The sequence below is a fragment of the Notamacropus eugenii genome, chromosome 1 (genome assembly GCF_028372415.1).
Source record: "Notamacropus eugenii isolate mMacEug1 chromosome 1, mMacEug1.pri_v2, whole genome shotgun sequence".
NCBI lineage: Eukaryota > Metazoa > Chordata > Mammalia > Diprotodontia > Macropodidae > Notamacropus > Notamacropus eugenii.
In genome coordinates, this window is record NC_092872.1 from 258,519,486 (window position 1) to 258,648,484 (window position 128,999).

General features: G+C 47.2%; 1 protein-coding gene across 3 annotated transcripts; it reads right to left on the reverse strand.

Annotated features, from left to right (window-relative positions):
* Nucleotides 1–13,723: 13,723 nt before the first annotated feature.
* PALD1 (phosphatase domain containing paladin 1) lies at nucleotides 13,724–109,938 on the reverse strand. Of its 3 annotated transcripts, none has more exons than XM_072628693.1 (20): nucleotides 109,802–109,938; nucleotides 71,848–72,068; nucleotides 67,753–67,855; nucleotides 65,577–65,756; nucleotides 61,603–61,767; nucleotides 60,770–60,930; nucleotides 59,500–59,575; nucleotides 58,925–59,103; nucleotides 57,796–57,895; nucleotides 57,498–57,599; nucleotides 53,276–53,371; nucleotides 50,121–50,255; nucleotides 49,524–49,640; nucleotides 49,230–49,412; nucleotides 48,709–48,891; nucleotides 45,773–45,913; nucleotides 45,320–45,391; nucleotides 42,412–42,552; nucleotides 21,016–21,171; nucleotides 13,724–14,114 (listed from the first exon to the last, which is right to left on the reverse strand). In XM_072628693.1, the coding sequence occupies exons 2-20, from the start codon at nucleotides 72,036–72,038 to the stop codon at nucleotides 13,965–13,967; spliced, it is 2,631 nt and encodes an 876-aa protein (XP_072484794.1). In that variant the 5' UTR covers nucleotides 72,039–72,068; nucleotides 109,802–109,938; the 3' UTR covers nucleotides 13,724–13,964. The 3 variants fall into 3 exon arrangements, with proteins under 3 accessions (XP_072484794.1, XP_072484793.1, XP_072484795.1); XM_072628692.1 differs by having other exon boundaries at nucleotides 57,796–57,898; XM_072628694.1 differs by lacking the exons at nucleotides 67,753–67,855; nucleotides 109,802–109,938 and having other exon boundaries at nucleotides 57,796–57,898; nucleotides 71,848–71,973.
* Nucleotides 109,939–128,999: the final 19,061 nt, after the last annotated feature.

Sequence of the window (128,999 nt, forward strand, 5' to 3'; positions counted from 1 at the left end):
TTTACAGATGAGGAAACTGAGGCAAACAAGATTTAGTAACTTGCCCAAGGTCACACAGCTAGTAAATATCTGAGGCAGGATTTGAATTCGGGTCTTCCTGACTCCATGTCCAGCTCCACCTAGCAGCTCCCAGCATATAAAAGACTCAGTATGGAGAGATAGTGTGTTACAGTGAAAAGAATACTGAATTTGGAGACAGAGGATCTGGGCTCAAATCCTATTAGCTGGGTGACAATGAGCAAGTCACTAAACCTTTCCAGCTTTAATTTCTTTATCTATAAATCTGGGGCATTGGAGAAGGTACTAACAACCTTCAAAGATTCTTCCACCTCTGGGTCTATGATCATAGGAGCCTGTCTCTCGACTCCCTTTGATACAGGCCTCAGTTTCTCCATGGTGCACTGCCTTCCTTCTTCCTCAGCAAACCATCCTCTGGGACAAGCCCGGATTGGGGCAAGGAGCGGCACATTTGCCCTCCACCAATTAAGCTGCCACCCCACAGTGAAGCTCAACTGGCTAGAGTGGGGGCTCAAGCACATTGGGGAAAGGAAAGCAGAGAACCAAGAAACAGGAAACACTTGAGCTGGCTGGGAACCCAAACGTCAGTGCCCAGTCTGGTGATGAAACGAAGATCACACGCCATGATCTAGACATCGCCTCCCCTTCCCCAGCCTAATGCTTTTCCTGGGCTGTAAGTGGTCCGTGTGATCTGCATCCTCTCCAAGGCTTCCAAGAGTGAGAGCAGGGCCAGACCTCAGAAGGCTGCAATCCCAGGTCAAGAGCTTTGCCTTCGCACATCCGTAGCCCCATGAACCTGTCCTAGGTCCCAGGAACCCTGTTCAGTGTAAGGATTCTGAACTAGGCTAAGCTGTGCCAGCAGCTGTTGGGGGCGAGGTGTGGGGGGTTCAGGGCCACCCTCCCTCCTCCTGGGAGCAGGAAAATTTGCACAGTTGGGGGGCTTGATTCCACCAGGGAGTCAGTCAAACAAGTGAGCTGGACCAGCCTCTTGCTGATGCTTTTCCCACGCTGGACTCTCTCTAAATAATAATCCCCTCGCCACAAGTTTTGTTAAATGCCCTCCTCACAGCCACTCTGTGAGATGGGGAGTGGGAAGGAGGAGGGGGCGCAGCATGGCATTAGGCTTATTATTACACTGAACAGGGGACTCCTGGATGAGGAAACTCCCTCTGCTAGTGCAGGCGAGCACTCACTCTTCAACTTACAAAGTCTTCAAGACTTGTCTGGGCACTGAGAAGTTGAGTGATTGAATTAGTGTCAGAGGCTCACCTGAATCAGATCTTCCCAGACAGCTCTCTATCCATATCCCCAGCTGCCTCTCAAGTTTTAATTTTCAAAGAAAAAGACAAAAGGTCCGGAAAGGTGACCTGATTCACTTGGGCTCACACAGGTAGAAATATGTATCAGCACAGGGATTTGAACCCAGGGCTCTTGACTCCCAATCCATCAATGGTTCTTCCTTTAGTTGTCTCCCCAGTGCCTAACAAAATGCCTTGCACACAGAAGGTGTTTAATCAACACTTCTTAGATTGGAGATATTAGGGTACAGTGGAAAGAGTGGATTTGGGGTCAAATGACCGGGGTTCAAATCCCATTTCTGACACTAATACTAGCTATGTGACATTAGTCAAATCACATTGCATCCCCTTTGGAAGCCTTACTTTTCTCATCTGTAAAATAGGGATAATAGCACTTGCATTCCCTCTGTAACAGGAAACAGCTAGTCAAATATATGGGATGTTCTTGGAAGACCCTAAGGCATTCCTGGCACAAAGCAGGTGGTTATAAAAGCTGGTTGAATGATTAGGTAAATGTAAGATCTTTTTTTAATACATCATAACAAATCACTGCTTTTCAACTTCCTTTTACAAGTACAGTTATCCCCCAATCTGGAAAATTCGCATAAAATTTTTTGGCCTTCCCTTCGTACAAGAGAAGAAATTGTGTATATTTATGGTATTAAAAGATAAAATATGTTAACATTATACAATGCTACACATATATTTATACATTCCTGAGTTTCTAAACTTTTTCTGTATCATCTGCAACTTCTACAAAACTCCCCTAAAATTCCCATTTAATTTTTTATGCTGACCCTCGATATATCAGAAACTGCAGTGGGGAAAGTCAGGATGTGGAAGGGATCGTATTGTCTTCCCCTTAGAATGTCATCTCCTTGAGAGCTGGCATTGTCTATCTTTCGGCCTCGGCAGAAGATCTGACACACTGCAAGTGTTTAACAAATGCTTGTTGATTTGATTTTGCTGGTGACTTTTCCCATAAAGAAGCAAAAAAATGGGGGTGGGAGGAGGGTAAGGAAGAAGGAAGCGGACCTTTGATGTCTTTGGTGAAGCCGAACACTTTCTATCTCCTTCCTTCAACATGACTCAAACACCTGACCTGGTCTTAGAGAATAGCTTGGGGGCCAGAGCAGTTGAGTGCCGTGCTCAGGGTCACATGATAAATGACAAAGGAGAAAAAAGGAAGGCAGTGTGGTGAAGAGGAGGAAAGAGAAACAGAAGAAGGATGTTTGAACCGAGGAAAGAGAAAAAGAAGGATGTTTGAACCGAGATGACGTGACAAAGTAAAACTGCCAGGCCAAGAGATAATCTACTTGGAGTGACTCACGGGAAACTCATGTTTCTTGTGGGTTTGCGGGTATGCCTTAAAAGAAAATCGAGGTCTGAGGCTACCAGAGGCAGAAAACTATTGCCTTTGAGGGGTTTCAACAAAGTTTCCACTGCTACCTCATAGACCTCCATCATCATCAGGGATTCCCATTTGGGTCAAGGTTGGCTGCAATCCTCAGGCTGGGGGAGTGAGAAGCACCTGGCTAAAGAAAGAGCTTTTAGTCTAGCAGAGGTCCCTAGATCCCATGAGACATATACTTCCCATGGAAGCCCATCTCCTGGTCAGAATGCAGAATGTCAGGTCTGGGATAGAACTCTGAACATCCAATAAAGAAGTCATAATTCAAACCCAGGTCCTCCGTCTCCAAATCTAGTGTTCTTTCCTCTATACTACAATGGGCCACCTTCTTCACGGTCAAGCTAAGGTGTCAGTTCCTCTAGGATGTCTTCTCAGACCACTTTCATTGGCATAAGCATCCCCACTCTCATGTGAGCTTTCTTTTATGAGCTTTAGCCTGCACTGGTGTTAGATTCTGGCTGTTATAACCTTTATGCTGGAGTTAGGTTTCTATAAAGTTTTCCTCATGGTCTAGGTATACAATAGCACTAAATGATTACTTGGAGGGTACTGAAGCTGGGTAGCACAGTGGTCAGAGTGCTGAGCCTGGAGTCAGCAAGTCATGAGTTCAAATCCAGCCTCAGATACTTACTAGCTATGTGACCCTGGGCAAGTCACTTCACCCTGTTTGCCTCTGTTTCCTCATCTGTAAAAAGAGGTGAAGAAGGAAATGGCCAACCACTCCAGTATCTTTGCTAAGAAAATTCCAAATGGGGTCACAGAGAGTCAGACACAACTGAAAAATAACCAAACAATGGCCAGGTAAAGGTGCTCCTTACCACTAGCCAGGGATATGGCATTTATTGAAACCCTACCTGGCTCCAGACATCAACAAGAAACAAAAGGCTGCAAAGTAGCCTCAATCTGAAGACAGAGGCCTTGGATTAGAACTCCAGCTAAGCATGCTGCATTGGTCGCTTGAACTCACATGGACTCAGGGATCTCTGAGAGCCTTTCGGTTCTAAATCTTAGGATCATCCATTGAAATCTGAGCAGGAAAAGGAGAGAGTAAAAGGAAAAGAGGGAAAGAGGGATGGGCCAAGAAGGAGTTATGGGGATGGTTCTTCCCATTTCTCCAGTGACAAAGTGGCCACTGAGAGGTCAGGGGTCACAAAGGGCAGCCAGCTGTGCTAGCACCAGGCACCAAGCATACTGACTCACCCATTCCTGAGCAAATGAAAAGCAGAATGATTTGGAGAACGGCATAGTGGTGAGGTCCAAGAAGTCTTTGGAAACCCACAGAGGGGGCAGATGCTTTTGAAAAACCCTGGGCTCTGTTCTACAGGTGAAGGTCTGGTGGGGTAGGGAAGCGGTGCCAACCACAGCAGAACATTCTCCCAGATGCTGGTTTCCTTGGAAAAATAAGTGAGGCAGGTCAACAAACCCTGTCCCTTCCCTTCCTCTCTCCCTGCCTGCAGCCAGGATTGTAAAAATTACACCAGCTGTTTGGCAAAGGGCAAGTGACTGAATCACTCATCATGTTGCTCCTGGACTCAGAATGCTGCCGTTGGTTCAGAGAATCAGTGGGTCCCAGTTAGAAGAACCTCAGAGACCATCTGGTCCAAAGCCAACCCATCTGAGAATCCCTTCTATGAGGGACAGCACAGGTGGTCACTCAGGCGTTGCTGAAAGACCTCCTGTGAAGGCTGCTAACTCACAGCCTCCCAAGGGACATCCTGTTTGGGGGCACCTCTAAACTATGCTGAGATTTGCCTCTGCAACTCTATCATTCTGTCCTCTGGGGACAAGCTCAGTAAAACTAACCCCTCTACCACGATGTTGCCTTAAGTCCCCCACACTCCACTAAGTGTTCTTTCTCCAGTCTAAACGTACCTAGTTCCCTGGATCATTCTCTGGCGGCATGGGTGTAAGACCACACTCCACCTTGGTTGTCCCCTTTCTAGACACTTCACTTTGGCCATCATCCAGGTATATGGTACACACAATTGGATGTGTTGGTCCAGGTGTGTTTTGATGAAGACAGAGTATGCAGCAGGGTTCTCACCTCCCTAGATCTTAGGCAGGGCATTTCTGTTAGAATACGTTTGCTTTTTCATGGGCCATATCATGAAAGATTCTTGAATTCTCTGAGTTGGAAGGCATCGTTGAGGCCATTCAATCCCCAATCCCAATTCTACTTGCCCCCTTGTTCCCTCTACAACATCTCCAAGTGGTTATACAGCCTTTCCTAGAAAATTCTAGTGAGGAGAAAGCCCTTGCCTCCTGAAGCATCTATTCCCTTTAGAAACAGCTGTAGTTAAGTAATGTTTCCTTATGTCAGGTTCCAGTTTGCCTCTCTACTTCCACTCATTGCTTCTGCTTCTCCCCTCTGGAGCCAAGCAAAACAAGCCTAATCCTTCTTCCCCATGACAGTCCTTTACATACTTAAAGACTGCCATCATGTCTTCTAAACAAAGTCTCGTGAGATGATCCCATCAAAGATGAACCCTTTGCCAACAAAGGCCAATTCCATTACCCTCAATGACGCTGACAGCCAAGGAAACTGAAGGAGGTCCACAAGTGGTTACTTACCTGAAGTCATATAGGTAGTAAGCATAAGAGGCAGGATTTGGACCCAGGCTCCCTGATTCCATTGTTCTTGACCACTAGCACCTTCCACTCATCCTCCTTGGTCAAGATATCCAGTCCCCTCACTCTGCTGCTCACCTTTCTTCTGAATGGGCTCAGGTTTGTCAATGTCCTTCATGAAAGGGGAATCCCAAGATGGTGGGGACCCCAGTGATAAGGACAGAGGAACTCTGAGGTGCCCCTGGTGGAGAGGGCTGCCTCTTGGATAGTGACGGGGGCATCTCTGTCCTTTCCCAAGGCCATCCACACCAGATGGAACCATGGCAGACCATCAGCCCCCTGGGGGCATCTTCTGGGCATCCCTTTTCTGAGTCTAAATCTCCTATCTCTTTGTAAATGTTTCAGTCTGAAGAAGCAAGATACAAGGATAGTGACTAGCCTAGGAATCAGAAGAGCTGAGTTCAAATCCTGCCTGTGATTGGGTAATTTTGTGACCCTGAGCAAATCACTTAACTTCAAGGCAACTGGAAGACGAATGACTGCATCAGTGGGGGGGCCTGATTTCCTTAATGTGAATCATTTATACTGAGGAAAAGTCTTCCTATCCTGTCCTATCCCCCTTGCCCCCACTGACTAGAGGTTCCTTCATAAGATCTGTATTTGTTTTTATATCTTTTATTATTTCCTTAGACAGGTTGTCCATATTGTTTTCCTGCCAGAAACCAAGTTTTTGTCTAGCTTAGCACCTAGTAGGTGTTTAATAAGTAAATGCTTGCTGACTGACTGGTTGATTCAGTAACTCAAGAATTGGTGAGTTCCTTGGCTCAGACGTCTTCTCCAACCATTCTGATCCCAGCCCCTCCACACCTTAGCAGATGCTTCATGAGCCTCTGGGGCAGAAATAATCCCTCCCAGGCCTCCAGGCCTCCCCAGATAACAAGGCTGGTCAGGTGGATCTTATCGTGTCTGGATCATTTTGGTCCTCTTGGAGAAGGAAGGACAACAAGCAAACCTCATTCGAAGGCTTGAGCAAGGCAGGCCTGACCAGAGGTCTCTGGGGCAGCAGAGGAGGCCTCTGGCAGTCAACCATGACTAACAGCACCAGCCTCGCCCTCCCTCCACTCATCCCAGGGCCCCAAAGTCTCTTCCCTCCCTGTATCCCAGTGCAACCTCTTCATAGGGGGAGGTAGGACTGGCATTGACCCCGATTTGAGAGATGAGAGGTGATTTACCCAGGTCACTCGGAACTCAGAACTAGTTCTCCCAGTCTCTGCTTCCTGGATGCCCACTGAAAAATGCATGCTCTGTCCGCATGAGGAGGCAGGCCTTCCTTGGCTAACTCCTGGAAGAGGGATGGCAGGGAGATAGCCCGGTGGGCTGCTCCCCACAGCCTTCCTGTTCAGAGGTATAATTTAATGCAGGCACGCACACACACACACACACACACACACACACACACACACACACACTCTACACCCTACTCCTACACTATCTAATGGATTAATCTAATACATCAATGACTTTAGTCGTTAACACTGAGCCAGCGATTGTACTTCTGGATGCAGGTGGGGAGGAATGTTTTCCCAAAGGGATCTACTCTAAAGAGGTATCTTGGCTGATGAATTTCTTGCACACCCTACACACACACACACACATACCCAACACTACACACACACACACACACACACACACACACACACACACACACACACACGCTCTTCCATCCTTTCCCAAACAGGCTCAGATTCCCAGAATCTCAGAAATGGAAGTATCCTAGAAGCCTCCTAGTCCAACCCTTAGCAGATCAAGAATTCCTCAACAACAAACCCAACAAGTGAAGGAGAGAGGAAAGAAGCATCTCTACAGCACCTTCTATATTCCAGGCACAGCATGAAACACTTCACAAACATAACTCACTGAATCCTCACAGCCACCCTGGCAGGTAGGGGCTATTATCATCCTAATTTTGCAGCTGAGGAAACTGAGGCAGGCAGAGGCTAAGTGACTTGCCCAGGGTCACACAGCTAGCTCATGTGTCTAAGACCAGATCTGAACCCAGGTCTTCCTGACTCCAGGCCCAATACTTTATCCGCTGCATCACTTACTACCTTCTACGTGGGCCCACATGCATACACATCCCTCCATAATATGCAAACCTCGCAGCCTCTCTGTGTAGGATATAGATCTCTTAGCACATCAATAAGCATTTATGATGTACCAGGCATGTGGTCTGGCGTCCCAGGAAGCAGGAGGTTCCCTTTTCCAGCCCCAAAGACCAGTCCTACTCTGCTATGAGAGCAGGAGAGCAAGTGTCCTAAGAGCCAGAGCCCAGGAGGGCCTTGGGGCTGGAAGGAACCAGACAGGGCCAGTGCTGGCTGGTGGAGGAAGATCATGAGAGGAAGGCTTCAGATGCGTGGTGTGGCAAGAAACAGCACTGGCTGAAAGGTCAGAGGACCTGAGTTCGAATCCCAACTTTTCTCTGCACATGACCTTTATGCCTTTATGCCTTGGTTGCCTTCTTGTGAAATGAAGAGCTTAGACCAGATGGTCTGTGATGATCAAATGAAATGAGAATACAAGCCCTCTGCAAACCTTAAAGTCTATATATTAGCTCTATGCATGGGCTTGCGCACAGAGAAGGCAGTGTAGCCCAGTAAACAGAGACAGCCTCAGCCACGAAGATCTGGGTTCAAGTCTTGTCTCTGATCATTCTAGCTAGGTGACCCTGGGCAAGTCACTTAAATTCCCAAAATCCCTCAGGCAACTAAGAGTCTACATTGAAAATGCTGGGAAGGCACCAACATGCACTGGTAGAGGGAGTTTCTTCATCTAGCAGTTCTCTGTACTATTCTGTACGTGTGATTGTGTTGTGTAGCCATTTCCAGTTGTATCTAACTCTTCATGATCCCATTTGGGTTTTTTGGCAAAGATACTGGAGAGGTTTGTCATTACATTCTCCGGATCATTTTACAGATGAGGCAAATAGGGTTAAGTGACTTGCTCAGTCACACTTGCTAATGAGTGTCTAAGGCAGATTTGACTCAGGTCATCCTAATCCCAGACCCATCATTCTAACCACTGAGCAATCGAGCTCCCCTAAATGTGTGTGATATATTTGTGCATGTATATATGTGCTCAAGGGAGAGGGAATACAGAAATGGAATCTAATAACCACAGAGGACTCACAGAATGGAAACCTCCTCCATCAATGACAGTCAATAATTGGCCTCTAACTTCGGAGCTTTCCCGATGCTTGAGGCATCAGGCAGTAATGTCCTGCCCCAGGGTCACAGAACCTTTGTGTATCAGGGGTGGAAACTGAACCCAAGTTTTCATGACCCCAGAGAAAGAAATAGGTCCTACCAGCTCTAAATCCTGTCATCTCCCTCCTTCCCTTGCTTCAGAGGGGAAACCTCATTTGCGGCCATGCACCAGCCCACAAGTTAACCTTTGAATCTCATCTCAGATTCTAAGCGAGGGAGAAACACCAAGGCAGGGGCTTGGGACAGTGGCAGGCCCATTCAGCCCTCTGTTAGAAAGGCAGCACCATGTAGCGCTCATGGATTCAGAAAGAACAGGGTGAGAGTTCTCACTCTAACACGGACTGGGTGATGGCTCTGGGACTCAGTTTCCTCAGCTGTAAAATGAGGACACTTCTGAAGAAGACTAGAGAAACGGAAGTTATTTAAACCTGCCCTGTGTTCCAAGGGCAATCCAGCCTCCTTCCCTGCCCCACCCCCAGCCTTTGGTATTTTAAATAAATATAATATAACTCAGTTTTTAAGTCAGAGTTTCCTTAGGTTTCCTTTCCTTTTATTTTCATAATCTCAGCACCTAGGATGGATCTTCTACTTGGTGGGTGCTAAGTAAATGCCCAGCTGAACTGAAAACCTAGAATTATTTTCAACTTTCTGACACTCAAGAGTTCATGTTCAAATGTGTATTTGGTTTATATGCATAGAGTGTTTACACCCGGATGGGGCTTGGCTTGGCTGCAGTCTGAATTTCCACAGATGGATGAAAGCTGCCTTGACTCCCAAGTCTCAAGTCTCTGCTGCCCGCCCTCCTCAGGCCCCTGGGATCTGAGCCCACTCCTTGGTGCTGGACAGCACTCACGGGAGTGGGATGGAGAGGCTGCAGACACCACAGAGCTGAAGAGAGGCCCACCTCTCCTGCTTCAAGGAGCAGTTCTCAAGGGGGGATTTTTGGTCTCTGGACCCTTTACAGTCTTACAAGCTACTGAAGACCCAAAGATCTTCAGTTTATGTATTAGGTCTATCAATATTCACTGTATTAGGAATTAAAGTATCTTATTATTATGAAAATAGCTTTTAGACCCCTTGAAAGAATCCCAGCCCCAGCCTTGCATCCCCACACCACCCTTTTAGAATCCCTGGCCTAGACTTAGCAGGAAGAAAGTCTGGGTTCAGATTTCACCTCTGACAACTCATACTAATTGTATAACAGCCCTCGGCAAGTCACCTCATCGGTATCAACCTCACAGAATTGACATGAGGCTCAAACAAGACGCTAGTAAAGTGCTTAGGAAGTTAAATTCCGACAGAAATATCCATTGTTATTAATATTGCTGTCCTCCATGAGAAGAGCAGAATTCAGTCTTGTCTAAGTTCTTACTTAGAGTTGATTTTAGAATGTAATCTCCAGGAAATCCCCAATCCTCCGACCCAAGAAATGATAGCGGCCCCTACCCCTCTGCCCGCCAGTGCCTGCCACAGTGCCTGAACTCAAGCCCCCAGCTTCGAGGCTCCACACTGTCCTTTGGGCCTCCCGCTTTCAAAAGCCAGCACAGGAAGACTCTACTAACCTGGAATGAATGGGTCTATTCATTCACTAAAGATGAGGCCCAAGATGGGAGAGGAGAACTGAGGGAAAGGAAAGGTGGATCTTTGGCTTTTTACACTGGAAGGGACCCTAAAAGTCTAACTTGTCCAACACTTTCTTTACATATGAGAAAATCTGAGACCTAGTGAGGGTCATGCTCACCCCAGGCCAAGCTCACAAATACTAAGTGGGTGAGCCCAGGGCCTCTGATGCTAAAACCACAGAGGAAGGGGAATAACCCAAGGGGAAAAGATTCCCAGGGCCAGGAGAGGAAGTGGCTCAGGGAAACGGAGAAGGAAGTCAAGGAAGAGACTGGTAAGAGGAGGAGGAGGAGAAACACATAGTAAGAGGAGAGGAGAGGAGAGGAGAGGGAAGGGAAAAGGGCAAAGCTTGACACTGCACTCCCCTGGGACCCCACCAAAGAGGAAGATTCTCCCTTGGAACAATGCTACAGAACAGAGACACTGAGGCCTGGGCAGACTGGACAGTGAGCAGGACCCTTCTAGGAGGCCCACAGCTCTAGAGTTAGAAGGGACCTCAGGGCCACACAGACCCATCTGCTTGTTTTACTGATGAGAAAACTCAGGTCCAGGGAAGGGATCTGCCCAAGATCACAGTTCAAAGGTGACATTTGAACCAGGTTCTCTGATTTCTGAGTCATCTGGACACATTACATGTTCACAACTGCAGGACAAAAGCACATACCTATACCACAAGTGAACAAATTTCAGTGACATGGGTATTATTTTATAGACAGGGAAACTGAGGCAATCAGGTGAAGAAAACTGGGTGCTGAAGGCCCCAGCACAGCAGCAGGGTTTGCCAGAAGAATCCAGAGAGAATCCCTGGCCTCTGTCTCTTCATCCAAATTTTGCTTCGCTAGACAAAAAGACAATGAAAAACTGACCCTTAGAAGGTCATTCTGCAAAAGGAACTGTCCCAAAATGTGCTGAGACCAGGTAAAAGTAGTACATTACCATTCTCTCCTCCTTTATATTTCCCAAAGACACATCCATTTATTTTGCAGACCACTCTGAGGGCAGGCATGGCATCTCTCCTTCAATGAAAGCTACGTCGTATCATTGACCTCCAAATCTTCCTCAGCCCTCAATGCCTAGAAGAAGTCTTCCCATCCTCCCACCACCTACAGGAAGCCCCCTCCTAGGCCCACTGGGACTGTTCTTTCTCTCCTCCATCTGTGTCCTGCAAGGTCTATCTCATCCCACCTACCCCTGATTATCCCCCCATTAATGCCCAAATTATCCCAACTCCCTCAGGAAGACCCTGCCTGACCTCCTTCCCCAATTTTCTCAGCCCAATATCATGATCTTGCCCTCCACTAAGTTCCTACCATGAGCCCAGGCACTAGACCAAAAATCATTACACCAAGGAGTAGGCAGCTTTCACCACTGTCTTGGCACATCTTGGCACCTCTCCACCACTAGACTGGAAGCTTCTTGAGGTAGGAACTCTATGGAACCAGCAGTGTCATGTCTTAGCATTCCACAGGAGGCTGGGCCTACCTAGGGTGCTCAAGAAATACACCTTCCCTGGCAGGACTATTCTAAAGTTCTCCAGGGAGCAGAGATCAGCTCCCGGTCCAAGCCAAGCAGGAAACTCTGTCTCCCAACACTGTGCCTTTGCACTGGCTGTGCCCCCACACTCTAGAGCTTGGAGGCTCTGCCCCATTCCCTCCATCTCAGGGTCTCCCTGGCTTCCTTCAAGGTCCAGCCCAAACCCTACCTTCTACAGGAACCCCCTCCCCACCACACACACACACACACACACACACACACACACACACACACACACACACACACACACACACACACAGCTATTTTCTCTGAGATTATCTCCCTTTTATACCTTATGTATCTTGTATGTACATGGTTGTTTGTATGTTGTCTTTTCCCATTGAATTGTAAGCTCTTTGAGGGCAAGGCCCATGTTTTTGTCTTCCTTTGTATCCCCAGGGCTTAGCCCCATGTCTGGCACACAGTAGGCACTATATAAATGCTGAGATTTGCCCAGCACATGCTCACACCCAATACCCTATAGGCCAGTCTGGCTCAGTACTCCTCTGCCAAAGACTGGAAAGGCTTGAAAAACACATTTAGCCCAGGACCTGATACATAATAGGTACTGTATAAATGCTGATTCCCTTCCCCTTCCTCCCCATAAGTGCCTTTTGCCCCCAGGGGCTCCATTAATTTTTTGGAGACATGGGAGAAGGGGCTGCTTTGGCAGGATAGTGGGGAGGGGGCATTCCCTTAAGCACTGCCTGTGGCATCACCTGCACCCTGGTGCTCCCCAAATCCCACATCACCTCAGACCTAGGTGTTCCCCAAATCCCTCCTGCATCATCACCCTGATGCTTCCCAAATCCCACATCACCTCAGATGTGGGTTCTCCCTGAATCCTTCCAGCATCACCTCAAGAAGTTGGGGCTCCCCAAATACTTCCCGCATCCCCTCCACCCTGATGCTCCCCGAATTCACCTCAGATGTGGGCACTCCCTGACTCCACACTAGTTGATCAAACATCTCCAGGGCAGGCCCACAAAACTGGGGGGGCAATCACTGTTTTTCCTCCATCCTGTGGGATTTTTCCTTCTCCGTTTTCAATCATCTTCCACCAAGCCCAACTTCTCATCTGCTTCTCCTAGCTCTCTACTCTGCTAATCCCTCTCCATGGAAGACACAAAGGGTCATAACTCACAGTTACACAGCACTTTAAAGTCTGCAAAGTAGACAGTGCTTCATTTGAATCTTCTCCAAATAAGGCTTTATAAAAATGCATAAAATACAGATCTCAAACTATTTTAAAATGAAACAGTTCCTGGATCCCAGCTACCTCTTGCTGCCTCTACAAAAGAATCAGTCTCCCCATCTCATCCCTGTCCCCACTGTCCAACACCCCTTCTCTGGCAGCTGCACTTTGAACATTTCCTCCTCCTCCAACAGCAGATATTTTGAGCTGCTTCCTGGCACCCTGACCTAGAGGCCTTCCCATTCTTTCCAGAACCAAGTCACAGTCCCCAAGTTCAAATCATGCCTGCTACTCACTACATGTGTGACCACAGGTAAGCTATTTCCCCCTCTCTGGGCCTCAGCTTCTTCATCGATAAAATGAGAGGGTTAGACTAGAGAACCTCTGGATGTGCACTCCTGTGTTTTCCATGGCAAGCAGGGATACAGAAAGGGCCCCCATCCTACAGCTCTCCCGAGGTATCTGCACACAGTAGGTCAGCACACAGTGTTGGCAGCCCTGAGTTGAATGAAGGCTGCATGGGAGGAATCCTCCCTCTCAAGGCTTCACAGAGCAATGAAAATGGGAGCAGGGAAGGCCAGGGAACATCAAAGACATGGGACTAAATACACACCCGGAATTGGAGCCAAGTACATGGGGTACTAAAAAAAAATCACCGTCATCTGGGCAGCATGCTGACAGATAGATAGACTGACATTGGGCAGAGGGGCAGGGCTGGGAGAGGGAGGGGGTCTTCGGAGGCCCCCGGCCTGGCCTGATCCTCCACATGAGCACACAGCACAGGCCATGCCATGAGGCACCCATCCAATGGAACTCCTTTCATTTACAATATGGTTTATTGTGTTGAAAAAGATCCCTCTCAAAGCCTCTTTTATAAGTAACACAGGTTCCCCCCCCGCCCCCCACCCTCACCCAGTTCTCCTGGAAAGGGAGAAGCCTTTTCCTTCAGGCCACAGCCCATCCACTTCTTTCTCTGGTTAAAATCAAGAGAGAGAAAGGGAGAAAGGGAAAGGAGCCTTCCCAGAGGGCATGGTGGGTGGGCTGCTGCTCTCTGCCTTCTACAGGAAGTCCCCAAGGAAGGGCCCAGGGCTCAGGGTCTGCTCTTGCCATCGGTAACGTAACCTTGACAGGGGCTTATCTTCAATCGTCTCAAACTCGGTGAAGCCCAGCTGGTTGAGAACCTCGTAGACTCCAGCTTTGGCAGCCACCTGAGAAGAAAGAAAAGGGGGTTGGAATAGTGGGGGGCAGACAGGGGCAAGGGGCGAAAGCTGACAGGCACTTCACCAGCGGCTGGTGTGGTCATACATTCACCCATCTCATGCCATCTCACTTCTTCCTTACTTCCCCCTCTCATATCCCATCTTATCCACTCAATCTCACTCACTCTCCCCTAGTCACTCATCCATTTATTCATCAATTCATTCAATAGCTTAGGCCAAACATCAGCGAAGCAAGAAAAGTCTCTGCCCTCCAGCTTGGATAAATGGAGGTGTGTGATTTAGAATGCCAGACCACATCCCACGGGCATCTTCATCAAATGAGGCGATATCTGTAAAGCACTTAGCAAGCCTGCACACAGTAGGCGCTTAATAAACACTTGCTCTCGTCCGTCCTTCTCCCTACCCTTCCCTGTCAGACACAGAATTCCAGCTGGAAGGACAGGGGCATCCACACATAGGTGAAGGCTCAGTGATTCTTATCAAATTCGCTTTCTCCAGAATGAGGACTGAGGCACAGGCCTAGATAACTTGCACTCAAGAATCCCAAAAATAGCATCTTGGTTCCATGCAGGGAGAAGATGGGGGAGACTCAGCCTCTCACCTCAAGGCCTCTCTGAAGTTGGTCTTCAAAAAAGAGACCCTGAAGAGCAGTATGTGGTATGGACTACAAAGACCCAGGCTCAGGTCTCTGTTCTACCACTTACTACCTAGAAGACCCCAACAGGAAACATGGCGGTCATTTCCATAAAATACAACGTCCCTGGGAAGGAGATACTGCAAGCACCCACATTTTATAGACAAGAAGGCTTAGGACATAACGCAGGCAGTAAGCAAAGCCGTGAGTCACATCCATATGTCCTGACTCCAAGGGCAATGGTTTTTTAAAAATAAAGATGTACTTCCTTGTTCTTTTAAAAAAAAAAGTTTTATAGATGCTTTTTGTTTATAAGGTTTATAAAGATGGTTTTATAAGGTTTATGTAGATTTATTCATATAGATGCCTTTTGTTTTACGTATATGTGTGTATGTGTATATACATGTATATACATATATATATAATGTGCATGTGACAATAATTCCAAATATGCCCTATTCTACTCCATCTCCAACCCCTAGGGAGCATTTCCCTTGTAACAAAAGGGGAAAAAACCCAGGTAAGTAAAACCAGCATCTAGTACCACACACAACACTCCACTCCCACAGTCCCCACTTTACCAATGAAAGGAAGCAGGGGCTGAAGTTTTTTTCTGCCATACCACGCAGCAAATAATCCACTTCTCTCAGTCTCAGTTTCCTCTCTTCTAAAATGGAGATTAACCATCTACCTAACCTACTTTCCAGGGGCATGCTGAGGAACAGGACTTTTGAAAACATAACATACACAGAAGTAAACTGAGTCACTTATTGCTGTGTTTAGGACTCACACAAAGAATTATTACTTGCAGATCTGTGCATGAACACACACATAAACCATAATATATAATAAATAATATAAAAATCACAATAAAGTATTTTATGTTACATTTATCTAAAAATAAAATTGAAGATAATAGCTCACAATAATATTAGCGAGCATTTACATTAATACTTTCAGTTTTGCAAAGTGCTTTGCAAATATGATCTCGTTTGGTCCCCACAACAACCTGCAAGGCAGGTGCTATTATTATCTCCACTTTGCAACTGAGAAAACTGTGGCAGAGAGAGGTTAAGTGACTTGCCCAGGCTCACACAGCCAGTAGGAGTCTATGGCTCCATCTGAACTCAGGTCTCTCTGACTCCAGAACCAGCGCTCTCTGCACTGTGGCGCCACCTAGCTGTACTGTAGTGTCATGAAAAGACATTGGATTTAGTACCTGGTCTGACTCTCACCTCTGCTTGCTCTGTGTGACCTTCCCTGAGACTTCTCATCTATAAAATGAAAGGGGCTGACCCCCTTTTTCTATCGTGAACCCCTTCAGCAGCCTGCTGAAGCCTATGGGCTCCTCCTCAGAATCATCTTTTTAAATCTATAAAATTAAATAAAGATTTTAAAGGGAGTCAGTTTTTATTAAATATTAAATATGTAATTTATTAATTATTAAATGCAAATAACGTATCAATAAAATGTTATATAAATATATTATATAAAATAATAAATATTATTAAATTAAATTTACTAATTAATACATTAAATATGTAATTATTAAATACCAAGTTCTATATCAGAAGAATACTTTTCCCATGCAGCTTCATGGATCCCCCCACACCAGCCGGTGATCTCTAAGGTCCCTCCTGACGCTAAAAGCCTATTCAATGTGTGTTTTTGAACACACCATTTCCTCTCCTCCGGTCCCTCCTGCCTCCATGCTCCCCCCACCCCACTCCTTGCCCCTTTCTCTTCCTCTGCCCCCCACCTCTCTCCCCTCCTTCCCTCAGACTAACAAAAGAATGGGCTGTCCCTTCAGAACTCCAGAAGGAGGGGAGAAGCAAGGAGAAAAGAGCTCAGGTCACCTCCTCTGGCCCTTCTGGTGGTGACGGCCTTGCTGGGTCCTTCTGTACCTGCTGGAGCAAGCCCGAGCAGGCCTGTTAGCTTTGGCACTGTGTCCCCGGCTCACAATGTGGCCTTGTCTCATCTGAATGGCTGGGGCCACCCTGCCAGGCCAATCCAGACCCGAGCCCATCCACAAGCTCAGGCCCCCTTCTCTGCACCCCCACCCTGGGAGATTAGGAGGGGAGCGGGGAAGAGAGGTGAAGCAGAGCAAGCCACACACACGCACACACGCACACACACAGACAGACACACACACGCACACACACAGACACACACACGCACACGCACACACACAGACACACGCACACGCGCGCACACACACACACACACACACGCGCGCGCGCGCGCTTTTTTTCAGAGACAGAAAACAGAGGGGGTTTCAGGTCTCTACCCAGTCCAAACTTGGCTCCCCTTGGGGCATCAGGATGAAATCATTTCTCCAAAGGCTGCTAATATACTCTACCTCAATCCCACTTCTGACCCTCTTCCACCCTTTCCAGGGAAAGGAAGAGGGCCAATGGAATGGAAAAGAGACCCAGACTAGAGCAGGACGTGAAGGGAGAAGAGGAGGTGTCTCCCTCTGGTCTTGTGTGCTGCGAGGGAGACGGAGATCAAAGGCCCCCCTTTCTAGGACACACCAATGCCTGCCTGAGCCTATAGGGGAGAGAGGGAAAGCCGGGGCCGGGGAAGTGACAGTCCCCCATAAGACAAAGCTTCAGGGGTTCAAGCAGTACGAGGCTCCTCAAAGGGGACCAGGGTGAAAAACTCCCCAAGGTCCAGAGAGGGTGTGGAGGTCTTAGCTGGGCCTCAGTGCATTTCTCAATGTATGTGTCCTCTCAACATTTTGTGTCATGTGGCAGAAAGAGCACTGGGCTTCAGGTCCAGACCCACTGTGGCCACTTCAAGTCAAGTCAATCCCACGGCACTGCTGAAGCACCTACTATCTGCAAGGCATTGCACTGGGAGATGGAGACCCAAAGACAATAGATTCTGCTGGAGGGAGACCTCGTCATGCACAGAAAAGGAAGTATAGGGTCTGCCCAAAGTCTCAGTGCCATTGGAGAGTACTAAAACTCCAAACTGCCCTAAGATAGTAGTCAATAGTCAGATTTAGGGACACCTCATTCAAGGCAGTCTGAGGAGGCAAAGAACACCCATGCTGGGGACATTCAGGAAGGCTTCCCAGAGGAGGTGAGGAGCATAGGAGCTGAGTCTTAAAGGTAGAGGAAGATTCTAAGAAGGAGTAGAGAATGCACTGTAGGTACACGGATCTACCTGGGCAAAGGCTCAGAGATGGTCAATGGCATCTTACCACCTGAGGGACTTTGGGCAAGTCATATACTCTCTGCCCCCATTTCCTCTTCCATAAAAACAATGAGGCAATCCATCTCTTATCTACATCCCCCTTCTCTCCACTCACAACTACACCCCTAATTCTGGTTCTTGCCACCAGACTATTGCAACAGCCTGCTAACTGGTCTCCATTAGAAGACCAATTGGTCTAATGAGTCTCAGGCTAAGGTCTCCCCCCACTCCACTCAGCCTCCAGAGGCCTTCCTGAATCCACGGTCTGACCATGGGACCTCCCCACTCCTTTAATCACTATGGCTCCCTATTACCTGAGGATCAGACACAAAACACCCATTTTGGCATTTAAGGCTCTCACTAACCTGGCAGAGATTGCCTTTCTCTGTATCCTATTCCTTAGAACAACGCCAGCACATAGTAAGCACATACTAAGAAACTGCTTGCTGATGAGAGGATTAATTGATCTAAAGTCCCTTTCAGTTGTAAATTCTAGGATTCCCCAAGAGCTCCCTGCACACAGTAGGCATTTAATAAATGCTGGCTGAGCCCTGAAACTACCATAGTTTGTCTAGTCCCAGGACTCAGCCTCTGAACTCCGGCCCTCAGATCTCCCTTCAAGGGCACCTGAACCCAATGCCATGACAAATCTGTGCACGTGTCACAGGCCTTCAGTGCCACGGAGGCTGATGTGGCTAATGTGGCCACCCTGACCACACCCTCCATGTAAACTGGTCCCAAGTGATCCCTGGTACCTGGGCCTCCACACAAGAGGAGAGCTAGTGCACTTATCTGCCCAGGGCCCTCTCTGGATGGGCAAAGCCTCTGCTTTTTCCCCTAGATCCTGCTCTTAGTGACACCATCTTTCCTGCTGGCCATGAACCAAGGCTGGCAGGGTCAGGGGTGGCATGAGCTTGGGAAATGGGAGAAGGAATAACCAACTTTCCTGTAGATGGGGTAATTAGTAGAGGCCTGGCCCTTGGGGAAGCCACCATTATAGGGTATGGAGGTCATTCCAGGAGGCAAGGCCCCCAGGGACCTCCCTCCCACCCACAATGTGGCTATTTCAGCCTTGGCGGCGGCTCTGAATAGGCAAAAGGAAACCAAACGTCCGGAAGCCTGTCTCCCCACCTAATTTAAAGTCAGAGGCCTTGCCCTTGTGAAGAATCCAGGTCCTGCTACTCACTGGGCAACCTTAGACTAGTTTCTTCCCTCAGTTTCCTTGTGTATGAAAAGAAAGGGCTGACTTAAGGGATTGCTGAGATCCCCAACTGCTTTGAAATCCTATATCTAGCAGGGTATCATGGGCAGTGTATGAACCCAGAAGGCTTGGGTTCAAATCCTGGCTCGGATCTGCACTAGCTGTGTGACCCTGGGCAAGTCCCTTGATTTCTCTGAGCCTTGGTCTCTTCATCTGTAAAATAGGTATAATGACACCTGCAGAGCAGATGTGCAGAAAGTGCTTGACAACCCTTAAGGTGATACAGCTGTGTTCTAACAGCCCCATGACAGACTCTGTCAAATGTCTGGCTGAAACATAAATCAGGCAGTATAGTACAACAGTGAGGGTGCCGGCTTTGAATCATTCTGTGACCTTGGATAAGTCACCTGATGACCTTGGGGCTCAGTTTTTTCAACTTTAAAATGGAGAGATGCCCTCCCGAGTCTGTCCTCTGTGCCCTGTTGAGAGTTTCTGGATCTGAATCTATAAACCTCAGGACCCACTCTTCAGATACCACATAGGTATGGAGGGAATCCATCATGCAAAACCCAGCAGCCCAGGATCAGAACTGCCCAAGGTAACAAGGCAAGTCCTTCAGAAGGGCAAGTACTCTCAGTCCTAGTCTCTTCAAGCGTGCAAAATGCCCGGCCCCAAACTTGGCACTAGAGACAAAGGGGCAGCTTATTATCTCCCCGGAGGAAAAAGCTGGCATGAGTACGGATGATAAAAGGGGACAGAGACTGAAGGGAGGGCTGGGGAGAGGGTCATGGGACTATTGAGAGGGAGATGGCAAGGCAAGCAGCAGGGAGGGAAGCACCCATGCCAGAAGAGCATCGGCAAGAGCCAGAGATACCAGCATCTGGAGGAGAGAAGGCTCGGCGAGGGGACATGATGACTGCCTTCAAAGACTCATCTGCAGGGCTGTCACAGGGGAGAGGTTTTGTATTTGGATCCAGAAGGCAGAACTGGAAAGAGTTCTGGCTTTGGGATGCTGGAGTACGGAGTCATGAGAGCTGAAATCAAACCCAGCTCTGGCCTTTTCTACCTATGAGAACTGCAGTTCTGACACATCCAAGCCATGGGATTCTTTGCTTCATCTGTGAAATGGGAATAATATCACTTTCCACTCCCTACCTCTCAAGGATACTATGAGGAAAGTGGGTTGTAAATGCTGAAGTGTTCCAGGTGGCACTGTGGGTGGAGCAACAGATCTGGGAGTCAAGAAGCCCTGAGTTTGAATCCTACCTCCAGACACTTATCAGCTATGTGACCCTGGACAAGTCACTTCTCTGTGCCTTGGTTTCCTCTCAGAAAAATCAGATAATAAAAGCACCTACCTCCCAAGGTTATTGTGAGGAATAAATGAGATAATAGACAGGTAGGTGGCACATTGAATAAGAATGCTAGACCTGCTGAGTTCATATCTGGCCTCAAAAACCTACTAGCTGGGTGACCCTGGGCAAGTCACTTAACCCTGTTTATCTCAGTTCCCTCATGTGCAAAATGAGCTGGAAATGGCAAACCATTCCAGTCTCTCTGCCAAGAAAACTCCAAAATAGGGTCACAAAGTCAGACATGACTCAACAACGAGAACAAACCTCAAATAGAAATATATATCCATATGTGTACATAGATACGCATATTTACATATAGATAGATATACGTCAGCTATTATTACTCAATATCTAAGAAGGGACTGAGTGGCGGCTCTTTCTGAAGGAACTGCTGCATCATCGTAACGAACGAAGTCCATACCCCTCACCAAGAAGGGAAATGCCTCGATCCAATGGGTCACCAAAGCTACGCTTACAGTTTCCAAGTCAATAACTCACCTCCAGCATCCAGACACTAAAGGGCCGGTGCCAGGAATCCGTCTTCTCCAGGTGTAGGTAGGCATTGAAAAGGATCAGGAAGATGTATCGCTCCAGGTACTGCAGGCTTCTGAGATGCAATGTCCGGGCCTCCTGCTCTTCTTTAGCTGTTTTTCCCTGGAAAAAGGAAATAAGAAATTCTGGAGTGGAATTGGGGAGGAGAAGTGGTCCACTAGGACCCTTTCATGCCCTCTTATCTGCCTCTGTCTCCGGAAGGGCCAGGTAGGCATGCTGGAATGATGGAAAGAATCTGTTGTTATTTCTGGAGTCCCAATACAGAGAGATGAGCATTGGGTTTGGAGTTAGAAGAGCCACACTTCCCAAAGGATCCCTGCCTAGCTAAATCCGCATGCTATAATAGAGAGCTAGACTTAAGAGTCAAAGAAGGCCTGGATTTAAGTCCCAGCTTTTCCATTTACTAGCTGTGTGACCTTGGTCAAGTCACTATTGCAGGTTCCTCATCTGTTAAATGAAGGTACTTTTGTACAACCTACTTTGCAAGGCTGTTGTGAGCAAAATGTTTTTGCATGCTTTAAAGCATACAGAAATGGAAATTGATTATTATTATCAAGGTCTAAGCCAAATGGTAGAGACAGCAGAAAATGGTGGAGAAGAAACCATCCTTGGAGTCAGAAAGACCCAGGTTCAAACCTTTCCTCTTGTAGATGCTGGCTGTATGACCTTCAACAGGTCACAACTCCTCAGTCCCCCCAGCAACTCTTTCCTATCATTAACAGCAAATTAGGAGTGATCTGGCCAGTAAAGGAAAAGTTCTCGCTGAAAGCTCACTATGCCAATCCAATCAGAGATCCCATTCCCCTTCCTAAAACAAACACGCCAGCCTCAGCCAAGGCCATCCTGACCAGGACAAACAAACAAGGTCAGCTGTGAGAAGATGGAACAAATACTTCAGTTAGGGTGGGAAAAATCTCTCGAGGTAATTGGTTAAAATAGAAAAAATTCCCCCCATTCCCACCCCACCTCACCTCTGCTCCCAGGTAACACCTAGCCCTACAGGGCCCCACCTAGGTGATCACCTAAGTACAGCCATTCTATCCTCGGGCACAGACTCACCCACTAGGGGAGAATGAGCATCAACCAGGACCAAAGCCCTAGAGTTGGAAGGGGTCACTGGAGCCAACTAGTCCAAACCCCTTCATTTTATGGTTAAGAGACTTGCCCAAGATCATACTAGTAGTAAATGTAGTGCATTTATTCAAAATTGGATCCTGTGACTCCAAGCTCAGCCCTCTTTTACCTTTTTTCCTTTTCTTTTTTTTTTTTAGGCATTTGTTGTTAAGTGACTTACCCAGGGTCACACAGCTAATGTCTGAAATCAGGTTTGCACTCAGGTCCTTGACTCTAGGGCTGGTGCTCTATCCACTGCAGCACCACCTGTGTGACCCTCAGCTTTCTTTCTAATTCACCATCTAGGTAGCAGCTGGCCTCTCTAAAAGTTTCTCCCTTAGAGCAGGCTCTGAACAGGACCTACCCTCTACCCATGAGGGTAACCGGCTGGGATGGAGAAGGAGCGCACCTCCTTCTCACTCTCCCCCTACAAAACACAAATCCATGCACACAACAACGTGTTCTTCAGGAAGAGAGAGGCCTTGGCTCTAGGGCCCAGTCCCCATGGCCCACCAAGAAATAAAATAACAGCAAGCTCTTGTGGCTCTGAACGGCAGGGAGGGTTGGTTTCCTCCAACAGCTGGGCTGCAGCTGGGAGCCTTTAACACGCTTGCCTCGGCCCAGGACATCTGAGCACATTGTGTTTTTCCCATTTGGATTCTGTAAGAATGCTTCTTGCTTACCACACCCCACCCCATCCATCCCACCTTCTCCCTATCCCCAAATAGATATTAGAGCTGGAAAGGACCATCGACATTCGAGACCAACACCTTCATTTCACAGATGAAGAAACTGAGGCCTTGAGATCAGAAGGAACCCCATCAAGGAAACACAAGCAGTAAACTGCTGGGTCACTCCACATTGTCTGCAAAAGCTGCTTCACCCCTCAGGCATCTGATGTGCCCTAGGATTAACCAGTCATCCACCAACCTGTCCTTCCAAACTCTCTACATCTGTTAACAGAGTAAAAAGACAGACTCTTCCCTCCCCCACCAGGAGCAAACCTGGGAATAGAAGGTGAGACTCTGCCCCCAAAAGCATTCAAGGACTATAGAGATTGGGGAGAGGACAGAGCCTCCTGACCCAGGGCAAAACACTGGACAGTTCTCCCCTCCCCAGGAAACAAAAAAGCCTGGGTTAGGTTGGGTTTCCCTGAAGAGAAATCTGGGTTTAAATAAATACAAAGGAACTTAAATATAAGCTGGGAAGAGAAGGGGAAGCATTTTGGCAAAAACTCAAGCTCTCTCCCCACCTCCGCTCTATTTTGGTACATTCTCTCCATAGTCCCTGAAGCTCCAAGTTCTACCATTCTCAACCTTACTCTTGTTCTTTACTATTCCTCACCGTTTCCTCCTCACAAACCTGCTCCCAGCACCTGGAGCCTTTTAAAAACCCTTCTAATTGCATAGCCCAGGAGAATTCGTAGTATCTAGATCTGAAAGGGATATTTATTAAGGACGATCTAATCCACTAGGCTATTTTTACACAGAAGGGAACTGAGTCCCCAGAAATGACTGATTCCCATTCTATCCATCCTTGAGCATCTATTCAGCACCTGCTGATGGAGCTCCAAAGACAAGAATGGAACAGTGCCTGCCCTCAGGAAGCTTATATTCTATAGGGAAGACAATCTGCAGGAACATCTCTGCCTCCTCCTCAGAGACTAAGTCATTGCCTTGTGCTTTCCGTGGCTTTCCTGGAGGTCTTCGAGGAAGCCTCTTTGGACTTCTCAGAGCCCCTGGTCTGGGCTTCTTTCCTTGCATTTCTTTATCCCATTCTTCCTTGTCCTCATCATTTTTAGGAACTTCTCCCCTCCAGTAGATGGTAATCTCCTGGAAGGCAGGGGCTGGGTAGTATCAGTGCCAAGCACATGGCTGCCATTTGCTGCATCTGCTGAACTGAAGTGACTGGCCCAACAGCCTACAGGCAGGAAAGGGCAAGGATGGAATTCAAACTCAGACCTCACTCTAAATTCAGGGCTCTTCTCGATATACCACACCATCTCAAAGAAGACAATTCTTCCCTGAGTCACCTGGGCAAGGCCTCAGTTTCCTCCTCTGTAAAATTTGGGGCCAGGCCTAGATGGCCTCAAAAATCCATGCCTGCATTTTCAAAGCTCCTGGACTCAGAGTTACCTTCCCTGCCCCCACCACACACACTCCAAGCCCATGACCATGCATGCCAACCCTTACCCTCTGAATGGCCCCACTGCCCACCATCACATGCCTCATCCCTCTGATGAGAAGGAGGGGGGCGGAGAGGAAGAGGCCTAGGCAACATCTGGATTGCTTTGACCTGATCAGCAAGGCTGCAATTCACTTCTAAATTCAGGATTTGGTTTAAAAGTGGATGATTTCATTTTTATCCCCTTTATTTTTAGCTCAGTTGGGATGGCACGGCACATATATCCTCTTCTTGGAGGTAAGAGACAATGACCTTTTTTTCCAAGAGACAATGACCTTTTTTTCCCAAAGGTGGTCTTTGGTTTCTTAAACTTCATGCACGCTGGCCCAACTCAGAGAGCAGGGGGATGAGGCCTGACCCTCTGCTGCTGATAAAAATAACCCAACTGCTTTTAATTGGCTGCCCTGGCACTGGCTTGGCCGGGCGGTCACGCAGTAACTGAGGCTGGGACATGAGAATGTTTAGAACCTTAAGGATCCTTAGGTCCAACCCTGTTATTTTGCAAAGGGAGAACAGAAGCCCAAGGTGGTTAAGTGACTTGCTGAAGGTGACGTGGTGAAAGGTAGAAGTAAACTAAAATTAAGGGGAGGTTCTAGAGTCTGAGGAGGTTGGGGCAAATCCCATTTGGAGAACCCCACATTTGTGCTATTTAATCTCCCTGGAGCAGGTCAGATTTTCCACCTCTCCCTAAGGGATTCTCTAGCTAATTCTTCACAATGGCTTTTCCAAACCCCAACTCTCTCACAGCCCCGGCTCCCTCAACCCTCTCAGCTGAGGTCAGGCCTTGACCTCCACCAAAAACATGAACACATTTGCCCTGACCTCCTGATCCTCCCACTGTCCTCATCTTACACCACTCAAACCTCCTGCCATGTTATCACCTTCCTTTCTGTTACTCACAAAGAGATGGTGTTTACCAAGGCAAACGCCTCTTCCGGCACCCCAGATCCTCTCCAGCAGATCCTCACCCAGCATTCCTCTCTCTTTGATCTTCAGTTTCTCACTCTTTCCTACCTCCTTTACTGATGTCTGCAAGCACCATCATGTCTCCCTTACCCCCACACAGACCATCCCCATTACCCAAGGTCCTACGTCCTTTCTCCCAGAGTCCTCAGGAAAGACCTGTCTACAGTCATTTCCTCTCCTTTCACTTCCTTCTAAACCCCTTGTAATCTGACTTCAGACCTCATCATTCACGTGACACTGCTCCCTTCTGATCTAACACCTCCAGGTCTAAGGCCTTTTCCCAATTCCCCTTCCTGACCTCTACTCTGCCGTCTGACACTGTGGGTCACCCTCTCCTAGATACTCTCCTCTCTAGGTCTGCCAACAGTGAACCTGAAAATCACATCCCCAAGAGGGGATATTAATTATTTATATAATATTAATATTTACATAATCTACATAAATAATTATTTATTAAATAAACAGTATTTAAGGGAGCAGACTGATATCATTCTAGGCCTCTGGACCCAACCTCTTGCTTCTCCCCATCTCCACAAGAATTAAAGGTTCCCTTGAAGAGGGGAGGGGGGCAGAAGAGGCTAGAGATGCCACAATCCCATGCCATGTGTAGAGGATAGCCTTTGTAATGATAATAATTATTATTTTTCTATTTATACATCACCTTAAGGTTTGCAAAGCACTTTATAAATAGTCTCTCATTTTATTGTGACAACCCCGTAGGGGACAGATGCTCTCTCTCCCCAAACAAATGAGACAGTCAGAGGTTAGTTGACTTGCCTGGGGTCACACACCCAGTAAATGTCTGAGGCTGTCAGATTTTGACTCCAGTTCTATCTACTGTGCCATCTAGCTGCATTCCTATATAGAAGTATATTTGGAGTCATAAGTCCTGGGTTCAAATCCTGTCTCTGCCACTTAGCTGAGTGACCTTGAGCAAATCATTTAACCTCTCCTGGCCTCAGTTTCCTCAACGGTAAAAAGAGAAGGCTGGACTAGATGACTCTAAGTCCCCTTCACATTCTAAATATGCGATCCTGTGTTTCTAAGGCATAAGCTCACCCACTGCCACCACTCAGGAAAATCTGTAAAGTGCTTCGTAAATGGTACTGTGCTGTGTAAATGTTGTCACTTATGATCATTATTATTAGTAATAAAAGGTCAAGAACCTGGGTGGAAGGGACCAGGAGAACTGACAGTAGAGATCTCCCCTTCCCCTGCCCCCCCATGCTCCCCGCAGCAGCAGCAGCCTCCAGCAGGACAGCCCACTGGATCTATTTTGGGCTGGGTGTTAAATGGTTTTGGAAAACGCTACTTCCCCTCCATCATTTTTTTCTGTGACAGCTCACGGCATTCCAGCGCCACTGTAATTACACGGGGCGCCTTCAAGACACATTACCTGTTGGAATGAGGCCCTGGCCAGGGGCTGAGTCCGAGCTCATCTTCTTTAATTTGCATCTTTTTAGAGAAATACCCTCAGCTAACATTTTCCTTTGATGCCTCCTGAGGACACGGAGGGGAGCCCGGGTCACAGCACTACACGATCACTGATTTAGAGTCAGAAGCGATCTTAGAAAGTGCCAAGGCCAATCTCTTCATTTTAGAGATGAAGAAATGGGTGTCCCGAGTCACACAGCTAGTCAATATCTGGGTCAGGATTTGAACCCAGTACTACACCACAGATCTGCACACACAAGAACTGACATTGGCCAGACTTGGGATCCAAGGTCCCACTCAGCTTACTGTGGTTGGGCCCATCCCAAGAACTGGCCAGAAAGGCACAGATTTTCTTGATCAAACAACTCCTAAAGACTACCTGCTCAAGTCAGGAGGGCACAATCCATCCTCCTCATTGAGGTGACGACCCACAAAGAAGTAAGCATGAACCTCTGGAGCACAGATATCAGAAGATCTCATGAGTCCTTGGGGAGCTGCTCCATGATCCTTCAGGGTGGCATAATAATCAAGCAATAAGCATTGATTAAGCACCTTCTGTATACCAGTTGCTATTCAAGGCACTACTGCTACAAATAAAAAAGTAAGCCATTCCCTGGCCTCGTGGAGCTATGTTCCTACCAGACAACAACAATACTGATACTTTCTATGGGGCTTTAAGGCTTTCTGAACACTTTACAGACATTTTCTCATTTGATCCAACACCCACCCAGAGAGGCAGCTGCTCTGATTTATCCCCATTTTGCAGCTGAAAACATTTAGGCTAGAGACATGTCCCGGGTCACACAATTAGAAAGTGTATGACAGAGGATTAGAATCCGGGTCTTTCTCAGTCAGTAACATTTATTAAGCACCCATTATATGCCAAGTTCTAGTCTTTGTGTACTGGTCAGGAATCAGGAGACTGTGAGTTAGGAAAACACAGGTATTAGCCTCTATTAGACGCTTTCCTCTCTCTCCTTAATTAACTCTCCAGTCTGGATTCCAGCTTCATCATTCAACTGAAATGGCTTCCTCCAAATTTACCAACGATTGCCAAACATGGCGGTCTTTTCTTGGTCCCTATGCTTCGTGACCTCTCTGATCTTTGACACTGCCCCGCGCCATCTTTTCCAGCATACTTTCTTCTGTCTAGGTTTCCCAAACATCAGTATCTCCTGGTTCTCCTCCTACCTGTCCAACAGCTCAAGCTTCACCAGGTCATGCCCTTTAACCTTGGGCCAATGACCCATCGTCCCAAGATTCTATCCTGAGTCCTACTTTTCTGCTGGGGGATCTCGTCAGCTCCCACGGATCCAATGATCATCTCTTGGCTGATGCTTCTCAGATCCAATTACTCTGCACTCATATCTTCTCATCTCCAGTTGCTGTTGGACAACAAAGCTCTTCCTGCCTTCCTGGTTTTCTTACACCTTCCTTCCCTCCACTCTGATATCCAGCAAGAATGCCCTTCCCATATTCCTTGCAGAAAATCGTCACCATCCAACCCCTGTATTTTCATCTCTGCCAGCCCTCGCACCTAGATGTCTCTTTCTTATCATCTCTGTCTCCTGGCTTCTTCCCTCCAGATCCAGCTAAAGTTCGCCTTTTCTGATCCCTTTAATGCTAGTGGCTTATTTCTGCTGCTTATCTCCAACCTATGCTCTGTGGAGCTTGTCTGGACATAATTGTTGGCATATTCTCTCTCCCCTTAGACTATTAACACTTTGAGGGCAGGGACTGTTTTTTGCTTTTCGTTTTTACCTCCAGGGCTTAGCACAATACCTAGAACACAAGAGGTGTTTAATAAATGTTGACTGTTAATTGACAGACTGACCCTGGGCAAGTTACTTCACCCTGTCTGCCTCCATTTCCTCATCTGTAAAATGAGCTGGAGAAGAAAACGGCAAACTACTGCAGTGTCTCCGACCAAAAAAAAAAACCAAATGAGTTCACTAAGAGTTGGACTCGACTGAAAAACAACAACAAAGCAGCTGAAAGAGCCCTAATGTAAAATCGAAAAGACCTGGGTTCAAGTCAAAAGTCCCTTCTACCTGACGGGCCTTGGATCCTATTTTGTCTCTTTTAGAAACACTCACTTGTTTGTTTTTAAAGTTTTTCCATAAAATAAAGTGTAACTTTACTAAGCTGTTTGCAAAAGTTTTATTTTTTTTTAAGCCTTAACTATGCATATGATCATCTTGAAAGTATTTCTCTGAGGGGAACCTTTGTTTTGTTCTTAACTCTTGGTATTGTCAGAATTTAATTTTTCCACAATGCCTTAAAATTTCTTTTGAGTTCCTGCAGCCAACAAGGCCTTCCTGAATGATGTCCATGGTACCATCCTGTCCAACGGGCCGTCATGATCTCTAGGAGGAAAGGCGATAGGAGATGTCTGCACCCAGGATGATGGGTTCTATGAGCGAGGTGATCTCACTCATTTTTATAGCCCTGTTAGTTCTAGATCCTAAGAGCCAAAGATAGTGAGTTGTTACAATAAGAGATAAAAGAATCGTGCTTTGGGCAGTTACAGGACAAAAACAATTACCTGTAAACAGGATCAATTTAAAAAGACAGAATTAATCAGATTATTTCAGAGGCAGCATGGCAGAGCACAGAGAACTGGGCTTGGGTCAGGGAAGGTCTGGATTCAAATCCTGGTTCTGACACGTAGCAACTTTGTGACATTACTCCCTTTCTCGGTAAGTTTCAGATTCTATAAGTCAACAAACATTTAGGAAGCACCTATTATGGGGGCAACAAAGGACAAACACACACACTATGGGTCAAGTGTTGTGCTAAGTGACAGGGATTCAAAAAAAGGTAAAAACATGGTTCCTGCCCTCAAGGAGCTCACAGTCTCAAAGGGGAGAAAACATATCAACAATTATTAGAACCAAGATATTGATGAGGTAAATTAGCAATAAGCACAGGGGAAGGGAGAGAAGGAGGGAGAATATGATAACATTAAAGGGAATCAAGAAAGGCATCCTGTAGAGGGGATGATTTTAGCCAAGACCTGAAGGAAGCCAGGGAAGCCAAGAGAAATGGGGGGGGGGGGGGGAGAGATTCCAGCCTTGGGGAACAGCTAGAAAATGCCTGCTTATCTCACATATTTAGACAGAAGCCCCTATTTCTACAACAGCAGTTCCCAACCTAGAGACCATGGAACTCTGTGGAGAACTATGCATTTAAAAAAAAAAAAAAGATATTTTGATAACTGTATTTCAACTGAATTGGTTTTCTTTGAAATCCTAAGTATTTTATTTTAGATATGTACAAACAGTATTCTTAAGAAGTTAGGTGGCACCATAATGCAGAGAGAACCTGGCCTGGAGTCAGTAAGTGTCATCCTCCTGTGTTCAAATCTGGCTTCAGACACTACTAACTCTGTGCCCATGGGCAAGACCTTGTGTGGGATTTTAATGCAAGTCCTCAAATTTCAGATCCGGGTGCCTTTCCACAGGGCCACACTGCTGGCCTTGCCTAGGGTTACACAGCTGGTGTCTTAGATGGAAACACCAGGTTTTCCTGATCACCAAGTTCAGCAATCAGTGGGAATAATCATTGACTGGGATGGAGGACATCCCCAACGAGGGGAACCAAGTGAACAAATGCATGGAAGTTAACTGTGAAGGCTTCAAAACATGTCCACAGAGAGAAGGTTCTTAAACCTTTTTTGGTAAGGTGCTCTTCTTTGGTAGTCTGATGAAACCTACTGATCTCAAGAATTTTGTGGCTGTTCAGTTGTTCCAGTTCTGTCTTATGCTTTATGACTCCACTTGGGATTCTCTTGGCAAAGATATTGGAGTGATTTGCCATTTCTTTCTCCAGTTCATTTTACAGATGAGGAAACCAAGGCAAACAGCGTTAAGTGATGTGCCCACACACTTGCTCAGACACACTAGTAAGTGTCTGAGACTGGATTTGAACTCAGGTCTTCCTGACTCCAGGTCCAGTGCTCTATCCATTGTACCATGTTATTGAACTATATAAATATCATTATCATTATTAACATTATGCAATACTAATGTGGTCTTGGACAAGTGACTTCCTCTTTCTGGGCTGGTTTCCTTCTCCATAAAATGGGATTGGATTAGATCGGGGTTCTTCCTCTTTTTATATCAAGGACCCCTGAAGCAGTTCGGTGAAGCCTGTGGACCCCTCCTTAGAATGAGATTTTTAAATGCATAAGATAAAATAGATAAGATTCCAAATAGATAAGATTGTATTGAAATATTAAAAATAATTTTAAAAATAAAATTTACAGATTCCAGGTTAAGAACTCCTAGGCTAGATGGTCCCTAAAGTCACTCCCAGCTATTATCTTACAATCACCTGTCTGCCCTGAACCTCCTCTGAGCCTGGCCAACAGCAGAAAAACGTTTTTCTCCTGACTAACTGCATTACGCAGTGTGACAGCTCCAGAAAATAGCCAGCCCCATCCCATCTTCCCTGGATGAAGCAGAATTTCCTGAAGAATTCCAGAGGCTCTTTCCTGATTTATGGCAGAGGAGAGACCTCCAGAAAGCCCGGCCCTTCATTACGGACAGTCTCAGAATATTTCTGACGCTGGAGGGAGGAAACACTCTGAATCCCAGGGAGTATTTTTCCCTAATTGCTTATTATTAAAGCCTGATTTGACTGCCAGTTGTGGAAAGGGGCCAAGCACTAGGGAATGAAGCACTGTATGGCAGAGGGGAGGAGGCTGGTGGGGAGAAGGGGAAGCTGGGGAGTCAGCCCAGGGAGAATGCTGTTATCGTTAACTGCACCTGCCAAGAAATTAACAAGTGCTGGTCCATTTTGAAATCCACGACTCATGGAAGCTTGGAAGGAAACTTTCAGACGAGCGGAATGTGGAGCTCAGCTCAGGACATTCCTGGCAAGATGGGGATGCTGGGAGCTGCAGGAGAAGGTGTCTGCAGATCCCAGACCAAGGCGGCCGCCACAGCTGGACTGGGCTTGCCCTTTCCCCTTCCCTGCACCTCCCCGGGGTTCCTAGGAACGCTGGCCCAATAGCCTGGTGCACAATAATAACTCTAGGTCCCACTCTGACAGCACCTTCAAATTTGCATGTGTCTCTCCTGGCAACCTCACTAGTGTTCCCCTCAAATCACCTTGTATGAACTTTGTGTGTGTGTGTTTGTATCTCTCCATATGAAATGTATCTATGTAGGTATGAGACTATATGTTTTGTGTTTATGTGTTTTATGTATATATGTACACACACAAATCACCTTGTATCTATTCTGTGTATATATGTTTTGTGTGTATATATACATGTGTGTGTACATACACAAAAAATTACCTTGCTATGTTTTGTGTGTGTATATATATATATATATATATATATATATGCACACACCACACACACAATCACCTTGTATCTATTTTGTACACATACATGCATATACGCATCTCCTTAAGAATAGGAACTACATCACTTTTGTCTTTGCAGCTTAGTGCACAATGCCTGGCATGTAGCAGGCACTTCATGAATAAGCAACTGCTGATTGATACAAAGATGGACATGTTGTCATTACAGATAGAATGTGATCTCCCTGAGGGCAAGAACTGTTTTGTATCCTCAGTCTGGCACACAGTAGACACTTGAAAAATGCTTGCTGAAGGACTGGTCATCAGTCAACAAGTATTTATTGAGCACCTACTGTATGCCAGGTACCATTTTTAGGGCTGGGTATGCAAACAAAGGCAAAATATGGTCCCACTCTAATGGGGAGGGGAGAGCACACCACATAGCAGACAACAGAAATAAGAATTATCTCCTCTTTTCAGAGGAGGAAACAAGCTGTCCAGGGTCACCCAGCCCGTAGGGGTCAGAGTTGGGATGAGAAAGGAAGCCTCCAGACTCTAAGGATGCCCATAATCATGGACAGGATGGGGACAAGGACTGACCGATGATTTCATTGACAGCAGGTACTTACAGATGAAAAAACTCCCTCTCTTCATACAGACTACTACTTCCTCTGCAACATCTGGTCTTAGAATATTGACCAGAGCACTGAGAAGAAAGTGATTTGCCTTGGGACACACAGCCAGGATGTAGGCAGCTGGGTGGTAAGTGGATAGAGTGCCAACCCTGAAGTCAAGAAGACCTGAGTCCCAATCTAGCCTTAAATATTTACTAGCTTTGTGACCTTGGGCAAGTCACTTAAGTTCTGCTTGCCTCGGTTTACTCAACTGTAAAATGAGCGCAGCAGAGTACCTACCTGTGAAGACTACTGTGAGAATCAAATGTAAAACCCTTACCGAAGTGCCTGGCACACAGTAAGCATTATCATTACACACCAAAAGCGCGACTTGCACCACTGGCTTTGAGGCCATCTTTGTCCACAATTCCTCTCAACAATTATACTCATAACCCAGGAAGCCTTTCCATTCCTACAGAGTTTGAAAGTTTACATTCCACTTTCCTCATTTCTGTCCTATGAAGGAAAAAGCCCTACACCATAGGCATTATTTCCCCTATTTTACAGATGAGGAAACTGAGGCTCCATAGTCTTCCCTGAAGTTCTACAACTAAGTGTCAAAGCGGGAAGCTGAGCCTCCTCTGACTAGACTCCCTGGTCTCTGGGTCCAGCATTTTTTCCACTCTGCAGAGCAGGTCAAAGCTGTCTAGTCTGCATAGCCCAGAAACAGGCCATGGGAGGGCGAGGATTTAAGTAAGCATCCAGACGCAGCAGGCAAGGAAGTTCCACCAAGTCCCAGGAGAGTCAATTAGGGAAACAGAATGGGGGAGAAAGCAAGCTGTGCCATAACTATGATTGGCCCTCTCGCAAAGGCCGCTCTCCAATACTTGGAAGTTCTTGAAACTGACATTAAATTTAACTCAATAACCAAAAGGGCCCTGCTATGGGCTAGACATAATGCTACAGGCTGGACATACAGAGACCAACAGCTATCTGAGGTCACTCCATTTACAGATGTGAAATTCTCAGCTTTTCTACCCACCCACCCCTGATCAAGAGGCAAACTTGCCAATGGAGCCCAGCTGGAGGGGGGGGGGGGGGGGGTGTGAGAACAAAGAAGCCAGGAGATCTGGGTTCTAGGGACATGGGCAAGCGCATGGGGCAACTGTGGGGTCTGCCTTCCAGTCCCCCATGAACCCTCTCCTGGCCTTGTCAATTAAGGGAGTTGGGTCAGGTAACCCTGAAGGTTGCTGAAAGCTCCAATCTTCTGTGAACCTAAGATCAAAACCCACACACTCTTCCAACTGCACGTTCAATTCCACACCCAAGAATTTCACCATTGACAGAGATGGCTTGGAATATCAAAGCTGAAACAGCCCTCTGGGCCTCTGTTTTCTTTTCAGTAAAACGAGGGAACTGAATTAAAGGCCTGTAAGTTTCCCTGTAGGTCAATATCTAGGATCCTATGAATGAAATTGAATGTTGGAGTTGAGAGAACATAGAACATAAAACATGGAATGTCAGAACTGGAAAGCACCTTAGAACACTGAACCTAGAATGTCAGAGATGGATGGGGATCTTGGAACATTAAACATAAAATTCAGAACTGGAAGAGACCTCTGAATCCTGAACCTAAAATGTCAGAACTAGAAGGGCCCTTGGAACATGGAACACAGAATTTCAAACCTGGAAGGGACCAGCCAAGGTCACCAGCCAAACACTCAGTCACCAAGGTCACCAAGTCAGCAGCAATGCTGGTCTCTTGACTCGTCTTTACCATACCATGACCTTCTGGATATCCCTTAACAAACAATCTTTTTTTAAAAATGTCCACAGCACACAACAGTTTTCATTGACTTGAAAAGTACCTTGATGTGGAATCTGTTCTCCTTTCTTGGAGATGATGGGGCCTCTGCAGGCCTTCAAGTACCAAGTACAGAGGTCTCAGCCACTCTCCATCCCCCGACTCAGATCCCTCCCTCCCTTTGGTGAACCCAGCCAAGGACCCTCTGGGCACAGACAGAGGGGAGACCAAATTGCACAGTGGGTTTCTCAAGTAGATAATAATAACCTAGCGCCCAGGCCAATGCTACCCAGGGCACCTCCTCCAGAGCTCTAAATGGATTTAAACACAGGGGCCTAAGGGCCAGCATAACCGGGACTCTGTTCTCCGGGGGCGCTGCCCATGTTTCCCAGACAGACCCTCTAAGTCTGATGCTCAAATTGGCTGCAGCCCAGGCAGTCACTTGGGTCTCAGAATCTTAGAGATTGTCAGAGCTGGAAGGGAGCTGAGAAAGCATCTAAGACCAAGCTTTTGTGGAAACCAAGCCACAGAGAGCCCAGATGACTTGTTAATGTCAGACCCAGGAGTCCAGATCAAGCTCTCCTAACACCCAATCTGGGCTTCTTTCCATTGAGCCTCTTTAAGGCTCTCCTACCTCTCAGGCGCACAGATTTAGAGTTCAAAAGGGTCTCAGAAGCCATCTAGTCTAATCCCCTCATGTTAAAGATGAGGAAATGGAGATACAGAGGAAATGACTTACCCAAGATCACACGACTAGTCAGTAGTATAAATGGGATTTGAGGGTGGGGTCTCATACTCTGGAATTGGCACTATCCCAATACTGTCCTTCCTTAAGGCAATTCTGTGACCCCAGAGTGTTGGACTTGGAAGTTGGCAAGACCAAAATTCAAATTTTAGCTCAGATAATAACAATTACTAACATTTACATAGCATCTTCAGGTTATATATTATCTCATGAGATCCTCACAACAGCTCTGAGAGTGAGGTGCTATTATTATCCCCATTTTACAGATGGGGAAACTGAGGCAAGCAGAAGTTAAGTGACTTGACCAGGGTCACCCAGCTAAGCAAGTGGCTCAGGTGAAATGTGAACCGAGGTCTTACAAGTTATGTAACACTGGGCAAGTCACTTAATCTTTCTGTGTCTTAGTTTCCTCATCTGTAAAAGGGGGTTGTTGTGGAAATCCAACGAAATATTATGTACAAAGAGCTTTTCAAAACTTAAAAGTGATAAACATGCAAACTATTGTCACCATTATTGTTACTGATGAATCCATTAAGCTCCATTTAAGTGGCCCTCCCAACTCTGACATTTTTTCAGTCCACCGGAGGCATCAAAGTGGATGTCTTCGTGGCTAGAAGCTTTGAAATGCAAGACAAGGAAGAAAGCTGCCCCAGTCTTCCTGCTCCCTGGCCCCCAAAGAGAGAAAGAAGGGGAAAGAAACAACCAAGGAGTCACCAGCTATAATCCTGACAAAATGTAGAATCAGCAGGCCTCACCTTTGCCCTACCACCACATCCTGAAGCCCAATGGGCCTTTCCATCGGGCCCTGATTATGACTTCCAGACCCCAGACAATGTCACAAGACCTGCCAATCCACACTAAGCATTTAGTGGACCTTTCTTTCTACCTGCCCTGATGCTATACCCTAAGTATATTGGACTTTCCCATCTGCCCTCAGGTGAACCCAAAGCTGGGCCCTGACATCCATCTTGCAGCCAAACCCTCAGATATGTGTTGTCTCTCCTAATTAAAATGTAAGCCTCTTAAGAGTAGGAACCATAGCTCACTCTTCTATTTGAATACACAGTTCTGGATGCCTATTAAATGTTCAATAAATGTCTTTTCATTCGTCCATTCATCCTATTACTGAGTGGTGCTTGGGGAGAGGCTCAGGACTCAGACCTCCAGTGAGGCTCATCCAAAGCTGTAATCTGCCTCCCCTTCTCCCTAATCACCAGCTCACTCTTTCTCCAACCTTTGAGGATCCAGGTATTGCCCTCACTTCAAATCCAAAGCCAGATTAAGGCTCAGAGTAACTTTGGGGCCACCCTTCCATGAAACAGAAATACATCACGTACTCTAAGAAATTGGTTGAGTCTAGGATATTTGCACATATTGGAGGTGACAAATGAAAGGCCCCAGAAGCTCTCCCAAGGAAGGGGTATTGGACTTGTCCTTCTTGGCCCCAGAGATCTTCATGAGAAGCTGCCAAGAGGCAGAATTAGGCTCAGTATAATAAGGGGGAAGTGTCTTCATAATGAAAGGGGAACAGAATCGGAATTGTTGTTCATCCTTCATTTTTGAAGAGGACCAAGGGGCAGAGTCATCAGCCTCACTCTCCCTCTCTGCCAGAGTCAATGAAGTCCAGCGGCAAGCAATAGACAAGACTGGCGAAAGCAGTAGACGACCTTGGCGTCTTCAGTACCTGGCCAAGCTCTAAGCTCTCCACAGCACCTACTTCAGCTACCTTCATAGCTTTTTGGAACAAACTGTTCTCACCCTCCCATTCCACCAGGGGACGTCTTCTCATGCTTAGGGTAGACAACCCTCTAACTCACAGCAATGAAATAAGCTGCTGGAGCAGGCAGCAGGTTCATCCATCACTAACCACCTTCCAGTGAAACCTGGATAACCACTTGTTAGCCCTGTCCAGAGGAACCCTGCTTACCCAGAATGGCTTCTGGGGCACTTTTACCCCAGAGACTCAGAGATGAGGCAGCAAATATGGCATTCATGGGGCACACAGCCTCAAAGCGAGGGGTACTCAGCCAGCAAAAACTAAGCACTCTGGTAGAAGACAGGGAAGACAAGGCATAGGACCCACACTTAGCTGGAGACCTGCTCCATTTCCAGGGTCTCCACCCCCACCCTTGGTATGAACTAGCCGTGTGACCTTGTTCAAGTCCTTTCTCTCTCTGGACCTTAGTTAACTGCTAACTAAGGAGGATGCTGCACTAAGGAGCCCTGAGAATCGGGGGTCACTGTGAAACCCTGAGTTCCTTCCTCCTGACCTGACCCAAACTTTACCCCAGACTGAGCCATTTCTAGCAGTACCCACATAAAACCCGGCTGGCCTCCAGGCCTCCTTCTGCTCTCAGAATGGTCCCTCTGTCTCTAGATTTTTTTTTTAGAGACACAGGGAACCCCAGGCCCTGTTAAAATCATTTTTTCCCCTTAAATTAAATATTTAGTGCCCTCTTAAAACATGCTTTATTTTCACAAGTATAATAAACTCCAGGTGTTCTGTAGTTAAAACCTACCCGTAGACGTGTCACCTCCCTGCAGCAATGGCCATGGTCCTGGGTTTGGCCATGCCTGGGGGAGAGGGGCAGAAAGGGAATTGGGGGAGGGGGGGGGCAGTTTGATGGCTTAGGCTACCTCTATGGGAAGGAGCAGAGGGGTGTATCAGGAAGGGCTCAGGATGTAGCAGGTCACTCAGGAAAAGCAATAAATCAGATCTCATTATGGAGAATGTGGGACCTTGGCATCTACCTAACCCTCCTCCCCCTACCCCACCCATGCACATTTAGCAGATGATGAAGCTGGGAAGTGACTCATCCAAGGTCGATGAGCCTCAGTGCAGAGCTAGGGTCAAGCCTGTGACTCCCAGTTCAAGGCTAGTCTCAATAATGAAAGCAAAAACAGCTGGCATGGTGTAAAAAGTATGGTCCCTGGAGTCCAGAGCTGAGGAATCAGATTCTAACTCTGGTGTGAGCCAGGCCAGGGACACTGGGCAATCACATCACCCTGAGCCTCAGCTTTATCATCTCTAAAATGAGGACCTTGAACTTTCTGGGCCCTTACAGCTCTAAACTGATGGTTCTATAGCCTAGTTCTAGCAGGGCTTTACAGTTTACTATGTCTCCTCAGAAACAACCATGGGAATACGTGGATTTTCCCCATTATATAGATGGAGAAACTGAGGCTTGGAGATGTGGAATCACAAAGAGTAAGTGACCGATGGAGGATGGAACCCCAAGTTCTCTGACTCAAATGCTCTTTCCACTGCCGGATCCTCACACTGCCCCCAGGGCTGGGGCTGAGTATGGAAAATTCCCTGGGAGGTAGAGGAGGGGTATCCTCTCCATCTTTCTGCCCTTCCCCCAACCCCTCATGCCAAGGGGGCAGTTCAGGAAGCCCAGGCCTGGGGCATCTCTTTTCATTTAGGAGGCCTTGGTGGAGGGAGGCTGGTGTTCCACCCAGAAGCAGAGGCATATGCTATCAATTAGGGTAAAGAAGCAGGGGGTGGGGAGGGAGCCGAGGGGCCCAGCCCCAGAGCCTCTGGGAAGCCCGCTCTGACTCTAGCTGTTTCCTCCCAAAGCCTCTAAGGCAGCGCCTGGCCTAGGCCGCCAGCGCCAAATGACCAACAGACCCCACAGAACCCTCCTTGGGCATCTACTCTAAGGTAATCATCACCAGGAGCAGAGCTTATATAGGGTCCTAAATGTTCCCTCCCAATCAAGATCCCAAATGATGCTGCTGCTGCTTATGGGTTACAAGCCAGGGCAGAAGAGTCCTGGACCTGGGGCCAAAGGACCAGGGTCACAGGCCAGCCTGTCACCTGAGAATTGGGACACCCTGATCAAGGCACTTCCCTCTTTGGACCTCCGGTCCCTTACTTCCTAAAATGAGTTTAGACTAGAGATGATCTCTAAGCACCCTCCTGGCTTTGATGTTCTATATACTAAGCAAGACTTTCAATTCCATGTTCAGAATTCCAAGGCCTCTTACAGCTCTGACATTCTGTGTCCTATGTTCCAACATTCTCTCTCCTGAGGCCCCAGCCGCTCTGACATTCTCCAGCACAAGACCCCTGCACTGACATTCTAGAATTTATGAGGTCTGGCAGAAGGTTGGACATGGAGTCAGCAAGACCTGTGTTCAAATCCTGTGTGACCTTGTCACTTAAACTCCAAAAGACCTGTTTCTTCAATGGAAAAATGGGAGGGTGAGGGAGTGAGAGCAGAACCAATGATACTGAAAATCCTTCCAGCTTTAAATATGTGACCCTATAAGTCCATAATTCTATATTCTATGTTCTAAGGGCTCTCCAGCTCTGACATTCTGCTAGCCTGAGGACCTTAAGACACAGCAGTGTGCACCAGACCACCCAAGGCATGGGGAGGTAAGTCCAAGTTTGCCCATTTCCAGCTCCCTTTTCTGCATCTCCACATCACCCTCCCACTCAAGTATCTTCTAGAAAATAAGAATGCACAATATTACAAGTCACCTTGAAAACCAAGCCCACCCCCTATACTTCAGTCATTCAGAAATGTCTCCTCCCTGTCCCCACTGAGCTCCAAAGAACCACAGAGCCCAGAGCACTGCTCAGAGGGCTAAGAATGGCAGCTACCAGCCTCCAAGGACCTGGCAGGCCATGAGTGGCCAGGCCCAACACTTTCTGGCAAGAGAAGTGGGGAGGGAGCAATCCCCTTCCCTGAGATTGAGAAGTACAGCTCTGGTAAGAGGCCAGAGGTCCCTCTCAATCAATCAGCATTTAGTAAGTATCTATTGTGTGCAAGCACTGTGCCAAGTGCTTTGCAAATATTCTTCAACCCTCTCAACAACAGCAACCCTGGGAGATAGGTAGCGTTTATTATAACCATTTTATATTTGAGGAAACCAAAGCAGACAGAAGTTAAGTGATTTGGCCAGGGTCACACAGCTAGTAAGTGTCTGAGGTTGGGTTTGAACCCAAGTCTTTCTCCAAAGCTGTAACCACTGAGCTGCCGGCTGCCTCTGAGGTTGTGGCTCTTCCAAGGTTATACAGTTGAGAAATAGCACAACTGGGAGTCAAAGCCAGACCACCTCAGACTCTGTGTTTCTAGAAAAATGTGGCTATCCTTGGTAGAGCAAGGTGGTCTTGTTAGAGTATGGGCATGGACTGGGGGAGCTAAGGAGCCCTAACCTAACGAGAGTTAGGAACCAGTGCAGAGAGAGCTGGAGTCTAGGTGCTTTCTGAGCTTGGAGGCCTAGATTATCCAGATGATCTCCTAGGTGAGAGGGCAGAAGGAAGAGAGAGGGGTGAGCACCTCAGGCCCTCAGAGGGCTGGCAGATGACTTTTCAAGCCCAGAGTTGGAAAAAGCTGAACCCACAGTTAGGATGGGGAAGGAGTGGATTCCTCAGCTTTATTAAAAATCATTAAGGACAGACTCTGTGTGTGTGTATGTGTGTGTGTGTGTGTGTGTGTGTGTGTGTGTGTTCGTGCACACATTCATGTGAGAGGGAAGGAAGCTGGGCATCCAAGCCAGCTCCAGGAAGTCCCTCCCCACATACCAACATCTGCTAAAATCATCACTTCATTACTATGCCCCCATCCCCAGCAAGCAGCAGGATCTCCAAGGGAGCAGGGACCTGGGCATGGCCATCACCACCCCCCACACCCAATACGAGTCTTCTCCGGCAGTCTCCCTTGGGTTACTGGTGGCTCTGGGGCAGGCAGCAGCCCAGAACGTCTGCTCCTAAATGCCCCCCAGCCAGGACTAAGCCCTGAAATCTGCCCCCTCGAAGGCATTCTCTGGTCTTAAAGTATCACAAGGCCACCGTAGGAAATGATTGGTCCTCCCTCACTTTGCCATTTGTGCATCAGGGGATGATGGAGGGCACTCTATCAGCCCAGGGCAAAGTCTGGTCCTAATAAAACGTCAGTTTCCATCTGGCATTTAAGGGTCTTCCCAACCTGGCAAAAAGCACATTAGGGAGCCCTCTTGTGGCAAAATGATGGAAAGACACAGCCAAGAGTCTCCTAGGATGGACAGCCACAGAGGGAGAGTGTGTGATCTCCATCGATAGCTAGGAACTTCCAAATCAGGAGATCCCAGGCCCATTGGAGAAGCACAAATGGCCTGGGTATTTTCTCAATACCTCATTTGGAGGTAAGGCAGAAGAATGGGTAAATAATTCGAGGATTATCCACACAACGGCTGGAAATGACCACAGAATTGGAGAATGAGAAGGGACCTCGATGGCCATCTGGTTCCAAATCATACTAAGGAAACCCCACTATGACAGATCCAACAAGTGTTTGCCCAGTCTCACCCTGAAGACCTCCAATGCAGGGCAACCCACCGCCTCTCAAGGAGGCCCCCTCCACTCTGGGACAGCTCTCGCTGTTAAGTTCTCCACAATATCCAACCAAAATTAGCCCTTTGCAAATCCTTCTCCATTTATTCCTAGTCCCACCCTCCCACGCCAAAGAGGGCAAATCCTTCTTGCATAGGACAGCCCTTATCATGGCCTCCCTGAGTCTCCTCTGCTCCAGTTCCTTCCACTGATCTGGAACATCTTAGACTCAAGGCATCATCATCCTGGTTGCTTTCCTTGGGCACTCTCCAGTCTATCTATATCCTTCTTAAACTGTGAAGCCCAGAACTAACCACAGTCCTCCAGCTGCTGTGAGAAGAAGGCAAAGCCCAGTGGGACCCTGACCTCCCTATGGCTCCCCACTCCTGAAAGCTGAGGCTCTCTTAATGCAGCCCAAGACAACCTTAGCTCTCTATCTAAGCATCCACCATTTTGTTCTTCTGCAGTTGATTTTTTGGACCCAACATAAATCTTGACCTATATCCTTAGTGAATTTCATCTTATTCAATTCAGTCTTACCCAGAAAGATCCTTTTAGATCCTGACCCATCCTCTAGGGTCCTAATAGCTGTCCTTTCCGAGTAAACTTGGGGTCAGCAGCCAATCTGATGAACATGACACCCAGACCTTTATCTTAAATGTTAGATGACACAGGGTCAAGTTGAACTCACTTTGACCATCAAGAGCTAATCTGCCCCCATGTCTTCAGCTCATACGTACATTTAATGCTATTTGTTCCCCAGCAGAGCTGAATTCTGTAAGAGGTCAAGAGCAGAGTCCAGAAAGGCCAGCCCAGCACAAGGGGCATTGAGGCAGAGAAGGCTCACCTGGCGGTAAGTACAGATGATGATCTCCCTCAGGTGATAGTGCATTGGTGTCATGGTCTCGCTCACCATGTCCAGGGCCATGTCCACCTCCTTCTTCATCTGGTGCCCATCAGGCAGCAACTGGACCACCTTCATCACCACCTGGGGTAGAGAGAGAGACAGGTAGATGAGGCACAGCACAGGAAGGCTGGCAGCCTCGCACCACAAGACAATCCAGAAATTTTTGATGAGGCTCCCACCTCCTCCCGAAAGACTGTCCCCAGATTGATGTACGGTCATCACATTGCCTGCAAGAAATAGGAGGCACTACCAGTCACAGCAACAGCTCATCATCAGACTGTGCTTCTGAAGGCTTGCTTTTTACACACCTCATGTGAGTCTCTCAACAACCTGGGGCCGCTAAGGGGGGCCAGAGTGCTGCGCTGGGAGTCAAGAAGACTCATCTTTCTGAGTTCAAATCTGGTCTCAGACACCTCCTGGCTGTGTGACCCTGGGCAAGTCACTTAACCCTGTTTGCCCTAGTTTTCTCATCTGTAAAATGAGCTGGAGAAGAAAATGGCAAACCACTCTAGTATCTCTGCCAAGAAAACCCCAAATGGGATCATGAAGAGTCAGACACAACTAAATTGACTCAACCACAACAATCTTTGTGAAACACACAGCACTATTATTCCCGTTTAACAGATAAGAAAACTGAGGTCTAGAGAAGAAGAATTACTTGCCCAGGGTACAGATATAATAAGTGTCAGAGGCAGGATATGAACCCAGACCTTTTTGACTCCAAGTTCAGGTCTATCTCCAATAATCCACTGCCCCTCTGGGTTGAATGATTCTCTGCTAAAGACTCCCAGATTTATACAGATCTTGCTCTAGTTTCTCTCCTGATCTCTTGTGCTACTTAATCCACTGCCTATTAGACATTTCAAATGGAATGCTCCCACTGGTATCTAAAATTCAGCCAGTATAAAATTCATCATTCTTTTTAACCCAAACCTACCCTCCAGGCTCATCACACATGACTCCCCTTCATTCATACTACAGTTAAGCCAAACTGGACTTTTTAATGTTCCTTATCCACAACATTCCATCTCCCATCTCCATATTCTTCTCTTGGCAGTGCCCCATGCCTGGGATATTACTTCATAGAATTCCTAATTTCCTCCAAGGCTCAATTAAAGTGCCACCTTTCTTAATCTCTTCAGCAAAAGTACTTTCTCTCCAAAATTCTCATGTTTATTTTATATATAAATACGTGTAAATATATATTTTACTTACATATAAATATATATAATCTACTTTTACATAAACGTATGTAGGTAAATATATACATTTTCTATATATATATGTGCATTCTTGCACATAAACATGTGTATAAATATATACGTTTTATTTACATACATGTATACAAACATATACATTCCACACACAAATGTGCATATCAGCATACATATTTTATTTCTGTATACTTTACATAAATACATGTATTCCACCTGTAAATATGTAGATGTAAATGCATGCATTTTCTCCCTACGGAGGTGCACGTACATGTCTGTATCTACGTTTCCTCCCTGTTCCGACGAAAGCTACCTGAGGGCAGGACCTGCCTTTATAGCGAAGAAGCTGTCAGACTTCCCAAAGGTCACCCTGAAAAGGTGGGGCAGAGCCGACCCTCCACCTTTGATCTTTTGACTCCAAACAATAAGGCAGGAAGTGTGGCTCAGTGGGAAGTGGGTAGACTGGGGGTCAGGACAGTTGGGTTCAAATCCTGACTGAGCAAACGAGTGAAAAAGCATTTCTTAAGCAACTTATTGTCGTTCAGTTGTTTCAGCCAGTTGTATCTGGCTCTTTGTGACCCCATTTGGGCCTTCCTTGCCATTTCTTTTCCAACTCATTTTACAGATGAGAAAACTGAGGCAAAGAGGGTGAAATGTGTGACCCAGGGTCACAGAGCCAGTGAGTCTCTGAGGTCAGATTGGAACTTAGAAAGATGAGTCTTGCTCACTCCAGGCCCAGAGCTCTAGCTGATGGGGTCCAGATCTCATCAGCATCACATCACTGTGCCACCTGGCACAGCTTTTTATTAAGCACCTACTGTATACAAAACACTCTCTGCCATTTGCTAGTCATGTGCCTAGGGTGGCTGTTTGAGACCCCTGGCCTCTCTGCATTCTGGGAAGTAGCTTCCAGGGAGAAGAAGGTGACCATCCCCTGCTGCGCCCCCATATCCCCCTGCCCCCACCACCTCCCCCTGTCCTATGGCCTGGTCAGACCAGCCTGGGGGATGAGTTTAGTTCTGGGTATTAGCTCTTAGGGAAGTACATGGATAAGCTGGAGGATGTCCTCCAGTCTGTGCCTTATAAAATGTGGGTTAAAGGAATGGAGGGTGTCTGACCTAGACAGACTAAGGAGGGACAGAACAGGACTAGGACCCAGGAGCAATGGGGTGCATTTGGTCTTGACATTTTTAAGGAACAGCTTCCTCTAATGATGAGAGTTCTGTCCACATGGCCCAGCAGCCCCAGGATAGAGGGGGCTCCTCCCGTGCTGGACAGGACCCAGCCATGTGCTGAGAGTCAGAGGGGATTCCCTGGTGGGTACAGGTGGAAGTAGATTTACCCAGAATTTTCTCCCCATTCTGAAGTGAAATGAATGGCTGCATTTCTGATACCTCCAGACTTTCTGGACAGAGCCCCGAGGTGGGAGACGGGGCCTTTGTCTCCCATCTCTCCCATTTTTAGCTCCCATTTATAATTCAAAGGTAAGCTTCTTGAGGGCAGGAAGGGCCTTTCTTTCTATTTAGCACTCAGCACAGTTTGTGACCCATAGTAGGAGCTTAATAAATGCTTGCTGACTTGGCTCATCGGGCGCATCCAAGCAGAGAAGAGGAGGAGCCAGAGCAGTCACTCACCTCAAACTCTCCCTTGGTGTATTTGGCATCGGGCACACTCACGATCTCTTCCTCTCCCATCTCAGGGAAGTCCTGTAGGGGCACAGAGGAGAGGACAAAGACTAGACCCGGGATCTTCATTGGTCCATTAGGACCCCAACTGAGGAAGTCCCCTCTGTCTGGCTTTGCAGCCAGAGTTCTATGCAGTATACCACACTCACTGCCTCTCCGACACGTTGGTGTTACCTAATAATTGTTGAACAACATCTGAGAATTGTTAACTGTCCTCTGAGTTGACCACTGGCCAATGACACTGTGGTGGTCTCTCCCCACCCCCACCCCCAGGCAGCCTCCCTTTCCCCATGCCAGAGATACAGGCAGCTAAGGAACCCAGCGCCTCTCCAAGTCCCACTGGTCCTGCCCTCCCGGCCAGCCCAGCCCCCAGTGCTACCCCTAGACAGAGGCAGTACCCACATTAATGTGCCACAGGGTGAGGACAGCAACCACCATGGCCGTCGTGGTTCGGCCCTGGCCGCTCAGGCAGCTGAACACGAAGCTGGTACTGGGGTCCTTGGCCAGTGCCACCCTCATCACTTCGAGGAGCCGGTCAAAATCCTGGGGAGAAGATGAACAGCAAACGGAGCTGGGAGAGGGGGCAGGGAGCCAGAGCCTTGCCCAGACACTCTTAACTAGGCCCTTGAACACCCAGTTTCCCCCATACACACACATACACACACACATTCTCTCACATGCGTTTACACACATACCACATGTACACACACCATACAGACTCTCACACACACCACATACCACATATACACATACTCATACACACACACCACATACACATACACACACACACCACACATACACACTCTCATACACCCACTTATACACACCACACAGACATACCACATACACATTCACTCACACACACATATACACACCACACATACACTCACTCACATACACACACACACACACAAAGGGAAAAAGGGACAAAGTGGAGCAATGCAGCCAGGAGGCCAGGGTTCAGTTCCGAAACTTGACCCAACCAGCTGTGGGAACCAAGCGACCTCCCTTCTCTCTAAGCCTCACTTTCCACCTCTACAGAATGGGAATAATCATATTTGTACTTGCAGTCTCAGAGGGCTACTAGGGAGGGAAATGCTTTGTCAAGTCTCAAGTGCTAAAGATGAGTTACTCATCTGGAAAATGGGCAGAAAAGTCCCTGGACAGCTCGCTACAAAGTTGTTGTGAGGAAAACTCTGTCAATTCAATTCAATTGGACAAGCCTCTATTACAGAGACTGCCAGAATGACAAAACCCCAAACGCCAGCAGACCTTGCCCTGCAAGAGCCTGCGGGAAACCTTCACAAGTGTAGAAACGTGGGTTGTTGGAGTCAGGAGACCTGGGTTCAAATCCTCCAGCATTAGCTGTGTGACTCTGGTCGAGTGTCCTCCCATCTCTGAGCTTTAAAGGGGCTGGGGTGAGGAAATCACTTTGTAAACTTAAAGGGGATGGGCGGAAAGGGGGACTGTGATTTCTTTGGAATAGGGAGCTCTCATGGGACCAAACACCCTCGGTCAAAGCAGGTATGCTCCCTTTGCTTCAACTTCCTGCCTCAGAGAGCTGCCTCGGGCTGAGAGGTGAAGTGACTTGTCCTGGGCCCGTCAGAAGGGGAACCTGAACCTGGGTCTCCCTGACTTCCAGGTTGCCTCTCTAACCACTACACCACCCTCTCTCTTGTAAACCTTAAAGCCCCCCCCCCAATATGGTTGCTCTTCAGTCACTGTCAGTCATGTCTGACTCTTCGTGACCCCATTTGGGGTTTTCTTAGCAAAAATACTGGAAGGATTTGCCATTTCCTTCCCCAGCTCATTTTACAGATGAGAAAACTGAGGCAAACAAGTTTAAGTGACTTGCCCAGGGTCACCCATTCAGTAAGTTTCTGAGGCTGGATTTGAACTCAAGTCTTCCTGATTCCAGTCCAGTGCTCCATCCACCGTGCCACTTTGCTGTCCCAAAAGTACCCCATAAATCTGAGTTATTCTCCTTATCCACAGACATTTACCCCAAACATGTTTAGAAAAACAAGAGAGAGACAGAGAAACATAGGATTTATAAGAGTTAGGATCTTTAGGTTGTGCGTGACCACATAACATGCACACATGTCCCCCCCACACACGTCATGTGATATATACAGATAAACACAGGTGCATACACTCATCTAACCCCTACCCACATGCAGGATATGCTAATGCCGGAATGGTGATTGTAATGCCCTCTACCCCAGAGACTTGCATCAGTGTCCTCAGCCCAGGAAGAAGCACCAGGGCCACTTCCCCAGGCCAAGTCCCCATCACTGGTCAGACTAACTCCAACCTAGGTAAGGGAGGGTCCTTTCTCTAAGATTCAGACCTCAAACTGTCACTACATTAAATGTCCAGAAGGTGGCAGCAAACACAAGCAAAAAAAAGAAGACTGAACAGAGAGTCTGCATAAAGGGGAGAGACCTGAGCAGATGATCAGATTCACCTCTCTGTTTTTACTATGGGGATAGGGGCTGGACCTTCGACTTCAACGGCAGAGGGAACTCCCAGGTAAGGAAACTCCCTGAACCAATGCAGGTTAGGCCCTTTCCTGAAACATATTCTTAGAAAGTGCGTCAAACTGAAGCAGACAAGGGACCGCTAAACAGAACATGCAGAAGGGTCCCTGCGTATCAGCAGTGAGGACAGTCAGCGGAGCTCATCACCGGCAGCACTGACAGGTTGGTCCCTCAACCTCCGGCCGGCCACAGCACCCTCTCACACCCCCCTCCGTAGACTTGGAAAGGGAGATGTCGGCTCTGAGGGTAAATGTTTAACAACAGGCTCTTGAGTGGGGAGGGCATCAGAAATGGACACACTTTTAAGCTTACTCCACCAAAAATTTAGCAGTCAGCTCTCCAGAGTTGGTATTCCTAGTTAGGTGATTTACCCAATACTGGTAAAAAGTAGAACTGGAACTTCAACCCAGGTCCTCTGACTCCAAAGCCAACACTTCAACCCTGTACCACGGCACCCAGGATGGATACGTGGTGCAGTGGATACAGTGTCAGGCCTGGGGTCAAGAAAACTCATCTTTCTGAGTTCAAATCTGGCCTCAGACCCTGTTTGCCTCAGTTTCCTCATCTGTAAGATGAGCCAGAGAAGGAAATGGCAAATTCCTCCAGCACCTTTTTCAAGAAAACCCCACAGGGGGTCACAAAGAGTCAGACATGACTGAAACAACTGAACAAGCAGAAGAGCCCAGACTCAAAGTCTGGCCTCCTGCCTCTTTTCTCCAGACCACAGTTGACCCTTCCATACCCCTCAACCCTTCTTAAGGTCTCAGCCCAGCTCCTGCCCAGTTCTACCCATATTACCTGCTCCCTAGGGGCACAAAAGTCTGGGATGGGGAGGCGTTGATAGGAGAGGTCCCGGTTCTGGCTGAGGATGTCCTGCATGGTCAGACATGTCTGGAATGGCTTCTGCTTTTCCCGATCTGGGTGCACCTCTATCCGCTTGGGGGAAGCCAGCACCCTAGCCTTCAGTTGCGACTCTAATTTCTGCAGGGGAAGGGAATACACCAAAAAGATTGCTGGGCAGGCAGGAATTACAGGATCCCAAAGAGATTTAAAGTTAGAACAACCTTCATTTTACAGATGGGGAAACTGAGGAAGAGGGAGGATGAGAGGCCCATGGTCACACAGCTAGTAAAAAAAGGGAGTCAGTCAGTCAACGAGCATTTCTGTCTGTGTTAGAATCTGAACCCAGGACTTCTGTCTCTGTTTCACTCTATTTCAGACTCCCATACCACCATTCCAGGCTGCCTGCGTTCCTAAGGGTAAGGCTGGCGAGATTAAATCCAAGAGAGTGCACTGAAGGCAGAAGATGAGGAGCTCACCTCCAGCTGCTCAGGGGAGAATACAGCAGGCCCAGGAATGGGCTCCTTCAGGTTCCCCCGCTCCTGCAGTGTATAGGTCTGCCCATCACATTCCACGACCACGTCTTCCCGAAGGCTGGTCCAACTCACCTGCCGGTGCTTCCTCTTGGAGTCAGTCAGATAGGCCAGGACACTTCCCATGGCCTGGGGGGCGGAGGAGAGACCTTGGGCTGGGAGTCTCGGGTCCCTTTCTGGGGTCCATCCTTATCGGCCACCCGAAGGGTGAACCCTTCCCTCCTAGACCCATCCAGTTACCTTGGCAGTAGGTTGGGCCATGCCATAGATGGGCATCTTGGCTACCCTCCGGAAGTTGGCCACGTTCATCTCCCGGGCAGTGCTAAGCACGTCAGGGGAGAAGGGCTCATCAGCTACCTGCAAGGACACATGTTCAGGGAATCTGTGTTCTCTGTTGCCATGTTACAGATGAAGAATGGAGAGGCCCAGAGATGTCCTAAACTAAAATGGGCTTCTGGGTGGATCCAGAACCCATCCGTGGACTTGCTGGTGCTGGCTACCTTGGGGTAAGAAACAGGACATGGTTTCCTCTGGGAGGGAGGTGATAAAGGGTCATGGGATTCGAGATTTAGAACTAAATGGAACCTCAGAGATTATCTAATCTAGTCCCATTAAGCTACAGATGAGGAAACAGGCCCAGTAAGGCCAGGTCGAGGCAGAACCAGGCACTGAAACCACATCATCTGGTTCCAGACCCAATGCCCCTAGGCAGGATACAGGAAAGGAAGCTGGGAGGTATATTTGAGGAAAGAGAAAAAGAAAAACTCTAAGGAAGGACTATTCGACAGAGGGGAGAAGGGAAAAGATCAGGGCAAGCTGGAAGAGAAGGCATCTCACCAACACCCAGCCTTCCTTGGCAGCCAGCTCCCCAGTGACCACAGGCTCCGTCAAGTTCACCTTCACCTGCAGCCGGTACAGCTCCGGGTGCCCACACATCCAGCGGCTGAAACTGAGGGCAAAAGCCAGGGGGTACTGGCGGCCACGAGACAGAGAGACACTGCATTCAGGGGTGAGGTGAGTAGGTACTAGGCCCAGATGGACCTACTCCCCTTGGTTGGCTCCTGCCCCATCCCAATACCCCAGGGGAAACACAGGACCAACAATCAAAGCCGAAGGAGGTCTTAAGAGGACATCTGGCTCAACCTTCTCATTTTACAAGTTAGGAAACTGAGGCCCGGAATGATTTAGGTCACCCAGGCAAAGGTAGAAGAGCCAGGATCCAGGCCTCTGAGGCCACATGCCAAGTATTCTTTCCAGTGCGCCCCATGGTACTCTGGCCCTGCTTGCCTTCCCTCTGTCCACATCTCCTAGCCTGGACTAGGGCTCCATCCCTACCTTCATGGTAAACTGGCCAACCGGACTAGAAAGCCTCCACAAGATGCCCCCCACCTCAAATGGAGCCAACAAGAAGACTGGGGGCGAATAAAGGGCAAAGATGGACCCTAGGTCTGTTCCTCTAACTAAGTCACTGACCTAACCCAGGGCACATAGAAGGGAAAGGTTGGGGAAGGGGCCCACAGCAGTATTTCTAGAACCTTTTCAATATAGGACACAAACTCTCTCTGACTCACCCCAGGGTAATGACCACCTTGGTCTCCCCCACCCACCCTGCCCAGCTGGCAGCCACCTTAACTACCTGTCCACCACACCCCAGCCCCAACCAGAGCAGGGGCAAACCACATGGATACCCCAGAATAAGTCTGAGAATATTAGGCCCCTCCTCTAGTCCAGTACCAGATGAGGATTCACACAGACAATACACATCAGTCTCACTGCTCCCCCAAGGACATGTTACACCCCAAGCAACTGCCCACCTTGCCTACCCCTAGTTCTAATTCTGCCCCCATCTCCACTGTAAATATACACACATTGCACATACACAGCACAAGAACAGACCCAAAGGGTGACAGATCTAAGACGGAAAGAGACCTTAGAGGCCCCCGGCTACCTCCTGGGGGAGGCCCCCTCACTGGAAGCACCTTCCCCTCTACAGCTACTCATAAATACCATAAATACCATGCCTTTTTCTTGTGGATCCCTCTACCAGAAGGTAAGTGCCCTGAGGGCAGGGAACAGTTTCTGCCTTTTCTTTCTACACTCAGCGCTCACACATACTAACTGCTTTGGATTGTTTGGCTCATTTTGCAGATGATGAAAACAGAGGCTCAGAGAGTGTAAATGATCTGCCCAAGGACACAGAGACAAGCACAAGCATCGGTGACCGCTTCTATTGGGGAACATTCCACACGACAATCTCTTCCTCCAGCACAAATCGTAGCAGTCTCTGCCTTAGCTCAGAGGATAAGAGGGCCTAGGTGCAAGTTCTGACTTGGCCATTTGCTGCTGTGTGACCTTGGGTAAGTCACTTGAATTCTCTGGGCCTCAGCCTACTCTCCTCTGTAAAACAAATGGGTGGACCCTCCCCACTCTCCATCTAGAATCCTCTGGTTCTAAGGAGGTACCTGGAACCCATGGTCTCAAAGCTGGGAAATGGTAAAGGCAGGATTGCAACCCAGGACTTCCTAAATCCAAGGCCAAACCTCTGTTCACTACCACACACCATTTCTATTCACAGGCACATAGAAATTCAAAGGGCATCAGGTCTAGCCTCTTCATTTTATGGATAAGAAATCTGAGGCCCTCATTTCTAGAATATATAGAGAACTGGTCCAAATGTATAATCATACAAGTCATTCCCCAATTGATAAATGGTCAAAGGATATGAACAGGCAATTTTCAGAGGAAGAGGTTAAGGCTATCTATAATCATATGAAAAAATGCTCTAAATCACTATTGGTTAGAGAGATGCAAATCAAAACAACTCTGAGGTACCACATCACACCTATAAGATTGGCAAACATGACAGAACAAGAAAATGATAAATGCTGGAGAGGATGTGGGAAAGTTGGAACACTAATTCATTGTTGGTGGAGCTGCGAGCGCATCCAACCATTCTGGAGAGCAATTTGGAACTATGCCCAAAGGGCTACAAAAATGTGCATACCCTTTGACCCAGCAATATCGCTACTAGGACTATATCCCCAAGAGATCATAAAAATGGGAAAGGGTCCCACATGTACAAAAATATTTATAGCAGCACTCTATGTAGTTGCCAAAAACTGGAAGTCAAGGGGATGTCCATCAATTGGGGAATGGCTGAATAAATTATGGTATATGAATGTAATGGAGTACTATTGTGCCATAAGAAATGATGAACAAGAAGACTTCAGAGAGGCCTGGAAGGACTTATATGACCTGATGCTGAGTGAAAGGAGCAGAACCAGGAGAACTTTATGCACAGCAACAACCACAGTGTGTGAGAGTTTTTTCTGGTAGACTTAGATTTTTGTAATAACACAAGAACTTCTTACCAAAAAAAAAAAAATCCCAATGGAGGATCTCAAGGCAAAATGCCTGCCACACTCAGAGAGAGAAATATGGAAGTCACTCACATATTGTAGCAGATCATGTTTGTGTATGTGTATGTGTTTGTGTATCATGTTCTGATTTGTTATACGATTTCTTTCATTTATCTTAGTCTGACTACATAGCATGACTATAGTGAAAATATACTCAATAGGAAAGTATATGTAGAATCTATACAGAATTGTATGCAGTCGTGGGGAGGGAGGGGGGGAGTGGGGGGTAGGTGGGGGGATAAAATCACAATTGTATGGCAGTGATTGTTAAACATTACAAAATAAAAAAAAAAAAAAAAGAAATCTGAGGCCCAGGAAAGGGAAGTGAGCCTCAGAGGCAGAATCGAGCCAGAGTCAGCACGCTGACCCACGCCGCCTCTCAACAACCCCAGAAAGAGCAAGAATGTGAGCCCAAAGCTCCAGAAAAGGGAGCGAGTTCCCCGCCCACTACACACAGCCTCGAACCCAAAGCACACCCAGCCAGTTCACATTCTAGCCATCCCCCCTTGGGTCCCGCCACAGTCACCAGGGCAGAAGATGAGTAGAGCTGACCCCCAAGGGAGGCTGACCCACCTGCTCATGCAGATAGTAGTTGAAGGCAATCAGATAGAAGTAGCGTTCCAAGCTCTGCAGAGCCTTCTGCTGCTGGGGTTCCTGGCCACCATTTCCCTGGAGGGGAGGAGAACTAAAGGGAATTAAGTGGAAGTCATGGGATGACCAAATATCAGACCTGGAGGAGCCCCGAGAACATAGAACATCTGAGTGGGGAGGGAACTTAGAACACAGAACATCTGGGTGGGGAGGGAACTTAGAACACAGAACATCTGGGTGGGGAGGGAACTTAGAACACGGATCATCAGAGCTAGGAGGTACCTTAGAACACAGAACATAAGAGCTAGAAGGGAGCTCAGAACATTGAAGCTGGGAGGGAGTTTAGAACACAGAACATTAGATCTGGGAGGGAGCTTAGAACACAGAACATAGGATCTGGGAGGGACCTTAGAACACAACATAAACAATAGGAGGCAGCTTAGAACACAGAACATAAGAGCTAGGAGGGAGCTTAGAACAACAAAGATGAGAGGGACTTTAGAAGAGAACATCAGAGCTGGGACAGAGCTTAGAATATGAAACATTAGAAATGGGGGAGCTTAAAGTACAGAATATCAGAGTTGGGAGGGACTTTAGAACACACAGCCTCAGAGGTGGGAGAGAGCTTAGAACATGCAAAGTCACAGCCAGAAAGGACCTTAGGACCTAGACCACCAGAGGTCAGAGGAAACTTAGAATACGTGTCTGGAAAGGATTTTCAAGGTGCTTTGTGACTCCCTGTGGCCTCCAGGATAAACAAAGCAAGTCCTCCATTTGCCCCCTGGGCCACACCTGCCCTTCCAGGCTTCCTGTACATCAGAGCTTTCTCACAATCTCCACTCTAGACAAATCCACCTCTTCACTGTTCCCCTTACACAATCTTCTGCTTCCTTACACTGTGACTTTGCATAAGCTGTTCTTCATACCTGGGATGCCCTTCCTCCTCAGTTCCTCCTCACAGAAAGTCAAGCTTCCTTCAAAACTCCGGTCAAACACCACCTTCTGCAGGGACCCCCCTGACTCCTAGCTGCTAGGACCCACCCCACCTCTCCATCCAAGGGGATGGGAGAAGTGTGATTTCTTTAGATCTACTTTGCACCCTCCAATCCCTCCCCGTGGTCCTCCAACCACCACCTGAAAAGCCCAAGTGACAGAAAGCTCACTCCAGCTAGGAAGGTGGTCCATTCACCCCCCCACCCTTTCTCTGAAAGCAAAGTTGGGGGGCGGGGGGGAAGAAGGGTAGAAAACACAGAGGATTTAATGTTAGAGGGCCCGGGTTCAAAACCCTGCTCTGCAGTTTACAGCCTGAGATGGACAAAGTCTTTAAGCTGAGCCTCGGTTCCCCCAAGTGTAAAAGGAGAGGCTAAGTGATCTCCAACATTCATAATCCTACAAAGATCAGGAACAAGAAATAAGAGGAATTTGGAGAAACAGAGGAAGATTTCTAGACACTGACACAGAGGGAAGAAAACAGGCCCAAGCCAGTGACAGACATAAGGACGCCAAGGCTGTGGATGAAGCCCGAGAAAATAAAAGCCTGGAGAAAGGACCAGGAGACAAGGGCTCCTCGCATCCTGCTCCCTCTTCTCGTTGGAGAGCCTGGGGACCACAAGCAGGCCAGGCTCCCCAGACTCTTAACCCAAGGTCCCGGACTGGCCACTTTTGGGGAGCCATTTTTCTTTGTTAAAATGGAAGGTTCCATTCCTGGCCAGGGAATGGGGAAGGGGAGGAGGCAAGCTCACAGAAGAGCAGTTTTCCAATGTTCCTATGGCTACAACAAGGTAAACAAAGAGCACTATGCCAATAAAACCTCCAAAACGGTATCTGGAGAAAGTAGAATAAGCCATCCCAGCCCCAGAGCAATGATACCTGAGGGTGCTCCCTCCCACCTTTGTTGAGGCTCCAGGCTGTGGGGTTGGATCATCACACACAGTATCAGACTTTTTCAATATGTTGATTAGTTTTGCTTAACTATTTTTCTCTCTCCTATTTTATTTGTAGGCAACAACCATTTCTTAAGTGCTGTGGAGTGCCTACTTAAGTGCTACTACTAGGTACTGGGGAGGGAAGACTCTTTGGGTAGGAAAGCAAGAAGGGACTCACTGTGAGACAGAGGTGAGACAAAAACACAAGACAGAGTTAAATATCTGAAAGCAGAAGGCATCATTGAAACTTCCTTTAAAAACAGGGGTAGGGACCTGTGATTTTCTTAGTACAGGGAACTCCCAGGAGAGAAAGTTACCTCTCCCAATTCAGGAGGGTACCATCTCTACAACTCACTTAAGAGTTATCAGAAGCAATGGTGACCAACTCAGATAGAAACAGGGCCTGACAGGACAGGATCCAGCAGGTCACATGTTAACTTAGAAAACAACAGATTAACATTATCTATGCTTTACTGCCTTTTTGTTTGTTTTGTTAAGCATTTCCCAATTACATCCTAATCTGGTCTGGGCCTGGGAGTGTTGTAGGCTGCTTGCCACCCACAGGTCACTGGTTTGAAAACCTCTGTTCTAGAGATTCAATGACACATCCTGCATCACACAGCCTGTAGGTGTCAGCGATAGGATTTGATCTCCGGTCTTCTAGCTTCAAGGATGACCCTCAATGTGCTACTCCCGACACTGCCTCTCTTTATTTTAAAATAAATAAGAATCAATCCTTTGATGTCTAGTTGGGCCATTCCTTTGACCACTGAGGTTCTGAGGCCTCTGTAGATGAGAGACTCATTGGGGGTCATTTTGGCCCAAGAACACACACTGGGAAGCAGCTGCAGTTTCTAGTCCAAACGCTGGCTGGTTAGGGGGCCGGAAGGATGGGAGGGCAGAGCGGCAGGCAGAGAGGGGCCTGGGTTCTGTCCAGGAAGGGTCTGGATTTTAACACCATCCATCAGAGCTGGCTGCCTGTCCCTCTTTCTCCCCTTCCTCCTAACTCTGGGATACCTTCTTCTATCCTGTTTATATCATGAGGCCAGAAGACCCGAGTGGGAAAAATAAACTTCCCTCTCCTCATCCGCCCTTTCCTGTCCCTGTTCCTGCCTTCCTCCAGGAGCTGCTAGCATTCACACTGTCAGAGGAGCGATCACTCACAGGAGGCAGAGGGACAGAGGCAGGTGAGACAAATGGGCCCCTCTCCCATGCACTAGAACACCCCAAGAAGCATCTCCAACAACCAGCAATGGGCTAGAGAGACATGAAATGAACTCTCAACTCTCTTCCTGTTGCATGGGTTTATAACAGAGTCACGTCTAGATGGACATAATGCCAACCCCAAGGAGTCCAAAATTCTGTCTGGCCCTTAAGGCCTTTAAGTCCATCCTATATACTCAGTGTCTATTGGCTTGTATGGTCAACCTAGAGCTGGAATGACCTCTGAGGCCACCAAGTCCATCTCTCTCATTTTACAGATGAAGAAACTGAGTCCCAGGAAGGATAACTAACTTGTCTGAGGCACCACAAGAAGAGTGAGAGGCTGGGTTTAAGCCCAGCTCTAAGGAATTCAGACACGGTCCTCTTTTTACTGAACAATACCACCTCATAGAATGAGAGAAACTCAGAGCTAAAAGGAACCTTAAGAAATAAAATGTCTACAGTAGAAAGGATCTTATAAAATAGACCACAGGACATCTGAGCTAGATCTGAGTAGACAACAGAGACTGTCAGAATTGGCAGAGATCTTAGAACACAGAATGTCAGACCTGGAGAAGGAGCTTTATAAAAATAGGTCATGGAACCCTAGAACATAGAACGTCAGAACTGGTAGAGACCAGAGCACACAGAATGTCAGAGATAAAAGAGGCTTCACAGCACAGGAGGAGCAGACTGTGGTCCAACAGAAGTGTTAGACCCATAACCCACAGGTCACTGGATGAAATCACCCTGTATTTATCAGCATTCCCTTGGTGCCTCACAGAGTTTACTCCGGAGCACTGAAGATTGTCAGTGGGCCACAAGACTGCTTCGATCTCTACCAAGCTGGCAAGGCTTGGACTGTGGGTTTAGTGACGGTCAGTGCACCATCTCCAAAGCAGCAGCACAGAGGGGCGGCCAGCGAGAGATGCGTTTCTGTGATCTCAAATCCTGTCTTCAAGCGGTATAAGGCAGCTTGCTGACCGTGTCCCCCAGGAGCAGGACCCCAGGCCCATCTTGTGCCCTACCCAGCTGTCCTACTGCTCCACACAGGAAGGGCCCCGCCACGCCCTCACCTGCACGTGATCCTGGCCCAACCCATCCAACTTCTTCTGGTTTTCAAAGACACTCTCCTTCAGGTTATGCAGTTCTGAGCAGGCCGCTAAGGTATAGTCCACCTAGAAAGGAAGGAGTCAGAGAAGATAGAAAGGAGAGAAGGACTGAAGCTAGCAGAAAGAACATAGTGAGGGGGAAGGAGGAAAGGGAGAAGGAAAGCCACTCCCCACCCCCACCATCAGCCTGAAGGCCATGTCCCCACCCTCCTTTTCCCATGGTCATTCCCTCCCATTCCCTCAATCCTCAGGGCCCCCTCACCTCCTCCACAATCTGCCTCCCCTTGGGTACCATGCGGATGAAACTCCTTACCACCTCCAAGTGCTCTGGGGGCCGTAAGTCAGTCTGTGGGAGTGCTGCCCTGCTGGGGGAGGGGGATGAGGATATGAAAGGACAGAAGTCTGACCAACGAAGTCTGAGGCCTCCTTACAACACCAAGGGATCCCCAGCTCTCACAGGCAATGCTGGTGCAGGATAAGCTCTGGCAGCTAGCGGGCCAAGCTCAAAAATCTCATCACCAGAAGGCAGATTATGAAACACCAGCCAAGCTCATGCTACAAATCCTAAATGGCCCCAGAGATCAGCAGCGTTTCCCCCAAAATACAGCTTCTGTAAGACTTGAGTATTGTCTATAATCACTGCCACTTTTTCACAGTATATATTTTATAGCATACACACACACATGCACATGCACACACACATACATACACATGCACATTGCGCGCACACACACACACACACACACACACACACACACACACACACGGCTAGGTGGTGCATCAGACAGAGCACTGGGCCTAGAGTCAGGAAGACGAGTTCAAATCCACCCTTAGCTACTTCCTAGCTGTATGACCCCTGGGCAAGTTACTTAACTGCTCTCTGTCTCAGTTTCTTCATCTGTACAGTGAGAAAATAAAAGGACCTGCCTCCCAGCATTGTTGTAAGGATCAAATAAGATCAAATAATTTGTAAAGCCCTTAGCATAGTACCTGGCACGTAGCAGGTTCTATATAAACGTTAGCTAATATAGCTATTATTAGCTATTAGTTATACATATAACATGTATAAGTCTTTCAAAGGGATCATATTTTAGCAATAGGATATATGCAGGGGCAACCTATATTTCAGCCAGGGTGACCAGACGGGATTATATATATATGTAATAGCCAAGGTGTCCCAAAAGTCTGAGTGCGGTTTTAAGCTATTAAAGCTTAAGCAGACCTGGATGCTAAAGCCAGGAATCTTGCTTCCCAACCTGAGTTCTTACCTGGGACCAGGGCTAAGAGCCAGGGGGACCACAGCTAGGTGGGGGTAGTGCCAGCTACCCTCTTTGCTCCCCAACTCAGTGCCAGCACTGGGAGGCAGTCCCCTACCCCCACCCTGTCCTTACCCCACAGGTCCTTTGGGACCCACACACTCTGGCCTCTTGCTTGTCCTCTTGCAGTGAGACAGCACCAGGGTACCCAGGACCATGCCCAGGTTGGTCCTACCAATTCCAGTCTGGCAGCTGAAGAGAAGGGCTGGGGGTGCCCCCTGGGAGTCCCGGAGCGGCAGCACGCTGGGGCTCTCCTGGAGGTAAGACACTGTCAATCATGCGACACTATGGTATGGGCAGCCCAAAGAAGCAGGACCCCATCCTAGGCTTGAAGGGGCAGACAATCTAACTATTACCACCCTTCCTAAGAGTAGTGGGAGGAGCCCTGAGCTATAGCCTGGCTGGTGGGCATGGGTCTGTTGTGCCATTCACACCCTCTCACTGGTCTGCCTCAGTAGAAAAGGCATGAGTTTGGGAGAAAGCCGGACATGAGCCAGAGGGAAGCCTGTGACTCAGCTCACGGCCAAAGTCAGAGGGGGTCAACCCATGGCACCCACCCTGACCTTTCACAGATGAATGGAGCCTTAAGGAGGGGTTTCTGGGGTTCAGGCTACCCCCATATCCCATACTTCCCACCATTCCCTGCTTACCCTGAGGAACCCGATGAAAGCATCGAACTGGGCTTCCAGGGGTGCCCCATCCTCTGGCAGGGGCAAGCGGTGGTACCTGCCAAGTCAACAATGTCTCATCACTGGGAGACCCCAAGAGGGTGAAAAAAGAACTCAAGGTGAGGAGATGGGGCCAAGGGATCCCCTGGGTGAGGAGAAAGGGCTGAGAGACCCCCATTGGTGAGGAGACAGGGCCAAGGACTCCCTGAATAAGGAGAGAGGGCTAAGATCATGTGGAACTGCAGCCCTCCAATCCTCGCCTTCAGGGCTCAACTGGGAAAAAGGGAGCTTAGAAATCATCACCATTTTACAGAGGAGAAGACTGAAACCCAGAGAGGAAAAGTACTGTGTCCAAGGTCACACAGCCCACAGCCAACTAGCATCTGAACTCAAACACTGTGGCTCCCCATCCAGCATTCCTGGCTCTCTCCAGGAGCTGAGCCCACTTCCCAAGCAGGACAGCCTGGCTTTCCTACCATTCTACAGGCTGAGCCAGGGACAGAGCAGAAGCAAGGGCACCGGCATCATTCCCAAATTCTTTGGAAAATCCAGTGAATGGGGAGAGAAGGAGCCTGGTGGACATGGGTCATACCCAGAATGACCCAGAAGGGGGCAGAGACACAAACAGAAACTACTGCTTATTTTTGCTGATCTAATTTTCTTTGTTATTCTTTCACTGTAAGGGATGGCATCATGGAGAGGGCAGAGGAGAGAGACATCTCCAGAAAGACAAGAAGAGATCACTTGGAAGGAGAAGGTTGGACTGACATGTTTGGAAATGAATGCGTTAAAAGGTTTCAGAAACGGGACATTAGATTTTCTGTATGTCTTATCCCCTACTAGACTATATACATCTCCCAGTGCCTTGGAGCAAGCAGGCACTTAATCAATGCATGTTTAATAGAAAAGAAATGAAATGAACAGCTATGAAAATAAAAGGCATGAATAAAAATATTTTTTTAAAGAAAGACATAAAGAGGAAAGGGGAAAGACACAGACAATCCCCCACATTCCCCTAGGGTATCTTCCAAAGATATGACTACATGTGCATACCCAAACCAAGGAGAGGGTGGAACTAAATCAGTCCATATGGTAGGAAAACTGAGGCCTTGAATAGGCAAAGACCCTGCTAAGGGTCTTTTTCAGTGAATCAGAGGTAGAACTCAGAGAAAGAGGTCAGTGGCCTGGAGCCCAACCTGGGGCAGTGACCACTGAGGCTGAAAAACAGTGCATAAACAGACTGGATTGTTACCTGTAGGATGGGAGCAGAAAGACTGGACGCTTGTACACCTCCTCCGTGACGTGGATGTCATCCTCATTCTGAACCTGCACCGAGTGCGGCTCTTCTCGGAAGTGCTCAACGTCATGGTAGACATGGTACGTGTTCTCACTCAGCTGAGCAAAGTCGTGAATCTAGACCAGAAAAGGTCAGACAAGCATTACTTTTGGGATGGCCAGTTCAGAGACAGCTGGTGGTACAGTGGAGAGAGTTCTAAGCCTGGAGTCAGGAAGACCCAATTTCATATCCACCTCTACTTGCCTCAGTTTCGCCAACTATAAAATGGACCCCCCTTCAAGGGTGCGAGGATCAAACGAGAGAATATTTGTAAAAAGCACTTAGTGCCAGGCACACAGTAGGTACTTAATAAATACTCATTCCCCATTAAGTCCAACCCCCTCTGACATTAGAGATGAGAAAAGTCCTGCATGGGTCAGAAAAGAGACTTGCCCAGGGACACACAGCTTGCAAGTATCTGAGGCAAGATTCACACCCAGGTCTTCCTGACTCCAAAGCCCATGGTGGAACAGTGGATAGAGCACTGGACTGGGGAATCAGAAAGAACTGAGTTCTTTGCCTCGTATGTTTACTAGCTGAGTAACCTGGGGCAAGTCACTTAACCTCTGTAAGTCCCAGCTTTCTCATCTATAAAGTGGGTTCCATGACCTCTAGGGTCCCTTCAGATCTGGATCTTGCTTTGAGCCTCCTACTCCCACAGGGCCTAGATGATACTCTCAACTTATTCCCCACTGAACCACAAGGCAGCCACCAGCCCGCCACATTCTCCCTCCTTCCCCCATCATCACCTCCTTCCGAATGGCCAGCTCCAAGCTTTCCACCTGGACACCTGGGCTCTGTCCACGGAGATTCTCACTGAGGTTCTGTTTGTCCCGAGGTGTGTAAGACACAAAATCATCCTCCATGCGCAAAAACAAGACTGGCTCCTCACGGACACAGAAGAAGAGGCACTCCTGGTGGAGAGCCCAAGAGGAAGGGACTCATTACCACCATCATCATTAACATTACCATCACTAGCAATATCAACACCATTCTCACAGCCATCAGTGACATAGACCATAAATACCAATGGCATGATCTTCCTACCATTACCACCATCACCACCAACATCCTACTGCCATCACTGTCACCATCTCAGTCCTTGCCCACCTACACAATACTACCATAAGACTGTCACTGATTCATTAGGAATTCATTACAACATTACAATATATTCACCAAATACCTATTACGTGCTATGGAGGAGTCTAAAGTTGCATGAACCTCCAGAAGCCAGCAGACTAAGGAGGGAGATGGGGTAGGGCCACACCACAGATTTGAAGTCTATCCCCATCTCTTGTCCTGTCTTTCCCTTAGGATCTCAAGCCCCCTTCCTTTTCCTGCCTTCCTAATTCCTATCCTTCTTTCCCTCTAATTCATGAGTTCTTCATGTAGGAGCCATCTACTGATTCCTGAGTAGGTCTGCAATACAATTCCTGCACATGCATAGAAAATTTCGTGTCACTAAAAAAAACATTAAACATCTACTGTGTTTAAAGAGCTGTACTAGGGGCAGAACCAAGATGGCAGAGTAGGACAGATCTGCTCTAGATCTGCCCCCATTGCCCATAAAATACTTGTAAAAATGGCTCTAAACAAATTTTAGAGCATCAGAAGCCATAAAACAACTGAGTGAAAGAGATTTCCAGCCCAAGGCAGCCTGGAAGGCTGAAAGGAAAGGTCTAATGCACCGGGCCTGGAGCACAGCACAGCCTTGGCCGCACTGCACAGCACTGACAGGACTGGAGCAGGATTCAGGACATAGAATCAGAGGTAGCAGCTGTGGTTCTCAGATTTTTCAAGCCACAAATGCCAAAGACAGCTTCAAAGGTCAGTAAGAAAGCTCTTTCACCTAGGTGAGAAGGGAGCCTGGTCTAGCCCCAGTCCTGGTCCCAGGGCAACGGCAGCCACTGTGGCAGCAGTGTCCACTTTTGGAGCCATGGCCTAAAGACCCTGGGGCAATTAAGCAGCTGATCTGGATCTCAGTCCTGAGGGGCAGTCCTGGGGTGAGAAAGAACGCTGGCATGGTGGAGTTGGTGGAGGCTCTGGAGAGGGAATCCTACTTGCGGATTCAGGGCACAAAAGAGTGCTTGTGGTTGCTCACAAACCAGAGTGTCCCTTGATTGTGACACCTTGGAAGAACTGAGAACTTACATATACCCTCATACCCTCCACTTCACAAAGGACTCAACAGTCAAGTAACTGGCTGGGAAAATGCCAAAAAGGGGGGAAAAAATAAGACTATAGAAGGTTACTTTCTTGGTGAACAGGTATTTTCTTCCATCCCTTCAGATGAGGAAGAACAAAGCATACCAACAGAGGAAGGCATGAAAGTCAAGGCTTCTACATCCAAAACCTCTACAAAAAAAAAAGCAAGGCCATGGAAGAACTCAAAAAGGATTTTGAAAATCAAGTAAGAGAGGTGGAGGAAAAATGGGGAAAAGTAATGACAGTGATGCAAGAAAATCATGAAAAGCGGGTCAACACCTTGTTAAAGGAGACCCCCAAAAATGCTGAAGAAAATAACACCATTAAAAATAGACTAACCCAAATGGCAAAAGAGGTCCAAAAAGTCAATGAGGAGAAAAATGCTTTAAAAAGAAGAATGGGCCAAATGAAAAAGGAGGTTCGAAAGCTCACTAAAGAAAATTTTTCTTTAAAAATGAGAATGGAACAGATGGAAGATAATGACTTTATGAGAGATTAAGAAATTACAAAACAAAACCAAAAGAATGAAAAAATAGAAGACGATGTGAAATAATCTCATTAGAAAAACAACTGACCTGGAAAATAGATCCAGGAGAGATAATTTAAAAATTATTGGTCTACCTGAAAACCATGATCAAAAAAGAGCCCAGACATCATCTTCCAAGAAATTATCAAGGAAAACTGGCCTGATATTCCAGAACCAGAAGGTAAAATAGAAATGGAAAGAATTCACCGATCACTTCATGAAAGAGATCCCAAAAGGAAAACTCCTAGGAATACTGTAGCCAAATTCCATAGTTCCCAGGTCAAGGAGAAAATATTACAAGCAGCCAGAAAGAAACAATTCAAGAATTGTGGAAATACAATCAGGATAACACAGGACTTAGCAGCATCTACACCTAAAGTATCAAATGGCCTGGAATGTGATATTCCAGAGATCAAAGGAGATAGGATTAAAACCAAGAATCACCTACCCAAAAAAACTGAGTATAATACTTCAGGAGAAAAAATGGAATTTCAATGAAATAGAGGACTTCCAAGCATTCTTGTAGAAAAGACCAGAGATGAATAGAAAATTTGACTTTCAGATACAAGAATCAAGGTAAACAGGAAAGAGAAGCCTTAAGGAACTCATTAAAGTTGAACTGTTTACATTCCTACATGTAAAGATGTTATTTGTAACTCATGAGACTTTTTTCAGTATTAGGGTAGTTAGAGGGAATATATATATGTAGGTGGATATGGGTATATATGTTTGTACATATTATATATGTGTAGGTATGTATATACTATGCATGTATGCATATATATATATACATACATACATACAAACATAGAGGGCACAGGGGGAGCTGAATATGAAGGGAGAATACCTAAAAAAGATAAAATTTAATGTTGAATGGAATGGACTAGGAATAAGAGAAAGGGAGAGGTAGAATGTAGCAAATCATCTCACATAAAAGAGGGAAGAAAGAGTTTTTGCAATGGAGAGGAAGTGGGGGGAGAAGAAAGGAAATAATTGTGCCTTACTCTCATGGGATTTGGCTTAAGGAGAGAATAACACACACTCAATTGGATAGGGAAATCTATTTTACCCTTCAGGAAGGCAAGAAGGAAAAAGGGATAGGAGAGGGAAGATAATAGAAGGGACAGCAACTTGGGGAAAGGGATAACCAGAAGCAAACACCACTGTGGGAGGACAGGTCAAGGGAGAAAATGGAATAAATGAAGGACAGGATAGGACAGAGGGAAACGTGGTTAGTCTTTTACAACCTAACTATTATGGAAGTGCTTTGCATTGTTACACATATATGACCTATGTTGAATTGCTTGTTTTCTCAATGAGGGTGGGTAGGGAGGGAGGGAGAGATTATGTAACTCAAAGCTTTAAGAATGAATGTTAAAAATTGTTTTAGCATGTAACTGGAAATTAAGATTCACAGGCAATGGAGTACAGACATCTATTATGCCCTACAGGAAAACAGAGGGGAAGGGGGGATGGAAGAAGGATGAGCAATAAAAGGGAGGACAGATTGGAGGAAGGGGTGGATGGGGTGCACATTGTCCTAGGGTAGGGGGTAGGGAGAGGTGGGGAGAAAATTTTGATTTCAAATTCTTTGTGGAAGTGAATGTTAAGAACTGAAAATAAATAAATTATATATTTTTAAAAAGAACTGTGCTAGGAACTAGGGGTGATGAAGAAGAAAAGGGCCCTGCCTTCTGTGAGTTTATAATCCAGTAGGTTCTTTGGTATTCCTCTGTTAAAGCCCAAAGACCTTGGCTTGGCTTCCAAGGCCCTCTATAATCTGGCTCTTTCTACCTCTCCAACCTGACTACCATCATCCCACCACTACACCCAACATCTCTGCCATCCTTTAGCCACACCAGTTTCCTCTGTCGTCCCTTGCGTTCCCCCTGCTCATCTCTGCTCCATGAATGCATCTCCATCCTTCGCTCACCTTCATTATTTCTCCAACCCTGAGATCATGAAGTAAGAGAGTCAGCCTCCACCCACCTTATGGCCATCGCTCTGGAGTTTCTGGAGAACCCTCTTGAAGCCCGCAAGGCTGGGCTGCCCCATGCCAAACACAGCATGCCCGCCTCGGGCCTGGCGGAAATTGGGGGCCCCGCAGCTTCCCATGGTGTTCAAGGTATCCATTTTCCCCGAGACGTCCCGGACCATGAAGTAGCGTCCCTGGGAAAATAAAAGGGGTGGGGGAGTAGAGCCTTGAGGGATGTGATAGGAGCCCTTCCATTCTACCCCTCCACAGCTTCCCATTCATCTCAGGGCACACACTTCATTCAGGTCACCCAACCTCGACCATGACTTGTTTCCTTCTGGCCTTGGAGAAGAGGGCGGCTAGCTCTGAAAGATCACACAGACCAACTTTCAATTTACAAATGAAGCCCCAAAGGCAAATGACTTGCCCAGAGTCACTACAAGAACCAGGATATGAACCTGAGTCCTCTGACTGTAGGTTCAACTCTCTTTCCACTACATGCAGCTGCCCTTGGAAATAAGGTGAATTGGGTGGAGAAGATGACAACCCAGGAGGCCCTGGGACAGATAAGAAATGTGTGCTGGATTCTTGATAAAGGAGGGGATGTACTATGTACTATGGCTACAACCCAACGACCAAACCTGCTCTCAGAAAGCTTCCATCCTAATTGAGGGAATGGGGCGTGTATACAAATAGGCATGATACAGAGCAGAGGGTAAGGAGAGAAGGAAATCCAGAGAGAGTAATAGAGGAAAATTTAAGGCTTTCTGATAAGAGAAGGTGGAGGGTGTGGTGGGGGAGCTGGGCTAGGGGGTGGGAGTTCGTGAGAGAGGAGAGTATGGGGAAAACAGGGTCTGAGCTGGGTCTTGAGATAAGGAAAGCCTGTGATCCAGGCATGGGAGATGACAGAGCCTAATTCATTAAGGCAGAAAAGGGCAGGACAAGATCAGGTTACGGTGGACTGTCCCAGCTGGCTGGAGACCAGGATTAGTAGAGGGTAGAAAGAAGTAAAAGACTGGAAAGGAAAGCTGGAGACATAATGTGGGATGAAAAAGAGAGGGCTAGGCCTCTCCCAGAGGGTCTGAGTGCAAATTAGTGCAGGGTAGAATGTGCCATGTTTGTCCTCTCCCTACCAGCAGGGAAACATTCTACTCAGGTGGAGGGCCAGTGAGCCAAGGACCAGAGGAAAGAGTTACAGGGCATTCAACTAGCTTAACCTCTGCTTGGAGTACCCTGGGAACCTCAGATAATTCTCATGCTGGAAGGGACCTTGAGAGGTTATCTCCTCCATCCCCCCTGCCTAGTGGCAGAACAGACACCTACAGCAGATGGAAGGACAAACTTGTTCTTTTCCAGGCCTCCATGAGGGTAAAAGGTTAGGAAAATTCCTAACTGCACTCACTTTTTTAAAAAAATCAACAGAACAAGTTACGCTAGAGAGAGGGGAGCTGGAAGACAGCTGGATGGTGAGATTCCCCAGATGCCTGAAGAACAGAAAGACCTGAATGCTGAGAGAGTGGAGAGAATAGGGCAGGAAAAGTGCATCTCCTGAGATCTACACATGGCTAGCCTCAGCTTGGCCACTGCATAGCTCTGTGATCTGGGGCAATTAGCCAAGGGTGATCAGCTATAAAAAAGGGTTTGATTCAAGCTTCTTTAAGGTCCCTTTCAGGTTCTGAAAGTCTGTTCAATACTCTCTGGTCCTGGTTAGCCCAAAGGGATTGGTCAGAAGGTAGAAGTGAGTAAATAAATAACCCAGCAAGATCTGGGACAGATCTTAGGTCAAGGGCCCTGGATGGAACATGGCCATGAGAAGCTGGGGATCTCGGACAGCTCAGGTGAGTCATCCAAGGGGAAATGGCTGCAGAGGACCAAGGAAAAGAAAGCAGGAGGAGAAAGAAAGAGGAAGAGCAAGGGGAAGGAGAGAGAAAGGAGGACTTTAAAGAGAGTAGAAAAAGAAAATGGAAGAGAGGGAGTGGAAAAAGTCAGCAGGATGAAGAGAGAGCAAGAAATAGAGGAGAAAAGAGGAAAAGAGAGGAGGGAAAGGAGAAGAGGGATAAAGAAAAGAGGAGGGAGAAGAGGAGGAAAGACAGTGAAGAGAAAGAAAATGAGGGGAAGACCCAGGCAAAAGTAGAAAAGGATGCAAAGAGAAAGAAGAGAGGCAGGTGATGGGGGTGGGAGGGAGCTCACCTGGACCAGGTAATGCTCCTGTGTGTTCTCTGAGATACGGCCCACCGTGTAATGGGCCTTGAGCAGTTCATCATGGATCTGGAACTCTTCTTTACAGTTGTATCTGTCCCAGGAGCAGGAATAGTCGAGGACAAGGGTTCCCACTGCCCCCAAGCTGCCTCCCACCATTCCAGGAATCCCTGAATCACTGATACCCACACCTCCCCTTGTCCCTCTCCTCCAGCCCTTTTGGGGTTCTTTCCACCTTAACTTATCAATATGGAAGCTCTAATCTGAGAGTAGGAATACTTTCCTAACATACAAAATGAATACTACAAAGCTTGTATTCCCTACCTCCCAAGGACTGCTGATGATGGCTGGCAGAAGGACTTTGTAAGCTTTAAAACCTCTATAACAATGGAAGGTCAATCATTCAATAAGCATTTGTTAAGGGATTACTTATGGACCAGGCATTGGACTAAGTGCTAGGGATACAAAGGAGAGAAACGTCAAAAACAACCCTTGCCTTCAAGGACCGTACATCCTAATGGCACACTGTTTACCTCCTCACAGAGGCAAAGGATTCAGGCTGTGGAATGAGATGCCCATCTTTGGATGTGGTCAAGGTCAGACTTTAGTTTTTTGACTGTATATTTGTTACAAGGGTTTTCTTTTTCAGCAAGGGGTTCAGGGGGAGGAGAAACAATAAAAGTTGGTTTAAAATTAAATTTTCATTTTTTTATTTGAAATTTAATTAATGTATAGAAATAGGTACATACAAAATATATTCAAGTATATGGAAGATAATGTTAGAATGAAAGGCAGTAGCAGGTAGGGGACAGGGAAAGGTCCCCTCACAAGGTGGGATTTGAGCTTAGTCATTACCTCTACTATCAGTACTACCATTACCACTACCACTACCACTGCTACTACTACTGCTACTACTACTACCACTACCACCACCACCACCACCATTACCACCACCACCCTGCTTTGGATCTTCATTCACTATGTCACTATGTGTGTCACTATGTCACACACACTAAGTAGATGTGTCTCTTATAATCTCTAAGTTTTCCCTAGTTCCTTCCCTTGACCAACCTCAAATGAGTGTTGTAACAGTAAAGAGACACAGGCCTGGCCCACTTTAAGCCAAACCAAATGGATGGACACCCAGCAGTGGCAGCAGCTCCATACAGAAGGGGCCTGGGTACCAGGACCTCCTCCCCTCCACTGCCTCAGTGTGACCTGGCCTAAGGGGCCCCAGGCTCTCAAAGGCTCTGCTGACCTAGAGGCTGCCAGGAAGGGTCCCACCCCTGCTGGAGTACAGGCACAGGGCGGATGATGTATGCTGCTCTTCCAATGACGAACCTAGGTATCATAGAGGTCACCCAACACCAGCCTGGCTCTAGGTACATGAAGTCTGCAGTCACAGTAGCTCAGGAAACCAGATCTCAAGGCTTAGAGAGGCCTGGAGGGAGCCTCCCTCCCAAATGGTTTCACAAATCTTGTAAAGCATTGAGGCTGCTGCTGACTGCCCACCACTACCAAATGTGGAAAAGGGCCTATGGTGGGTGGCACAGGAGGAGCCAGAAATGAGTAAGAGCAGGACTTCCCTCCCTGCCCTTGGGGGCTTATAGTCTGCTTAGCTATTCCCTTTACAGAAAGAGTCTTCATAGCATCCTCTGAAATATCAATATTCTTTTACAAGTCAATGCTAGTTATTTGAACAAAGTAAAATTTAATCTGTAAAAATACCAATTTTCCTAGTAGATTTTACAACTCCCAGAAGAGAACAGACTCCAGGAAGACAGGTATTGTCTTTATTTCCCCAGCATCTACTACAGTGCCTGGCACATAGTAGGGGCTTAATAAACACTTCTCAGTTGAACGGAAAATGGATTTAATGGACAATTTCATTGATACACAAGGCTTGCAGGTATATACCCAGCAAGGTGCACTTGCAATGCTGGGTAAACCAGTTTAAGAGAAAGGTACAAAATACAAGAAATCTTGGACCATGGCAAAGTGAAAAGAACACTGGATGTGGAATACAGGGATGTGAGTTCAAACCTTGACTCTGCTACTATCACTACTTGTGTGACCTTGGACAGCTCACCTAACCCCTCTGAGCCTCAGTTTCCTCATCTGTAACAATGAAAGGGTTAGTCTATATGACCTTTAAGGTCTCTCCCATCACCTGAGGTCCCATCATGCCTTTGCATCAGTCGGTCCTGTACCTGGAATGAATTTCCTCCCTCGTCTCCACCTATGCCACTAAGATGCAGCCCAAGCCCATCTTCTGCATGTAACTTTTCCTGATCCCCACAACTGCCAATGCCTCCCCCCCAAAACCACCTTGTATCAAACAACTTTGCATATATTTGCATCTATTCGCATTTCTACATGCAGTTTCTCTTCCATTTAGAACATGAGTAGAGATTGTTTCTTCATGTTCATACACCCAGAGCCCACACAGTGCCTGGCACACAGTAGGTACTTAGTAAATCCTGCCTGGATTGACCCATCTGGGGAATCTGTGATTCTGGGACTGCTATCAGTCAGTCAAAGGCTAGTCTAACTCATCCTCACGTGCAGGTGAGTTGGCCAAGAACCCCGGAGCTCCACGTTCCTCCTCCCTGATCTTGCTCATTCTGGACTCCCAGCAAGGAAACTTCCCAGAGCTGGGGCCTCCTCAGACTACCCAGAACCCCTCCCTCCTAAGGCCCCACAGCCCAGGTCCTTGCTCCACTGCCCCATCCCGACCACAGGGACTGAATTTCCCGCCTTCTTCAGACTTTCCAGAGATGCCCACCAAAGACTGGAGAATTACCAGAGCCAACAGGTCTCTCAGGTTCATGCTCCTCATTGCTTGAGGTAGGCAGGAGGGGTCTGGGAGCAGGAGGTGAGCTTCTCCATGCCTCCCCTATCGAGTGAATTAACACTCTCCCTACTCGCCTAGCCTTAGCCCTTCTGTCCAGATCAATCACATGATCACATAACAGCAGACACTCTCTCTCCATCCTACTTCTCTCTTCCTAAGTATCATCCTAACAGCACAGGATTTACAGCTGAAAGGGCCCTTAGAGGGTTTCTAGTACAACCCCTTTATTTGAAATTTGAGAAAATTTAAGAAAATCTACTGACAGTCACACCATTAATTAGTAAGAAGCCAAGCAGATGCTCAATAATAACAGTACCTTGCATTACTTATACAGTGTTTTAATTTTTGCAAGGTGCAACTAGGTGGCTCGGTGGATGGAGCAGCTAGCCTCGAGGCAGCAAGACCTGAGTTCAAATCCAACCCCAGAAGCTCAGTAGCTACGTCAGCCTGGGTAAGTCACTTAACTTCTGTCTGTCTCAGTTTCCCCTTCTGTAAAATAGAGATAATAATAGCACCTCTCTCCCAGAACTGCTGTGCCTAGCACACAGGAGGTGCTGTATAAATCCTTGTTCCCCCTAGACGCTACCTTTTTTGATCTTTACAATAAATCGGTGATGGAGGTGCTATTATTACCTCCATTTTATAGATAGAGAAGCAGAGTTTCAGAAGGGTTAAAGGACTCGTTGAGGGTCTTATGGCTAATAAGTGTCTGAAACAGGATTCAAACTCAGGTCACCATGAACTCAAGTCTCACACTCTATCCACTATGACACCTGGCTTTGCCTGAAACACAGAAAATGTTTTGAGACAGACCCACAGACTCTAAGTTTGAATTTCTTATCTGAGGTTGACAAAAACTTCCGTAATGATGTTTGCCCAGAGAAAGGGACTGGTCTAAGGTGAATCAGTTGGTTCACTGTGGAAATCTTGCCCTCAAAGATGGGCTGCTATTTACCTAGCATGGGACCCTGGGATTTTGGAATTCAGGCAGACCTTTGAGATCAACTAATCAACCACCTTCATTCTACAAAGGAGGAAACTGAGGCCTTGAAATAGGGAGTGACCTGGCCAAGGACGGATCACTCAAGAACCAAGTTTGGCCACCAGGAGCCTGGGCCTTTACACTGACTATCCTCTTCCATCCTAGCCCCTATTGCCCCATCTCAGGCAGCATACATTCAGAGCATTAGGGACAAGCATGTCTGGGCTGTGAGGAGAGGAGGGTCACTCACGTGATCACAACTGGGGCCACTTTGTTGGTAATGATGGACTTGGCCCGGCTGTTATGAGGGCCAGTGGTCTGGAAGGAGTGGATGCTGAGTGAGTGACGGTCATCCATGCTGCCGCAGCCCTGAAGACCCTCAAATGGGGGGCCTGTCACTGCCGACACTGTCTGCTGGGCAGTGCTGGCCGTCGTACCCATAATCCAGGGACAGTAGCCTCAGGATGCGATCTGTGGAGGAGGAAATGCAAAGGGAGATGGAGATGGAAAAAATCAGTGGTCTGAAGTTCAATGGAACTTAGCATCAAAAGAGTTAGAGTCGAGAGGTACCACTGAGGCCTTATAGATACAGAAACCAAGGCTGAGGGGAGGTCAAGAGACTTGTCCAGGGTCTCACAGAGAAGTGTCTGAAGCCAGATTTGAACTCGTGTCTCGCCTAGAGCTGCAGCCTCATGGGATCATAGACCAAGGCTAGAAAGGACCCTATAATAATGATATATTTGCAGATGGGGGCCTTGTAATCTCGGAAAGGTGCCCAGAGTCATTCAGTGAGCATGGGTCAGAGGAAGGATCTGAATTACATCTTTCTGACTCTAAAGCCTGGCCACTACCCCAAGCTAAGTGGCCCACACAGGAATCAAACTGAGAGCTGGCCTCCTTCAAGAACACTGTAAGTCAGGACTCAACAGCTACTGGGTTCTGTGTTCCAATCTTGCCAAAGCCCCCGTTGGCCAAAGGCAAGCTGGGGTGACTGTGGCCATGATCCATCTGCTTCAGCCAGCTCTTTCTGGTCTGAGAATACCTCCCTCCTCTCTTCCTTGGGACCTGTCATAGCTGACAATTCCCAGCAGCCTTCCTAAGACAGCTTTATTAACACACACACCTTGTGTTTACAAGGGCCCCATCTCCAAGGGTCTCCAAAAACCAACCAAATTCTCTCTCTCTCTTTTTTTTTGGTTGAAGACAGAAGAGATGAGACTCTAAACCAAAAAACAAGAGGCCTGGAGGAGCTAGGATGGGGGTAGCCAAGGCAGAGTGGGAAAAGGTAAAGTCAGAGGACTTGCGTTTCAGCCTAAAACAGCCACTTACCAGGGTCATCATGGCCAAGGCCACTTCTCCCTTCCCCCAGGCCTGTTTTCTTATCTGTAAAATGAGGGGTAGGGGACACTAGATGGGTTCTAAGGGGCATTCCAACACTGAACTGAATGATCCTATAAAATGTCATCACAGAATCACTGAATGTCAGTGATGAAAGGGACCCCAGGGGGTCACCCAAGTCCAAAGTGTACCTGAACAAGGATGCCCTCCATAGCATAATTCACAAGGGTTTGTCAGCCCCCTCAGGGAGGGGGAGCTCACTACCTCCAGAGACCACCCATCTAACCCTGGTATTCACCCTTCTGATTGTTAGGAGCCCGGCTGGCCTCTCTACAGCCCCCTCCCCCACCCAGTCTTCAGCCTGGGTCCTCTGGGGTCAAGCAAAGCAAGGATCATGGGGGTCACAGACTAACAGGCCACCTACGCTGACCCCAATGTTAATCCCTCTCCCTCATGACAAGCCCTAGAAAACCTCCAAGACATCTGTCATGGCTCCCTATGCCTAGCCTCTCCTTCTACAGACTAAACATCCTAGCTCATTCACCCTACCCCACGTGGCATGGCTTTGTACACAGTCTGGGGGCAGTCACCATCTCAGCTGCCCTCCCATGTATCTCTGCCCGCTTAAGGTGATGGGTGCTTGGGCAAACATCAAGTCCTCTGGTTCCCAGGCCAGGTCTACAGTGACATTCAAAGTACCAAACATCTGCCTCCCTGAACTTCCTGCACCTGGACTGAAAGAAGATGCACAGGAAGGAAACTGGGGGAAAGAACTCAGAAAAAACAGAGAGGGTCCCAGAGGAAAACTTCAGCACCGCAGAGCACGTATTGGAGGAGTAGGGGGGGAAGATGGAGGGGGGAGGGTCGTCCAGAGGGGGCCTCATGGAAAGGACAGCTGGCCACAGCTGCTCCCAGGCAGGCTCAGACTCATTCCCCTAACTAGGAGAGGAGAATCTGCTGTCTCTCCCACACCCCCACCACCTGCCTCCTCTGCTAGGCCTTGGCTGTCCCCCGACAGCTGGCAGCCAGCCACTCTGAGGGGGAACCCAGATGTTTGCAGCTGCAGATCTGAGCTTGGCATGGGGAAATCAGGCCCATTCAAAGGTCAGTCCCTACATCAAATGGCTCTGCAATGCCCTGCGCCTGACCCTAAGGTCCCAGTGCCCTCTGTCTGGAAGGAAATCAGATTCCTTTCCTGCAATCTCTCTGTAGCTCGCCCCCTCCTCCTCCGTCTCTTCAGGGAAGGCCTGTTCTCACGGCCTCCAGGGCCCCCCATCAATAGTTCATCCTCTTCCGGACCCCAGAGAACAATACTGTCGATGACTCCCACTTCTTTGGTGCTTTATGGCCTGGAAAGATTGCTTCATACCAACCCCATGCGGTGGGCAGGAGGGAATGATCACCCAGAAGCATAGCATCTCAGAGTCAGGGGAGACTTCAGCAGCCATTCCACCAACCCAGACATACCCAGAAGGAAAACCCACTGTGAAATCACTTCAGATGTAGATGTATACACATATCTACACCAAGGTAGTTGTGGTTTAGTTGGTTCAGCCATGTCCGACCCTTCGTAATCTTATTTGGGATTTCCCTGGCAAAGATGCTGGACTAGTTTGCCATTGTTTTCTCTAGAGGCTCTATTTTGTCAGGTAATCACAGGTTAAGTGACTTGTCAAAGGTCACACAGCTAGGAGGTGTCTGAAACTAGATTTAAACTTGAGTCTTCCTAACATTAGGCCCAGAGCTCTATCCACTGAGACACCAGTTCCTTCTATCTATACAGGTATAAATACACAAATCTCAGAGACCCACATTTTAATAAGGGCAGTAACTAGTTCACGAATACCCAGCCAGAAGAGAACCGACTGGAGAAAATGAAGACATGCATTGTGAAGAAGAGAAAACTTAAGGAGGATCCAGTCACTGCTTCAAGTATTTGAAGGGCTGAGGCATGGAGAAGGCTCAGCTCGGCTTAGTTTGGCCCCAGAGGGCAGAACCAGGAGCATGGGCAGAGAGTGTAGAGGCAGGTTTCAGTTCAGTAGAAGGGAAATCTCTACCATTAACCCCAAGGCAGGATGAGCTGTTGAGGAGATGCTGAGATTCCCATCCTGGTCCCTGCTGGAACTGAGATGGGGGAGGCTACAGAGGATCATGGGAAAAACACTGTTTCAGTCGTCAAGCCAGATTTACATCCCATCTTTACTTTCTACCTTGGTAGCCCTATATAAGACTCTTCTCTTCTATGAGCCTCAGTTTCCTCATCTGCAAGATGGAAAGGGCAGGCTGGACCAGAGTAGACCTCATCAAGGCCTGAATCTAAGCCGCTTGTCAGGGATGTTGTAGAAGGCTGGGCAAGTTCAGGGTGACCTGCAGGTCCTTCTGAGATACCTCCAGGCAGTCCCTGGGCTAAAGAAGGACAAGACTTAACTTGGCAACTCAAGATGCCCACTCCAGCAGGAGCTCATGGGAAGAGGCAACAAAGGGAACAGGCTAGGGAGTCAGATCTGGCTTGTGTGATCAGGGGCAAGCACTTGGCTTCTCAGAGCCTCGGTTTCTTCATTTGTAAAATGGAGACAATAAGACTTGCTTCGCCTAACTCGTGGGATTGTTGCTGTACAGGTTATAAGCCAACATACATGAAAAGGGGGCAGGAAGGTGAGAGAGTAGGACAGAGAAGAAAGAAGGGAAGGGGAAAGAGAGAAAGGTAGACTACATGGAGGAAGGACTAGAAGGCCACCTCCAAGTCGGGATTCAAGGCCTTCCCCTAACAGATTGTGAGACACTGGGCAGTCACTCTAAGAGCCTGGTACCTCAGGTCACTCTTTAAAGCCATAACTGCCCATCATGAGGCAGTAGACCCATAAATACCAGTAAGATCGTAGGTCTAAACAATCCTACATGTGCTCCATGCACACACATTCGCACACACACACACCCCTCATAAAGAGAAGAGTTACCAACAGAATAAGACCCTAATAATAATATGGTACAAAATCAACCATCTCAATTCTCTCCTCCCCCTTCCTTCCTTAATAAACTGTGAAATAGCCAAAAAAAAAAAAAAGCCCTTGGTAAAGGAAAGAACGGAAAGAAATCTGGATTTGGAACCAAAGGACCTAATTTTGTCACTACTGAATGAGCTTAGGCAAGTTCATCAGCGTCCCTGGACCTCAGCCTCTCTCTCTGTTAAACCAGAGACTGGGAGGATTGGACCTGACCCCCAAGCTTCCTTCCAGCCTTAGATTTAGGGTCCTCCACACCTATGTCTGGGGAGGTCAAAATCCTGGATAATCTACACCAGAATAAGTAACCCTGGGAAAGGGAATGGGCCAGGGGCTGTCATGGTCTGATGGGAGGCTTCTCCCAGTTCCTGGGTGATCCCTGCTTCTGATTATCCTGGGGAGAACAATAGGGCTGCTGGCTAGGCCCAGTGGGCCTCTGCTCTGGATCCCAGACACCCCCCCCCCACACACACACACACACACACACACATTGGTCTAATCCCAGAATGTTGTGTCATGATCGAGTCCAGGTTTTAGGGGAATCTCCTTGGATTCATCCCATGTCAGACAGAGTTCCCTGCCCAGACTCTAGGCTTCAGATTTACAGAATTCTAGAATCCCAGGAGTCATCTAGAGAAAGCGAGGGACATAGTAGATAAGAGTGTCACACTGCTAGTCAGAAAGACCTGAGATCAACATTGTGCCTTAGACACTTTCTAGCCTTGGTACAATAAGGCGACTGGTTTCAATGTCCTAAATCGATGAGTCTGGGACCCTTGGGTGAGCATATTCAGGGCTTAGGACCCAGGCCAAGTGAGATTTAGCTCCCAGGTTCAATGCCCAAGTGGCCCAGCTTGCTTAGCTCTGTCTGATCCCTGGCCACAGACTGAACCTCTAATACCAGTCCACCAGATTGAGAAGAAAGACAGGTCAGTGCAAAGCCTTAAGACTCAGAAGACCAGGGATCAGGACCTTGAGATAACTCTCTGAGATATGTGACTTTGGTGACTTCCTTTCATCTAAGACTCACTTTCAGGATCAGTTAGGTGGTGCAGTGGACAGAGCACAAACCCTGAAGTGAGGAGGATCCAAGTTCAAATCTGGCCTGTGTGACCCTGGGCAAGTCACTTAACCCCGATAGCTGCAAAAAAAAAAAACAAAACAAAACACCTCAATTTCCTCGGCTATAAAATGGGCAGGCAACATCCTCTACTGACCTCAGAGGCTTACTGTGGTAAAAAAGCTAATTTATAAACCTTAAAATGCAATAAATGAGTTATCATTATTATAACTTTTAAGATTTAGAGCTCACCTAGCCACATTCCTGTATTTTAGGTACGTAGAAACAGAGAAGGGTTGTGATAGTAAGCACCCTGGCATACACAGGAGGGCCTGGTTGCACAGGTTCTTAGATCTGTTTGTCTAAGGAAAGCAACCTTAAAAGGAAAAAACAATCTTACTTTTAATCAAGCACATATATCATTCACTTAGTTCATGGGAAAACTGAGCACCCTGAACTTCAGAGAAAATACAAGCAGAAATTGCAAACCGAAAGACCAACAGACAGGGCTTCCAACTGTCTGCCCATAGACAATACATAACTTGTTACCAGAGAGAGAGGGCCTCATTACAATCAACAAAAGGTGTGGGCCTTCATAGGAAACAAGCCTCCCCAATCAAGCTTCCCTTAACAGGCCCACCGGAAGCCTATTAATGGGTGGGGAAGATTTTTAACTCCCATTACAAAGTGAAATGACTGACCCAAGGCCATAGAGGTAGTAAGGAGCAGATAAAAGATTAGAACCCAGCTCCTCTGGGTCTATATTCTGGTCCTCTTCTTCTTTGCCACACAGGTAAGGTGACATTTAAGGATGCCAACAGGCAGTCACAACGTCATTCCTCAACAATGATACCTCAAAGGACCGAGTGGCATCAATTAATGCAATGCATTTTAAATAGATAGTAGGAAGGAAAAAAATTTATCTCAAAGTAAAATCATAATACCTGGAGGGAAGAAAGAGAAGGAAGCAAGCATTTTCTAAGCACTTACTATGGGCCAGGCACTGTGCTAAACACCTTACAAATATTATCTCATTGATCAGCCTGTAATTACTTATATTGAAAGTACATATGCTGAGAGGAGGAATTATATATAGTTTTAAAATCATTTTTAAAAATTTAAAATTCTTGGGTCAAGTGATTCTGCAGCCACACCTGGTCCTTCTGGGATAAAGCAGAGCGGCCCAATTCAGCGGCCACCCCACTGCAGCAGGTGAGGAGTCCCGGACCTATGGACACCAACACTTGGATGTGGAAGACAAGGCAAACACTAGGTGTGGAAGTAGCAGCTAGACTGTGCAGCCACAGGCCAGGAACACAAGAGGAATTCAGAGACAGAAGAAAGGCTCGGGCTAGACAAGCTGGTCTAGGGAGCCATGAGGATTGGGGCACAGACTGGAAATATGCATCCAGGAACTCTGAAGGTTCCCCAGAGAAAAAGAAGGCTTCGGCCATCAAATAGCTGGGAGACCCTCACTTGGGAGAAGAATTAGCTTGGATCTGCTTGGCAACCAAGGGAAGGTGGCAGCCAGGCAGATGAGAGGAGGCTTGGGTCCATGGAACAGCTCCCTCTCAGAGGTCGTCCAGAGAAGGCTGGATGACCGCATGCTGTCAGACCAGACTCTGGGGTCTGTAGAGGTTGGCTCTAAGATGAGTCTAAATGTCAACCAGAAGTCAGAGAGCAAGAAGACTCTCCTTAAGAACAGGGGAGGGCAAAGGCAGCAGAAGAAGCCTGAACTGCCACTAAATCACTGTATGACTGTGGACAACTCAGGCCCCTTCTCTGAGCCTCAGTTTTCTCATCTGTAAAATGGGGGAAAGGTCCCTTCCAGTGCTCCCACTCTGTTCCACAAGTCAATCCAGGTCTTCATCTAGGGCCCTTGTCACCAACCCATGCAGGGCTTCCTCAGAGACCAATAATAAACAGAGGCAGATGGAGCATTCATTGAATGTTTAAGAACAATAAAAGTAGCCTTTACATAGAGCCTTAAGGTTCAGAAATATTGTCTCATCTGATCATCACAACAACCCTCCAAGGTAGATGTTATTATTATCATTCTGTTTTACAGATAAGGAAACTGGGGCAAGCAGAGGTTAAGTGACTTGCCCAGGGTCACACAGCTAGTAAGTGTCTGAGGCAGGATTTGAACTCAGGTCTTTCTGACTGTACATCCAACACTGTACTACTTAGCTATCTCAGCAAGATGGACAGAGAAGGGATGGCAGGGGCCTGAGTCTGCAGTCATTGGCCTAACTTCCTATGAGTGGATCGGGATAGTTCTGGGAAAAGCATTCACGGCAACCAACCCAGTTCCCACAGCCCAGTGGGGAGGGCAGCTGGGATTATCTGGAAGGCTGGCAGGGGGAGGGCAGTATATCCAAGGCAACATTCTCAGACCCAGAAAGAACTGTAGAGCCCCTGCAGGCTAGGAGAGGGCCAAGAAGAAGAAAAGATGGAGGAAAAGAAGGGATAGAAAAGATGGGAAAGGGACAAGATGAGAGAGGGGGAGAGGAGAGAGAGAAATAAGAGAAGGGAAGTGAAGGAGAGAGAAGACTGGGGCGGAAGGAGGAGGAGGAGGGAGCAGGGAGGGAGAAGAGAGATGAGAGGGGGAGGGGAAGATATCTGCATAAGAAAAGGGCAGTGAGGAAAAAACCAGAATCCAGGGCAGAGAAGGGAAAGGGCCCCCAACTTTGGGGGGAAACCTCCCCCTCCTCCTCTCGGGCTCATCCTGAGGGGCCCAGGATGAAGAATGGCTCAGCTGTCCAGACTCCTGCCTCCACCCCACCTCCCAACCATGAAATTCCAGAGGATAAAGGCAGAAGTCAAGAGAAGCTCCCACCCCCTCCCTGCCAACCTGTCATCCCTGAGCAGCTTCCCTCTCTCAGGGGACACAAAGGAGGCAGAGGCGGGGATGGGCCCAGTCTGCAGATGAGAGAGAGGGCTGGGCTGGCAGGCAGCCTGAGATCCCAAGGGGGGCCGGCCACAGTACCTGCCTGGCCCCTGAAATCTCTGGGCAGTGTGGGAATGCAATCTGAAAGTTGCAGCATTACAGAATGCCAGAGGCAAAAGACAGAGATAGATAGGCAGTGTGGCATGACCATCATCAATAATTAGCACTTATTGAGCACTTTACAAATGGGGTCTCAACTTGATCTTCACAACCAACCTAGGAATTAGGTACTATGGTTATCCCCATTTTACAGATGAGCAAACCAAGGCTGAGAAGGTATGACTTTCCCAAGGCTACATACCCCAGGACAGTAAGTGTCAGAAGCAGCCTTCAACCCAGTCCCTCAGATGCCCCTTCCACCACACCACACTGGGTGGGTGCTTAATAAGCGTTTGTTACCTGCATCTTAGACCCACCCTCCAGGCAAGGTCAGGCAGAATTCTCCCATCTCTCATTGTGGATACTGTGATTCAGTCTGGGAGGAGGCTTTCCACCCCAACTCCTAGCTCTCATCACTCTGCTGACTTACATCTGTCTGTGGTTACACAGCAAATTGCCCGAGGAGTCCATGAGAACCACCTCCTCCACCCCAGGTCAGAATTCAGCCTAGCAGATACATAATGTACCATGGTCAACTCTAAGTCTCAAGTAGGGAGGCCCTAATGGAGTTCAAGAAGGATGGGAGTGGAAGGGAAGGGCAGGCCCCCCTCCCTTTTCCTTCCCTAAGGAAGGACCCCAAGAAAATGCTAGTCATGCTTATATGAGCAGAGAAACGACCTCATGGGATGTTAGAGAGGGAAGGATCTTCCAGATCCCCTTGTCAGATCCCCATTCTGAAGGATGGGAAATCCCAGCCCAGATCCATCTGTCTCAGGATCCTCCCAACTTAGAGCCTGGCACAGTGCCTGGCACAAAGCAGCCCACATGCATGCCCCTGACAGCTAACTGAGCCCAAAGCCTCTTACACTCCCCCAAACTACCCAAGATAATGATTTCCAAAACTAGGAAGATTCCAACAAATTTTGATCATATCTTTGTCACAACTAGATGACAAGAAAGTAGAAATACCAACCAGCATCCCAGGCAGCAGCAGGAGCCAGCTAGACAGAATAGACCCCAAATGAGGTACCTAAGAGGCAATGGGAACAGGACGCTGCTCCCACAGGGGAAAGATGTCACAGGGGAGCTGGGAGGGCATCTTCTTGACTCATCATAACCGGCTTATATTTCCCTAGCTGTGGTCTCACCTCTGATCTCTAGCACTGACTGCAGGGCCTGGTACACAGTTATTTAACCCTAGTGAAGAGCAGGGCACATAGCAGGTACTCAACTGGCACACAGCAGGCTCACAATGCTTACTGAACCCTAGTGAAAGGTCTGGCACATAGTAGGTACACAATGTTTATTTAACCCTAGTGTAAGGCATGGCACATAGTAGATACACAAGGCTTACTGAATAATGATTAACCTGATTTCCCAAGGACACTCATCCTTTAGTGAGTTCTGTATTTCTTACATCTGTAGTAGTTGTATAATGGGATGGGGGGCAGGAATCACTTTCTCTCCCTAGACCATGGAGAGGACAGATAGTCCCAAGGAGCGCCTTTTCAATGGTCTTGACTATCCTCAGTGCCAAAGACACAGCCCCAGACAGCGGCACTTTGTCTCTAGCCCCTGAGAGTTCTCAAGACACAGCCCCTTAGGACAAGAGATGTCTGGTTCAGTGGGTTTGGGTACTGGCTACCTGTAGCTTGAGCAGGATGGTGCAACAGACTGAGCACTGGACCTGGGAGTCAGGAAGAGCTGGGTTCAAATCCTACCTCAGAAACTTGCTGCCTGTATGGTCGTCGTGGTCAAGTCCCTTCCCCTCCACAGGCCTCAGTGTTCTCATAGACTCGATGACCTTTGAGGTCCCTTCCAGCTTTGAATCTATGACCCCTGCAATCTCTAAGTCACTGAACCTCAATTCTACCGTCTATAAAATGGAGATAATGGTCCTTTTTACAGCGATCCTCCTAGGGTTTCTATGAGACTCAAAACACACACGTATGTCTATAGAGCGCCCTGCAAACCTTTAACTCCTATAGAAATGCCAGTTGTTATTAGAAAGGTCACATTCTGTTTTGGGGGCCTCAGTTTCCTCATCTGCTCAAACAAGGGGCTGAAATTAGAGGATCAGTATTTAGCACAGTACCTAGCACATAGTAGGTGCTTAATAAACACTGACTGATTGATTGCTTGATCTCTAGGAGTCCAGGCCTAAGATTCTGGAAGCCAAGTGAGGTGCAGGAAAGACTGTCCAAGGTTCCACATGCCTCCCACAAGCTGTGGGCAAGAACCCCAGAACCAGGGCAGTCAGACCAGACTAGGGCCCTCCTGGGAGTCTTGGTGGAAGACTTCCCTTGTAAAATCTCCCTTGACGCAATATCTCCCTTGTGGAGGAACACATATGATATAAACTCATCCCAGAATAATCAATAGCATTCACAGGGCACTTTAAAATTGCAAGATGCCTTATCTCATTTGACTCTCACAATGACCGCTGGAGGGAGAGGTTATCATTCCCTTTTTACCGATGAAGGAACTGAGGCTGAAAGAGAGGGTCAAGTGACTTGCCCAGAGTAAGAGGGAAGATTTGAACCCAAGTCTTCCTGATTCCAAGGCCAGCGTTCTATCCAAGGAGCTGTCGCATTTCCCTCGTCCTTTAAGATTTACAAGGCTTTTTTCCTCACCATAGGACTGTGAGGTGGGTGGAACAAGTGCTACTACCCTCCATTTTACAAAGAAGGAAACTGAAGTTGGGCAGACCGACAAAAAGACCAAGCACACAGCACATGGCACAAATGGATGTGAACTCCATCCTCTGGACTCCAAATCTCGTGTTCTTTGCCTTCCCCCTTGCTGCCAACGCCCTCCTTTTACAAAGGAGGAAACCGAGGCTCAGAGATGGAATGTGGCTTGCTTTACAGGTCATCCAGGGCCAGGGCCTGGACCAGAATTCTGTCCTCTCCACCTCCAGGCCAGCGTTCTTTCCATTACACATCTTTCTTAGCCTCCCACTTGACTCCAAACTCAGGACCGCCCAGGAAGAAAGTTCCCAGCTTCTAAAATGGGGAATTGGCCAGACTCTCCAGGGCTCAAGGCCTTCCCAGTGCCTCCGGCCATTTGCTCGGCCCTCATTTGCATGCCCCCCCAGGGCAGGGGGAAGGCCAGGATGGCAGGGTGCCCAGAGCCCCTTAACAATAGGGCTAAAAATAGGGCAGGGTGTCAGCTCAGGAGCGGGAGAGGAAGAGGTCTCCAGCTGCAGGATACATCTGTCTGGGGCAGCCACCAATTAAGAGGAAACACAGGCATGCTTGGTTCTCCTATTGTGTTGCTGGGAGAACTGTAAACCCTTCTGAGCCTGCACCCCAAGGGAAGGCGGCCCCTTGCTGTCCCAAGGCACAAATGTTCATTATCCTCCTACTAGCTAATATTCGTCCACAGAACCCTTTAAGGCTTCCAAAACACTTTTTACTTGTTACCTCAATCTGATCTTCACAACAACCCTGCCAGATGGGTGTTATTATACTACTCTGCCCATTTTACAGATGGAGAAACTGAGGGTCAACAAGATTAAGTGATTTGCCCAGATTTACACAGCTAGTAAATATCTGAGGCGAGATTTAAACTCAGGCCCTTCTGACTCCAATCCAACACTATCTCCTGTACCTGGCTGGAAGAAACACTAAATGTGATCGAATCTAAACCCTTAATTTTACAGATGAGGAAACTGAGGTGCAGAGAGGGGATGCTGCTTGCCCAAGGTCACACAACTAATGAGTATGCACTCCGTTCCTTTCCCATCACCTCTACTCCCTTTAAAGGCAACATTCTCAGAGCCCTCACTCAGAGAAGTTGTTGGTATTGGTTAGTTGGTTGGCGGTCAGGTGCCCATCATATATGTCATAATGGCCAGTGAATTGGATTTAAGTGAGGCAGACAGTTTAGAATGAGTATAAATAGCAATTGTTAAAAACTGCAGAACTGAAAGGGATCCAGCAGCCACTGAATTCCCAGAGCCTAGAGAGAAGTAGCTCAAGGAGAAGAATTTCCACACTTGGAGCCTACTTCTTCCTTCCTATTAGGGAGTCCCAAAGAGGTCAAGCCCATCAGCTGGGCAGATACAGCACAAAGTCCTGGGTTCCAGCTGGACTTTGCCACCCATTCTTAGCCTTGACCTTGAGTTCTGACAGGTCCTCTCCAAGCTGGAGATGCTAAGGTTAAGGGACCAGCAATGGTCTACTCTTAAGTAACAGCCATTTACAGGACGTTTGAAGGTTTGCAAAGCATGATACCTACAGCTCACAGCAATCCTAGAAGGTCTGTGCTCAATCACTGAGCAACCCAGTTAAGTCAGAGAGGGCAAGCCACTCCGGCTCCCAGTGATCACACTCAAAAGCAGAAAGGGGCTACTGTCAGTCTCAGTGAACAGACAAAGAGGACAGACTATCCCCTAGGAATGGAAAGCTCTTCCCCTTCCAGCCTCTGCCTCCTCCAATTCATGCCCCCTTCAAAGGTCAGCTCAAAGTCCACTCCTCCTACAGGAGGTCCTTCCTGGTCCCATCTACTGTTAGTGTTGTCACACACATGCACATACACACACAGTACTTTGTATTATTTAGGCAACAACATTCTGGACAGAAAACTGGCCTTGAAGACAGGAAGATTCCCAAAGTTCAAGGCCGGCCTCTGACACATCCCTGTTAGGCAACCCCTAGCAAGTGACTGAACCACAGGAACCTAACACTAGAAAATGTCAGGCAGTGGGAGTTCTTCAATGGTAGAGGGAGCTTCCTGCCCAGCTTTCCCTTCACCCAAGAAACCATTGGTCTGGCACCAACAGATGTCTGAAAATCTAGAGCTATCACTCCCTAAGGCCATTTAGTCCACTGCTCTCCATTTATAGATAAAAGGACCCAGGTTCACAGAGATTAAGGGACTTGCCCAAAGATACCCAGGAAGTAATGGTCAAAGGTGGGATTTGAACTCCCCATGCTATGATCTCCTCTCTGGATCACTCACTTATCTGCCTGGCACATACTGTAGACACTTAAGGTTAACAAGTCCAAACACCTCATCTTACAGATGAGGAAACTGAGCCCCCATGGAAATTAAGTGACTGTCTCAGGGTCACACAGTCACTGTCTAAAATGGGACCCCAGCCCAGGTCCTCATGATCCCTATCCATTAGCCTACACTGACTCTCTATGACTAATTCTAAAAATGCTTAAAGAGGGTACTAAGACAAATTGAAGAAATTTGTATTTATGAAGAAAACAGGATCAACTCAGATGGCTTCTTCACTGATCTGTCTGGAGGCAGGGGACTGGGCCAGATGACCTTCAAACTCTAAGACTATGAGGATGCTTGCTCACAATTTCAGCATCAGGCAGGTGGGTTGTTAACCAGCAACAGCTGGATGGAGCCCAGAAGCAGGGGTAGCCCTCCTCCCTATCACCTCCAGGGGGAGCTCTGAGCCCCAGGGGCTGGGACGAGAAGATCCCCTGAGTAGGCTGTTGAGCTAAGGATGGCAGCTACATCCATACCCCCTGGCTGCATATGGGCAACAGATGATCGTCCATCCAGCTCCTTCCTTATCCCTCAAAGGCAAGCTCTTGCTCCAGTTAAATGGACTGTGGGTGACAGCACTAGCTCCCAGAGAAGATGGAACCTCACAAACGCTGGGTCCAGGCCAAGGCTTCTTCCCTTTTCTGTGTCCTGGCCGCCTTGGACAGTGTCTGATGAAGCCCACGGACAGTTGTCAGAGTCCTGCTTTTAAATGCAGAACACAAAATACAAAGGATTACAAGGGAACCCAATTTCATTAAAATGTTAAAATATTTTTTAAAACATTCAAGGACTCCTGGGCTAGAGCACACACTAGAACGTATGCATCATCCCATTCCTTGATCTTTTAAGCCAAAAAATGTCTCTCAGCATTCAGGAGCATGAAAATCTCCAGAATGTCAAAACTAAAAAAGCCCTTAAAACACAGATTATCAGATCTTTAGAATACAAGATGTCAGAGCTGGAAGGGACTTTACAAGAAAAATGTCAAAGCTCAAAAAGACCTTAAAACACAGAATATTATTGCTGGAAGGGATGTTAAAACAAAGGATTCAATTTTTTAAAAATGTATTTGCTTGAGTACTATGTGCCAGGCACATTGTCAGGCATTTACAGAAACAATGCCTCGTCCGTGTCCTTGGGGAACTTTCTATTCTCTTGGGGGCAGGGGAGGGTAGGATAGAACAAGGCATGTGTCTAGAAAAGAAATACAATGTAAGATAATACCATGTTTAAAATGATGGGGACAAAGAGGAAATCCCAACAAAATTCTCTAGGAACACTTGAAAAGAGAGAGGAAATTTTACTGAGTTCAAAGAGAAGTAGGAGACCCACAAACTATGCCTTGAAGAAGGATCCAGGTTCTGAAAGGAAGGGGCAGGAGGACTTGCACTGCCTCCCTGGGAAACTGTCTGAGCAAATCAACAAAACAAGTCAAGTTCTGCAGGGTTTTTTCAAGATTTTCCAGGTGAAAATGTTCACACTGAAAATTTAACAATCATTCGGCTGATATGAGCTGGCTCCAGCACTGCCCTGGAATTGACAAGAGGTCATCCAGACCATCATCAGACCGGTGCCTTACTCTGGCAGCTGTGTAGAGGATGGAATGGACATTTGGAGACTGGAGTCGGGAGACCAGGTGAGAGGCGAGATTTTAGACATGGTGAATTTGAGAACATCCAGGCAGAGAAGTCTAGCACAGAGCCTGGAACATAGTAGGTAACTCAATAAATGTTTTTGACCGCCTGACATCTAGAGTTCAGAATAAACAATAATTAAATCTCTAGGAGTCAGTGAGATAAACAAGGAAGAAATTATGGGAAGAAGAGCAGAAAGCCAGGGACAGAGAGGCAAATTCCAGCAAGGGAAAGTCTAACAGAGGAGGGACAAAAAGTGAATTACCTTTTCCTAGGCTACAGAAGCCTGAAAGGGGCCTGAGAACATTAAACGGGAGTCAGATGTGGACAGACAAGGTCTTAGAGTCAAAGGCCAAGAATTGCAGTTTACAGAGAAAACTGGTTCAGAGAGACAAAGCATTTATTTCTCCACACTCATACAGTCAACATGAGCCAGACATCTCCTGACTTCAAGCCTATGGTTCCATTCTGCCACTGAGGGACACTGAGTCATAAACTGCTTTCCCATTCATGACCTCATGTGATTTTCAAGGTAGGAGACAGAATATTGGGGATATTGCTCATTGTACAAATGGGGAAACTGAGATGCAGAAAAGTAGGTGAAGTGACCGGCTCAGATGGTAAAGAACTGAGCCAGGATTCTTTCTCTTAATTTTACAATACCTGGTTCACTATTCTTTCCATAATTCTAACATATTTTGAATATGTTAATATTAAGGTGAAACATAACACAGCATCAACACAAAAGGATTTTATTAATGGTTTTCATATCACATTTTCATCCCATTAACCCATCACCATCCCTAGAGAATATCTTTTTACGACAGAAAAGCAAAACTTAGCAAAATTAAACCAAATACGAGAGCCAGAAGGATGACATTCCACCTCTGTGGTCTACCCCATCCCCACTGACAGGGAGATATTGCATCCCAGCATCAACTACCTGGACCCATTAACATTCCCCACATCCAATCAGAATTCGCGCCTCTAGCATTGCCTTCATTTGCATCGTTTTGATTTTTCCACCATGCCTCAGTTCACCAGATGATTGGGGGGAGTAGTGGATACAGCACAGTTCTTGAAGTCAGGAAAAACTGAGTTTGAACGCTGCCTCCAACACTTACTAGCTGTGTGGCCCTAGGCAAGTCACTGAATCACTGTCTGCCTCAGTTTCCTCTTTGGTAAAATGGGCATTATAATAATAGCACCTACCTCCAGGATCATTGTGAGAATAAAAGGAGTTAATCCATAAAACACTTTGCAAACCTCAAAGCACCATATAAATTCTAGCTATTACAATTATTGGTTCATATCATATGTCTTCCCATGTTTTCCATGATACTCACTAACATCAATCCTCCCTACAAATGGTTCAAACCATGAGAAAGGCACTTTGTAGACCTTAAAGGCACTTTGTAGACCTAGAAATGGGTTAATGGCACTCTTTTAAGACAGCTGCTGATACCCTGGTAAAGATGACCCAGTTCTCAGTGGCTGAGCCAGGACCAACTGCCAGACAGCAGCAGGGATCGGTGGTCACTGGTCAAAAGAGCCAAATAAATGCCCATCCTGGCTTGGAGCCTCCTGCTCTGGCTAAGCGAGTCAAGCCTGGTGGCACCACGGTTAGACATGGAGCCTGAAACAATCAAGACTGAAGCTGGAAGGATAGATTCCAGGCTCTGTCACATTCCTTTGTGTTGGGAAGACACAACCCATGAACCCAATGAGACCTTGGGAAGAAGGCTGGCCTCACAAAGAAGCAAATGAGAGGGCTGCCTACCCCACATCCTTTTCCCCATCCTGCTCCTCTCTCTCCCTTCCCAGGTTGTCTCTTTAATAAAGAATAGTACCTTTCATTCTATCAGAAGAGAGAAGACACCAATCATGAGCATCCCTAGGAGGGATAGCCCACTGACAAGGACGGAGTCAGCCACAGAGAGCCAGGGCCCACAGGCTGCTCCACCACAGAGCCAGTCTCCGAGACAGCCACAATCCTATCGCATCACAGGCCTAGCAAAGGGGGTTAAAAAAGGAAGTCTCAGCCTGGGGATCCCAGTATCTGGATTCATACAATGACTCTGGGTAATAATAGCACTCAGTCTCAATATTCTGCCCTGTACAAAGAAGTTAGGCTAAATGATCTCCCGGCCCCTTCTACCTCTGCACTGGTAACCAATAGGTGACCAGTGAATACAGAGCTGGGCCTGGAGTCAGAAAGAACAGAGTTCAAATTTGGTCTCAGACACTTACTAGCCGTGTGACCCTAGGCAAGTCACCTCACCTGCTTGCTGCCTCAATTTCCCCTGTAAAATGGGGATAATAACAGGATCTACCTCCCAGGCTTGTTGTGAGCACCAAAGGAGAGAAGGCTTGTAAAGTGTCCTGCAAATGTGAAAGTGTTTCCTTTCAGGGTTAAGGTTCTAACAGGCCTAAGAGAGCAACAGGCAAGCCTCTGACAAGCTTCGTCTGTCCCTCTATCAGGAGAGACCAAGGCCCAGAGAGGGCAATCGGCTTCTTCAGTGTCACACAGCAGGCCAGCATCCAAGGTTTCCCAGTCTCTGGCTGGGTTTTCCTTTGTATTTCCTCACAGTTCCTGGCCCCTTCACAGTCACCGCACCTGGACCCCACCTAATCCCAATCTCTTTCCTCCACATCCCACACCCCCAGTGAAGGAACTTGGCAGGAAGGGCAGGAGGGGATGGGGAAAGCTTGCCCAGCAGGAAGTGAGGTCAACTGGCAGACAAAGCCACATTCCAGCAGGAGCCACCCAAATGCCGATGACCCCAAGGGTCATGGGAGACTAGCAAGGGCAAGGGCAGGGGGACGACCTCACTGCCAGACGGAAGCCAAATTTATTATGGAAACTGAGGAGCAGCTGGTAGACCTGGGAGGGAAGTGACTTCACCTTACATTCTGTCCTGGGCTGTTTCCTCCCGAGCTTCCTATGAAGAGAGAGAGGGCCGGGACAAGGAGCAATTAACCCCATGGAGGCTGCTTCTCAGGACAAACACAGGCTTAGTCACTGGGCACAGACAGCAGGGCCTGGCTCTAGGTCTAGTGCCCCATCCACGCCACCACTTGGCCTCTCTAACAATACTTTGGCTGAGGACATTGAAAAGTAAACCTGGAGCTCTTGTTCATAAAACAAACTGGGAGATCCCCAAGGACAGAAAAAACTAGGACCCCACTTTCTGAGGACCTCCCCAAGGCCCAGCTGCTGTTTTAGGCAGCAGCCTGGTGGAGAGAGTGCTGGCCTTGAGTCAGAAAGAGCTGAGTTAGAATTTTGCTTCACTTACAAGGTGACTCTAGGCAAGTCGCTTAATCTTCTTCTGTAAATAGGAATAATAATAAGATTTTTGTGAGGATCAAGTTGTATGTATGTGTATGTGAATATTTTTATACATATGCAAACTTACATATGTAGCAAGTATGAGCTTTAAAACAAATACTATTATTTTTGCCACCATGATTATTTTAGAACTTATGTAAAGAAGTGATTACTCTTAAAAAAAGACAGCAAACAAAAGCCAAACGACCACGTTGGCTAATAATCCATTGGCCAAAGGCCTCAGAGTGCACCAGGATCCCACCTGCAGATTCAGAGCTGGAAAGAAGCTTGGATATTCCCTAGTCTCCTTTTACGAGTAAGGAACTGAGGCCCACAAAGGCCGAGCTTCCTCGGGGATGAGAGGTAGGATAGAGGGAAAGGAAGGAGTGCTTTCAGGCAGTATGGAGCCCAAGGAAGTCATCAGCACCCCCAGGATCGACTCAGGAGGACTCTCAGCCCTCAGAGATATGTGCAACTCTCCCTCATCCACCACAGTGAGATCAGATGTGGTATCAAAAAAAACAGCCCCTCCTGCTCCACCCTGGCGCTGCAAACCAAATTCACTTTTCCCATTTAGAAAACAACGCAGCAGAGGAAGACTTGGCAGAGAATGCTTCGAGGACACTTCCTGGCAAGAGGGGCGTTTTTCCAGCGTCCCCAACCTCAAAGCGGCAAAGGGAAGAAGGAATCTTAGGAACAGGAAAATAAAATGTTTCTCCTCATCCTGTTTATCTCTCAAGTTGATCCATAAACCCCTGGTAGTTGTTTGCTAAGGGGACAAGCCAGGCCAAGAGAGACATGCTGTGCTCCCACAAGCCCCATGGAGAGCCCACCCCCAAGTCCTGTCCCAAGGGGGCATCCAGCACATAAAGAGGCCTATTTATCAGAGCCCTGGGAGCAGCAGGAGGGCTGGGCGGGCTCTTCAAACACACTGGCTGAGTGAAATTCCTGCTCAGGAGGGTGATCAGTCACCAGCCAAGAAATGCACTGGGGTTTGTCCAGTCAGAGATGCCCGCACACCCTTGTGCCACCCCCCACCCTATCCCGGGCCCTTCCACTTCTACTCTGAGCCTCGCCGAGGGACTGAAATCCCACACCTCACTCATTCACCTTTAAGACATGGAGGACCTTTAACACTTTCAGTAGAATAATCAGGGGCACTAAAAGATCCACTTCCACATGAAGAAGCGCTCCCTCCCTGTCCACACTAAGCCACTGATCACATGAGTTATACAGGGCCCTGGTTGCCACCGCAGTGGAAATGTGAAGAGGATGGGGGTTCAAATCCTGGCAATGCCACCTGAATGGCCATGAGATAAGGATAACATCTCTGAGTCTTAGTTTCCCCAACTTCTAAATGAGACTCTTACTTCTTGGTCCTGAAGACCAGACTAATTCAATTCAACAAGTGTTTATCCTGTGCTCACTCTGTGCCAGGCACAAAGACAAAAAGGATGAAGTAATCCCTGGTCTCATCTTTGTCCGTATATGACCTACATTCTCCTAGAGAGAACACAGGGACAAAGTTCTACAAAGTCTGGACCAAATGAAGACAAAATCGTTTAGCAGGAACCCCTGGAGGCAGAAAGGGTGGTCCTCTTGTGGGTGCTGAGGCTCGAGGCGAGCCCTCAAGGGAATGAAAGGTTCCAAGAGGCAGAGGTGAAGAAGGAGGGCATTCCAGGCATGGCCACTATCAGGGGGCAAATCATTTAAACCTCTCCAACCTCAGCTTCCCCATCTGTAAAATAAAGTGGTTAGGCTACATACCTCGAAGATGCCTTCCAGTCATAAATCTATAATCCCCTCTAAGCCAGGTAAATCTCAAGGTGCTGTACATACAAGCAGCTATTAGTATATAGGGCATCCCAAAAGTCTTGGTGAAGTTTTAAGCTTTAATAGGTAAACTATATATTATACAAAAGAGTTAACAAAGCAATGTCGGTTTTTAGTTTGGGAACCAGACCTTTAACTACTATGGTGCTGGGAACTTCAGGTGAGGAAACAGGTACAAGTCAGCACCTTGTCTGCAACTTACCTCTTATGAAGCACCAGAGCCACTGGTCGGTAAAATGAGCTGCCCAAGAGTCTAGACCAAAGGTGGGGAACCTGTGGCCTCCAGGCCACCTGTGGCCTTCTAGATCTCCCTTTTGACTGAATCCAAGGTTTACAGAACAAACCTTTGATTAAGGGGATTTGTTCTGTGAAGTCTGGATTCAGTTAAAGGGCTGCACTTGAGGACATACTAAACCCAGCCTTGAGACCACAGGTTCCCCACCCCTGGTCTATTAGCCCTGGGTGTTCTTAACCAGCTCTCAATCTACTTCATTACTATGACTCTGAAAGGAACTACGCACATAGTTCACAGGTATTATATAAGAGCTAGTTTGGCCTTGGAGCCAGGAAGACTGGGTTCGAATCCTAACTCTTGACACATGAAGGCTTCAGTGCCCTAGCCCAGAGGTGTCAAACACTCAGATTAAATTGTAATTGGGAAGCATTTAACAAAATAAATAAAAATACAATAAAACCTAGATAATGTTAATGTGTGGTTTTCTAAGCCAACACACAGCAGAAGAGATTCTTTTGTTTGGTTCTATTGGAATTGCTCTAGACAACTCTCCTAAAACAGGGATTCTTAACCTGAGGCCTACAGATTTCAGGAGGTCTGTGAACTCTGAAGAAAATTCCTTCTCTATTTTCACTCACCTAGTGTTTCCTTTGTAATCCTATTTATTTCATTATAAGCATATAAATGCATTCTTTTGAGTAAGAGGTCCATAGACTTCACCAGATTATTAAAAGGAGTCAGGGCTATGATTGACAGAAAAGGTGCCGACCTGCATTGGGAGAGGAAGCTAGCTGGACTAATGTGAATCAGGGTCCAATTTTTCTCCCTCTCTAGATGTGCTATAGCCACACGAATAACAGTTTTTAAATAGGACTTGACACAGATAGAATAACTTTAGAAAACACCTTCCATCCATTATCTCATTAAATTCTCACAATCATCCTGGGAGGTGGGCATAATTATAGTAACATAAATATAATTACAATTGTCTGGCTTGGGTGAGGAACCTGCGGCCTTGAGGCTACAAGTGGCCCTCTAGGTCCTCAAGTGTTGGGGATTTGCCTTAACCTGGGGTAAGCCACTGTCCTCAATAAAGTTCAGTTTATCCATCTGTAATGATAGCTGTGCTACCCACCTCACCAGGCTGTGTGTTCTTAAGCCATAGAGTGTGATCAAAATGGGACCCCTTAGGATCCCATTTGGTTTTGGAAGAAGTCAAAGGCAAGAGGCAGAGGCCAGGCTGAAGATAAAAAGGACTTATTTAATTACACAGAACCGAAAAGTACAAACAAAATAAAATCAGAAACAAATGAAAAACAATTGTTGGGGGTAAAACCTTTGCAGCAAAGTTCTCTGATCAAAGTCTGGTATCTGAGATACACAGAGGACATGAATAGGCACCACTCAAATGACAAAAACGCCAACTATCAAGAAGCAGATGGAAAAAAAGTTCCCAATACTTACTGTGAGTCAATCCACAGCATTTGTTAAGGGTCTGCTTTGTGCCAAGCACCGAGTTAGAGCATGGGGATAAAGCACAAAGAATGAAACATCGCCTTCTAGATAGGAGCAAACATTCTAGAAAGAAGTAAGCCAAAATAAGCCGGGGGTCCCAGCTTATAACCATCAGACAGATAAAGAAGAAAATGGCCATTGCCAGAAGGGCTGTGGGAGGACAGGCATGCACACCAATAAGGCATTGCTGGTTGAGCCAGGAAGCAGTCACTAGGGTTGGGCACACCCTTTGACACAGAAATACCACTACTAAGATTATACCCCAACAATGGCCGAAACAAAGGAAAAGGACCCCCATATGCAAAAATATTCCCAGCACAACTTTTTGTTATAGCAAAGAAATGGAAACTAAAGCAGAACCCATCAATTGAGCAACCCCTAAGGCTGTTCAGTATGTATGTGTGTAGAATGGAATACGACTATGCAGTAAGAAACAATTCAGAGAAACCTGAGAAGACTTGAATGAATGGATGCAGTGACATGAGCAGATCCAGAAGAGTGATTTATAATTTTACTTTATAATTTATTTTACAATAATGTCAAAGAATACAAGCTTGAAAGACTTCAGATCTCTAGTAAACACAGTGACTTCCAAAGACGTCTTTGTCTTGTGACTTCCAAAGAAAGGAAGAAAAAAGAAAGAGAATCTTCCTCAATAAAGCCTTTTTAAAAACGCCTAAGTGAGCAGAATGAAGTCTGGAAGGGGACAGACACAAATGGCAGTTGTGTTCCTACCTTGTTAGATTTAATGTACACTAAAAAACTACATACAACAGAGGTTTGAAGGTTCATACGCAGTTCTTATTTTGTTCTTTTTCTGTATTGAAATGTTGTTTGTTGATGACTAAATTGAAAATAAGAAAGAAAATTATAAAAATATTTTAATAAATAAAATAAATCAATAGGGTCCTTGGTTCCTCTATCACCTTCTACATGAGTCTTTCCTGACCCCAAGCTGCTCCCTTGTCTTAATTTTGCATATGCCTAGGTGTGTACATGTTGTCTCCTCAACAGAAAGAAAGTCCTTGAGGGCAGGGGTTGTGTTTGTATTCTCAGTGCCTAGCACAGGCTGGCGCACAGAAAATGTCAAATAAATGACTGTTGATTGATTAATAATATTGTTTTTGCCTAAGGTTAAAACGCAAGAGAGGATCACCTGAGCATGAAGGGGTATGTGTGTGTGTGCTTGGGTATGCACCCACACACAGGCCTCCCTTCCCCTTCCCCTTCCCTACCTCCACCATCCCCCAAATCAGCCCAACCCCAACCTGCTCAACCACCTTCCTTTCCCTGGCTTCCCAGAGCTGAGACAGCCCTCAACATGATCCCACAATGCCATAGGGGAAAAGCAGAGGAACACAATAGCATCTTGTGTCTCTCTCACAAGATCAGAGTACAAACTCTCCTGGGCACAGACCCAATGCCCTTGCCAGGACCTCTAAGGACAGCATAGGCTCAGTCTCTACCTGTACCAGAAGAGGTCCAAGGTCCCCCAAACATCTGAAGGCAGGAGGAGGTCCCAGAAGGTCCTTGAGGACAGGTGTCAGGATTTAGGACTGAAAAGGGCCTTGAAAGTCATCCACTGACTCCAATTCCTTCCTTTAGAGATCCGGAAACTGAGAACCGGGGAGGAAAGTGATTTACCTAAGGTCACAGCCAGTAATTAGGAAAATCATAATTTGAACTCAGGTCTCCAAATCCAGGTCTCTTTCCATTTTCTTCATTTATATTTTTGTGATCACTTTATTTATTCATAAAATGACAGATTTCAAACTAGAAGGGACTTCAGAGAAAATCAACTCCAACCCCTTCATTTTACAGATGAGTATGAGAGGTTAAATGATTTGCCCAGGGTCATATTGCTTTTAAATGTCTGAGGCAGGATTTGAACTCAGGTCTTCCTGGCTCCCACTCTCTCCCCTATGCAACCAGGCTGTCTCTTTTCATTCTGTTGGTTCTACTTTCTTCCACTTATATTGGGTTCATACATGTTTTCCCATGTTTCTCTGCCATATTTACTAGCACCAACATGTGCCCTCACCATACTGCTGCTCCAAAGTGGGGCTCAAATTGAGGTTCCCCAAAATATAGTTTCAAGCCTGCCAGCCCTGAAGTCCCATGGCTTCACGATCCCACACGATATCAAGGGGAGAAGAGATGGCTTTCTGGTATAAGAGAGAATGTAGAAGGGTAAGCTAGAAAGGAAGCAGTGGGCAGTGCACAGCATGGTGGTCACGGTGTTGACAAGGGGAGGAGATGAGCCCATGCTCCTCTTGTGAAAGCCAGGAGTTCCCAGGGCTTACTAAATTCTAACAGAATTCTTCCATTCTTACAATCTCCGAGAAGTCTTCCCCAGAACACACCCATAGGGCCACTCTGGAAAACAATCAGGAGCAACACTCCCTAAAGTCCCTAACCTGGGTGCCCAGCGACACCATTCCTGGACCCCAAAGAGATCAAAGAATGAAAGTGGCCCATCCACAGGGCATCCCCAAAGACTTAGGTAAGCCATAAAAACATGACACTGCAAGAGGATTTGGGGCACATCCCATACCCAAAAATCATAAAGGAATGCTCATCAACTGAGAAATAGCTGAACCAATTATGGTAAATGAATGTCTTGTTTTGCAATAGAAATGACAGGAGAGAAACCTAGAAAGAGTTATATGAACGGAAGCAGTGAAGTGTGCACAACCATGTGAACCATCTATACAGCAACAACAACACTGGAAAGACCTCTGAAAGACTCCAGACTAATTGATGCAATGACAACAATCCAGGATCCTGAAGAACCAGGCATAAAGGGCGCTGCCCAGCTCTCAATAGAAAGGTGTAGATTCAGGCTGAGGAATGAGACACACGTTTTTGGGCATGGTCAATGTGGGAATTTGGTGTGCCTGACTATGCATATTTCTTACATGGGTTTTGTTTTTCTTTTTTTTCCCCAGTGGGGAGAAGATAGAGAGATAGGAACAAGGCAGTAGAAGGAAAGAAGAAGAGAGGGAGGGAGGAAGGAAGGAAAGAAATAACAGAAATAGGCAGAAAGAGAAAGAGACAAAGAAAGGGAGGGAGGGAGAGAGAAAGGAAGGAAGGAAGGAAGGAAGGAAGGAAGGAAGGAAGGAAGGAAGGAAGGAAGGAAGGAAGGAAGGAAGGAAGGAAGGAAGGAAAGGAGGGAGGGAAGGAGGGAGGGAGGAAGGAAAGGAAAGGAAAGGAAAGGAAAGGAAAGGAAAGGAAAGGAAAGGAAAGGAAAGGAAAGGAAAGGAAAGGAAAGGAAAGGAAAGGAAAGGAAACTGGGTCATCGAAGCATTTTTTAAATGCATAGAAGAAAATAGAAGACCAGAAAGATCCATACAAAATGGACAATTTTGTAAGTTATATGTTGAATTTATAATTTACAGGATGTCCCAAAAGTCTTTTGTAGTTTTAAAACTGTTAAAGCTTAAATAAAATAAATTAAAATTAGATTAAATTAAAAATTAAAGCAATCAAAGCAGAGTATCACAAGGTTCAGAAAATTTAACACAGAGAAATATAAAGTCTTTGCCATTTTAAGTCTTACATGGGTTCTGATATGTGATCCATAAGAACCAGATGATGGGGGGTGGGGAGGGGGAGATGTGTGGCTTCATAGCACTTTGTCTGACAAACATCTGGAAGTTCCCATGGCCAGAGGCCTTCTAGACTCTGCCCCCTCAGACCTCCCCAGGAATACTGTACTCAGTCTGGGATGCTGCATTTTAGATAGGACATGGACCACCTGGCAAGAATTAAGAGGAAGGTGACAAGACTGTCCAGAAGCCAAGACTCTGCCCTCCTAGGAGAATTAATGGAAGAAACTGGAAAGGCTAAGCCCAGAGGTAACTAGGAGGATGTGATAGCTGTTTCCAGGCATATGCCAGGCTATCTATCCTGTGCAGAAGATGTTTGAGTCACTCTGCTCAGACAGGATGAGGACCAAAGGCTAGAAGGTGCAGAGAGGTGACCTTCTGTTCAAATTTTTAAAAAACATTTTAACAATTACAGCTGTTCAAAACGGAATGGATTACCCTGCTTCATAGTGAGTTCCCCATCACTGGAACATTCAATCAAAGACTAGGTAAAAGGGCTGCCTGTCCAAACACAGATGACCTCAAGGATCTCTCCATTTAGAATCCACAAGGGGAGAAGCCAAGAGATGCTGGAGTCTGCTCGGTGGCTTCGCAATTTTGGCCAAGTCTCCCCGCCCCCCCACCAAACTCTCCTTCCATTAACTCTTGGCCATTGTGGAGGGGGCAGGGGGGGGGGAGGATTTGACTTGGACCTTTCAAAACCATGCTGAAGCAATGGGATGGGTGGGAGACCTTGCTCAGCCCTGGGACCAATGGGCCAGCTTCCTCATTAAAGCAGATGGCCCCTCCAAATAGCCCAGACATAACAGGCATCAGCGTCTCTGTGGGCAAGCTGACCCCTGGGGCATCGTCCAAGCACTCCCCCCGACCATAAATGGAAGCACTTCCTTCCTTCTTCATTCCCAAAAGAGAAGTGGATTTGGTATCAGAGGACTTGAGTTCAAATGCTACCTCTGACAGTGACCACCTCTGTCACTCGCTCTCCCTGGGGCCCATTCCCTCATCTGACAATGAGGGGGCCAGACCAGAGCATTTCTAAGGGCCAGTCTGGCTGTTGCTCTAGAGGCCTACTTCCTTTGTGTCCTGGATAGCTCAAGAATTCAGAAGAAAACTGGAGAATCATGGAAGTCTATCTTAGGGGACACTCCACAAATATTAGCTAAGCCCTTCATGGAGCCAACCCTTTACCAGGCACCACAGGGGAGACATGTAAGGAAAAGATTGAATGCTGGGAAGGACACTGGGGACCTAAGAAACAGCCCCTGACTACTGAAGCTCAGAGTAGCACTTACTATCTGGGTGACTTTGGCCAAGTAGTTTCCCTTCTCTGGACCTCAGTTTCTCCATTACCATTATAGAGAAAGTTGAGGAAGATGGTCCTAGGTCTTTCCTGAGTCCACACACCTGAGTCCAGCCCCTCCCTACCCTTGGCCCTCACTGAATTTAACACCAAGGCATCACCTACTCATATACATGGACCCAGGGACCAGTGCTTGACAGGGGTGGCAGGGTATGGGGGGGGTTGGGGGGGGTGTCGAGGAGGAGGGGCACTGCCTTCAAGGGACTCTTTGCATCTGGGTTTTCTCGTTTGTAAAATGAAAAAGTTGGCCCTGCTGATCCCTTCCAGCCCCAGATCTCTGCTCCTCTGAGTCAGGAAGGGGGGATAGGATATCTGCTGGCTCAACCATAAAGAAAAGACTTTCCCCCTCAAACCCACCCCTCCTTTCATTTTTAAAGACTTCAAAGCTGTTCCTGCTGGGCTCGATTTCTCCTCTGGAGCCCAGAGCTGTGGAAAGAGCCAAAGTCTGTGGCCCAGGACCAGGAATTTAGCTTTTTGCTCCCCTCGCAGGTACTTCCCCATTGGGTTTAGAAAGTATGAAGTGTAGGATGAGGAGAGTCTCTCAGGTCCCTCCCCTCCCCAAAGGGGCTGCCTCCAGTTCATCTGAGGTGACACTCCTTCCCTTTCCTCTCCCCTGCCTACCAGCCGCTGGAACAGGGAACAAGGGAATGGAAAAGAAAGTTTTTTCCATTGGGTGTCCAGACCTTGATCCTTAGAGAAGGCCAGCTGCAGGACAGGAATTCTGCCAGGACCCCCATTCTTTGGTCTGGAATTGCCCAAAAAATCCACAGAATCAGAGGACAAGAGGACCTCTCATTATTATTTCAGTTGTTAATTAATAATCATCCACCCAAGTTTTTCTTCGATGTCCCCACACAGGTGCCGAGGGAACTTTCCCAGAGCACAAATCTGATCGCGTTGTTTCCAAGAACAATAAACTCCACTGGCTCCCTATTACTTAGGGGATCAGATACAAATATTTCTGTTTGGCACTTAAAGCTTTTCACAACCTGACCCTATTCTACCTTTCCAAATTTATTGTCGCTCAGTAGCATCTGACTCTTTGTGATCCCATTTTAAGGTTTTCTTGGCCACACTACCAGAATGATTTGCCATTTCCTTCTCTACTTCATAATTTTACAGATGAGGAAACTGAGGTAAACAGGGGCAGGTGACGTCACACAGCCAGTAAGTGTGTGAGGCCAAATTTGAACTCAGGTCTTCTGACTCCAGGCCCACACTCCCTAGCTGCTTTTTCAGTCATATTACGGATGACACTATTCCCCTTACCTTTCTCTACAGCCCAATCTCCCTAGCTATTCCTACCACGAGCTAGTCCATCTTCACCTCCATGCCTTGGCCCTGGCTGCTCTCCTTGCCCTATTTCCCTTAGCTCACCCCTAAGAACTCCCTTCAAGGTTCAGCCCCAGGGCAACTTTCTACAGGACTTCTTCCCAATCCCTCTGACTCCCTTCTTCCCAGCCCCCTCCCCAAAAAACATTAACTTGTATTTGTTTTGTATCCATTCCACCTATATTTTCATGAGCACAAGAGGTCAGATATCTAAAATTAGAATGGACCTCATGTCGTCTTCCCATGGAAGTGCCTTGAGGGAGGGGGCTGTTTCTTTTTTGTGTTTATATGTCCAGAGCTTAGCATAGTACCTGACACACTCAGTAGGTGCTTAAGAAATACTTGTCAACTTGACCTTCCAGGAACTGTGCTAGACTTATAAAGACAAAAGTGAAACAATATTTAACCTCAAGAAACTCACATTCTGTCAGAGGAGACAACAGGAACACATAAAAGTATATGCAAGATAAACCAGCAAGAGATGCTAGCATCTAGAAAAGGTCTGGGAGTTTTAGAGGGCTACAAGCTCAATGAGTCAACAGTATGAGATAGTAACAAAAAAAAAAAAAACCCAACTAATCAGATCCTAGGCTGTGTCAAGAGAGACACAAGACATGATCATCCTTTGTTTCTCTACCTTGGTTAGACTCCCTCAAATGGAAATTATTTATTCGATTCTGTACACCGTGTGAATAAATCAGACAGATCCAAAGGAAAGCAACCAAGGTGGTGAGAAGACTGGGGTCCACACCGGGTGTGTTGGCAGAGGAGACTAATATTAAAGTACAAGTTGGACCAGATCCCTCTGAGATCCCTTTGGTCACAGAGACACCAATCCTGGGACTTCTGGCCCAACGCCACAGCTCCTTCTCTTACAGAGGAAGGTTGGCCCTCGTGGTGAATGGATGTTAATCCAATTAACATCCGAAAGCACACAAGCTAAGTGAGAGGGAGGCTACACCTGGGGAAAGGGAAGAGGAAAGGGTCCGAAAAGCAAAGGCTGGATGCAGGGTTCAAGGTGGGGTTCTAAGACGGGAAGCCCAAGGAAGACAGCAGCCAAGAGAATGGGACACAGTAACATGGGCTTGTAGCCCTGCCCTCAGTCTGTCACCCAGGGAGTCACTTCCTCTCTAAGACTCAGCTCCTTACCTGTGGGGGATGAACCCTATGACTGGATGATGGGAGAAAAAGCAGGCAGTGAGTGCCTTAAAGTGAGGAAATGGGGCAAAAGAATGTCAAAGGGAAAACAAGGTATCTGGACAACAGTGCCTGCCTGGTTAACAAGTCTTTGGAGTCTTGTGAAATGGAGAACTCTTCCCATCTAACTCAGCTGGCCCCTTGCACCCCCTAGAAGGAGATGGGGCAGGGACTCAGCTGACAGTGTTCTGAGGGGGGAATAAAAAAAGCCACAAGACAGGTCCAATGCCCTCCCTGTCCCCATCTCCTGTCTCCCCCTCCTCCTTCTCCTCCTCCTCTCTCCCCTTCCCCTCTCCTTTCTTCTCTCCTCTCTCAAGCAGCCACCTCATCCTTTGGTGGCATTCAGTGCGGGGTTTCACAGTAGGTCATCACAAGGAGGGAGGGGTGCTCAGAGCTTCAGTATCCTTCCCAAATCATCAAGGGAAGATGGTGGCCTAACCCTTAGGGGGAGTCACCTTTACTCAGGGACCAAAATGGTCTCCTTTCTAGAACCAGTATGGTCCAGTGGAAAGGCTGCTGGCCTGGAATTCACAAATTCAGTCCAAATCTTGGCTCTGTCACCGTCTGGGCTCTGTGACTTTGGGAAAGTGCCTTGACCTCTCTGAGCCTCAGTGTCCTCATCTGCAAAATGGGTACAGTAACCCCTGCTAAAGCACCTTGTAAACACAGGCATTACTCGGCACCCTCACTCTTCAAGTGCTGGCATACATCCTTCTCCCTCTCAGTGTGGGCCTCGGGGAGCAGTCTGATTTAATGGGTTTGGAGTCCAAGGACCTGAGTTCAAATCCCAGCTTTGCTATTTATTGCTTTGTGACTTGTGAACCAACATGAAGCTCTCGGCTTTCATGGGGCAGCATCCCGGGCCTCAACCCTGTCCACCCGTTGCTGATGGGTAAAGGTCTGTCTGCAGCCAGAAGCCCAGATCCATGAGGTCAGTCAAAGACCAGACCCTTTCCTCTGCAGCATGGAGCTCCCCAGTCGCTTGCCAGGAAGGGATACTCCTCTAAGCCAAAGTTAAGGAAGTGGATGAGCCCAGCCCCAGCCTAAGCCCCAGCTCCAGAGCTAAGCAATAGTTACAGGAAACATTAAAAGTTACTCAGCTGAAGAGTTCGGCTGGGGTAGGAGGGGAGCAAGGAGCATGGGCTCTGGTGAGGGCAGAGGTTGCCCCTTTCAAGACTAGAGCTATGATTTGGGGTCTATTCTTAGTAAACCTCTGGCTCCCCTCCCAAAGCGCCCTACACCAAGGCAGGCCTGCATTCCCACATCCCTGCCCTAATGTTCCAAGTCACTACTAAGGGAGTGGCGCTGTAACCCAGGACACAGGCCACCAGAAGGGAGGAGAGACCTAGGTTCTTCAGGGTCCCCAAACTCATGCCAATCACTCTGGCTTTGCTTTTACCTACCTGTGGGACCTTACAAGTTCCTCTACCTCTCTGGGCCTCGATTTCCCCATCCATAAAATGAGGGGAGGGGACGAGATGACTTCCAAGATCTCTTCCGGCTCTTCTACTGCCTCGGCATGGAAAGTCCTTCCCTTCCTTTCATCTTCCCCCAAATCAAAAGCATCTTTCAATGGCCACTTCTAGGCCCATCTTTTCTAGGAAGAATTCTTCAAACGATGCAGGCCTCTCCAAATCACAGCAGTGGCTATCTCCCCTAACACTCTGCTCTGGAGGGCTCCAGCCCTGGTGCTAGACTCCAAGGGTCTCCTGGGTGATCCTCATCTCCCCCACTAGACCATCAGCTCCCTGAGAACATGGACCATGTCCTGCACCTCCACAGTATATGCCCCCATGGGAAAGTCAGATGAATACAGCAGCGGAAGAAACCCTGGATCCGAGTTCCAGTCTAAAACTTGAAAGGAGCATGGACTTAGAGTCACTGGGGACTTGCGACCACCTAGACCAACTGCCAGATCTAAAGAGAAGGGAACCACGACCCAGACTTGCCCAAGATTACATAGGGAGAAAACATGCAAGGTGGGATTTGAACCCAGCTCCTCTTACTCCAGACACGTTTCGCCACACTATGTTCCCTCTCATTTTACATAGAGTAAAACTGAAGCTCAAAGAGAAGACAGGACTTTCCCAAGGTTCCAAAGGTGAAGAGTCCAAATACCCCACTCCTCTGGGTCTCAATCCAGCTTTCTTCCCAACAGAGTCTCAGAAGCACATTCTTCTCAGAACCCAAGGCTCCTACAGGGACCCAGAGAGTTGGAGCAAGGGACACAGGGGTCACACAAGGCCAAAGACCTGAATCAAGAGACATACATGTGGGCAGAGACGCACAAGCATCGAGACCTATGGATGGAGAGAGGGTGCAGGGGAGAACAGAAAGAATTCTAGGGAGTTAGATGGACGAGAGGTCCCTAACCTTGGGCCCATGGACTCTTAAATTTAAGAGTCCACAGATAGATTTTCAGGAGAGGCACACACAAGGTCTCTCTCACACACACACACACACACATACACATATCACACACACATTCACTACACATATATATACCATACCACATCACACATACATATACATATGCCATACACATATATACCCCACACCAAAAACATACCACACACATACACACACACACACACACAGAGTCCAAGCCTCCTCCCTGTACTTCTCAGTTATCAATGTCATCCCACATGGCAGGAATTCCTGGAAACTTTTTTCCCCCGGTTTGGTGGTGAGGAGAGTATTTTTGTGGGATGGCCTCCTTTTCCTGGAATCTCCATCTGGGACCTGAAGAAAGGACTGCAACGAATTTGTGGCCTCAGAGAGAGCACAACTGTTTGTCATAGCAGATGAAAGAAAACCTTAGATTTGGAGTCTGGAGATCTGGATTCAAATCCAGACCCTGCCCATGATTACAGGTGTGGTCTTGGATCATTTCCTGCCCTGGGCCTCGGTTTCTTTCCCTATAAAATGAGGAAATTGGTCTAGAACAGAAGGTCTTGACCTTTCTCATATCCTGGATCCCTTTGGTGGTCTGGCGAAGTCTATGAACCCCTTCTCAGAAGGATATTTTTAAGCATTTAAAGTCTAGAGGACTACAAAGGAAATTCTACTGAAAAACAGTTATCAAAATAGATATATATTTTAAACCAAGCTCCCAGGGCCTGGATTAAGAGCCCAGACTAGCCAGTACCCAGTTTCTCTGCCAGCTCTGAGACCTGTAACCCTGGGCTTATTCAACCAGCCAGCTCTGCAGGAGGACAGAGCCTGGAGCTGCCTCAGGTCTCACGAGGTCTTACTTGCCCAAGACCCTCAGGAGCCCAGGAGTGTCACCCACAGAGCTGCACCATCAAAGCCTGATCGAGGCTCCTGGTCATCAGTGCTGTCCCAGAACCCGCTCCAGGTCTCAGGACAGAGCCCAGGACCAGGATCAGAGATGGGAAAGGAGGGGCAGGAACAGAGCTGGCAAAATATTTCTGAAAAGCAGGAAATAACCTAAGGGCAGGAGGGGAATGGTCATGGCCCAAGGCACAGATACCCCTCACTCTGAGACCAGGGCCTGACCCCCCTTCCACCTCAGTGCCACCACACAGAGACATTGAGGCCAGTTATACGCTCCACAAGAGTATAAAGCAACAGACAACTGGGTCTGCCCTCACCGGAAACTGTCTAGAAGAAGGTTTCCCAACCTTCCCCCACCCACGGCAGGCCAGCATTTCACTTCAGAAAGGAAATGAAGACTTCCTCACCACCTGCCCCAGAATCTCTCCTTGAGGCCGAGACCCAAGGGAGCCACAGGAAGGCTCTGAACAGCTGAGCCCTAGGCCTGAACAAAATCAAAGGGCCCTCATAAAACAAGCTGCCTTTGGCCATCAGTCACCAACAGACCACTCACTGCTCTCCAATACTAGCCCAGGGAAGCTAGAAAGGAAATGCTTCCAGCCTAGGCTTGGAGCTGGTACTGCCCTGCAGGCTGGTAGGCTCTATCTGCAAGGCCATATTAAAAGGAAACAATCCAAACTCTCATTCCATTCGTCGTCAGTCTCTTTCCCTCTGCCATCTTTCTAGTCTTCCCCCCTCCTCATGAACTGGGGATGTGTTTATGTCCTAATACCCAGGCATATGGAGTAAAAGGAACATTAGTGGGTATGAGTCAGAGCACCTCCGTGGCAAGCCCTCAGTTTCCTCATCGGTAAAAATGAAAGGGTTTGAGCTCTGATCCTAAAGATACCAACTGAAATGTTGACCATGCTTGAAGGTAGACAAACCACTTGGTTCACCACAGAGCTGTGTGAAGCAGGGGGTCTAAAGGCTACCAGCCCCATTTGACAGAAGAAGAAAGAGGCTGAGAGATGAGGTGACCAACATTCACTGTTTTTCTTGGTTACCAGAGAATTCAATGGGGAGACTGAGGGGGTGGGTGGAGTGAAGAGATTTCCCAGAAATGAGTATAAATTTCAATATCAAAATATCAATAAAATGTTTTTTTAAAAATGAATGACTAGGTGACTCCATTATATAAGCCCTTAGGGTAAGGGGGCCTACATCTTAAACGTGGCTGGACTCCCCACTACCTGGGAAGTGGAGGCTGGTGGACTATGGATGCTCAGGAGTTCTGAGTGGACCCATTGGATACCCCCTCTAAGAGTCAATATGGTGAGCCTCGGGGCAGGGGGAGAGAGAGCAGGCAGGCTTCCTAAGGAGACACAAACCAGCCCAGGTCAGAAAGGGAGCAGATTAAAGCTTCTGTGCTGATCAGCTTTAGGAGGGGACCCATGCAGTCTCGAAAAACAAAAAAATGCCAAGCCTATATCTCCTGATCCAATACAGGCTCCTCAGGGGCAAGGACTGTCTTGTTTTAGAGGGTATATGCCTAGCACGCAGTACACAACCAGGAACACAGTAGGTGCTACATAAATGTGTGTTGACTGTTTACAACCTAAGCAGTGTATAACACAGGGCTAACCACCTAACAGTCAATAGTATTTGTTGGTTTGACTTGAAGTTCATCCAAGTAAAAAGTCTGGCCCCTCTGAGGATGAAGTAACCCAGACCATTCCTATTTCTAAAGTGATTCCTGCTCCTCCTCCATAGCCACACTTTGGGGAGGGAGTGAAAGGATTATGACCCTAAATCACAGGCTGTTAGTCAGTCAATACATATTTATTAAAGTGCCTACCATGTGCCAGGCCCTGTGCTGAGCGCTGGGGAGCCAAAGAAAGGCAAACCCTAACCCTGCCCTCAAGAAGCTTATAAGCTAATGTTGAAGCTGAACATCATCTCATTTTACTGATGGGGAAACTGAGGCCCAGCTAGAAAGTGGCAAAGCGGAAACATAGAATCTTGCCCAAGATCCCACAGTTCCCACTTTGGAGATGAAGAAAATGAAGATGCAGCCATTAGACTGAAAAGCAGGGACCCTCAAGGTAAAGAGTCACAAAATAAACACAAGCATCCAGGTCCATAGGGAGGGAAGAAAGAAGGAGAAACTTGAACCCACAGCCAAGCGTCAAGCCTTCAGCTCCAACCAGCTGCCATCATCCCCCAACTGCCCTCCCAAGTCCCTCTTCTGGGGAATTACACCCAAACCACATATGAGGCATCTCTCTGGGGTAACCTAGACCCCAACCTCTCCTTCCAGAGGCGCCCCACTGAGAGCAAAGTCCATAAGGAACTTTGGAATTCTTTCCAAACCTCCCTCTCAACAGATTTAAACTCCTTGAGGGCAGGCCCTCTTTCACTCTTATCCAGCACTCCGAGGGCTTGGTACAAGGTAGGTGCTTAATAAAGCACAAACCAGACTCAGCAAAGTGGCAGTAAGCCTCAGAGAATCATTAAGGTTTGGGAACTGAGAGAAAGAGAGTCAGAGAGACGGGGACAGACAGAAAGAGAGAAAGAAAGAGAGAGAGAGAGAGAGAGAGAGAAACCAAGACTAGAGTTTTAGAGTAGGAAGGAACCATAAAAGAAATCTAGTCCGGCCCCTTTATTTTACAGAAGAAGAAACTGAGGCACTCAGTGGAGGCAGTGACAGTGACTTGACAGCACTTACCTGAGGGCTGATCAAGAGGAAGGCAGGCCATGAGATTGATCCACATCCTGTGGCCTAGTCAGACAATCCACCCCCAGCAGGCCCCAAAGGCCCAGCGCCCTGGCTTCCCCAAAGAACCAAGTCAGCTTCAAGCCTATCCAAATGGAGCCGCCAGAGCTGGAAGGCCAGCCAGAGTTACTGTGACCCAGGCAAGTGAGCAAAGTCTGCTGGAGATTTCAAAGCACTTAACAAAACATAGCTCACATTTCTACTGAGCTCAAAACCCACTGCTGACAACATTCCTAATAAGTTAGTTAGTAGTGACACCTCCCATTCACAGAATACTTCCAGGTCTACAGCATACCATGTGAACAAATGTTCAAAAATCAGAACAACTAAGTGGCACCACAGATAATGGCTGGTGTGAGAAAGATCTGAGTTCAAATCCAGCCATGAACATTTACTAGATGTGTGACTAGTCATCTAACCTCCCTTTGTTTGCCTCATCTGCAAAATGGGGATGATAATAGCAAACTACCACATCCAGTGCTTTGCAAATCTTAAAGTAATATACAAATGTTAGCTATTATTATTCTTATAAATGAGGAAACTGGGGCTCAGAGACAAGAAACAGCTTTCCCAAAAGGAAAGGGATAGCCAAACGTACAAGTCTTCTGACCCCTTTGCCTTCTGCCTTGGTGCATCTTTCCCAAACAACACAGGAGGGCTGGAGGAAAGAGGATGCTCAGCACTGGGGCAAGGACAATGGCCTCCTTCTCACTCCTGGTCTGGGCTTTTCCCTCTGGATCTCAGACCCCTCTCCTTCTTTCCAGGTCCTCCACCATCCTCTGTGGGCAAGAAGAAATCACAAGCCACCTTAGGATGGTGGTGCTGGGAGAGAAGAAAAAGGAAGGTTCACTGAAAAGAGCAGGCGTGGGAAGTGAGAGCCAGAGAACGTCAGCTGAAACCTGGGCTTGGCTCTTTCACACCTGATCCTCCATTTCATCATCTTGGCTTTAGGTTCTTCATGTATAAAATGAAGGTGTGTGTATATGACATGGTGATTCTATGAAAGCCCACTGAGGCAGCTAGGTGGCAAATGGTGGAGGGAGCACAGGGCTTGAAGTCAAGACCTGAGATCAAATCCTGCCCCTTACACTTATTAGTAGCTGTGTCCTTGGTTGAGTGACCTTACCTTTCTATGCGTCAGTTGCCTCACTTGTAAAATGGGGGGCTTGGACTCTATGGCTGCCAAGCTCTGAATATCAGATTCTGTCACCCCATGAGCCTAGACAAGCCAGGTATCAGAGGGAATATAGCAGGTGCCTAGGTCCTCTGGGGGACTTTTTGCAGTCACTTGTAGGAAGTATGCTGGTTCAACTTCGTCCATCCCATGATGGGAAGAGAGCAAACTAGAAAGCCAGAGAGAAAACCAGAGAGCGACCATCATGGGAGAGAGACCAGGCAGTAACAAGAGGGGCTATGGTGGTACTACCACGCTCAATTTAATATGTACCAAAGGAAAGAAGCAGTATGTAACGGAGGTGAGGTTTCACAGACAATCTTCTGGTTTTTTTATATGGAAATGTTAATGCTGATGATTTTCTAATTCATAATAAATTTGTTAAAGGAAAGAGGTCTGGGCTTCGAACCAGGAGCTTGGGGCCAGAATCCTAGTGCTACTACTAACTAGCTAATAACTTTGGGTACCCAGGTCTCTTCGCTTCTCTGGCCTCAGTTTCCTCCCCTGTAAAAGGAAGGACTTGGACTAGATGACCTAAAAGGGTCCCTTCAGCACTGCATCCTCCCTCCAGCTTCTTAATCCTAGAAGGATTTTCATATCTTAGATAAAGATCTGGCAATCCAAAGGCAGGATCTGACAGTAGGTGGTTTTCTGGGCCCAGAATAGCAGAAGTGGGCCACCCAGTTGGAGCCCTGGCTCCACAGAAACCTCATTCTACAATATCCTGATCATCTGGCCTCTTCATGACCCTCGCCAAGAAGAACCCACTGCCTCTAGAGACGGACCAGTTCACTTAAATCCAGTTCTCGGAGTTCCAAAGTCTTTCCTGACACCAAAACCAAATTGCCTTTCTGCCCCTCCCCCACACCACCCCAATGCTCCCAGGCCTGCCTTCGAGGGTCAAGCAGGACAAGGCCAATCTCTCTTCCAGAGGAGAGCCTTTGCAGTGACTCAAGGGTGCTCTCCAATCTACTCTCCCCGACCCCCCCCCACCCCCTCACCCCCACCAAGTCTTCTGAAAGCTTGACTCCCCCACTTTCCTTCAATGGATGGTAATACTGCAAAACGAAAACCAGGGAAAATGCAGAAATAATGGGAACATGGGATTTAAGGCTGAAAGAAACCCCAGAGGCCAAGATTCACCACTTCATTCCACAGAAGAAGGAAATGCAGTCCAAAGGAAAGAGAGTTTTATTCAGTCACACAGATGGCCAAATTTCATAGTAGAGAGCCAGCCCCGCATCCCCACCCCGGTCCACATCCAGGGAAGGCGTTTCACTATGGTAAAATGGGGAAACTGAGGCTGGGAGGAAATAGAAGCTGACTAGTCCACAGTCACCCAGGTGGCAGAGCAGGGAAGGCACTCTTTTCACTCGTCCTTTTCCGAGGCGCCCCAGGGGACCCCCGCCTGGGAGGGGCTGGGGGTAGGAGTTAGGGGGAGGGGCGCAGAGAGATTGCACTCTGAGTTCCCTACCTGCCTCTCGGCGGCCCCGGGGCACATGGGCTCGGGTCCGCAGCACGCAGCAACTCGGAGGGACAGATGGCTAGAAGGCTGGATGGCCGGCCGGCCGAACCGTGGGACGCACGGGCGAGATCTCGCTGCCGAGCACGGAGTTAGCAGCGGCTGCTCGGTCCGAGCGACCCTCTCACGCTGCCCGCCCCTGCCCACTTCCCGAGGCCCTCCATGGGCGGCGGCAAGCGGGCCGGAGCTGCCCCGCGTGCGGGGACCAAGCGAGCCTGCGGAGCGCAGAGGAGCGGAGCGGAGGGCGCCGAGGGCAGCGGAGCGGACGCAGAGCAGCGCACGGCCGAGCGAGAGCACGCCGCCTGTGGGCTCCGCTCCCCGCAGCCCGCTCGGCGCCTCGGCTCGGCTCCTCGGCTCGGCTCCTCGGCTCGGCTCCTCGGCTCGGCGCCTCGGCTCGGCTCTGGTCTCTGCCCGAGCTGGCAGAGGGGCCGATCTACGGAGCGCGGGCTGCGCGCAGACAGACACAGGCGGGCAGAGGCTGGAGCAGACGGGCGGGCGGGGGACTCTCGCTACCGCCTCTGGCCTCGTCTGCCAATCACACCCTCCTGCCCGCCCGGGGAATCCTGGCAACCGGGAGCGGAGGGAGGGGTCAGTCCCCGGGCACCTCCGGCGCGCTCCGAGGGGAAAGGGAGAGGAGGAGTAAAGGCGATGGGGAGCCTGGCTGTGCTGGGGAGGGGGCGGGGGCAGCGCCCAAGAGGGGGCGTCTCTACCCACTCCCCGCCCCCTGAACTGATTGCCCGCCCCACCTCTTCTGGGCCCGGAGGCTGGCTCGGCCTTGGGGGAGTAGCCTTCCTGCCCCCCTCCCCGTTCTGGTCTGTCTGAAGAGAAGGCTGCGCCGCTTTCTCTGGTCCTGTCCCCTCGAGGAGGGGAGAGAAGGAAAAAAGACGGGTGAAGGAAGGAATGGAGGAGAGGGAATGGGGAGATGCCATGGGACGTTGTGGGGAGGAGAGGAGGAGAGAGCTGAAGGTAGCCAAGGGGAGAGGGAGGAGGACGAGGACAAGTTTTTGGTGAGGCCTGTTACTTGGTGTGGAGTTTGGTTTTGATTTTTTGGGTTTGTTTGGTTGGGTTTTTTTTTAAGATTGCCCAGGGAAAAGTGAGCCTTTTTAAACGCCCCCCTCCCCCCAACTCTGCTAGCTCTGGAATCTGCCCAAGTCACCAGACTCTGAAGCTAGCCTGCTCAGAAGACCAGCAGGCAGAAGGGAAAACTCTCAGCACCAGGAGGGGCCGTGCCCCGCCCCCCCAGCCATCCCAGGCAGAAACGTGTTTGGCCCAAATGGGCTCCCCGGGGAAAAGGCAGACCTCGGTCCAGCCCAGTTCTGTCCTCCAACTTCTTTTCTGGAAAACCAGTTCGAATCCCCACCAACTGGACTCAGAAGAGAATCCGGCCCCAGCCACACACATACATACACCCCTCCACATCCTCCTCTCTCTTTCTCTCTCTCTCTCTCTCTCTCTCACACACACACACACACACACACACACACACACACACACTCCCCCCACCATCACCACCACCCCAGGCAGTTGAGACCCCAGCTGACCACAAGAATAGTGTATGTGGGGAACCCTAATTATATGAACTAAGGACTATCCAGAAAAGAAATCTTTTCTTAAAGATAATGGAGGGAGAGAGGCATATTTGGCCTCACTTTTCTTATCTGTAAAATAGGGAGAGAGGGTGAAAACAAGCATTTATTAAGCATCTGCTAAATACTAGACATCTCTGTTCAGTGAATTACCAATATTACCATATTTGACTGAAATGGGGATAATATTTGCCCTACTAGAAAGAGCCGGTGAATGTGGATGCAGAAAACCAGGGTTCAAATCCCAGCTCTCCTACTTGTTAACTACATGCCACTGAACAAGCCACTTTCCCTCCCTTTGCCTCAGTTTCCCCTGTAGAAGAAAGGAGCTGAACTAGACAGTCTTGAAAATCCCTTCCAGCTCAGAACCTATCACTCTCCATCAGTGTTGGTGGGAAAAGCCCTGTAGCAGAGATGGGGAACCTGCAGCCTTCAGGCCACATGTGGCCTTCCAGGACCTCAGGTGCAGCGTTTTCACTGAGTCCAAGTTTTACAGAACAAAGGCTTTTACTAAGGGGATTTGTTCTCTCAAGTTTGGATTCAGTCAAAGGGCTGCACTTGAGGGCCTAGAAGGCCACGAGGCCTCGAGGCTGCAGGTTCCCCACCCCTATCCTAGAGAAATGCAACTTTCTCCCTCTTGAAATTAGTTTGTGTTATTTTTTAATTTATCTGTCTCTGTTACTTCCTCCAAGAGAATATAAACTCCTTGAGAGCTGGGACTTTTTTTTTTGTATTGTTGGCATTCAGCACCATTCCTGGCACAAAGGGAACACTTTATAAAAGTTCATGGAGCAGCCAAGAATTGGAAACAAAGTTGATGGCCATTGATTAGAAATGGCTGAATAAATTGTAATCTGTGGAGGTGATGGATTCCTGTGCAGGATGACTAGGATGAATTCAAAGAAATATAGGAAGTCATATATGAGCTGATAAGATTGAAGTAAATACAAGGAGAAAACCAATATACTCCAAACCTTGGGAAGGAAAAAACTGAAAACTCAGTGCTGTATGTTTATAATGCTCAAGCTTGTCAGAAAGGAAGCAGTATGAGAAACATCTCTCACACACACACACACACACGATTCTTTGCAGAGGTGAGAGAATGTGAGGCTGGAACACTGCACATAATGTCGAAGTTGGTTCATGCATTGGTTAGTTTTGCTTTTTTCCTTTTTTATACTTTGTAATTAAGGATGGCTTAGAGAAAGTGAAGGTACATAGCAGGGGATGGGGATATAGGTGAAAAAAATGGAAAATTATTTTTAATTTCAAAGAAAGAAATCGGAGCTCCTCTACCACTCATTTCCCTGGGCATACAGGAAATCCCTCAGCCCCAGAGGACCGAGAGAGCCAATGACAAAGAAAAGACATTCCTTCCATTCCAGAGTTGGGGAGGGGGCAGCTGGCCCAACCCCCTCTGGCCAAGCATAGTCAGCCAAGAGCCAATGGGAACCTCCCCAGAGGAGAGGGCTACAGTCGGGGCCAGGGAACTTCCTCCATCTGTCTGCCTGCTCCAAATCAGACTAGGGTCAAAAATACATGTGGGGGCAATAGGGAGCCCCATTTTTCATCCAGTCTGCAGTCTCTTCCCCTTTAGCACACACTGCACACACCTGAGCCCGGGTCAGTGGGCCTAGATTCAAATCCAAACTCAGCTCCTTATTAGCCGAGTGACCCTAGGCAAGTCATCTTCTCTCTCTAGACCTCAGAGAAATGTTGGGGATGGACCAGATTATCTTAATTCTAAAAGATATGAATCAAGATCCTGTGGTTCAATAAACATGTATTAGGTACCTACCAGGCCTGTACTAGGCCTTAGGGAAACAGAGGGGGGAAAATGTGCCATCATATAGACATACCCTTACACCATCAGGAATGTGTGCACAGTAGGTGCCCACATGTGTGTACATACATGGGGCATAGTTGCATATTTTCATGTGTGCACATCACATAATATGATTTGTACACATTTGCATACATGTGCATGCATAGATCATGTATGCATATTTGTTCACACTTACACACACACCAATTCATTCTTCTGCTTGTCTCTTTTTCCTGCCGTTTGATCTACAATAGAAATGGTTTGGTTTTCGATCACTGACTCACTTCCTGTGCTTGTCCAGCCATTCACAGGAAACAGCTTCTCCCCTTGACCTACTCCCAGCTCTGCGTCTCTTCCCTTCCCTCTCCCAGCATGGGGCCAGTTCTGACACACTGTCTTTTAGGAAACACGTGAACAACTGCAAGCATGTCCATAGGAGGAAAACCAGGGCAGTCAGATGCTGTGACTCCCCAAGTTTGTGCTCTCCACGGAGGGGGAGATTTCAGATCTTTGGGGAGAGACAGGACACCAGAGGAATGATCAAAGGCCATCATTCATTCATTCAATAAACATTTTATTAAGTGCCTGCTTACTGTGTGCCAGGCACTCTGCTAAGAGCTGGTGATACCAAAAGAGGCCAAAAAACAGTCTCTGCCAAGGACCTTACAATCTGACCATGGACATAGTGACCTCAACTGTCCATCTTTCTGTCCAAGAGCAACCCTGAAATGCCCAGCAGACACCCACACACTCTCTCAAGTGGTTCCCTCACCTTCAAGCTTTGAGATCATTCTGGAGTCCTGGGACATCCAGGGATCTTCTCCAAGCACCTTTACGCAAGGCCTTAGGCAGCTCCAGTTTCTGCTATGTGCAAAGACCTTGCCCTGAGAGCAGGATGAACTGAGAGGAATTTGCTCCTGCCCTCAGGGAGATAAGAGAAATACAATGGCACCTGGGCGCACACATCACTAAATTCAGTCTAGGGCAAACAGGATAAAATGCTAGAGAAGAAGGGCAGAACTGTGGCCATCCCCAGAAGGGAGAGCTCATGCCAGGGAAGGAGGGCTGCAATCTAAGGTCTCCCTGAAGAGGCAGCATTTGAAGGCATTGAGGCCCTCCAAAATAGGGAGGATACAGCCAAAGCAGCCAGACTAGGGTAGGGGCTTTGTTGTCAGAAGAACTGAGTTCAAGTCCAAGCTCTGGACAAATCACTGCACCTTTCCAAGTCTCAGTTTCTCCTTCTGTAAAACAGGAACTGAAGCAAAGGTTCTTAAATTGAGACCCAGAAACATGTTTTTAAAAGCATTTTGGCAATTATATCATACTCTAATTTGTTTTCTGTGTAATCCTATGTATTTTATTCTGTACGTTTAAAAACACAATGGATATGTAGGTTCCCCAGACTGCCCAAGGGGTCCATGACACACAGAAAACTTAAGGAGCCCTGGACCACATGGTCTCTAAAGGTTCTCTTATGCCAAAAATCAGTGAGGTCTCATCAGCACAAAGGAAAAAAAGCAGCATGGACTTGTCCCATGGACGTTGTTAACAAAAAGGCACCAAAATATTTGCACTTTTAGGGTAGCAGAGAAGTGAAAACAAAGGAGATCCCTGTCGACAGGGCATCGTTAAAAGAGCTGGTGCAGATGAATGGGCAGAGTAATAATATTTACTATCCTCCTATAAGAAATGAAGAGTGAGGTGAATGCAGAAAAGCATCCACAGGAAGACATAGACTGGAGGAAGCAGAGCCAGGAAACCCCTGGTGACTGCTTATCATGTTGATCATGTTTATGTTAATAACAACAATGGAAAGGAAAACAACTGAAAGTAAATGCTACAAAGTTACAAAGATCAGGCTTCAATTTAGAGGAAACACTAGAGAAGACAACCGTGCAGGCTGGAGGTCTGAGCTGGGGAGGCAGAGACGGTGAAACTCCGTCTACAGTCAGATGTCAATGCTTGGGTTGGTTTTGCTGATTTTTTCCTTTTTTTCTTTCTTCTTTAAAGTTAATTCTTTGTTATAAGGGAGGGCTTTCTGACATGGGAGGGGGGGATACAGGGGGACGTTTATTGACATAAAAAAAATAAAAATGTATTTTGAAAAAGTAAATAAATAGTGCTTGGCACATAGTAACCCCTTCATAAATGTTTGTTGGTTGATTAATCTGTGTAATTTGGTGAGGGGCAGGAAGTTTAGGGGAAGATCAGAAGAGGCACAGCTGGAATTTCTGGGGCTTCATGCCCTAAGTCCAGCTCGAAGTCACCCTCTCCCAGGACTCCTTCAAAGGACTGTCCCTAGGGAGGAAACCTGGAGGCTGATGATATCACTTGTCCCACCCCACTGCCCTTAGGGACCCTGTGGCCCTCCTCCCCCAACCAAAGAATCTAGGCAGAGTGCATAGGTCCCAGGACACCCCTAGAGAAGACAAAAAGGGATGTCATTGTAGCCTGGGACAGACCCAATAGGAGCAGTCTAGGAGGCCAAAGATTCCTTCAGGCTGGCAGGGGATGAATTCCTAGAGGGAAGTCAGTGTCTCCTGTAAGCCCAATCTGAAAAGCAGAAGTGTCTTGGCCCCCAGGGTTGAATCCTAGGCTGAGAGTGAGTGCCCTTAGAGATCATCCCATCCAACGTCCTCATGTCACAAAGGAGGAAACTGAGACCCAGACAGAGGAATCACACCACCCCTAAGCAGAAATCACCCAACCCCTAAGCAGCCAAATTCGGAAAGGAGCCTAGACCTTCTGATTTCTGGACCAGTTCTGGGCTGTCTTACCGTATGGTCTCGGACAAGGTGATTCACCTCTTTGGGTCTCATCCGAAAAACACCTTGTCAGTCAATTCTGTAAGCATTGATAAAGCACCAACTATGTGTCAGGCACTATACTAGGTGCTGTGGATAAAAAAAAAAAAAGTCCAAGGACAATCTCTGCCCTCCAGCTCATGACCTCATTATGGAAACACAATACAAAACGCTATGCTACGTACAAAACAAGCCATAGACCGGAGAAACTGAAGATAATCAACAGGGAGAAGGTATTCAGGGGGGTTGAAGAAAGCTGCTCAGAGAGGATGGGATTTTAGCTGGCTCTTGAAAGAAGCCAGATAGTTGGACTATGAATCTGTGAGGTGCCTTCCATCTCTGACACTAGATGATTCTGAGAGTAAAAGGACCACACAGCCACAGACTCTGTCACATCTGGCTGGAGGCAGATGAGATCTCCTTTCAGAATCCACAGTGGGGGCTTTTTAAAAGTCTGGGGGAGGGTGGAGGAGAAATCTTTGCCACCCTGCCATCAAATTCTAGAATCTCAAAGCTGCAAAGGGCCTCAGAGGCTTCCTCCCCGCCTACCCCTCGTCCCCGCCACCCCCAGCAGAAATCCCCTCTACAGTATAGCTTGAAAGGCAGCTAGGTGGCCCAACGGTTACAGTGACGGGTCAGGAAATAGAAGACTAGAGTTCAAATGCATCCTCAGATACTTACTAGCTATGTGACAACCCTGTTTGCCTCAGTTTCCTCATCTGTAAAATGAACTGGAGAAGGAAATGGCAAACCATCCTATTTAGTCTCATCATAGGATCATAGCTTTAAAACCGGGAAAGATCACAGAGGTCATCAGCTTCAACCCCCTCCTCATTTTATAGATGAGTAACCTGAGGCTGAAGAAGATTGAGTGACTTTCCCAAGAGTCACATAGCTAGTAAATGAATCAAAATTCAAATTTGGATGTTCCAGACTTCTATTCACCGCGCCACCTCGTGGTCTCTCCTGGAGAATTCTCAAGAACAAGGAACTTTCTAACTCCTGAGAGATTTTTCCCTTTGGGGAACAGCTCTGATTGTTAGCTCAGCCTGTCCCATATTGAGCTCAAATCAATCAACAAACATCTATTCATCAGCTACTGATGCCAGGCACTGAGTTAGACACTGGGAATACTAAAGCAGAAATTAAAATTCTTGCTCCCAAATAGTTTACATTCTATAGGTAGAGACAGCACGTGTGTATATATGTATGTATGTATGTATGTATGTATAAATAAGAATAAAATAATTAAAATAACTAAAAACTATTTCTTTTGTTAAGCTAAATAAAGGGAATCTGGTTCCCTGAATCTTCCCGCTGTTGCTTCTTGCTATACCCACTGAAACAATGCTTCACATTGTTGAAGACAAATACCCTGCTCCAAAGTTTCTTGGCTCTGAAATCTCCAGGGATTAAAGCAGAACTAGACGCTCATTCTCCCTAGAGAAGAGATTTGACCATCCCCAGGCATCATTGAGAAGAGTAAGAGATGGTCGGACTTCAGAAGACAAGATCTGGCTGGACCACATCACCTATCTTCAGGTACTTGAGAGGCTTGGGCAGCTTAGCCCCAGAGGCTAGAACCAGAAACAATGAGTGAGAGTTGTAAGAAGGTAGATTTTGTTCCATCTGAAAGAAAAAATTCCCAAGACCTGTCTAAAAGCAGAATGGGGTACTTCTGGGGGTCTGAGTTTGCTGCCACCAGAGGCCCTTTGGACATCACAGGATAACCACAAGCCCAGAAGTTGTGACAAGGATTCATAGACAACTGGGAGTTGGACAGGCTGGTCTCTGAGGTCCCTTTCAACCTTGAGATTCCAGAGGGGCTTGAAAGAATCAGAAAAAGTCCCTTCTTTCACTCCCCTGTCTCTCCCACCTCCCATACCTCAGTAACTTTTCCCCTCTTACTTCACACACAGCTGACATTTCCCACACTAGAAACCTGTGAATGCCTCCTGCAGCTACCCTCTCACTCATCTCACAGATAGAGCAGTCAACTCCATGAGGCCCTCCCCAGCCCCCTAGCTCACTTCACACAGAATTCCCATGGGCAGTGAAATGGGAAACCAGACTTGGAGAGGGACAGACCTGTGTTGCAAGGGGGGGGGGGGGGAGCTGGGAATTAAAGGAGAGGGAGAGACAGAGACAGAGAGACAGAGAAAGGAAGAGAAGAGAAGACCTAGTCTGGACACAGAGAAAGGTAAAAATGGAGCTGCTTGTGAACTCTGTGACCCATGGAGGATCATTTTTAAGATCCATCTCTGTCAGTGCCCCTCCTGGAGACAGTGTAATAAATTTTTTAAAAGTCTCATGTTTGTGGGGCTTTCTGGTTTACAAAATGTTTTCCTCAACTACCCCTCAGAGATAAGGGTCAAGTATATATTATTATTGGCCCGTTTTTCTAGAGGAGGAAACTGAGCCTCTGAAAGATTACAGGACTGGTTCCAGGTCACTAATGTCTGAGGGGAGATTCAGATTCAGGTTCATATCCCATGACTAGGAGTTTAGTCACTATACCAGGTTGTTATAGAGTGGAAAGAACAAGGTTGGGTGTCCATCGATCAGGAATGGGTGCCAGACTATGAAGGTGAGTATCATGGAATATTGTTGCGCAGGAAGAAATGATGACGAGGAGGAATTCACAGAAACATGGGAAAAGTTCAGTGGCCTGATGGAGAGCAAGGGCAGAGAAGCAGGAGAACGACAAAGGGATAGTCGCTGAAAGGAAGCCTCCATGGATATCTCCAAGAGCAGACAGTGATGACTGTCCTGCCTCCTCTCCACAAAGAGCTGAAAGCCTGGAGCCTTGTGCAGACCTGCTCAAACCCTCTCAATGGCTCATCAATGATTTTGGCTAGGTTGTTTTCTATTACAGGAGCCCAGTTCCAGGGCATAAAGGGATAATTATGTGGGGTGTGGAAAGGGATGGTAAAGTAATGTCTAAAAGTGACAATGATATAAAAGTAAAAGATGCTAATAAAACTTAGACTTGGGGAAGGAGGGAATTAAACAAGAAGACTTCCAAGGTCCTTCGATCCTCAGATGACCCTTTGTTTTCTCCTTCTTCCCATTCCTTGGAGGAAGGGAGGTGCTTTCCCTCTCCTCTCCTTTTCTCCAAAAATCAACAGATGCAGTTCAAACATAGCAGAGGCTGAGACAATGCCAACTGAGGAATGCCTGTTTGGAATGAGAAAACCCCAAACAATCCCACAGGCAAATCCTGGGAGCCCACCCCCTTCTTCCTGGTTCTTGCTCTCCCACTGTCTTGTTTTTCAGACCAAACTATTGCCCTGATGGCCTCCTGACATCCTGCCAGGCACCCCTGTGCCCCCAACAAAAATCCCCACCTGGGGCCAGCTGTGGAAGAGGTAGGTGATAGCTTTGCCAGATGTGTTAGCAAGGGTTCAGAAGTGTTCAGAGTGGGAATCCTGGGTATCCTGTATCTAGAGGGGGGAAGAACCCTCAGAAGTCATCTCATCCAATCCCCTCCTTTTACAATAAGGAAGCTGACACCCATGTAAGTTAAGTCACTTGCCAGGCTCCAGCATGGGAGGTGGAATTTGAACCTAGGTCTTCTGAATAGAGAGCAAATTCTCTTTCTACTTTGAGGCAGTGGGAGTGCTGCAGTGGCTACAGCCCTGGGCCTAGAATCAGGAGGACCTGAGTTCAAATCCAGCCTCAGATATTTACTGGCTGTGTGACCCTGGGCAAGTCACTTGGCTTTTCTGTCTGCTAATAAAATAGAAATTGTGAAAGCACTCACCTCCCAGAGTTGTTATGAAAATGAAATGAAGTAATATTTGTAAGAAGAGGGGTGGAGCCAAGATGGCGAAGTAGAAAGACGCACATACACATAGCTCCGAACACACAAACCACAGAACGGCTAGAGGGGACCAAGCCAGGGTGAATTCTGCACCCAGAGACCACGGAGTATTGGAGCGAGGGAGATTCCTGCTCCGGAGAGACCTGCGGACCTCTCGCGGGAGGTCCTTCACGCCGTGGACTGGGCGCCGGGACGGGGAGCGGAGTGTGGCCCTGCCGCGGCAGCGACACTGAGGGGAGGAGATCCGAGAGGGCTACGGGGACGGGATCTCCAGCGGCCACGTGGGTCCCCCCACCCACAGAGGGACCTGCAAACCTCTCGCAAAAGGTCCGTGGCACTGCAGACGCAGAGCCCAGCCCGGACTGGACCTGCGGCGGCGGCGGCCACGGCTCCGAGAGGCACAGATCTGAGAGGGCTCTGGAGGCGGGATCTTCAGTGGCAGCACGGCCCCCCCACCAACAGGTGACTGACGGGGGTGGGTGAGAGAGTCTCTTTGGCGGGTTGAGAGGGGAGTGGGGTGCCCCCAAGGCTCGGGCCCCCCCGGGAGGTGGGGGCTGAGAGGCGGCTGCGGACGGGGGCTCCCCAAACGGGCAGGAGCCTGGATCCATTGTGGAAGGTCTGTGCATAAACCCCCAGAGGGAACTATGCCTGAGAGGAGGCCCTGCCCCTGACCACCTGAACTTAATTCTCACACTGAATAGCAGCCCTGCCCCCGCCAAAAATCCTAAGGCGGGAAGCAGCATTTGAATCTCAGTCCCCAAACGCTGGCTGGGAGGACCAGGAGGCGAGGTGGGTGTGAGGAGAACATTCAGAGGTCAGGCCACTGGTTGGAGAAAATGCCAAGAAAAGGGAAAAGAAATAAAACTATTGAAGGGTACTTTGCTGGAGAAAAGACACTTCCTCCCTTCCTTTCTGATGGGGAGGAACAATGCTTGCCATCAGGCAAAGACACAGAAATCGAGGACTCTGTGTCCCAGACCACCCAATGGGCTCGGGCCATGGAAGAGCTCAAGAGGAATTTTGAAAATCAAGTTAGAGAGGTGGAGGAAAGACTGGGAAGGGAAATGAGAGGGATGAGGGAGAAGCATGAAAAGCAGATCAGCTCCCTGCTAAAGGAGAACCAAAAAAATCTTGAAGAAATTGGCACCTTGAGAACTAGCCTAACTCAGCTGGCAAGGGAGGTGCAAGGGGCCAATGAGGAGAAGAATGCTTTCAAAAGCAGAATTAACCAAATGGAAAAGGAGATTCAAAAGCTCACTGAAGAAAATAGATCTTTCAAAACTGGAATGGTACAGATGGAAGCTTTGGACTTTTCGAGAAAGACAGATATCTCAGAACATACCGCGCAGGTTCGAAAAATGGAAGATAATGTGAACTATCTTATTGGAAAAACAACTGACCTGGAAAATAGAATCAGGAGAGACAATGTAAAAATTCTGGGACTACCTGAAAACCATGATCAAAAGAAGAGCCTAGACATCATCTTCCATGAAATTATCAAGGAAAACTGCCCTGAGATTCTAGAACCAGAAGGCAAAATAAATATTCAAGGAATCCGCAGAACACCGCATGAAAGAGATCCAAAAAGAGAAACTCCTAGGAGCATTGTGGCCAAATTCCAGAATTCCCAGGTGAAAGAGAAAATATTGCAAGCAGCTAGAAAGAAACAATTCAAGTATTGTGGAAATACAATCAGGATAGCACAAGATCTGGCACCCTCTACATTGAGGGATAGAAGGGAATGGAATAGGATATTCCAGAAGTCAAAGGAACTAGGACTGAAGCCAAGAATCACCTACCCAGCAAAACTGAGTATAATACTTCAGGAGAAAAAATGGTCTTTCAATGAAATAGAAGACTTTCAAATTTTCCTGATGAAAAGACCAGAGCTGGAAAGAAAATTTGACTTTCTAACACAAGAATGAAGAGAACCATGAAAAGGCGAACAGCAAAGAGAAATCATAAGGGACTTACTAAAGTTGAACTGTTTACATTCCTACATGGAAAGACAATATTTATAACTCTTGAAACATTTCAGTATCTGGGCACTGGGTGGGAGTACACACACACACACACATGCACACACGCACACATACATAGAGACAGAGTGCACAGAGTGAATTGGAGAGGATGGGATCATATCTTAAAAAAAAAATGAAATCAAGCAGTGAGAGAGAAATATTGGGAGGAGAAAGGGAGAAGTTATATGGGGCAAATGATCTCTCATAAAAGAGGCAAGCAAAAGACTTATTAGTGGAGGGATAAAGAGGGGAGGCAAGAGAAAAACATGAGGTCTACTCTCATCACATTCCACTAAAGGAAAGAATATAATGCACACTCATTTTGATAGGAAAACCTATCTCATAATACAGGAGAGTTGGGGACAGGGGCACAAGCAGGATGGGGGGGAGGATGGAGGGGAGGGCATGGGGAGGACAATGCAATACGAGGACGACACTCATGGGGAGGGAAAGGACCATAAGAAAATAGAAGTAAAGGGGGACAGGATAGGATGGAGGGAAATATAATTAGTCCTATACAACACAACTAGTATGGAAATCATTTGCAAAACTAAACAGATATGGCCTATATTGAATTGCCTGTCTCTCAAGGGGAAGGAGTGGAGAGGGAGGGAGCTAAGGAGGTTAGAACTCAAAGTGTTAGGACCAAATGTAATGTTCTTACCACTGGATAACAAGAAATACAGGTTAAAGGGTCAAGAAAGCTATCTGGTCCTACAGGACAAAAGAGAAGACAGAGACAAGGGCAGGGAGGGAGGATAGAGGAGAGAGCAGATAGGTCACAGGGGCAATTAGAAAGCTTGGGTCTGGGGGGGGGAGGGGAAAAAAGGGGAGAAAATTTGTAACCCAAAATTGTGTGAAAATAAATGTTAAAAATTAATAAAAAAAAATAATGAGTTTTTAAAACAGCAAATAAACTTCCAAATGATTTTTCTAAAAAAAAAAAAATATATTTGTAAGAGTGCTTAACCCAGTGCCTGGTACACAGTGCTATATAAATTCTTATTCCCTGGCTTCTCCCCTACGTTTCAAGGTGCCTTCCAGCTCTGTACTTCTGTACTCTAGCCTCACCTTTCATTCAAAGTTTTTTCCTGGTCTAAATCTATGATCCTGTAAGTCATTTAACCTCTACTGGCCTCAGTTTCTTTATCCGTAAAATGAGGAAGTTGAATTCTGCGGTCTCTGTGCTCCATTCCAGCTCTAAATCTAATCATTCTAATCTAATCCTATTGGGATCTGTGCTGGTAAAGAAAATATTGGCATGAACAGAATTATGGATCCTTGAAATAATAATAATCCTCAATTCCCATTTTTATAACATTTTAAAGTTTGCAAGCATATTCTCTACAATCACTTTGTGTGGCAAAGTACAAGTATTATAATCCCGTCTTTACAGAGGAGGAAACTGAGGTTCTGTGACTATCCCATTCACTTAATCCTTTTATCTCTGAGGTCTCAAGGGCTACGACAGAAGTATTTTTAATCTGGCACCCAAATCCCTGTACTCAGTACAAACTTCAGGATATCTGGACACATGGGAAAGAAAACAGCCAGATGAGAATTCATTGTAGCAACATGTTCTCTGTTTGGGGTGGGAGCTAGTTCCATGGATGGTTTTTGAAGAGTGTTCCTGTGTTGTGTGGCTCTAAGAAAACTACCACACAACAGGCCATGTTATAAGCTGCCTGAGATCTCAGGCACAAAGAACACTCAAGGCCCACCTAGACCATGATGACGGTGGCTCAGGATCAGGGACAATACCTGCATCCTGAATAACCCACTCTGAACAGTTCCCTGTTCTCTTGCTCAACTTGGGTCAGAGATCATGGCAGTCCCTGATTGTGGGACCCCAAGGTGGGCCCCATCCTTGGGTAACTATCACCATTGGTCCCCACCATTCTGTGGGAACTATCTCACTTGGAAAAGCCTGGAGTCTCAACCCCAGAACATTTCCACAGCAATGTACCAGGGGATTGAAAGTAGTGGGCATGCCTTGGCGTAAGTGTTGGTGGGATTCCCAGATCCTCTGACTGATATACATCATATAAAGCCAAAACATGAACCTCATGTGTGGGCTTGATGCTTAAAGGAGGGGCAGTGAAAAAAACAAGTGAGTTACAGAATCATAGAACATGAAGGGGCCTTAGAGACAGGCCTTTTCATTTTACAGATCTGAAACTAAGGCACTGAGAAATGACTTGCCCAAGGTCACGCAGGGAGTTCTGCCTTTGATACTATAGGTGTGACCATGGGCAAGGCCTTCCTTCTTCCCTCTGAGTCTCAGTTTCCCCCACTGTAAAATGAGGACTAGATGGTTCCTAGGTGTGAAAGGCCCTTTTCAGTTCTGACGTGTGGTGCTCTGGAGGACCTCCCAGCTCTCCCAGGTCATTCAGTCTCTGGCTTCTGTTACATTCCTCTTCTGTTGTTTCTGGCATGGGGAAGATGGTGGGACCCTGACTGAGGGGGCTCTGCTGTCCTACACTGCCACCTGCTGGACGCAGACCATGAACGCCCTGGTCACCCCTCAAAAAGCTAGATTTCCTCATTTTGAGCTTTGCCTTAGGTCATTCCCTGTAAGGTGGGGATTGTCAACCCTGTTTTAAAGTTGGGAGGAACTGAGGTTCAGCGAGTGACCTATCCAAGGTTAGACAGGGACCAAGGTTTAGTCTGTTCACAAGGATTTGTGCTAAGGGTTGGGAAAATAAAGACAGTCAAAAGCCGGCCCCTGCCCTCAAAGTGCTTACCTGGCAGTGGGAGGAAACAACCTATGCGTAACTAGGTACATACAAGATCAATGCAGAACAAAGGGAAGGTAGTAGCAACAAAAAAGACCAGTAAAGCTTCTGGAAGGAGGTGGGGTTTGAGCTGAGCCTTGACAGAAGCCAGGCGGTAGAACATTCCAGAACCAGTTGCACAAAATATCAGAGATCAACTGATCCAAACCCCTCATTTTAGAGACAAGGAAATTAAGGTCCAGAGCTGGGAAGGTATGTGGTCAAGGTCACACAAAGAGTAGCAAAGCCAGAATTTAAGTCTTTGGACTATAAAGCTAGGCTCCAACTGCTACACCACCCTGCCTTTCTTCTCCCTCTCAACTCTGGGAGGAGGAGGGAGAGAGGTCGGGAACTGTCCAAAATTTATTGGTGTTGGGGGACCGCCTCAAAGAAGGCTGAACCAAAAGGCCACCCCCAGAAGCCTTCTTTCTGACATGCATCCACTGATGCTGAGTGAAGTGAGCAGAACCAGGAGAACACTGTACACAGTAACAGCGACACTGTGCAATGATCCGCTATGACTGACTTAGCTCTTCTCAGCAGTGCAACAATCCAAGACAGTTATAAAGGACCCATATGCAGAAAAAGAACTAGTGGACTCTGGATGCAGATCAAATCATACTATTTTTACTATTTTTATTTTTTTCTAGGTTTTTTTTCTTTTGGTCTATTTCTTCTTTAACAATATAACTAATATGGAAATATGTTTTACATGATTGTATATATATATATAAACTGTAGTCAATTGTTTATTATTTTAGTAAAAAGGAAGGGGAAAGAGAGAAAACTTGGAACTTAAAAATTTTGTAAAAACAAATATTAAAATTGTCTTTATATATAATGGGAAAAAATTTTTTTTTAAAAAAAGAGAAGTCTTATTCTTTGTCTTGACTAATCATGGTGGGGAGGGAAAGAGGGCTCTATGTGGGAAGCAGGACTCAGGAAAGGTCACTCAGCACATGAGCTGAGCCTTAAAAGTTCCTGGGTTCCTAGAAGTGGGAGTAAGAAGGATGGGCAATCCTGGCAGGGGAGCCGGGGACCAACCTGTGCAAAGACACAGGAGGCAAGATTAGGAGAAATAGTATAGGGTAATGAGACCTTGGGACAGCTAGGTGGTTCAGTAGATAGAGCACTAGGTCTGGAGTCAGGAAGATCTGAATTCAAATCCAGTCTCAAATACTCACTAACTATGTCACCCTGGGCAAGTCACTTAACCTCTGTTTGCTTTAATCCACTGGAGAAGGAAATGGAAAACCACTCCGATATCTTTGCCAAGAAAATCCCATATGGAGTCACAAAGAGTCAGAGAGGGCTGAACAACAAAGAGCGCTGGGGTTCTGGGTCCTAGGGCTGGGTTCAAGTCTCTTCGCTGATATTTACAGCCTAGGAGACCTTGGGTGATTCATTTTTTTTCTCCCTGGGCCTCAGTTTCCTTTTCCATGAAATAAGGAAGTTAGATTTGATTTATTAAGGGTCTACTCTGTGCTGGGTAGCTGGGGATTCAAGTTGACAGAATGAAATGGTCCCTACTATGCACCAAGATCTTGCACACAAGAACACATAAATAGATAGTATGCATAGCAATGAATCCAATACATGATCCTGCTCTAGGCACTTTCCTTATCTGAGCCTTAGATTCTTCATGTGTAAAATGGGAATGGGAATTCTTCCACTGCCTACCACCTAGGACTATAGGTAGGAAAGGACTTTGCAAACCTTTAAGGCTAAGGAAGGCAAAGTGAAAAACCATGGGACAAGAAGAATGTCCCTCACACGCACACACACACACACACACTAACATACATACACACTCACATACATGCACACATACTCACATAAATACATACACACTCACATACATACACACACTCACATGCATACACACATAGAAACATTCGCATACATACACACTCACATGCATGCACACACGTACTCACATACACACACATTCACATGCATACATACATAGACACACTCATGCATACACACTCACATGCATAGACACACACTCACATACATACATACACACACTCACATACATACACACACACACACTCATGCTAACTATCATAGAAACAGAAAAGAGAATGGGGATGGATGCTGGCCCTTAGAGGGGGGGATCAAAATATAACAGTGTTTTAGGCACTGGTATTTATTCACTTCAACTCAGAATACTAAGTAATGCCAAACTGGTTGTATTGATATTCAGTGAGGATCCTTCTACAATTGTTATTATCTTTTCCTTTTCCATCTCCTTCATTTCCTAATAGATTCCCCCCTCCCCTGATAGCCATTGGCAGTCTTTTTTCATTTGCATTTTTCTTTCCATTTATAATGTTAATTTTTTAATAAAATATTTTTAAAACAATAGAAATTGAAAAACTATTATAATATGCCATAATAATTACATATAATATAGTATATATTATTATAATATACCATAACATAATATACCCCAACATAATAATATGCTATTTAATATTAACACATTCTATATTGTTATATAATTACATTATATAATTATAAGAGACAGAGTGCCTGTCCTGGAGTCATAAAAGGCTGGGTTCACATCTTGCCTCTGGATCATTTGTATTAATTGTGTGACTGGGTAAATTATCTAATCTCTCAACGTTAAAGTCTAAAATGGAAATAAGAAACTCTGAGACCAATTACTCCTGAGGGCTGTCGTGAGACTAGAACAAGGCAATTTGGAGAAAGCACTTTGTTATTACAACTCTAAAGCTCCCTTTATAAGATAGATCTGATAAATGACTGGCTACACCTCTGCAGTCACATCTGTAAAATGGATGCACACTTAGAAAGCTCCTCAGTTCCCTTAGAGATTCTGCTAACATCAGAGACTATGGAAGTCATTGAAAAGTTCACGTGCGAAATTTCTTCCAAGTAACCACAGCTCTTACATCACTGATAGGAGCTTCCTGACCTCTGAGGAGGTTAATCTACTTGGGAACCCCACAATGGATGTGCAGGATATGCAGGATTTCCAGGCAGCTTTGAAGTAGCCCCTTTGATGTGAATAGGGGATATTGGCTTAATCCTGGGACAAAAGGTCTGCAGGGTCTTGCCCTTAGGGAACTTGTAGTCTAATTGGTGAGTAAAAACCTATGTTCACAGCCAAGAGGACTGGATAGGAAGTCAGAGGATCTGGATTCAAATCTTGACTAATATCGTATGACCTTGGACAAGTCATTTTTCTCCTTTGTAAGAAGACCACCAAAACCCTATAATCAGGAAAGAGACTTGGGATGGATTCCAAGGGACCTGGTAGCAAGGGCAAAATTACAGGGAAGTGACCAAACTCAGAGATTTGAAAAGTCTTGGGTTGGGAGGTAGGAGACACTTACTAGTTGTATGATCTAGGCACTCATCTCCAAAATGGATGAGAAGGGGAAAGGAATGATCACTAAGGGGGCGGTGAGTCTAAGAATCCAGATGCACATAGGTGAGGGGGCTAACCAAGGAAGGCTTACTGGAGATGGTAAAAACATGGATTGATCGATGAGATGGGTAAGGTATACTGCCATTCATAAGTAAGAAATAACCAGCAGTGCCTTCTTCCAGTTGCACAGGATAATAATATTTAAAGTTGAAAGAAGAGATTTAGTCTAAGGGTTCTTAATCTGCAATCTGATATCTATCATCTGAATGACCTTGGGCAAGTGACACAATCTCTCTGGGCCTCAACTTCCTTTGTTTAAGTAAAGAGTTGGATTGGTTCAGCGGATAGAACACTGGGCCGGAAGACCTAAGTTCAAATACAGCATCACTGTGACCCTGGGCAAGTCACTTAACCTCTGTTTGTCTTAATCTGTTGGAGAAGAAAATGGCAAATCACTCTCATATCCTTGTTAAGGATAGTATTGGCGTGCTATAGTCCAAGAGTCAGGGATGACTGAATGACAACTAAATCTATGATCCAATGATTGTTCTATTTAAAGCCATTTAGGTTTCGCTGGAAGAGGCAGTGTCAGCAGAGGTCTTCAAACAGAGGCTAAATTGGGCTTGCTATAGAAAGGATGCTGCCTGCTCAGAGTTTGGCCTTTTAAGGTCCCATTAAGCTCTGAGATTCTGTGATAAACTGGAAGAAAGGAAAAGCTTTATGTCTATTCATATTTAACTAAGTAATAGCAGTAATAGTAATTATGGCTGTTATTTATATAATACAAAGAACCTTTGATTTTATAAAGAAACAATTACTTTTAGCCTCAAGGAGCTTCTAAAGGAATACCCCAATACTAAAAAAGCCTCCTCTGGAGCACAGAGACAAAGGGTTGGGTGGAGGAGGGAGGGAGAGGA

Excerpts from the sequence above, each read along its gene's own strand:
- PALD1 (XM_072628692.1), bottom strand. The coding sequence starts at position 72,038 with ATGGGTACGACGGCCAGCACTGCCCAGCAGACAGTGTCGGCAGTGACA. Across the intron at positions 57,899-58,924 it reads GGTCCCAAAGGACCTGTGGG|CAGGGCAGCACTCCCACAGA; the intron begins GTAAGGACAGGG and ends CCCCTCCCCCAG. Across the intron at positions 57,600-57,795 it reads GGAGGCAGATTGTGGAGGAG|GTGGACTATACCTTAGCGGC; the intron begins GTGAGGGGGCCC and ends CTTCCTTTCTAG.